Here is a 144,179-nt window from a genome sequence, read left to right as displayed (position 1 = left end):
AAAACTTGATGTCATTTATTCATGTTTTATATATATCAACTTTATTAACTCTTCATAAACTGAAATAATTCTATGTATATACATACATGTACTAAATTTAATTTGAATCTGAGATATCACCTCCGTCATAAAACTTGATCTTTACAAAATTGACCCGGCCTTAAATGTGTCAAGTCAACGTCCGAATAGTATAAAACAAAGAAGACTCCGTATGCAGTTTCGGTCACGACAACATAACAGATAAAAGCAGATACAACTCATGATGTATTTCTCAAATACCGGATTCTCATTAAAATAAGCTTTTTGGTGATTGTTCGAACATCATGCATTTCATAAACATCGGGACATATGTATCTGCGATAGCAAAGCTTAGCTGTAGAATATTTCAAAAGCTTCACAAACATCCGTTTGTTTTTGAATCGGTTCGCGACCATGTATTTACTATCATTCCGTCAATGGATTACCGAACTATCAGATTCTTTATTTAAAGTACATAGCAATATCACACTTTAAAATGTAATATTAAAATATATTTTAACATTTAAAGAACATATAAACTAAAAAATGTCATAATCGTTATCGTAAAATACCACTATTTTCGTCAAAACTAAAAACATTAGCTAAAACAGAAAAGACATTAAATTTATATAACAAGGACATTCAGTGTGTCCTAATTTGTACATAACAAAAACACTCTGTTGGATCATCGATGTAGTTTCTTGACGAACAATAACAGCATTATTCAAGAAACAGTTAAGTTATATCAATAAAAAAATCATATATATAAATAGAGTGAAATGTTAACTCCTCTATTGTTCGAACTTCTGGTGACGCATTGTGTAAAGATGGTATACTTTTTTCTTTTTTGATGTAATAACTGTGCCAAGAATCTGATTTTCAAATCATTGCAAACAAGAATGTATGTGTTCATAGTACACGGATGTCGCACTCGCACTATCATTTTCTATGTTCAGTGGATCATGAAATTGAGGTTAAAAATCTAATTTGCCATTAAAATTAAAAAAACAATATCATAGGGAACATCTGGACCAAGGTTTAAGTTGATTTGACTTCAACTTCATCAAAAACAACCTTGACCAAAACCTTTAACCTAAAGCGGGAAAATTTGACGGACGGACGGACAGACGAACGGATGAACGGACGAACGAACGACCGGACGCACAGACCAAAAACATAATGCTCCTAGATGGGACAAGAAAATACAAAAAACTCTTGCGTAACAATATGCATCAAATACATGCTGCAGTTGTGTTAGATGCGTCCAAACTACAAAATATAACAATAGTATCATGGTTTATGCAGAATGATGGATTTCATTAATTTAGGCGGGAGTCTTTCAGCGCGCTGATATTATGTTAATTAAACATGATGACGGACATTCAATTAGACATGCCATATTCAAATGGAACTAGTTATGGAGCTGTTGTCTGCTCTATGGCCGGGTTGTTGTCGCTTTGACACATTCCCTATTTCCTTTCTTAATTATATTGAGGATGCCCTCTGCTGCTTTGCAATATGCATGACCATAGTTCCACCATGGAAGTATTGTGGTTCCATATACTTTAGATTTGTCAAACAGCGATGATGAAGTACATCTTAAAATGATTGTTGTGCTGTCTTTAAGACCCACATGATGTCTCCACCTGACTATAAGAAATTATAGATTTAACGTTTTCTATAATGATCTATCTTTTATTGGCATTCTGTATACAAAATGAAATGACTGCATGAAGTGCCAATATCTGTCATTTTGAGAATATTTAAAAAAAAAAAAAAAATCCTGTAGAAATTCGGACGGGCGGACAGGAGTAACTTAATATGCATCTCGACATTTTGTCGTGGGGCATACAAATCAAATTGGTATTACGGCTAAATTAGAGGTAAAGAATACAGCGGCAAATATTTGACGACAATTAACATGGGTCTTTTAATTAAAAAAAAAGTTTTGGGAAAAAGTTAAATGACGAATTGATTCCATTAAAAGGCATTTACATCCATATACAGGACAAATTTTCATAACTTTTACGAGTAAATACTGAGAACCCAACACCCTTACTCCCAATGCCGAACTGTTTTGTAATGAGGGATATGAGGTATAAAAAAGTTGGGGAAGTGGTATATAGGGCTAAAAACATATGGGATCTTGGAAAAAAGTATGAAAAAAGTGAGATAGGAAAAATAAAATTTGAAAATAGCGGAACTTGAAAAATTATCACCCTGTGTCATCCCTTAAATACACAATTTTGATTTAAATATACATGCATTTAGGCTTTCCAAAATGACATTTGTATTAACTAGTAAACACTTACATGTCATACTTATATGGGTATTAGAGATTAAATAAAAAAATGAAACCTCAATTTTACAGGAAAGTATATAGCAAACAGACATTTACATACGAATCGCCATGCTATCATGCTATCTTGAAGTTTTGGTTATAAATCGATTTAAAGACCCGCGGCTGGAAACTGGTATTTTCTCCATTTCCATGAGGTATACATCATTTATAGGCATTGGCAATAAGGATAAGTGTTATAGACTCGAAGTCAAAATAAAATCGTCAAATAATTAGCATTACACGGTGTCGAGCTGACGCGTATTCCGAGAGGATCGTGAAAGATCTGGTATAGGATCGTGAAGGAATTCTTATCGAAAAGACACATGCAAGAATATTGTCGGATTTAAAAAAAAAAAAAAAAATGTACTTTCGTGAAATTCATTTTTTTGGGTTAAAAAAGCTAAAAAAATATGAGAAATACCATTTGAGCTAGAATTTCGATGGAAAATAACAATTGAATCCAGGGAATTTCAAATTTGCGGCATGTAAAACATTGGGGAATCAGTAATAAACTTTTATTTTAAAATTTTAAAATTATGATATTCATGTTTGTGTGCTTTAATTTCAAGAACAATTTAAGGTATGGAATTCCAACTTGATGCCCAGTGTAAAATTTTGAAAAACAGAAGTAATAAAACAAAACATAATTTAACAAAACTGTTTCTGTTCTAGGACTTGTCCGAAATTAATTTATGTGTTGTTGCTTGATTATCGGTGTCCAATTTTCGATAACAAGTGAGATTTCATAAGAAAAACAAAATTTTACATTTATCCGTTATGTAATGATTTTTAACGAAAACATAGGTATTATATGCCATTTTGAATTAATACCTGATGTAAAAAAAATATCAACTTGCTGTTATTTCCGAATTGACAGTTTGATAGCATTTCTTTTGAACATAAACAGAACAAATCCCAAAATAATTGCTGGCTTAAATTTGATTCCAATGCAAAATAATGTCTTTATAGAGGTGATGATATGCTTGCTAATGAGAAAAATTTCAACCAGCATGTATAGGTCATCGTACGACCTTCAACGATAAGCAAACATATACAGTCTTATCTGGTCAAACATTGCTTTCACGATCAAAACAACATCTTTCTCGTTAAATTTTAATTAAAAATCAACAAAAATATTTTTTTTTTCATTGTAAAAATATGATCTGACTAAAGCTTGCTTTCAGGATGTGAATCTTTCATGATAAATTTTAATTGAAAAACAACAACATCCTAATTTTTTTAATGAAAAACAAAAAATATAATCTAATTACTTTTTCAAAGAAAATGCGCTTCATTTTTCTGTACTATCTGACAGACAAAGGATTTAGTTTCAAAATATTCTACAGTAACTTTTCAAATCAGGGTTTCGGAAGTGAGGTTCTAGTAGGTCCTATAGTTGAGTTTCTTTTACCGCATACCCGACATAATAAACCGAAACGTGTGCGTGTTAAAATAGCATATCTGTAAATCAATTTGAAACAAGAGTTGTTTAAAGTTGACTAATACACGTGCTCTCGCCCCTCAATGTGTGTGGCATTACCTTGTGCAATTCAACGGGAAATGTAGGGACTCAATTTTTTTAAAAGAAGCACGATATTATTTATCTTAATATAACAAAATCGCCAATAAATTCAAAGAATAAAGTTAAAGGTCACGTCGATTTGTACGCAACATATTGGCATGAACTATTTAACCAAATGCCATATAAAGTAAAAACATTGGCATGGACTCATGTAACCACATGCCATATAAAGTATAAATAAAGACCGAGCTGAAGACGACCATTCCTCTTGAAAGATTTACCCTCAAGTTAATGTTAATGTCAAAGGTTATGTCAAATAATACGCAACACATTGACGTTTGCGTTTTATATCAAGCATGGCTGTTTGTTGGACCGACCGAAAAATAACGTATCAATTCAAATATGTTATGAAAGTTTCATGGAAATCAGTGGATGTGATGTATAGCTTTGTTCAACCCACCCTTTTAATAAAAAAATCATTGATAAGTCTTTGCATCAGTATAGTATTTAGAAACACACACACACACACACACACACACTCATCCACCAAAAAGGTGAAAACGCGCAAACCAATCAACACCGCCAACTTCACTGGGGTAAACGTTATAAATATAATATAACTCGTCACGTAAAAAAAAATATCTCCCAACAAAAAAGTCCTCCATAATTAACTTGAAGATTCTGGAGTCTCATCGACTATTATTCCATGACAATATATGAATTGGTACATATGCTACGAGGGTATTGACAGAGTCTGAATGCTTGGCATGCTAATAATGAAAAAAATATACTGCATATACTAATTGACCGCTTGTTGTGTGTCAAACATACTGGCAAAGATACAGAATAGTTGACTATGCAATCCTACCCAATCATGATAGAACAAAAGCATTTCATTGTATTATCTTTGATAGAATTTCTTTTAATTTGTATTGCAATTGTTCCACGTCTATAATTAACATGGTATTACATTTCACTTAGTTTTGTGTATTTGCTTTTTTTGTCTTTGAAACATTTAGTAGCTCCAAAAAGTAAATAATTCCAACAATACACATCTTGTTTTAACAAACCGACTCGAAACATTTCATTTATTGTGGTCTAACGCTGGGCATGTATTACTTTTAGACACACCTTTAAAAGCTTGATTGAGGGATGGGTCATCAACTTGTATGACTCTTTCAAAAATATATTGTACTCTAAGCTTTTTCAAGCTCAATGTTCGAAATAAACCAACCAACGCCGCATTTACCAAGGAACGTCCCCCTTAACTTTTTACCAAGTAGATAATAAAATCATATCCTTCCTGGTGGAAAATATTACTCTTTATTTACAGAGGAACCCTTTTTTCAACCGCATTTTAGCCATCATGGCCTATAATTCAACAAGTTCCAATGTGTAGTATAGCAATGGTTCGAAACCTAATGAACTTCCGGGTGTGCATACAATATATACATATATATAGAGAAAGAGTTTTGATAACAAGCATGCAAATAGACGAAATCTGAGATATCAAATGAATAGAGACACGTGTTTCGTTATAGTCTGCTTACGAAACATAAACAAACTATCGTTCAGACTTTGTTTTAAGTATACGTAACAAAAGTCAAGTGCCATCACAAATTATAATTTGTTTAATCATAGGAATCTGTTCTTTAATGTTATGTTTATGAAACTATTCTATGTTAAACTATTATCATTTGACACATATATAAAACGTGATGTCATAATCATAAAACACATTAACCTTTCAGAAATAATCTAAACTATTTTAATCTATTGGGTGAAAATGATACAATATGAGTGAGTTACCTCGTAAAAATGTAGCAGGGAGGTTGTGATGAAATGCTAAGTAAAGCTGAAGTAGGAGCTGCATGGCCGATTCCAGGAAGCCATCAACAAGTCCCAGAATGCATGCGTCTCGTTTCTCCTCCATAGCTCGTAATCGTACTCTTGTTTCTAAATCTGTACCTTTCCATTTCCAACTTAAAACCATGTAATACATGTATTCCAAATTTCTACAAAATTAAACAAGGTATTTAGATCAAATATAAGATTTAGTGATATTGATTTAAAAAAAAAAAAAACAAACTTCCATTTCCAACTTAAAACCATGTAATAAATGTATTCCAAATTTCTACAAAATTAAAAATGTTGTTCAGATTATATTCATGTAAGATTTAGTGATATTGATTAGAAAGGGAAAAAATGGTGAGAGTATGATATAAGAGTAAGAAGGATATCAATGGAATTGAGAATGGAAATGGTGTATATAACAAAATGACACCAACCCGACCAAAGAGCAGACAACAGCAGAAGGCCACCAATGGGTCTTCAATGCAGCGAGAAAATCCCGCACCGGAGGTGGGCCTTAGCTGGGCCCTTAAAGTGCACTAGTTTGAGTGTAGTGAAAAGGGACCTCATACTAAAAAAAAATAAATAACATCCTTCAAGAAACTGCAAGATATCTTAAAGATATAAATATTGTTAAGTTCTTCTTGGATTCAAAGTTAAACTGCAAATGCTCCATAATACGCCTCATTTTCAGATTGTATTATAAATATATAGATATGAGTCACAACATTAGACATAAACAATATTTTACTACAAAATTTCTTCAAAAAGAAGATAAAGTTGATGAAATATCTTAATAGTTAAGTCTGTGGCTCTTATCTAATTTTGCATCAATCTAAAATTATGTGAAATGGTCAAGGAAGGTCAAATATGTCAACTTTGACTTCGACATGGTAATGTACTATAAATAGTGCCATGATCATATTGTATTTTCATTTATCAATAATTATACATAAGTAATAGTGAATTTCAGTATTGAGTGCTGTAGAATTATGTTTAACTAAAAATAAATGGTAAATGTGGATACTGTCTAAATTTACAGATGTTATGTATTTGACCAAAAGTTTGGATAAAATTACGTCTAATGCATTAGATTGATAATAACTGAAGCCATTTCGCAGATGGGCTCTGAATATTTTGTTTTTAATAGAGTTTTGACCCTGATTGATTCAGATAATTTGCAAAATGGTTTCCTAAGCACTCTATCATATGTATATCTCAGCAGGCTAGTATGGCAAAATGCTTCAGTTTATTTAAACCATGCACGAGTTACATGAAAGGTATTAAAGCGTGAGTTTTTTTTGACCGGGGGGGGGGGGGGGGGGGGGGGGGGATAAAAGACATTAGAACGCAGGTAACTTACTTTTAACCTCGATTGAATGTGGACAGAAAAACGTCCAGTGGCAAATATTTCATGGCTAGAAAGTACACAAACTAATTAATATATAATAATAACAGGTAAGTTTTGCAAGGAAAGGTAAACCTTTATAAAATTCGATAATTTTTTAACAACGATGAAAGTAAGAATATGCCAGATATAAGAAACCTATGGGCTCCTTAAAACGTTGCTGCGTTTTAAAACATCCCGTACAGCCGAACAGATGCCCAATATTGCAAAGATCCAGTGGTAACCATATTTCTATATCTTTGTCAACCCTTAGGGTCATACCAAAATTCAGTCTGTATTGGTAGACTGAAGCAGGATCCATACCGTTTTTTTTTTCGAGTATTATTGCAGAAATATTAGTACCATCTTATATTGTAAAGTCGCGGTTATACTCATTCCAAAACGTTGCAATATTCCACACTGCAATATAGCTAAAAAAACAACATTATGGGTAAGAAATGTCGTATTTGTATGATTTTAAAAAGTTTGACATGCAATAAACTGACGGATATTGTACGAATAATGATAAAATTATCCCTCGTAGAAACTCGCAAACTTTTTAAAATAATAATCATTTGGAGACATTCAATTTTCAAGGATAAGAATATTCGACGCTTATTAAATAATATGAGAGCAAAACATCTATTATATAAATTGTCTAAGCATATCGGTTGAATTGTCTGGATTAGAATAATCTTGACAATAATGTGAAATGCCAAGAAGTCAGTGATATGGGCTAGTTGTTTTATTGCAAAACAGACGTATCCAGCTGTTTATTCATGTATATATTTGATTAGACGTGTTAGGAAAGTCGATACTACTGCTGGCGCTCGTGTTGGTCGGAAGATATATACAATATGATTGGGGACCGTCTCAATGAGTACAAAAACTGAACTCTTTTGTTACCTGTTTGGGCGTGTTTGATACCGCTGAGACAAATCTGTAACAATTGTATTTATTAGAGTACGCAGGAAAAGATCAAATTATTTGTTTAAGAACCAGAAAAGATTCAATAAATACATTTTTAGATAAATTGATATTAGTTTTGTGAATACTTTATCTTGTGTTAACATCTTGTAAGCCTTTGTTATTTTATTAATACTTTTAGCTTTCAGTAACTGCAAGTACTTTGATATTAGTACTTTGTGTCTATTGTCTTTATGTTATTTCTTTTAACGATTCCTTCTGATATAATGAGTCATGCCATTTTCAATCGATTTGCATAGTATGTACTTATGAATTACTGTTACAATTACACGACCGTCCGATGTAAGAAAAGGGTTTCGTCAAGAGCGCTTACGAACATATTTAACCCCGCAATATTATGTATGAACCGGTCACACACCATCAGCCTCTTATTCAGTAATTGACGTTAGATTTTGAATGCGAACACTGGTAGTATACAGCAAATAAAAATAAGTAAACACAAAACAAATAAACACAAAAATAAATACCCCCCCCCCCCCCCCACACACACACACACATTCCTCATCTGTTATAAGACTATAAAAAGGTGTCCACGATTTTTGATTCTATATCATAAGCATACATCTTTGGAAAGATCGCTATGAGCTTTTCTGATAATTCTGATTTTAGAAACAAAAAGCTTAAACGACAAAATTTAAGTTGGTCACCGATCTAATTTCCGAGTTCCAGACATCTGAAAATGGTTAGGAAACAACATTAAGTATATAGAGATAACGTCAAATTTTTAAAAAAAATTACGAAATTTCAAGCTTTAGTTCATCTGCAGTTTAAACCAATCCTACGATTTTTATTTTAATATATAGTTTTCATTTTTATATATCAGCTGTTGATAGGGTGTTGCTGACGGGAAAAGAGAGAAAAACCACGACGTCGCCGAAAGGATTACGCAACGTCAAGGCTATATCAGCAGAATTGTAAAGACAACGACTCCTTCATTATAATTTGTTTGGCTATTATTACATTTTATTTTGCAGGAATTTTGTTGATTCTGAGAATAAAACAAAAACATCCCCTCTTTTTCATGTGTATTCTTAATTTACAAATGTACCACGTAATTTACAAAATAATTTATTTTAATATTTACATTTGAAAATCTATTTTGGTTCTTAACAATGCCCGATCGGTCATGTATTGCACACTTTAAATAACGTATTTCAGTGGCCATACAGGTAATAAAAAACGATAGCGTATTTATAATTTTGGAGATGACCCCCCACATCTTATTGTATTTATCTTCCATCCAACACGAGCACCAACAGTAGTATCGACTTTCCTAACACGTCTAATAAATGGCATGTTTGACAAATAAGTTCGGACTCTTAAATTTATGACCATTTATGTTAAAACTAACTTGTGACAAATCTCTTTGACCGTTCATTAATTAAATCTATACCTGCAGCGCGGTGGTCAACAAATAACATCGTAGGATTTTATCATTAAAGTGTCTTATTGAAGTCTATAAGGTCATAAATATAAAACTTATATGTAATAGACATATTACATGCATTCGAATCAATTAATATCTTGTACCTTCTAGTACTAAAGAAAATACTATATGAAATGTCTTTATAAGGGTTTAAGAGACACATGCATATATCACTCGTTTCACCTCCTGGACTGACTTTTTCTATTTTTAGCTTCAATTTTAACTTTAACAAATCCCAATTATTACTGGCCACATTGGCTTGATATATAGGCATATGCATAGATGTAATACCCTCAGGTAATACCCATATCTATGGGTATTACATCTATGGCATATGTAACAAACTTGTCATGAGTTTATTCTATTTTATTGAATACACAACGTGTATAAGTATACTTGTTAGTTCAAAATTAAAAAAATGTACGAATTTGAAAATTTAATTTATTGTGATGGACACTTCACTAGCACTCAAGAAAAATAGCGGAATATTTCAAGACATGCTTTTTTTTAATTTAATCGACCGTATTACTATTTGCGGGCCATCAATTTTAACATTTTCTCTAACGAAAACTCCTCAGTCGCGATGATTAAATTGTTAAAGGGTCATATTGACCCCAAATAAATTGGTTTTACAAGAGCTTTAGCATTGAGGAGAAGCAATTAATCTGCATTAACTATTTTAACTCTCAAAACTTCAGACATCAAACGTCTTTATCAAAAAATGCCGAGTTAAATGGTATCTTAATCGATTGTAATTAAAATCACTAATAGGACTTACAAACAAAGATAAATGACATGAATTGGTAATTATCCAACCCAGCATCTGCTTTTCTGCCAGCTTAAATTATCCAACAAATTTTAGATACTAGATATTGGAATTTAATGAATGGACGTTATGCCCGCGTCACACTGTCCCGATTTTTATATACGATGGACTCCCGAATGCGAAAATTGTAAGTTCGTACGAAGTTGGTCCCGATCTCGTTAAAATACCAAAAAGTGACCGAAGCAAGTACGATGAATAACGAAGTTTATACGATGGTGCCAAAATTATATACGATAGCAAAAGATGGACATACGAAGGTTAACCGAAGACGGGTATTTAAACTTCATATCTCAGCCGAAGCCTACACGATGGATCACGAAGGCTACACGATGGATTACGAAGGCTACACGATGGATTACGATGATGGCGCGATGGCCATACGATGTATAAAAGATACGAACAGAATTTCGACAACATATCGTTTCTGTACAAGTCTGCCATGCATGGCGGGAACTCGATCTTTTGTCTAATTCTTATAAAACTTAGTTTATTATCCCCTCGCCTACTACATGTAAGTTGCGTGTAGATAAAATTGTTATCGACACTCTAGAACCAAAATGCTCAAAACTTGGTATGGTGTTACTCGTTAAGAATATCTTAAGCGCTTTTGACTTTAAAGTTCAAAGGTCAAGGTCACAGTGGCAGTTATTATACAAGGCAATATCACCCTTGTGGACACTCTAAAACCAATATGCTTCAAAAGATTTTAACCACATTTGGTATATTGTTCCTTCTTGTAATGATCTGACATTTTTTACGTTCAAGGCCAAAGGTCAAGGTCATGCAGACGGAGTTGTTTTTTTCTCTTTGAAATAGAATAATACACAGCAAATTGGTTGCTCATTTTTTTACCTGCTGGTTCTATAGACAATATTAAAGGTATTTCCAGTTACTGAATGTTTTGGTTGATTTCTAAAAAAATAGTTTATGTATCAAATATGCATATTCAATTTACCATTTTCTGCATGTGTCATATACAAATAGTGTCCATATTTGTCCCCAATATGTTACATACGAGGGGATGCCACGCTCGGCATTGCCTGGTTTGAACTGTAAAATGTGTGCACTAGTCTGAATAATCACCCATAATTATGCCAATGTTTACTGATCTATCTTAAAGGTAAGATGATGGGTTCGTTGATCCCTTTTATTCAAAATGAGCTCTTTCCAGGAGAATATCATAATAATATAGACAAAAGGAAGGATTTGGGGAAAGCAACAAATGCGGCAAAATATGACATAGAAAACAAAATGGTTATGGAGTAAACATTCGTGTGACAACAACTTAGACGATACATAAAAAATCAGAATAAAGTGGAAAAAGTTGGTTTCCCTATATACGTGTACCTGCAGTGTTTGTGTACGAGGCGCGTTTATGATTTTCATTATGTTTAAACTTGATATGAAAAATTGAAAAAAATAATATTTTACTTGCTCTTCTTGTTCCATTTGAATTAATAGAAACAACGCTGTCGCCTTTCTTGTTCTCATAGAATCATATGATATGAGCTCCATGTTTTGTGAACGTCTTTCTTAACTGTCGTATTAGACTGACCAGTGCATATCGCGCATGGCACTTTATATGTATTTTAGCGCGAAAATTAACTTACATTTAGCTGGATTTATTGCCGTCGTAGTTCCATCTTGTAGCCTTCGTACTTTTATAAGATGGCAACACGACGGGATTACGAGGTCTTCACGAAGTTGTGTGGCCATCGTAAGACCTTCGGGTATCTTCGTGATTCATTCGTGTAGACATCGTAATGTCAAAACTGCCCGATGGAAACGATGGAAACACGAATGCAATACGATGTGCAAAGATGCATTCCCGGTGTCATTTCGATGGTGAGGATGGTGATACGAACTCAATACGAACCCTCAACATCGGACGCACCTTCGGGGATTTTTTAACATGTTAAAAAATTTAGAACCCTTCCCGAAGTTGTCCCCGAAGGCTAGAAAAAGTGGCCGATGGTTCTACGATGGTTAAAGATGGCACTACGAATAGCCCGATCTGGATACGATCAGTCCCGATTTTGAACATTTCCATTATCGTGTTGCCATCGGTGTAAAAATCGGGACAGTGTGACGCGGGCATTAAGCAACTGTACATCTGACATAAGTTATAATGTATTAATGACAATTTTAACAAAATGAGAGGTATCCGGCCACTCCCTCCTGTTAAAAGAAAAAAAAATGTTAGGAAATAAATAACTTTTTAAGTGAAAATCACTGGTTGCTTTAAAATTTGCACTATAAAATAATTTAAAGTTAGATTCTTCAAAATTCTTCGTGGCCAAATATCCTAATTCAAATGTCGAAACAAAACGAAAACAGTTCTGCAAAAACGAAAGTATACACAGTTAGGGAGAGTATACGTTATGTTCTGTTTTTAAGGAACTACTGTTTATATTACCGTCCTATGTTTGCATGTGTCTTAATTTCATATTTTTTTGACAATCATCTTAATATTGAAATAATCCCTTCGAAATTGACCGTTATAAAATATCTGAAAATACAATTCCGTCCTCTTTTCTGCAATATTGACATCACGGGATGATATTCGCCACTGAATTAAATCTATAATTACCATACGTTACACGATAGGTGCCACGAGTGAAGCAGGATCTTTTTACGCTTTCAGAGCATCTAACGTCACCCTACGTTGTTGGTGGGGTTCATGTTGCTCAGTCTTTGGTTTTCTATGTAGGGTATTGATAACTTATTTGCCTTTTCGTCATCCAATAACTTGTTTTTACATGGCGTTGTCAGTTTATCTTGTATTGATTTGTGAGTTTAAAATGGCCCTGAGATTATCTGACTTTCTCTATTTATCAGTAATTTTTAACCTATATATGAATCAAAATTCAAAGTGTTACGTAAACTAATCTATAATACTGACCTATAACAGTACAGTTTTTAGACGTTATCTATAATACTATAAATAAAACGATATAATTTTCTTTGGCGAATAAATTTTGGATTCGTTTGTTTAAATGTGTTAACTCGTAAGAACTATGGTATATATATAGTACTTAACACATCGTTATTAATTTTGAATTGTCGACCTGGTTTAGAAGCATTTATTTATTTAGTCCATTTACCAGCTAGCACTTGTATATTCACATTGCTATTAAATTGTCACAAAGTATTTCTAGTAGCGTTATTATCGCATTCAAACTCTTGATTTAATTCTATAAAGAGAGACCGACCGGATTTTCATTTCCATCGATTAGTTGTATGAATTGAAATGAACCCGTTAGTAGTGACTTTAAAAGCAACAACATATACTGTAAATTTAAAGTTACTGTTATATCGGGCCCTTTTATAGTATATTGGTATCTCAATTGGTATAACTTTTAGAAAAATAAGATTCATACAATTTCCTGCCTTGGACCCTTTTCGAAAACATATACACATTGTAACATGTACATTTTATTCATTTGTTTACATCTGTTACATGAAATGTGTGCAGAAGTATGACACAAATACATCATAAACTTTCTGTTTACACTAGGGATTTTCCTATATATAATTATTTAAATATTTACTTGTTAACGATAAACATACCTGAATAATCTACCAAGTTGTATGAGAGAGAAGAAAATTCGTAAAAATAAAAGTTTCTTCGGTATCCTTATTTCCAAATCTTTCTTTTCCGATTCTTCCACATAAACCATATAATTCCAAACACAGTTTATTATAAATGAAAATATGGACGGAGCAACAATAAACGTAACTGTCAATTGAAATAATAAAATATTTGATTCATTGTAATATTGCAAGGCTAATAAAATATCAGATACGAAATCGGCAACAAATAAACACGTTGAAAATATTGAAAACAATAAGTCCCGTGGTTTATACAATTTTGGCAGACGATTTATATTTGCGCCTTTAAGTTTTGTTGTAAGTTCGTCACCAGTTTCTATCACAATTTCCATATCATTTTGTTGAACAACACATTTGGCAGTTTCTTCATTTAATGCATCATTTAATCCATTTAATGATTTTTCATTTTTATACAATTTTTTCGGAGAATGATAACTAGAAATTTTCTCTCTATGCATTCCACCATCAAAGTCTACTGCCATTTTAAAAACAAACAGACGATCGCATGTCATGTGTACTGCAGAACAACAACAGGATTTTCCAATTGCTATCATTAGCTACAGTGATGATAAAGTTTACTATGTTAACGATCGTGGGAATCCCCTTAATTGATAGCTATCATATACGCTATAAAACTATTATTGAAATTATCCTCATTATCAAATGAAGTGACCACTGAGAAATTAAATAACAATAATTAATCTAGTATCTTTTCGCCTTAAGTAAATCGGACAATCATAATTCGTCTGACCTGAACGTCTGCACTGATTCGAACAATCAGTTTTACAGGTAACGGTATAAACTGTATACACGATTATTTGATCTGTAAATTATATAGTAGTGAAATGTGCAAATCAAAAGTTTAAATATATCCGAAACTGTATTTTATAAAAAGTCTATCCGTTCAAAGGTTGATGTAATCCGGTTTCCTCATTGAATTAATATTTTAATATATATATTGATTTCGTAAATATTTAACTGTTGACTCCTCTCAAGCTGTGCACAACACACTGGTCGGCCTCTGAATGAGAAATCCGCGGTCACGTAGAATCCCGTTTTGTTAAAAATTGAAAATCTTTTTAAAAATGTTCAAAGACATTTTAATAAGTCAGTGCATATTTAAAAAAGATTATCAATGTATGTAGGTGAAGAACTATATAACATGTCCAATATGTTATGAGACCAGTTTTAAGTAAGTGGATGTATATAAGGTAAACAAATCGAAGATAAAGAAAACAACATTGGTGACACAAGACATGAAGATTAAACCTACAGTAATATAAGTAATAAGTTTACACAAACACCGCAGAAAGTGAAGATAGTCGGTAAATCGTCAGAACACGTGTTTGAACCCTTTGTAAATATATTATATTCAAAATACTGTTATTTTTCTTCTTTGTTTTTTAATTAAATAATGGTTACGGGAGAAATTGATATACTCATATTTTCTAAAATTTCTTTTTTTTGCAGTTTTTGTTTAATCTCTGACGATGATTTAAATCTCGGATATCAAATAAAAAGATTTAAAACACGACAGAATTTATAGTTTGACGTGAGATAAGATATAAAGTACGATGTTTGATTTAATCCATCAAAGAACAAACGTGGTTTTATGGGAAAAAGTAGATCAGTTGACTTTCTATTACAGAGATCCATAGGACGTTCGTTTTTATGTACAATGTTGAACGTCAGAGAACTTTGCGTACAGGAAATTTGAGATTCAGGCTTGACGATTGTGGACCCACGCTGCATCAAAAACTAAAGATGATACTCTTTATCGACTCCCACTACCTACATAGTATAAAAGTTATGTTTCATTATTTGATGTTTTAGTACAGTTTCAACAATTATTTCTACACCTAATTCAACTTCAAATTTTGTGAATATGAATTTTTCTACGTCGCCCTGTCGAACCGTTAGCTGCGTATCCATACAACACACTTAAATGGACGAATAATACAACACTCGATAGCTGGCCTGTGTATTATACAACACGCTGAAATGGAACTTCATCTTTATTTTAGGACATGTACGACAGGAATGATATATACCGAGTAGATATACCGATAGGTATCATCTCAGAGAAGGCTTTTTTAGCAATTAAAAAGTATTACTTGTTACTTGATGAACATTAAGTGGCAAAAATTTCACTAAATTCTGATTTATTCAGGACGTTAACAAACTTACAATTAATACAAGATGTAAGTAAAGCAAAAAGGTCGACGGGAGTTCAAACAAAGCATTTTTCTCACTACCAAGTCAACTCTTGAAAGCCTACCTCCTAAAAATCAAATGGTAGCATTCGTATCCTTCGATGTAAAGATTGCACTTATTATGATAATATTTCAAATCCCAATTGTCCTTTTTTTCACAGAACAAATTATTGTTTTGGCATTGAACACGATTCACTATCTTCTTTTTTCTCAGAAAACATCTTTTTTTTTTTGGCATTGACCACATGTTTTAGTATGAAATGTGAAAACATATAATAATAGACACTAATTGTACAGTACACGAATATAATTATTATAAGAAAACATGTTAATCTTAATTTGTTATGTATAAAATAACTGATAGCAAGGTAATCAATGTATAAGACGTTCACCTGATTTAAGCATCCAAAGTCGACGTATGAAGGCAAACTCCCCGGCATTTTGAGCTTCGATCCGCATACACTTGATGGAGTAAAGGAAAATAGTTCCGGAACGGAACGATCACTGTTCGGAGTTAGGTATGAAGGATGGCTTGTTATTTGTGCGAATTTGAATGCAAAATAACTAATCAATTTTAATTCTGTAGTAATACATGTACAGCTATACAATGAAGTAATTCTTGCCTTAAAAAAAACCATCAAAGAAATCAGGTGTAAAATTGTGAACGCCCTGAGACGCGCCTTTCGTCTTCAAGACACTCATCAGTGTCAATTAAAGTACGAAGTTATATATCTCAACCATTCTTCTGTTCTTTATTTTCAAAGGATACTTTGGTGTATTGTATAATTCGTTCTAGTCCTGAATATACATGAACTATATATGCAGCTGAAAATCAGGCAACAATTACTGTCAATCGTCCAGCATTTTTTTCTCCAGTGGATCCTCTCATGGCTTATTGGTTCAAACTGTTGTTTTTTTTGCATCAATTACAAACATAACAGTTGTTTACAGTAGCGGATACAGAAATTGCATAAGGGAGAGAGGGCACCCGACTATCTTAGAAGGGACCCACATCAGTCATGTCTCGGTGGTTCCCTATATAATCTACCAATGTTTTTCCCTTAAACGGGGGCACACAGCTCCCCTAAATCCGCCTTTGTTTAAACAAAATCATAAGACACAATGCGATGAAGTATAAGAGTTTCTTTACAATAAAGAATCCATATATAATAAATTTTCTGGAATATTATTTTAATTGAAAATATAACAGTATTTGTTCTTAACGGAATAAAGGTTATATAGAACAGTTGGTCCCGACATATTAAAGGGTACAGAATCATCGTTCTCGGCTGAATAAGGATGAAGTATATTTCTTCTTAATGGAATAAAGGTTTTTAAATGGTTGGTCCCGACGGAATAAAGGTTTTTGAATTGTTGGTCCCGACGGAATTAAGGGTATAACATAATTGTTCTTGGCTAAATAAGGATGAATAAAATTGAGAATGGAAATGGGGAATGTGTCAAAGAGACAACAACCCGACCAAATAAAAAACAACATCTTCAATGTAGCGAGAAATTCCCGCACCCGGAGGCGTCCTTCAGCTGGCCCCTAAACAAATATATACTAGTCCAGTGATAATGAACGCCATACTAATTTCCAAATTGTACACAAGAAACTAAAATAAAAATAATACAAGACTAACAAAGGCCAGAGGCTCCTGACTTGGGACAGGCGCAAAAATGCGGCGGGGTTAAACAAGCATATTTGTTCGGTTATTGAATTGTTGGTCCCGACGGAATAAAGATTTTTGAATTGTTTGTCCCGACGGAATAAAGGGTATAACATAATTGTTCTTGGCTAAATAAGGATGAAGCATATTTGTTCGGTTATTGAATTGTTGGTCGCGACGGAGTAAATGGTATATAATAATTGTTCTTGGCTGAATATGGATAAAACATATTTGTTCTTAAAAAAATAAATGTTATTGAATATTTGTATATTTCAAATGTATCGTATCGTTGTGATAATTTTTGACATATAAATAAATATTCATATATATATGTATACATAGATAAACGGACATATGTAGTAAGCGTCATAGAGACTGCAACTTATCATTAAAGTCAATATAAATACACCTTTTTAAAGGTGAATCACCCTAAGGTCTTAAACCCTTAACAAGCGACAAGCTCTAAATCGGCTATCTAAATTCTAGACTATCTTGTGAAAAACATTCTCATAAACATAATATTAAAACCAACCGCTTCTCAAAACTATACATTATAGATTTTGTCCTAGATATGCAGGGTCAATAACATTAAAAAAAATACGAAATGTGTTTTGAAATGCATGAATCTTTGACTTCAGTAAAACACTTTCTTAATTCTAAGGTTTCAATTTCTGAAAATATCATTTACCTAGAAGCTACACAATTATAGCAACGCAAAAATGATGCAATTTGTATCGACAATTTGCAGACGACAAAATAGATCTGCAAATGTTGTAAATCGAAAGTTACACTTTATAATTGTTTTTCGCGTCCGAAGCACTCTTATAGATGACATTCAGGGTTGTGTAAATACACGATAATATTTACGTCTCTCACTCCTTGTTTTCAAATCTTTTTTTATGTATATGTGTCCTGAATCCATAATATCTATACAAAATAACATCCCCTGCTAATTTCAGATCAACGATATATATCAAATATTAAACATGCAATGTAAAAAACAATGGTGCTCGCCTGCTAAAACATAATATGGCTAGAACCCCTACAATTCTTATTGAACAAAACATTAAAATCTATTTTTATGACCTAAGTGCTTCTGCATCAGGGTATTGGGTGATGTATTTGGCGGCGACGTGTTCGTCTGTAGAAATTGTATATAATGATTTAGTTTACAATAATTTTGTATTTCATTTAGGCTTGCATTTTAAATTAATAATTGTTTGCACCAAATATGTGTCATCTTTTGTCCGAAGAATAAAAATATTTCCCATTCAATGGATCTTTAATTTCATAAATAATAATAGTAACTCCTTGCATATAATAACAATATAAGATTATTGACATTAAGATGTCATTTTTGTTATGTGTTTTCTTTCTTTGAAGGATGATATATGTATTTGAATTAAATATGTAAATATATAACTTTGATTTATTTATCATCATTTTTATTTAAATACCGATACTACAAACATAAAGTTAAATAGCGTATACTCCGTTTATAATATGACCTTGTATAGAGTTTTTAAATTTTTCCAACATATCATCTTCACCGGATTATAAATTATATAAAGGTATGCAATGCATATATCAAAAGGAAAAACATATACATTGAATAATCAACAACTAGACAGCATTAGGGTCAATATTATCATTGGCCAGTACCTTTAAAAAGCAAAATCACAAAAATACTGAACTGCGAGGAAATTCAAAACTGAAAGTGGAAAAATCAAATGATAAAACACATAAAACGAATGGACAACAACTATCATATTACGGATATTTCAAGTAAAGAAAATGTTGGATTCAACCTGGTTTTATAGCGCTAAACCTCACACTTGTAGGACAGTCGCATCACATTCCATTATAATTACAAAGTTACACGAACAAAACAGACATAATAGGTAAAATTGTCAAAATAGGAGCATCACTGTGTCACAATCTCAATTAGAACAAAAACAAACAAATTTTTAACAAAGAAGCACAAAAAAAGCATCTATCAAATTTAATAACCACATTCATTGCTTACTAATATATATGTATTTTAAATCAACCCATTAAGGATTGAAATATTTGAAGTCCTTAAGTTTGACTGAATGGCAAGGTTCACATCAACAGTGAAGAGTCGTGTGTTTGACGTTAGAATGTAAACGTCACACAGGAAGAGATATAAAATAATTTTATGGTTCAAAGTATTTTCAAAATTACAATAGAACAATAACATAATGACATTATAATAGAACTATAACATAATGGCGGGATGTTAAAAAGAAACAGAGCCACGTCATATGTACCAAAGAAAAACAAAAAGTCACACAAAACATACCAGCAAAAATGAACGATAATACAAACAACACACTGACGGGATATATAAGTACCGGGCCACGTCAAATGGATATCACCGAAAACAGAACAAACCGCATAGAAGTAATATTATTAATAGAAAACAGACAAATGAAAGAACATCATAACATGTTATTAAGATTATTAACAACGTCAGTACGCAGAATCGATACACCAAGACCATCATGTATACTTTGAGAAGTGGATACGGAATAATAATCAATAATGTCTTGGTACCTTCCGATGATTGTTTTTATAGAAAAAGGACGAGACGTTCTTTGACATACCCTGGTTAATCAACATTCTGCTTAGACACTGGCGACGTTTTACAAAGTCTTTGTAGAACCTGCAAGCTCTTGAATATCGAATAAATTGGGAAATGTATATCCCATATGCAGGTGAAGTTGATATATTGCTACTAAGGTGGGGGAAATTGATAATCGTCTCGTTTGTCATAGAATCTAGTACCGAGATTTTAACTTTTCCCAACTTATCATCTTCACCACATTATACCAAAATTATATATAAATGTATGTAACACACATATCAAAATGAAAAATAAAAATAATCGACAGAAATTACTGCACTCACATAGTTCGCAGAAGATATGTTGTGCTTTCTGGTCAAATTGGCTGCTTTTACATTTAGGGAAGATACGAGATAAAGTTAAGGAAATAGCAACCATACAACCCAAATAACCTAACTCCTGTGTCATTTAGTCTCTAATGGAGATTTGTCTCATTGGCAATCCTATCAAATCTTTGTTTTATAACGACATTTTTCGGGAAAAACAATAGTCTTCAATTTAGAAAGGTGGCTAAACATACAAAAAGGGGATCAAGTATTATTGCTAACGAGAGGGCATTATCCAGCCAATGCCTGGGACTAACTACAGGTCAATGTTACTAGTATGATGTTATAGAGGGAGCAAATCTCATACTGTATAGGTATGTATACAAATCCCGGGATAACAAAATATCTGTTCAAAAGAAAACACCAAAAGTCTGACTTGTGCTTAAAACAATAAACGAACAGCTCTTAATAGCTCCTCGTCTAAAACTGTAAGCTAAACAGAAACTATCAAAGACGGGTGCCACATGTGGAGCAGAATCTGCTTACTCTTCCGGGGCAGCTAAGATCACCCCTAGTTTTTGGTGGGGTTCGTGTTGTTTATTCTTTAGTTTTCTGTGTTGTATCATGTGTACTATTATTTGTCTGTTTGTCTTTTTTCATTTCTAGCCATGGCGTTGTCAGTTTATTTTCGATTTATGAGTTTGATTGTCCCTCTGGTACCTTTCGTCCCTCTGTTAAAGATCTGCTATTTGCACGGAGTTTCCAGAGAAAAAGCCCAATAAGGAACAGAAATGGGCCACCACTGTCAAGTTTCGAAATATTAGAAAGTCATTATAAAATGGAGAGTTGATTATTTTTTTTTCTTATTACATTTGTAGATCTCAACAATTGCTCATTCCTACTGTTTACCATGAACAAAATGTGTTACTCCGTCAACCATGTTCTTCTAGTTTCCTTATTGTATTCTCTTCAAGTTATGCTACTCAGTCATAGATAAAAAAAACATTGCTTTTAATAATACAGTGTTACATAAGTTTGCAATTGGTGCAGATCTGGATAATTTCCTGTTCCTACTGTAGTTGTTGATGACATTTTCAACAACTTTTTTAATAAAATTTGAATCATCTTGATTTTGTCAAACTCATTGAAAAAAAAGCCCTACGATACGCAGAGATTTACCTTATTCATAACAGTAGCTTTTACATACGAAATTGTTGTGTGTTTCAAGAATTCAGATACATTCAAACTTAAAAAGAATATTTTAAGGTAGGAAGAAATTCATACCGGACTGAATGCTACTGAAAATGACAACGCAAAGCTAATAAACTTGTAGTAATAACATTATTGGTACCAATTTTTCATCACAAGATACGTATTTCGACAACGATTTCTCTTCAGTAATGCCCTTGGCCAACATATTTGAAAATCCAAAGCTTATTGAAAAGATGATGAGGTATAATTCAAAACATTTTTGTAAGTTTATTTTAATAACAAAAATATACGTATTTTCATAGCAGTACCGAAGTACTGTGATGGTGATACCCTTGGACACTTATAGTATAAACGTACTGGTCTAAATAGTGTACGATAAGGCTAATTAACATGTAGTAATAACATTAACGGTACCAATTTTTCAGCACAAGATGCGTATTTCGACAAGACTTTCTCTACAGTGATGCTCGATGCCAACATATTTGAATATCCAAAGCTTATTGAAAGGATGATGAGTAATAATCCAAAACATTTTTGTAACAGCCTATTTTAATAAAAATTATATCCGTATTTTCATAGCAGTACCGAAGTATTGGGATGGTGATACCCTCGGGGACTTATAGTATAAACGTACTGATCTAAATATTGAACGATACAATGCTTTCTCTTTCAATCAGAAAGAAAAAAATGCTTTCAGCACAAAGGCATTTAAAGGTCATTTACGGCAATCCGAGGTAATTGACCACGGAATTTTTTAAAAATATTATGTTACACTTCCCACATATAGTCGATTTGGTCAAACAACTTTGGAACACAATTATGTAATAATTTAAACCAAAACAGTAAACCAACTAGGATAATATACAGTGTAAAGAATATATTTGTTTCTATACATCCCAGGCATTCAAATGTTTAGTTTTTAGCGTTCCTGATTAATGTAATATCAAATATCAATGGAATGTTATATGCGACTTTCATACAAGTGAGAGGATTAGCAAGCTATAAATCCACCATTTTCTACATAAAACATGTCTGTACCAAGTCCGGAATATGACAGCTGTTATCAATTAGTTTGATGTGTTTGGGCTTTTGATTTTGCCAATTTGATTACGGACTTTTTGTTTTTTAATTTTCCTATGAGTTCGGTATTTTTGTTATTTTACTTTTTTCCATTAAGGTAAGACGGAACATATGTTCCTTAATTTCAAAGTGGATTTTGGTGACCTTCTATGATAATTTGGTTTTATTTTACTTCTAATTTTGTACTTTCGGGTTTGAGCACTACTGACGTGAAATAACACGTAGAATATGCGCATGTGGTGTTTATTCGTGTATCATGTTATTTTGTAATAAATCGATTGGCCATTTCTGTAATACATACATGTAACATATTACAAGCTTAACATAGAAGAAATCTATATATTTTCGTTTTCTTTATTACCATCCACTTTTGTTTACAACACTTTTGTTTCTGGAAACATTTTCCGAAATTTTGTTTAAATTCATCTTTCTGGAATTTCCAGTATGATAGTTTATTTATAAATTGTTTGGATTTCATTTCAGAAAATTGGCATCTACTTGGAATGAGTTATCGTCCGCCCAGAATTTACATCCTTGAACATATCAGCACAGGTGTCTATTTTTACATGCATTACGTAATTCATCGTATATTTCATTGAGATAAACACTAATTTTTACGAGGAAATTAACTATGTTAACAATAAAACAACCTTAATTCCATGAATGTCTTAATGTTTGAAGTAAGATAGTATAAAAAACGACCGGATGAATGCAAACTCATTTGTTCTTAATCAAGTGCAGATGTTTATTTGTAAGATTCTTTAATTCATCTTCTTATCTGTGTTGACATGCATTATTTCTTGGCGACAACTTTCGGAATTTTTGGTTTTCAATCACAGGCACTTGTTTCTGTCAATATGGGGTTTTCTATCCATACCTGTACGAAAAATCACAAGGTAGCTAACGGAATTTTTCAATGTGTTCGTTTCAACCAATATTTTATTACTTTCACTTGCCCCTCTCACGAATAAAAGTACACAAGTCTGTCGGTAATTAATTTATCTTTACAATGAAACAACTTTCACGTACTTTGAGAATACGCCTCAAACAGTATAGCACACTTGAGATGAGAATTATTGACCTTTTCCCAGACCATTGAATTTGTAAGTACTTAACTTCCGGTTAACTTAGGAAGTAGATATAACTATGTAATCCCATTGGTCACATTTTCTCTGGTTTCTGGTAACTAGTATAAATAAACAGGTAACCAGATAAATTTGACCAATCAGATTGCACTGTTATATTTACTTCCTATTTTAACCGGAAGTTTTGTACTAATAATACTAATAATGGTTGAAGCGAACACATTGAAAATTTCCGTTAGCTACCGTGTCATTTTTCGTACGGGTATGGATAGAAATCCCAATATTGACAGAAACAAGTGCCTGTGTTTAAAAAAGTTCATGTGAAGGTACCAAGACCTTGTTGATAAATATTCCGTATCAACTTCACAAATAATACACGATGGTCTTGATGTATAAATTCTGCGTACTGATGTTGTTTATCATCTTAACAACGTGTTTTATAGTTCTTTCATTGGTCTTTGTTCTATTATTAATATTACTTTTACTGTTGAATGGTTTTATGTGAATCAGATATCCGTTTGACGTGGCTCGGTACTTTCAATTTTTGGTGTCGTGCTTTGTATATGCGACTTTTTGTATTTCTTTGGTTCTTATAACGTGACTCTGTACTTTAAAAGATCCCGTCAGTATGATATTGTTCTAGTTTATGTCATTATGATATATTTCTATTGTGAATTACAAAATACGTTGAACCATTTAATCGCGTAGTGGAATTTACTATTTGTGGATTCTTATAAATTCTATATATAACTTTCGGACTATTGTCAATCTCGGTCTATTTCTGATATTTATTCTTACATACTTTTGATTTTTTAACCCTATATGCTAACATTGCCTATGTAAATTTTAAAATTGTTTGCATGCACATTGAACGACAAATTTATATGACGTATAAAATTTTCTGGCGTCAGACACACATATCAATGAATATGTTTGTAGATAGATTTTTTTGTGTTCTGTTAAATTGTTCCCTTTTAAAATTGTTATACGATGATGACTGATGTACCCATATTTTGACTATTTTATTTATTGTGTCTGTTTAGTTAACGCATCAATATAAATATAACGGAATTTGATGAGACTGTCATCAAAGTGAGAGGGTTAGCGCTATAAAATCAGGTTTAATCCTCCATTTTCTACATTTGAAAATGCCTGTACCAAGACAGGAATAATACAGTTCTTGTCCATTCGTTTTTTATGGGTTTTGTTATTTGATTTTGCCATGTGATTATGGACTTTCCGTATTGATTTTCCTCTAAGTTCATTATTTTTGTGATTTTACTTTTTTCAATGCTCTTGAAATTCGTATGTTAATTGAATATGTTAGATTTGAGTGTTGCTGACGAGTCTTTTGTAGTCGAAACGCGGAAGTCGAAAAACAATTTTTATCCTGTTATCAACGATGAATTTATTGATTATGACATCATTGAATGCGACTATATTCACCGAATTTCTACCAACAATATCCAAACAACACGACGCGTACAACTACTGACTCAGGATTTTTTTTTAAGAGCACCAGTGCTCGACGGCTGCCTTTGGCGGGGATCGATCTCTGTAGTTTTCTATGTGGTGTTAAGTGAACGGTTGTTTATCCTATATTTCTACATTGTTGATTATGGTATTAATGCTTTTGTGAATTGCGGTTTTGATTTAAAAAAAAATCTGTTTTACATATTTGAATTATATCAAGCGTCAGATAACGGTCAAACATGATACTCTGTACATTGTACTATAATTTCCAGAAAATGCTGAATTTGTAGTGTAAAATGTTAATCATTAACCAATAGGAACATCGGACATCACTCAAAAAAAGAACAATAGCACAAGAAGTCATAGTTTCTCTATCAGCTTATTTAATAGTACTACACTATATTCAGTAAAAAGTAAAATCACAAAATACTGAACTCCGAGGAAAATTCAAAACGGAAAGTCCCTAATCAAATGGTAAAATCATAAGCTCAAACACTAAAACGAAAGGACAACAACTATCATATTCCTGACTTCGTACAGACATTTTCTTATGTAGAAAATAGTGGATTGAATCTGGTTTTATAGCTAGCTAAACCTCTTACCTGTATGACAGTATCATCAAATTCAATTATATTGACAACGACGCGTGAACAAAACAAACAGACACAATAGGTAAAAATGTCAAAACTACAGCAGTCACCATTGTTATAATTTTAATCATTAAAAAATATAAAAATATGTAACAAAGAAGCACAAAATGGCATACAGATCAAGCATAATTAGCAAAAATTAAAGACCAGTATACACAAATTTACCATAGTACAATAACACAATGACGGAATATATAAGTACAGAGCCTCGTCATACTGTAAACCAACTTATTATTTCGCGTTTTACCCTTTCTTGACCACTTCGCGGCTTTTTAATTTCGCGATTATTTGATTTACTTGATGAAGTTTATTAAGGAAAGATCAAAGATTGACATATTCGCGACGATTTATATTCGCGTTATTTTTCTACTCGCGAAAATCGCGAAAATAAATCGCTCGCGAAAATAAGTTGGTTTACAGTATATGTAACAAAGAAACACAAAACGGCATATAGACAAAACACATAGCAACAAACAAGTTTTAGTAACTGTCAGAAATCATTGATACAGTATCGGTACTTTTAGTATCAGTCTGGGAATACTTTTTAATATAGACAAGCGCCAAGCTATACACTGAACGTTAAGCAACCAACAATCATAAATCGCTCTTATGTATACCATTTAATATTACAGCAGTCAACTCTCTCAACAACAAAAGACAAGTTACAATTCATGTTACAGAATACATTTTTTTGTAGGTGAGATATTTACACCATTATAATTTTTAACTTTGTGCAGATGTTTGATTAATAACAGTACTGTGTGCAATGCAAATGCTGTGGGGTGCTAAGATAGCTATTAAACCAGGTTAACTAAATCCACTATTACATGTCTCCGGATAACTAGTCTAAATGACACAGATTTAGTATGTTGACCTAGATATGTTGTGCTCACAGTGAGTCTAAATGACACAGATTAAGTATGTTGACCTAGATATGTTGTGCTCACAGTGAGTCTAAATGACACAGATTTAGTATGTTGACCTAGATATGTTGTGCTCACAGTGAGTCTAAATGACACAGATTAAGTATGTTGACCTAGATATTTTGTGCTCACAGTGAGTCTAAATGACACAGATTTAGTATGTTGACCTAGATATGTTGTGCTCACACTGTACAAGTGATTTATGTAACAGTTGTTTTCAACTCGTTCCGTTTGTTAATTTTGTCAGTTTGTAAGGACTTCCCATTTTTTAAAATACAATGGAATTCGGTAATTTTTGCAATACTTTTTTGAATGTTTACGACATCTTGATCGACGAATCCAACCAATTAAATCTTTTTTGAATATTGATAAAGCAACACTCTGTTTTATTTACGAAGTCTTGCTTCCTCCAGCCATGCACTCAGTGTACAGTATAAGTGGTACCGTTTCATGCATTGACGACTTCAACAGTAAAATAGAAAAAAAAAAAATACCGAATTCCGAGGAAAATTTAAATCGGAAAGTGCAAAATTAAAAGATACATCAAACGAATGGATAGCAATTGTCATATTCATGACTTGGTACAGTCAATGTACAAACAAGTGACATATTTTAAAAGTCATATTTAAACTTGATGAACAGATTGACTTTATCATTCATTTCTTTTATGTTATAAAAATTGGATAGAATTGAAGGATTAAATTATGTTTGCAATTTCAAGGTCATATTTAACTTCTACAATTCCTCTTGCTTTGTATAGTATGTTTTTATACGTAAACACTAAGCTTTCGTATATATCATAAATTTATTTTTTTTTTTTTTTACATATATATTATATATCATTAGCAACAGAGCATAAACATATGATGTAGTAATTATGAAGCTGATTCATATTGAGATGTAATTTATAACATTTGCATGAACCATGCTTTTTCTGACAGGATTGGATTTTTTCATAATTAATTTAACCTATTGACATCTATGTACGAATTGACACCACAGTGTATAGCCTATTTACATGCATTCGTTTTGTTCCACTGCCTCACATAAGTTTCCCTTCCTACTGATTTTTTTCGGATTAACATTCTGTGGGACGCTTCTGAGTCTAAATATTAAAGGATAAAAATAAAAAAATAATATTAGGAGGAATTTTATCAAATAGAACCTGAGATACAAAACTATTAAAGAGGATGCAAGAGCAGTAGCATATCCTACTACTTCCTTTTTCTTTCAAAAATTGCATTCGATAAAGTGTTGTTAATGGGAATAAGTAAAATAAAAAACAAAAAAAACAAAACGGAAAGTCCCTAATCAAATGACAATACCAAAAGCTCAAACACATCAAACGAATGGATAACAACTATCATATTTCTGACTTGGTACAGGCATTTTCTTATGTAGAAAATGGTGGATTAAATCTATTTTTAACTTAATTTATAGCTAGCTAAACTTCTAACTTGTATGACAGTCGCTTAAATTCCAGGTTGGTTTTAATATTTTTTAGATACTTCACAAAATACCGTTGTTACTTCCGAGAAAACGTGTCTCACCTATTCAAAAACCTGTTTTCTGTTTCAGTAACAACGTAAAACTGTAATGATAACATGCAATTATGCAGTGCTATGATAAGGTTATAAAAAATAAAAGTCAAAGGGTCGTTAAATTTGCATTCGTGACATGTCCCGCCTTTTATTATGCATGGTGCTGTTCGATAATAAAACAGATGTAGTGGATTCCCTTTTCGCAAAATTGCTCCCTCCCCAGTTCATGAATGTCAAATCATCTTCATAACACAATTTCCTTTTTCTTTTCAAAACATGCTGGAGTCAAAAACAATACCACCGGATCTGCATGTATACTCCCATTCACAGAATTCGAAGCCAAGAAAACTTTGAGCAATCATGGAGTGTTTAAAAATTTTAAACTATGAGCATACAGGAAGTAGCCACAAAGCGGACACAACATTTGCTTACTCGCTACCACTTACAACTAAAAGCTTATCCAGCTACAGTCCAAATATTAAATCCTTACTTTTCAAGTATGTTCATTCGGACGGACGGACGGGGTCGAGTGGTAACTAGATTTGCTTTCGCCCTCGGAGACGCAGGTGATAATTGGAATTGTGTGACGCAAAAGGTGTACCGATTATCAGTTTGTGTGCATATTGATAGTGTTCAATGTAATCAGCTATTTAGGGGACAGCTGAAGGACACCTACGGGTGCGGGAATTCTCGCTATATTGAAGACCCATTGGTGGCCTTCGGCTGTTGTCTGCTCTATGGTCGGGTGGTTGTCGCTTTGACACATTCCTCATTTTACACCAGTACTTAAAACCTTCCATCCTTTATGGGTGCATGTTACATAGATAAATAAAATCGTATAATATAAGCAAAATGAGGATGTTAATTTTGATGCATGCCTTTTTTTGCTTCTTCGTTACATTTGGTTTTTTTTTTATAGTGATTAAGATGATAACACAATGTTGACTGCTGTACCCCTATTTTTGACATTTTAACCTATTGTGTCTGTTTGTTTTGTTCACGCATCGGTGACAATATAACGGAATTTGATGCGACTGTCATACAAGTGAGAGGTTTAGCTAGCTAAAACCAGGTTCAATCCACCATTTTCTACATAAGAAAATGCCTGTACCAAGTCAGGAGTGTGACAGTTGTTATCTATTCGTTTGATGTGTTTGAACTTTTGATTTTGCCATTTGATTGGGGACTTTCCTTTTCGAATTTTCCTTGGGGTTCGGTATTTTAGTGATTTTACTTTTTTCTAGTTACACCATGGAGCTTTTTTTATCGAGTGAGCGCATTGTCGGACGGATATGGAACTCGTTTTAAAATCCATTCAGCATAACTTAATTTGTTTTTAACACTGCAAATCTCATTCCAGAGATAATTCTTAAAACTGGGTGCATATATTAGACACGAAAACTATTTTACATATAATAGCTTATTAAGTTCAATTTCTTCTTTAATGACCAGTCATCTTCAAATATCTGATGGCGGACCACTTGATGGTCCCTTTCTTACAACAAGACAATTTAACAAGATATATAAAATATCAAACAATTTACACTTTTGATTCACAATTAAAGCGAAGAATATCAGATTAAAACAACCATACCAAGTTTCAAATGTCAATACATTTCCGGAGAAAGGTTAAAATTAACAGCAATGCCATAAAAATTTCGGTCGACCTCCTCAAGAACCGTCACCAGATTATTAGAGTTAATTGACATGTGAAATTCACCGATAAACCGACTTAATTGATATTTAAATTTAAATCTTGCATACATGATAATACTATACTAGTAGTTGTCTTATATTAGTACTCATGTTTTCTGTCTTTATATTAATTGTTCAACAACCGATTATCCAATTCATTTGAAAATTCCAGGGCATATAGATCTTAACCTGATCAACAATTTGACCTCCTGTCAGATTTGATCTAAATGCTTTGGTTTTTGAGTTGATAAGCCAAAAACTGCATTTTACCCCTATGTTTATTTTTAGCCGTGGCGGACATTGGTTGGTTGGCCTGGTCACCGGACACATTTTTCAAACTAGATACCCCCATGATGATTGCGGACAAGTTTGGTTTAAATTGGCCCAGTAGTTTCAGAGGAGAAGATTGATTTAGAAAAAAAGGTTAAAAATTGACTATAAAGCGCAATTACTCCTATAGGGGTCAACTGACCATTTTGGTCATGTTAACTATATTTGTAAATTTTAAATTGCTGAACATTTTTGCTGTTTACAGTTTATCTCTATCTATAATAATATTCAAGACAATAACTAAAAACAGCAAATTTCCTTAAAATTACCAATTCAGGGGCAGAAACCTAACAAACGGGTAGTCCAATTCATCTGAAAATTTCAGGGCAGATAGATTTTGACCTGATAAACAATTTTACGTCGTCAAATTTGCTCTAAATGCTTTGGTTTTTGAGTTATAAGCCAAAAACTGCATTTTACCCCTATGTTCTATTTTTGGCCATGGCGGCCATCTTGGTTGGTTAGCCGGATCACCGGACACATTTTTTTAAACTAGATACCCCAACGATGATTGTGGCTAAGTTTGGATAAATTTGGCAATGTAGTTTCAGAGAAGATTTTTGTAAAAAGTTAACGACGACGGACGCCAAGTGATGAGAAAAGCTCGCTTGGCCCTTCGGGCCAGGTGAGCTAAAAAGTACATACCTGTAGACTACCAATATCTTGTCACATTGTTACCCTTCCGGAGCACCTGAGATCACCCCTAGTTTTTTGTTGGGTTCGTGTTGCTTATTCTTTAGTTTTCTATGTTGTGTCTTGTGTACTATTGTTTTGTCTGTTTGTCTTTTTCATTTTTAGCCATGGCGTTGTCAGTTTATTTTCGATTGATGAGTTTGATTGTATCTCTGGTATCTTTCGTCCCTCTTTGGTTAGAGTCGGAATGAGTTACCTTCATTTCTGTGTTCTTTATTAATTTAGGCCATTTCTTCTATTCTTTATCTATTTTCCCCTTATTGTTATTCTTTATAACTAAGCACCCACTGTTTATCTTCCTTTTATGTTTTGTCTCATTATTATCCATTCCGTAACCCCATCCAGACCTCATAGATCTAGTGGTTCTATAGACGATTGAGTGTAAAGTAACAATTAATATTATGACGGTTACAAAATAACAATAACGCACATACCATTCTTAGCTATATAAGTGAAATAAGAAGGAACATGTCAGTAATATATTTTAATTATTATAAGTTAATCTTATCAAAAAATAATTTTATGATTATTTTTTTTTCTTAATTATTACATGTATATGACTTTTGAAACATAATTTACTAGTAGTTTTCTGAAGCTTCTGACTTTTGACATTGATATGTACACTTCAGTTTTAAGGCCGCGTAGTTTGAGATTTCTCTGACGTCCAAAGGCTGTTTTGCCATTTTGGGCGAGCAGATATCCAGGGCCCAAGCTTTCTGGTAAATCAGCCGTTGGACGTCAGAGCAATCTCGGACTAAGGGCTGCGGTGGCTAGTATTTTATTTACAGTGATCATTTAGTCTAGCTTGTCAAATCTAAGGTTGCGATTTCGATTACCACACATGGTTAGGTTTGTTCGTCTTAATTCAATATTAATTTTAAAAAAGTGTTTTTCCCCGTCGGAGGTCTTTGATGCTCTTCGGCTCTTCTGGTTTCCTACACCTGAAACCCGGCCATAATGTCAAGGTATCTGAAAGTAGCGTAACACATATACTAGTGCACACTTAATTCTTTGATGTTTTGGCCAACGTCGTGCAATTAACTAAAAAAATTTTGTTGGCAAGATGAAAAGACTTTGTTACCGAAATTGAAGTACACCGTAATAATCATTGTCAAATTTTTTGCATCCACAATTATATACATGTTTTATGTCCGATGTTTTTATATTTAACCTCTTTTTGTCAATCATTTCGAGCAGACAATTGAACTTTCTTCTTCCTTTTGCATATCTTCCTCCGGTCCATTTTGTACTGTACCTGCTTTCATCCCAAATTCCACCACTACAATCAATCGTTATTGGAAGTACTTTATCAAATGATATAAGAGTTATATTTTGAAGAGCTTCGTTTTCGATGGTCGATCCTTGATGGGTAATAAATTTTGTACTGACTGCATGATCTAAAACAGAAATATACGATATGTTATGTAATATAATAGATTCCTTCAAAGCGTATAAACACTGTACTGCATTTTTTATGAAATACATTTTCGCTCTACACACGATTGATATTATGTAATTCTGCATTTGTCCTTGACAATATACATGTACAATACATTTTGTAACTATATATACATGTAGGGCATACAGTACAAACATATGTTGATGTTTTCGTAAGATTAAAGTAATACTGCAAAACATTAAAGCAACTTTGGAGCGGATGATGTATTCGGGAAAAAAGACGCAAAAAAAAAAAAAAAAAAAAGAAACGAATAAAGAGCTGGAGCAGTAAATATCAGGCAAATGAGAATATTTGGTAAACATGGCCGAAAATGATAGCAAAGCACAGTGTTAGCTCCCTTTATTGTTAATTTCTAGTGCATTTCAATCAAATAGTATCTTGATGACCAGGTAATTAAAGGAAAAGAATGTTATATATTTAGCACAATTATACATTCTGTACTTAAATTAATGTAAACTTGAGAAGGTTTTTGGTTTGTCTTGTTTTCACCACTATTTGACTCTTAGGCAGATTGGCTTTTATACAAAACAAGGACACATGCATAAAATAACAAGTTACATTCTCAATTTTATCAACAATACTAACAAAGGGGTACAATGGGAAGCAAACAAACGAATAATTATTTCAACAAATGGTGAAAACATGCAAGCTAAAATATAAAAGAGAAATTTAATTTGTGTGGGCCAACATCAAGTTGATTTACGTTAGTAAACTTTTCAGTCTTTCTAGTCAAAAAATATGATTTCTGCTATTCCAATTTGTTTTCTGGTTCGTTGGAAGCGCGTTAAGTCAAATTGTTTGTACAAATTCAACATGCATACCCCTTTTCCAGTGACAGTTTAGTCTCATCCCGGGCAAAAATTCTTGGCAGAACCTATCTGTTATAATGATTGTTGATTTATTCTTGTTCTTTCCGTTCTGTCATATTTGCCACACAAAAGGGGTAACATACGACGTCCATTATCACTGAACTAGTATACATATTTGTTAAGGCTGAAAGACGTCTCCGGTGTGGGAGTTTCTCGCTGCATTGAAGACCAATTTGTGGCTTTCGGCTGTTGTCTGCTCTATGGTCGGGTCGTTGTCACTTTGATACATTCCCCATTTCCATTCTCAATTTTAAGTTAAACTCGATCAATACGAAAGTATCATTTCTGTAGGGTATCAAGCTTCATGAATTCGTGGTTCCCTCCAACCATGCAAAATGTATTACTACATGGCATACATAGTGTCCATTGAGTCTAAAATACTCATTTTAGATACCTAATAATATGTTTCGCCAGGCAAACGTTTCGTCTACATATAATTGATACCAATCGCGCTCGAAAAACCAGATGGAATGCCAAAACAAATACGAATTTGAAGAGCATTGAAAACAAAAAATAACAAAAAATCCAAATGATTTAAACCGCCAAGAAAAACCATGCATGCGGTTTAACACCGACACATTATGTAGATGCCTTTTATGTGCCTGTCATTCAGTGGTTGTCATTTTTTTTCTGCATATCATATTTATCTTTCGTTTATACTTTTGTTCTTATATGGATTTTTTTTCTCAATCACAGTGACCTATATAGTTGTTAACTTCTAAATCCTTTGTTCATATGTGGAGAGTTTTTTCATTGGCAATCATACCACATCTTATTTTCACAATAAGCGCGAGCACATAGAAGAGTACAATGTACTAAGACATAAATAGCGCGAGGACAAACGGTATACGGAAATAAATAAGTGAACTCGGTAGTAATACAATAGAATAGAAAATTTTAGTGTAAGGTTATTACGAGGAAATAATCTGTTTAGCATGATTATCGTACCGTATAAACAGTCACAATAGCGGAATTAACCCGATTTAATGATGCACATTGTGCATTGAAATGGAAACTCATTGCTTTGTAATTGTCGAATTACGAGTATAATTTTCAAATCGATTTGCCTTATTTTTTCGTTGCATTTAAAGATTTGAATTTCACTATGGACACTTCACACACGTTTTTGCTGTAACACTTTAAAATCAGTGTACGATCTCACCTAAATCAGTATGTTCTGCATGTGATGTTTCATTATGACTTGTACCATTCTCTAGCTGAAAAAATGTACAAAAATAATATTTCATTGCGATAATAAAATGATAAGATTCAATTTGTAATGACGTCATGCAGAATTGAAATTTTGCAGTTGTCTTGTCTTTATTTTTATTTTTTTCACACTTTCGAGATCCTTGATAGAATGGTAATGAAAAAACATACACTGTTCTAGAGAATTGCTTAAATCTAGTTAAAACATTTTTTTTTAAAATTTTGTGTTACTAATATACCTTTTTTAAAGAGCGCACGTCACGTGCATACGACTATTAAGACTAAAAACTATGAACAACCATTACAAGTTTTCAAGCATACAATTGGACATAAAACAGGTAAGCACACAACGCATCCTGAGTACATGTATGATGATATAAATTAGAAAACTAAGAATTTACCGTTGAAATGTATCAACAGTGACTCCTTATTTGTGATTGGTTAATTGATTGATCAGTCGTTGTTTGCCCAACACCGATTGCAAAATTTAAAGGCATATTTGGGACGAAAACAACTTTTAATAAAAAAAAGTCAATTATACCAAGGTAGTTTCTACAAATAAAGCCAACTTTAAATGAAACTTAAATACTTTTTACCTCAAGGTTTGGTTCACTTTCTTCACCATCTGTAGATAAACAAACTGTATCTTTAGGGCAGGTAGATTCTTTCAAATGTATATCCATTTCTGTGGCAGTCATTTCCAATCCGCAATCTAAACAAATAGCTGGTCTAAACAGACATTCTTGTGCGTGTCTATCAATAGACATGACGCTTTCACGAACGTGGCATCCTCGTTTAACGTAGGGACAGTCAGTTATACAGTTTTGGCACTGAGCTTTGTGATTTTCTAGTTTGTACGGATCGACTAACTGTCTACAGATATCACACACAATTTTGTAATTCTTTCTAGGACACAAACGATTATGTAAATTCAGAGCTGACCTGCAAATAAATATATAAATATCATGTAAGGCCGTACGGTGACTTATAATTGTTATACCCATTTATTTGATCTTTACATAGGTGAATATCTCATTGGCAATCATATCACATCTACTTATTTTTATATTGGTATTGATAGCCAGAATGTTTTAAGTCTTTTGTGTAGTTACAACTTGACAATCGGAGATTTGAAATTCAATAAATTGTATGGTCTCTTGTTTTTATATGTTGAAGTTTTATTGTTGTCAGGAAAAGGTTTAATTAAAAGATACATCGCCTTCAACTCTTGATACTCCTGTTTGTACCATTATGTATCATTTATGTTTAGGTTTTAAAGTTTTAAAAAAATTGTACAACAAGATCTAGTAACCTTGAAATTGTGTCGTTTTAAGCCAAAAATTATTAAAATTAATTGTTAATATATCTTGTCATTGGTTTGGCGTTCGCTTTTTAAAAGAGTGGTCTCTTCTCCTTCTCTGTTATTTCATATGTTTACACTCGTATATTTCCTCTCTGTAAGCACTCCTAGTTGCTTACTATAGCTATATGTCTATGATTTTTTATTGGCTGATTGTCAGGTGGCGAATAGTTCATGCATATTTCAGGACGAGAAGAAATAATACTGATAACACAAACAAACATTGAGGTTTTAAAAGGCGAATCTGTTGGACAGCTGGGTAGCAACAACACCAATTGCACGAAGCCTTTGATTTGACCTATCAAATCAAACTCATGACCTCCCTCACTCAAAACGACCGCGCTTTTAAAATTTGTGAGTGCACAAAGGATTTACATGGTTCATGGTGACTGGAAGCATCATTGATTCTAAATACATTGTAATATTTGAAGCACTTCAAAAATGATAATTCGAATACATTATAATACTTACTTCGCTACTTGCTGATTGCACCTTTTACAGCTAACAATTGAAGTGCAGTCATTTTTGTGACGTTCAAAATCAGCCGCCATTACTTCTTTTTCACAAATGTCACATGTCATTGATCTGTATGGACATTTGTCAATGTGACTGTTGATTGTTATATTAGGTTCATTAACTCGGCATCCATTCTGATTGTACTTGCAAGCAACAATACGATATTGACAGTAATTTTTGTGTTGCAGATACTGGTAGCCTTTCATATGCATTCCACAACCGGGATTTGCACAAGCAATATGTGCCTTTAAGCAAACTTTCTCATGTGTACATTTTTCCCTTTTTAATATTTCATGTCGGCAACATTCGCATTTTATTATAATATTGTTACATTTTTCTAAATGTAAATCAGCTTCTTTCCAGAGAACAGTACTTCCGCAATATTGGCATTTATACACTTTGAATTTACACTTTGAAGCATGTTCCTTCACATTTCCCCTTGTCATCAATTCTTGGCAACCAGATGGTGCATATGGACAGGGAATCAGTCGATGGTGACATATATGAAGATGATCGTCAACCAGACGTCTTTTAAGTCGCTTGTCACATCCTTCTGATGGACAGTTGATCGTGGAAAACGGACACGATTCTAAATGATTTGCTAATGAACATTTGAAAAGAGTAACTTTGCACCCTACATTTGGACATTTGTTTGGTTGATATTTGCATTCGTTTACGTGTTGTGTAAAGAGATGAATATTTTCCCCTCTACAAAAGAAGCCACATTGACCATATCTGCAGTGAATTAAACAATGGTGAAGGTTTTTCGAAAGTTTCCATAAATGTATAGGATTAATAAACCTTTTCTTTTTAGATAATGTGTTGCCAGAAACATTTAGCTGCGATTTTTCTACATTGTTTTTTGAATATTTTAATGTCTTTAATCCATACCTATGCATTCTCTTAAACTTAGATTGTGCATCTGAAAGAAAAACGAGAATACAAAATTGTTATATTGTCGCTTGATACAAGTAATATTAGAATGTCTTTTGAATAACGTATTAAGAAAATATATATTTTAAACCAACACATACAACTTCATGACAATTATACTACATGTAGTATATACGGACTGGTATTATTGGGGGCGAAATGACCAATTGAAATATGACAATATATGTCATATATATGTCATGAAATGTACATGTATTTTTAAATTTTCAATTATGTTCCCCTAAAAAATAAATTTATGAACACAACATGACTGTACATCCCTTAGGTCGGAAACTGGAATAAATGATTGTATCGTTCGAAAGGAAACTCACATGTTGTGGTTGGTATTTTCACAATAAAATGTAAATGTTAATATCATATCACCCCTGAGCTCTATAATAAAAAAAAAAATGAAAATGTTTTAGTTACTTCGAAGTTAACTATGAAACCCGTATACATAAAGTTAACTTTCTTTAAAAGAAAATCCTTAATGTAACTTAAATTTTCTGAAATACTGCTAATGAATAATTATTATTGTCTTTCCATATAATAATTTGCCAACAGATTAAATGTATGCAGCCAGTGAGTTTTAAAATGACACGCAACAGCACTGCGCAAGTTCGGTATCAGTTAAGAAAATAAAACAATTAAATGCATATTTTTTTTTAAAGTTCAAAGTTGTATGCAAAATCCTACCATAAAAAATGTGACATAGCCTCCGAAGTACTCTAACTTTCATTTGGCACAACAGTGTCATTCGGGAACATTTGGTGTAGTTTTATTTTTACAAAATATACATGTAGCTATAACGCGGCAAAATGTTAAATACTGTAACGGTAAGATATCATAAAAGCATATCCAAAATAATTGTTGAAACCACCGATACCTGCATGTTTCAAAATGACCACATTTGGAATAAAATCGAAAATAAAGGTCATTGGAATGAAAACATATTCAACCATTATTCCGTAATAGGACATAATATAAATCTAAATCTGAGCATGTATTTCGTATCAATTTACGCAACTAAACCAGTTTGGTTGCCGCAAATATGAAAGTGTTTATTACGAAATATATTAAAATTTCATGGCACATGACATCTTTTAATATTATAGTATTAATGAATGGGTGTTTTTATAATGGCCCTGTTATATGTCCAAGGTCTGTTATAATGGTCAAGGAAGTCTGTAATGGCCCGAGGCAACGCCGAGGGCCATTACAGACATCCGAGGCCATTATTACTGACCGAGGACATATAACAGAGCCATTATAAAAACACCCATTTCTTAATACATTTATTAACCAACTGAATAAAAGTGTATATGTTAATATACCAAATATCCAAGATATTAAGTTGACAGAAGTTATGTGTTGAAAAAACAGGAGGAACAGTGATCCCTATATGGTTCTTTAATGTTGGTTGCTGGTTACTTAATTAAATAAAATACAAAAAAGTATTATACTCTTTACAACTTAATTTTATTAACTTTATTAAAAACCCTAACTGTGAATACAGACAATCCGGGCATTAATACAGGGCCATTACAGAAAAACAGGGCCATTACAGAAAAAAACAGGGCCATTACAGAAAAACAGGGCCATTACAGAAAAACAGGGCCATTACAGAAAAAAACAGGGCCATTACAGAAAAACAGGGCCATTACAGAAAATATGTTATTTTTAATAACCAGTCATTTTTGGCAATAATGTACTTAGTTGGTTAATAATTCCTTATTTGTAATATTAGCACTAGTATGTTTAAACAGTACTGTAAATCAATATTATCTTTGGTACCTCAAATTTCTTTATTATACCAGGAAAAATACAATCGCTATCTTATAATATTTACATTTTTTTTTGTACTTCAAACATGATTTTCTATTGAATTAGCAAACCTTCACCCTCAGTCACTCACAACACGAACAATCCAGTCGTTATACATGTACATGTATTCGGACTCACTATCCATCGCTACTGACCGATAAAGGGCGCTCGATCAATCGAGTTAAATATACTGTACCTTAGTCCATAATACAATCATGAATCGCTTATTCAGAAAACATAAGACTTACCCGTTATACATTTGATAACCCGACTAAATATCTGAGCTCTATTGAAATGTCGGTCTCTCCAAGTACTGGTACATGTATGTAGTGGTAGTGGAGATTTCCATATATGAATACATTTGAACATTTTTAATGGTAAAGGAATTGTACATTTTTCCATGATCACCGACACAATTCTGTGCCTCCCCTTCGTTTCGATATACTTCATTATCGCGATATTTATCATAGCTTGGCATCCTTCGTCAGCTAGGAAATTGTTTGTGATGAATAAAACTGTTGATTTTGATTGGTCGATTTCGTCATCAACCAAGGCGTGTAGCACTGGTTGTCCTATTGCTTGACCAGAATCATTGACCAGACATCCTCGTCTCTTAAAATATTTGACCACTGGCTCAATACGAATGGAATCACGTTCACAATAAGAACAGAACACATGGTATCTTTCTGTATCCAACTGAAGGAACGATTTACACCGGCTATTCATATTGTGGCACCGTTAACAATCTGTAATAAATATGGAAAACATTATCATGTAATCACGCAGGATTGATTCAAAGCAATTGTTTTACATTTGGATATATTGTACACAGTCATATTCTTTTTTCTCGTGAATTTCAAATAGAAAAAGATAACTTAAAAGGACGTGGGATCTGCCTTATTTGAAAAACAAAATGATTAACATCGAAAAAAAGCCGCATAATTTTGTCATTTTAAAGCTTTAATATCACATGAGAAGTGCTTTACTTCCTTATTTGAAAAAAAAGACACCTGATGATTTGAAAGCTAGTGTATTGATCCTTTTTTATTGACCTATTGTAAAAAAGAATATAGATGCATATGTTTTTTATATCTTCTGACAATGCGACGTAAATAAATACTATACTTGGCAAGGTTGTGGTAGAAAATCATTAAAAGGAGGTCCTTGATATCAATTATTATTCATTTTCGTCACTTTCTTGGACGAGATTATTTATTTTCACTTCTTAAAAGGTCAGCGAATCATTTCAAAAAGCCTAACTCCCTCCCTCAACATTCGATTACGTCAAAGTGTTGAATAAAATGTTTATTTTGATATTAACTATATTTGATTTAAGTTAAAGAGCAGCATTTGTTTTAGTCCAACCTGCTGTCTAACAAAATTTGAATGAAGTGGAATACGATTTAAACGCAAATGTAAATTAAGAGATGCAGTATGATTTTCAATGAGACAACAAGTAACAAGAATGTCAACAACTAGAGAGCAATATATGGCCTTCGTCAATAAACAAAACCCATACCGTATAAGCAAGCTATAAAAGACCTCGGCATGAAAAAATGATACGATTCAAAAGAGAAACCCAACGACTTGATTAGTACAACACACGAAAAACAAACAAGTAAGACATCAACCAACGACAACCACTGATTTCTAAACTCGCGACAGGCATGTGTGTACTTGGAGCGTACCGGAGTTAAACATGTATTGGGCGCTCAACCCTTCCTTAAATATGTTACAGTCTGTTGCAAACCTTTCATTGTATATAATGGTTTACTTAACCAACTACCATTTACATTAAGATTCTAATTCATTGTTTGCTTACCGCCAAATTGCAAATATCATATTGATTTTTGGGGCGGTAGTTATGGACAAGTAGTTTATACTTGAATAAAAAAGAGTGTTTGGTGGTTCGATACAGGCCATTTTCACTTTATTTTGGGTCTATACAAAGTCGGGCTAGCAGAGAATTATGTTGTTTGTCTTTATTTGTATGTTATTTTTTTTCCGGCGGGGTACTGTATTGGTGTGGTCTGTTCAATATATTGGATAATTACTATTATCCTTTTTTGTATTCAACTCGTTTAATGTAGACAAGTATAACATGTTGCCTGCAGCAAGCGTGCCACTCTCCTTCAACGTGTCTGGTTGATGTATGGTTAGATGAACTATTGATGCGATGCTTACCAATGTATCAATGTTTGGCCGACACTTTATAAGAACTTAAAGGTTATATTTTTTGGGGTTCTGTATCTACTTAATACAAGTATATGTTAAAATACGTTTTACTTACATTTAACTTTAGCTTGTTTTCCAATTCAAAACATACTGATTTTATACATGAACTCTTTAAATCTCACACAAATCAAAATAGATGTTTAATAATACAAACCATCAATAAAAGTAACTAAATATAGATTTTTAATAACAAAAACATTACTCAAATACTTCACGCTGCAGTAATCCGGTTTTTAAAAGTAAAATCCTTCACATATTTTTATTCCTATAGCTACCCACAGTTAAATCCAGTAAGTTAAAATGACATCAACTTATATTTAACTGTAAAGCTATATGCGGCGCAGAAAATGAATTTATTAGGTAATAATGCAGAAGGATGTCAATTAAGCTGAAGTAGACATATCCTTTGATTATACATAATCCTGAGGTGTTGCCAACATATTTTTTTCAACATAATTTATATAACTTACAAATTTACATATATATATATAATGTACACAGCCATGTATCACCATCATTGCTGGTGATCCGAAGGATAAATCTGTTGTAGAGTTGTCACTGACTCAGACGTACTTATAAATATATTTAATTTCTGTGACTGTATATTGCATTAATTTGTAGGATCCTTTACTATAGATAATTGAGCTGATCTGTAACAATAACATCTCCATGCCTTATATATCATGCACTGTAGTACGACGCTAGATTAAAACTGACGAGGAAAGGTAACACACGGCCACCGAAAGCTTCATTTCGAAGCCCAGGTGGTCGTGTGGTCTAGCGGGACGGCTACAGTGCAGGCGATTTGGTGTCACGATATCTCAGTAGCATGGGTTCGAATCCCGGCGAGGGAAGAACACAAAATTTGCGAAAGCAAATTTACAGATCTAACATTGTTGGGTTGATGTTTAGACGAGTTATATATATATATTGTAGCTGTATTCCATTTCTTATACCGTATATGTCATAATGCTGTTCCCCTTCTCCACTGACTTTCTAAACAACTTGCTATGGAAAATGTGAGACAAAAGACAACGAAATCATAATTCGAAGAAAAAACAGCCCATGACAACAAACAAAATTTATGAACAAACTTCAGTCAATAGATTTTAAATAACGGGTGATATAAGATGCTCCGAAAGGGTAGGTGAATCCACTGACCCCTTCCATATTAACGGGTTGTTCATGACAGGTAAAATATCTGTGTTTCATGATCAAAGCAAAGAAAATGGAATTGTGGCTTAGATAATTCATAGTTATCTGTGAGCTTATTAGAACATGTATATTACTAAACAGTCAACACAATTATGACGGCCATCTAGGAGATGAATTCAAGGTAATTGTGAAAGGAAACGCAATCTACGGGTAATTAAATCAATACCGAACGATAAGTTAGTTTAACTATACATATGGCGGTTCAACAGACAAGTGATTGGAACGAAAAACGGAAAGAAAATCCATGTAAAAAATGTTGGATAGGTGTTTTTGTTTTAATTTTGTTCGACTGTAACGCTTGCTTAGAGGATAAGTGACAATTTTGCTTTGTCCTATCGATTTTTGTCTCTTTTCCCTCGGTTGCGGTTGTTATCTCGGATATTAACATATGTTAACTGATTGTCTTCCTCCAAGCAGTAGAATCTATATTAAAGAGGGACGATTAATCGGTGGTGCAGGATGCATGAGTATACAGCCACGAACGGTCATACTTTAAGAGCACGATACTATGCAGGTTAAAAACCTAGATGTAAAACTGTTCAAATGTTTCGTTTGTTGGCTGTTGCAGGGGAAAACATGATATATGAAGGTTAAATGCATAGTGGCAAACATAACACGATATCAGGGCGAGAACATTGTTACGTGATATGAAATTGAACTCTTCTATGCACTAAAACAACATGATGAACCGTATTTTTTTTGTGTTGCATGTAGTTCACAGATAGGCGTGTTAACCTTCCCTTGTATATGTAAAGCAACTGGTTGAAAAAGAAAGCATTTAAAAAAGAAACTTTTGCATTGAAGCCCAAATATCCTTACAAAAAAGTGAATGAAAGCAAACAAATACAAAACATAAACAAACTCACCATTAATGGCTTCCTTTGTTATTGAAAATTTAAATGGCATGTGATATTTGTCAATATTGAATTCAATTTTAAGTGCACAAATGTAACATACCTGGCGAAATACTTCCCTTTAAAACCCAAGGTAAAAACACGGATTAAAATTTATTCGGATTTGGGTCAATGCCGAAGAATGATGCAATGACAGACGGATCGAGATCATCCAAGCTCTTGTTTGATTATTTGGGAACTTTCAGCCTCTATTAATTAAGATACATGTATATGCACAAACTGTTTCTTGTTTATGATGACATTCAATATTATAGTTATCAGCTGATTGATTCAAATATGTTGTTAAACTGCGTTATGTATACCAAACATGACCCATTTTCTTTAATATTACCTGGAATAATTTACCAAATAATATTAAAGAAATAGATAATTAAGATACATTTAAGACCAACTGTTCAAACTATTTTCTAGCGGAACAGAATAAAGATGCACCAAACTAATGTATTGTTTCTTCCTCTACTGAATGCATAATGTTCTTATTCAATAATTAAGCTGCTATATTTAACTGTATTATGTATTTTATTTTGTATGTATTTTTTTTTCTTTTTTTCTGTTTTCTATTTGTATTAATAGTTTTTGAAGGCCTCATGGAAGATTAACATGTAATTGTTAAATGTGTTACCTTCGTAAAATAAAGAATTTCATTCATTCATTCATTCAAACTTTCAGTCAATCACTGGACGCTTAGCAACCAACAAGCAATCAATTGGTATTGTTGTTTTGGTTTGTCGCTCAAATTAAAATGGTTTATGTTACAAAAAAATGGAGAAGAATCCAAGGTTGGAATCAAACACATTAAATCAAAGAAAGCATACAACGTCCAAAAAGCAACACGAAGTAAATAATCTTCAGATACATTTAAGGATTACAAAAAAGCCCGTGAAGGAAGCAACAAACATAAAAGACGAAACTCGTGTGCTACGGAAGTTACCGATTCCTGTTCCAATATTATCACCTACCGGCAACATACGTACTTATTTACATAATTACAGCTCTTGTGCGCCATCAGCGTGTATAGAGCAGTAACGCATCATACTTTCCACTTTTATCGGTCGCTATAAGTTTGCTGTAATATTCACAAAGTGTGTTGATGTTGCCTTGCCTTTGCCTTTACAGTTCTCCTCCATGTCTCTCTCTTTTACATTCTGAGAACTACTGTAGTGCTGTGTGAGTGATATCTTCTTTCGCTAACCGTATATGTCCAATCTTCCTCCAGTGTCTTCTTATTACAGTTGTGGCCATATCTTTTTGTTGGCATCTGATAAGAAGGTTCTGCTTTGAGATTTTTTTGTAACCAGAAGATTCGCAGAATACTTCTACGGATTTTAGTATGGAATACAGACAGTTTGTTTTGGTTGTGCTCTATCAGTCTCCAACATTCTGATCCACACAAAAGTATACAGGTAAGACACAGCTGCTCTAATGTTTGAGTTTGCTACGAATGACTTCGAAAACAAAGATAGGACTAGCGTGTTATACATCATTTTGTATATAATTCAGTTTAGATTTACCGCAAAGCAAGTTTTAATAGTGGGGTAGACAACCAAGAAATCGAAATGTAACACATGTTGGCGACCGGTAGAGATTTTTTTTCACAAATGTGAATTAAGCACCTTGTGTTAAATTATAGTAAATAGGCATTTTTTTAGAGACAAGTGCCTGTTAAAATGAAATGTTCAAATATGTATATACTATAATATATGTTAAAAATGCTGCAGCAGCTGAAATTAAAAAGTTCAAAAGCTCAAAGTTCAATTACTCGTAAAGTGTGAAATTAAATAAAGCATTTTCATTGACGTGACCGATAGTTACAGATTATCTATTCTAAGTGTTAATATGGGGACGAAGTCCCCAATTACGGTAGAAAAATCAATAAAAAAAAAAAAAAAAAAAAATCGGGAAAATTTCCCGAATTTTTCATACTACTAATGAACTCAAAATCGTTAACTTTTTTTTCAGATCTAGTTCCTGTTCCGGTTTTCCCCGCATTTGCGCAGAAATCTGTCTTGTTTGCATGAGACTTTGAAAAGAAAATTATATGTATCAGTCTAGTAAAATATAAGATTGGAACTCAATACAATTTCATTTTTAATAATTGTTTGATTTGAAAAAAAACGTTACCTGATGGAAGCGTTTCTTTTGTTTACATTGAATATGACGTCATAATTTAAACAACGTCACAGCTAAATCCCTAACTACAGAACCGAAATCGGGAACGTTACGGTATTTCCGTTTCCTTTATTAACATGTTTGAGGTAAGAAAATAATACATACAGACTTCGTCCCCATTCACAGGTTATGCCTGCCTCATATTAGATGTGGGAAGTGAAAGGACAACCACTCCAATGGTCGAGAAATTTGGTCGTTCCCGCCTCATTCTGTATATGCGTATCCAAAGTCAGGAGCCTGCATGTAAATCAGTTGTCGTTGCCTGTCATAATTGTAATGTTTGATATAAAATGGATTTACTTAAAGAGTGTGCGTTATACACCCATGCGTTTAAAATTTTGTTCACTTTACTTGATGAAAATTAAAACATTTACAAATAGACAAGACTTATGACTTGTGGTTCTCTGGAGGTGTGCATATTAAGTTGGCGGGAGTTGTAAAAATACAGATAATGCATTTTGTAAACATTACACATAATTTTTTATGAACATTGTTTAGCAAAACAATGTGTGTATGTTGTAGATTAATAAAGCAAATTAACATGTATTAATAATTGATATTTCAATATTAAATTTTAGTGTGCAATATATCAGTGCACGATAAAAGTTAACGTTCATGAATAAATGACAGTTGATCGGAACTGAAATACACATTATCAATTTTCCGGCATTATCCGGCATTTAATGTCTTAGCCTGAGATGAGAAAAGTCTGTAATTCTTTATCTCATTTTTAAAAGCCAATATTATAGCTGTCGCTGTATTTCAGCCTCATCATAAAGCAAACACTCAGAATCTATATGTGAATGAATGAATGAATGAATTTTATTTCTCATAAACTACAAATTACATAGTTACAGAGACTATATAAACAATTACATTAAATATTGAAGCACATGTGAACAATACAAACATAAACATTAAATTACAAACTAACCAGGAGGAGTGACCCTCACATTTATAATTTTTATAAATCTACAAAGTTTTCAAGAACAATATAATTATTAGAGCTCATCAATTGTTGATATTTATAAATATTTGGACGAAGAGTACAATAGTATGGTAACAACCTCTTTCTTTCTTCATTTAGAGCATTACATGACATAACATAATGATATTCATCACCTACGTCTCTTGATTCGCAAAGATGGCACAACCTATCATTTCTTGATATGTTATTCCACCTTCCCGTCTCGATAGGTAATCGGTGACTTCCACATCTAAATTTACACAATATAAATTGATTATATATTGACAATTTGGAAAAATAGCTTTCTAATTTATTATCAGTTTTAAAAATTCTATAACATAAGCATTTAGGAGTAGTGTTAATTTCGCTTAGGCAATTCTGCAAAAACTGGTCTTTAAGTTTCAACTCAATACTTTTAATTACCCATTTATCTAACATTTGGTTCAACCAGATATTTGACATTCCACATGTATCAAAAACATTTTTTACAAATGATATCCATTTACAGTTAAGACCATAGTTATGAAAAATGATATACAATAGTTTATATAAAAGACATGAAATTTTACTTTCTTTACCACATAGTAATCTACATAAGAAACTAACCATACGAACTTTGGCATTAACAATTACAGGATATCTACCCAATTCCGCATAAACAATACAGCTAGGTGTACTCTGTTTTAAATGTAGAACAAGCTTACAAAATTTTAAATGTACACGTTCTATCAAATCAAAATTTTCAAATCCCCAAATTTCCGAACCATAAAGAAGAATAGGTAAAACTATCTTATCAAACATGTCTAACTGACATTCTATAGTCAAACTGTTGTGTCTACACTTTTTTAAAATACCATACATTGCTTTTGTAGCTTGTTCACAAATATATTTTCGGGTCTTTAAAAAAGAACCACTTCTAGCAAAAAAATATACCGAGGTATTTATTCTCAGTTACAATTTCTAATTCTCTATTCTGTATAACAAATCTAATATTTTTGGGTTGTCTCCCTTTGGAGAATATAAGAACTTTTGTCTTGTTAACATTTATTTTAAGTTGCCATTTTTCACAATAATCATCAAATTCATTTAACATGTTTTGTAAATCTTCACTACTCTCGGAAAACATCACAGTGTCATCCGCATATAATAACATAAATATTTTTAAAAACACTGTTAACTCGTGTGTTCGAGGTCATCACTAATAGAATTTACACCAAGTACATCTTTGCCTTCAAAAAAATGCTGTAAATCATTTAAAAATATTGCAAACAGAGCAGGGGAAAGATTTTCTCCCTGTCTTACACCCATTTCACAAGTAAATAACTCTGATTTCTCACCATTAAATATAATGCGTGATTTTACATTTTCGTACATATTTTGTATAATACGGAAAAATTTGCCATTTACATTATTCTCTAAAAGTTTAAATAATAAAAAATTTCTTTGTATAAAATCAAAGGCCTTTTCAAAGTCGACAAAGGCACAGTAAAGTTTCTTCTTCCTTAATCTTAGTAACTCAAATAGTGCATATACTGAAAATAAATGATCAGTAGTTGAATATCCATGTCTGAAACCGGCTTGATTTTCTAGTAAAATAGAGTACTCATCAAGATAATCACATAATCTAGTGTTTAAAATAGAAGTAAAAATCTTACCAAGACATGACAAAAGAGTAATAGGACGGTAGTTCTGTGGTTCGGCAGAGCTACCTTTGTTCTTAAAGACTGGTATGACATTACCTATAATCCACGCCTCGGGTAAAATACCCGAATCAAAAATAATATTAAATATATACACATAAATATCAATCATACAATCAATAGACGAGGAAATGTAATCATTTACAATCATATCGTCACCCGACGATTTGTTATTTTTTATATGTTTTATAGCTTTTAATATTTCTTCAGCTGTAATACTTTCATTTAACATAGAATTTGAAGATTCTTGGCTAAAATCATTGTTAATATCATAAGTATCTCCTTCATACTTATTTTTGTTTATATCTTTAAAAAAATTAAACAATGACTCAGTGGTGATATTACAATTGTTTTTATGTTTAACTTTATTCCAAATTTTCCAAAATTCTTGAGTTTTTGAATCGCATATTTCTCATCTTAGTGCGCAAGTTTTCGTTATATAGTTTAATATTCTCGTCCATGACTTTTTTGTAATGTTTTTCTGACTGTCGAAGTCTTTCTTTAAATAAATTAGAGCCATAGTGTTTATAAAGTCTTCTGCTTTTTCGAAATTCTTGTCTAACTTTTTTACATGTGATAAGTAATTATTTCAAGATGGCGTGTATGTCGACTGAAACTTAAAGCTCCGCACCATGATGTGAAGCAATAATGAATACAATATGTGTATTCATCCGTGTATCATCTTCACTGGTATTCCAAAGCATGGATAAGTCATAGAGTTGACACTTGTCTGAACGTACTTTAAATAAATATTTATGTGACTGCATCTTACGATTCTTTTACGATAGATAGTTTAGCTAATCTGCAATCGATTCTATCTCCATGCCTTATAAATATCTAGATTCTACTGAAGAGGAAAGGTAACACTAGGGCACCGAAAGCCGAATTTAGTCTAGGTGGCCGAGTGCTCTGGAATGCTAGAAACAGTGCAGGCAGTGTTGTATCGATATCTTAATAGAATAAGTCGAATCCATGCGAGGGAAGAACAAAATTTACTTCTGCAAATTTGCAGATTAAACATTGTTGTGCTAACATTCATCAAGGCTTTTGCAAGAGGGTTCACAGCATCATTCAGCCCCAATGCAGGATTCACTGCAGATACATTTATGCTGCGTTGACACGTAATTCGAATTCGATGTGCATTATTAACTAATTCGAATAAGTCTCATTTACTATTACGAATACGAATGAGTTTTAAAATTAATTCGCATTCTAAACAAATTTATTAATGTTAATGTTAATTATAATATACGAATCGGAATGCGCGTCAAATTCGTTTTACTATAAACACAGAAATTTGCATTCGATTCAATTTCAATTCGAATTAAATGTACGTGTGAACGAGGCATAAGTTGCTGAAAATGAAATTGCTTTCATCTGTTCAAATAGTTTGTGTTTTAAAATTAGTTGATAAAATAATTATATGTATGGAGTTAGTGACAAATGAACATATGCAAAAAAGGACCAAATGATATGGTTTACTATGAGAAAAAATATTCAGTTATTAAGAACGTACTTTGACCTATAATGTTTACTTAATAAATTGTGATTTGGATGGAGAGCTGTCTCATTGGCACTCATACCACATCCTCCTATATATATGACAGTTATACAATACAAATGGATAATAACTAAATAAATATTGCTGTTTCAGTATTGACCCTGTTTAATATGCAGGCATTAGAAAATACTTATTCAACCCAGTCGTGAGAAGAAAGGCAACTCTAAGTATAAGTATACAGTAAGGAAATATGGTATAATTGCAAATGACACAACTGTCCACTAGACACCAAATGACGTTGATACAGCGAATACAAGTCACTGGTAAGCCTTCAACAGTGAACAAATCCCACCCATTTATTAAGTTATGAAAGGCCACGACATGACGAAATCAATGTAAACATACCAAATGAGAAAACAATCTTTCGTATTTTTGTACAACAGAACAAACGAGACAGTCCAGTCACTTACATACAAGCTCCCGACTTCTGATAGGCTTATGCAAAAAGTGGCAGTCACTAATTAACAGATTCCTTTTGTTTTCAACTACAAAAGAGTATACAATGATAAAATGCAAGCAAAAAAAGATTATAACCTACTTTCTATGTAGTTACAAGGCTCTGATTTTAACTTACTTTCTCCCTAGTTACAATGCTCTGCAGCTCTGACTGTTTCTTACTTTTTATGCAGTGACAAGGCTCTGACTGTTACTTACTTTCTATGCAGTTACAAGGCTCTGACTAACATACTTTCTTTGCAGTTACAAGGCTCTGTCTGTAACTTACTTTCTGTGCAGTTGCAAGGCTCTGACTTTACTTACTTACTATGCAGTTACAAGGCTCTGACTGTTTCTTACATACTATGCAGTTACAAGGCTCTGACTGTTTCTTACTTTCTATGCAGTTACAAGACTTTGGCTGTTTCTTACTTTCTATGCAGTTACAAGGCTCTAACTGTCACTTACTTTTTATGCAGTTACAATGGTCTGACTGTAACTTACTTTCTTTGCAGTTACAAGGCTCTGACTGTTTCTTATATGCAGTTACAAGGTTCTGACTGTTACTTACTTTCTATGTAGTTACAAGGCTCTGACTGTTTCTTATATGCAGTTACAAGGTTCTGACTGTTACTTTCTTTCCATGCATATACAAGGCGCTGACTGTTATTCACTTTTTAGGCAGTTACATGTTGTACAGAGCTTACATCTGCATGTTCTAATATTTTCGGAATACGTCGAAAATCATCCAGAAATCATGCCACTTTGCTTATTTGAATATTATACTAAAGAAATCGGATACTGGTCACGGAAATTATATTGAAATGATAGAGAATTTTGAAAAAAATGTCTTTTTTAACTTTAATTTAAGCGATAAACAGGTTGCCGGGCCAGAAAATAAATATACACAACAATATACACCATTCAAACGAAACATGATGATTGTTGTTGCAAAACTCAAGGTTCCTGAGCTATTTTAAAAATCGAAGCGGGAGGCTTTTAACATTCCAGTATAAATTACAGGCTAAAATGGCTGAAACGTCAAATTTACAAACTTCGACTTGAAAATTTGCTAGCAAGGTCATTAGAAAAGTAGGTTGCCGGGTGAAATTTGAAACTTGAATGTCCAAAGAATAAGCAAGTCTAAACCTTTTATGTGTAGTCATTGAACTCTAAGTTCCCACGTCAAGTTAAAATGCACCTATTTCAAGAAGAATCAACACACGAAAACGCGAAAAAATCACTATTAAAATTCGCGTTCATTGTTTTGATTTTGACCGCATGACAACTTTCCGGAAATATCTTAGTAATTATAAACAAGGACTCAGTGACGGGCAACTTATAATATCCGTGTTTAAAAGATTTTAATGATACCACAGAGGCGGATTAAGGGGGGCAGGGGGCCCGGCCCCCCCTTTTTGGGAAAAAATTTGGTTGCTTATATAGGGAATCACTGAAGCGTGACTGGAGCGGGCCCCCTCTTAGGTCAGTCAGTGGGCCCCCACTTATGAAAATTTCTGGATCCACCACTGTACCAAGCCAGTCCAGTTCAAACTATTATCACGTGGTAAAATTCTCATTTACGTATTATGAATATTAATTAGCAAAAGCACTACTAATTTCTGGCTATAATGATGATCGTGTGCCAATTGAAATATAATTGCATTCTTAGTACAAAATTTAGTTAAGTTGGAATGGTTTTCAGTCGATTTTTTAGGTAATTAAATTCGATACATACATGCAAATGTCGTATTGACTTATTAAAATATCAGTTTGTACGTCTATCTTACAATTGAGAAAGTATATCACCAAATGTTGTATCAACAAGATTTTTAAGATCGACATCAGTCGGGAAACTGAAGGGCCAGAGGCTGTTCACTTGATTATATCTATGTTTTATATGGTATTTCGTACAGGATATAAAATTGATATAGGTTTTAATGAAGCATATATGATAAAATGTATTCATCATTACGGAGTTGATATACTTTTTGACCTATCACATGGCCAAAAAAAGATTTTTTTACTATGCGTGTTGTGATTCGTTATCTCTCAGAAGTATTATTTCACCGTATACATGATGGGGACTTTTTAAAACCACTTATAGATAGTTTTTGCAAATACGAATGGGATAAAGGATGATACATCAGACTGCAAAACTGCCACTATATTTGATGGGTAGAGCTTAGACAAGGTGTCGATGTTGTAAACTCCCGCAACCATTGTCGATATACCAACAAAGGGGTAACACAGTTGGTGTGGCTTAGTTTCTCCTGATCTACATGCAGTATCCACTATGCATGCGAATTCAAACTAAGTAAAATATATCACAAAAGAATACGAAACACTCGGTTAAGTTTTTTCTATTTGTTCTTAAAGACCATAAAAAAGAAAAAAAAAAGCCGCTATAAAAGGGGGGTTTAGAGAGCTATGTTTAACATGTAACACACATAATGTCTTTTGATTTTTTTTTGGTACTTGGTTTTTGCAGCAGAAACGCTAGGAAAATGATAGGTTTGTTTTCCTATGAATATCACTAGTCGATGATAAAATTATATTGGATTTGTGAAGCAGACATGATCTTTGAATGATGTCTGATACTCGGGGGATAACCGTACCCCACAAGGAGTCATGCATATCTTTCATAGTTTATCATCTATTGTTCCTATCAATAATGACACATCATTGACACTGTGTTATTCCAATCAAAGATGAAACGAATCAATGGGTTATATTAAGTTTTCTCTGTAGAGTAAATCTAAATAGCTTTTAATCCTGGGATTTCTATAAGCAGCTACCAATGATGAAAACGACAGAGTTACAACTGTACGATGCGAGATGATTAAAGCAAATGATATTGATTTTTACCGAGCAATGAAGCTTTGCAGCGACAAATAAGTCTGCAAAATACCTTTGAAAGGTGGGATAGAAGATAAGATATTGGAAATTGCTTGTTGGATCGATTTGTACTACGGCAAAAAAGAAACTACTACTTAATTAATTACTTTGGGTAAGTAGATTTGAAATTGGTATTTTTTTATAACTTATTCTGATACATAAGACTTCTATAAGCATGCATTTTGATCTATACGACGTATTCAGAATTTTATTTATATAATTATATTCTGCTGCAGGTATGACAAAAGAAACATGTCAAATGTTTGTATGTTTAAGATACATTTGTCGTTGGACTTACATGTGCTTTTAAAAATGAGTAAATGTGATTTGTTTTTTACATACTGCTTAATCTTTTGACGATATAGTGAACTATTCATTAATACTAAACTTAACGATTTCATATATGTTTTGATGTAAAACACCGGTTTTAGGCGCAGATCGAAAATTGGTACATTTGTAGTTGAGAAAGGCATTTATATTCTTTGGAGATCCAATCGGGAATAGAGGGGGTTCTGTAAAATTCAACTTCAAGTTTAACTGGAAAACTGCATCTTTTTATTTTAATTTTCAACAACATGTCATTGTATTTATCAGTAAATAAAAATTCTGTCAACAGTATATTTTAAAAGTATACAGACATATACGTATGTATACCGTACATGACCGTTAAAAGCTTTTTACAATTAATTTTTAGTATTTTTAGCTTTGAAATCCGTCTGGTTAAAACAACAAACAAGAGGAAATGAATTCATTGAATTCAAGCCAGGTTACATACAATTTATAAAATATTCATTGATAATCGATAAATCTATTAGAGAAAAATGTTCTTGACATAAACCATGTGAAGTGGAAAGTGTGTTATATCGGTCATTTACATTCAACGTAATTATGTATAAACTTAGTTCTATTATAATAATTTTTTTATAATATTATAATAAAACAGATTATCTCATTTTTTTTATTACCGGATTCGTTTATCAAAAAATAACAAAAATAAAACCCGAAGCTTTTTTTTTATATTTTCACCAAAGTTAATACTTAAAAAAATCGACCAAAAAACAGTTTTTACATTTACACCAAACGTGAAGCTTAAGTCCAGTATTTTGTACATTACAGCACGCACTGGTTGCATTTTGTATCATGACTTTATCATTTATAAGGAATCGTAACAATGATAACATATGGATACTGTTTCATGAATTGAAAATTAAAAACTAGTAGGACAGTATATTTAAATACAGTCAACATAATATTACTATCACATTACATGAATTTCCAATACTAACACAATGCTTACGTCTCCGACATGTTCATGTCTTTAATGACTGTAAACTAGGTTTCTCAGCTTCAATATGTAAAAATGTATTATTGTACCTTCCAATTATACAATACTGAACTTTTATAATTGATAAAATCATGAAATCTTCTGATTTTCAGGGGACGACCTACATTTGGCAAATTGCGCGATTTGACATTTTGACATGTATTTCGCTTACAAGAACAACTCGTATTATGGACAAGTATTAGTATATGTCTTTTTCAATTTCCCGGTCTCTATAGGCTACTTCCGGTTCTGAATAACACTTCCGGATTCATATGATAGCTTTATTCACACTTATTCCAAAAATATATAGTTTGCATATGCTTATGCCTGTATATTTTGATATGCTTCTTCCGGTTTATTTAATGTCATTTCCGGTCTTAAATGATAGGTTTATTTATGCCCCTTCATAAATTATTTCTAGGTACTTTTCCATGAAATAAGTGCAAACATGACTAATTCCAGTTCACTTTAAGTCACGTCCTGTTGACATTTTTCAAGGTGACTTGTTACCCAACAAAATGCAAAAGATCTGGCTTGATAATGAACCAATTTGAAGAAATATTCTACCCTATAATAAAACATTTCAGGGACAATAACTCCCATAAGATGTCATTGGATGGTTTAAGACATTATGTGTCATATCTTAATCACAACAAAGTAAACATGTTGCACTAGTTTATTCATATATATCTTAAAAAGTATCAGAAAAATGCAAAAACAAGAAAAAGTTAACGTTGATAACATGACATTGACCTTTGATCCTGACTTCTCAGTTAGTGTCCAAGGACTTCCAATAAAAAGTCTATTGGGTTATACTGCTAATGGTTTATGAGTTAAAAAAAGACATAACAACATATTTATTTGGTAAACTCTTATAGTAAGATTTCATTATATTGCTTCAATCCAAATCAGGTCACGGCAACAAATTCCTGAAGATGCAACGAACAAATAGGAAAAATAATTTCTCGTTATCTTTTTTGGTATACGGAGGAGATACACTCACATGAAAAGACAGTGTTAACTCTTACAATAAAAAAGTCTTCGGCTAAAACAATGAGTTCAGAAAGCATAATAACTGTTCGAATAATATGCAAAATTTCTAAGCAACATCTTGCGAAATATTTGTATACCACAAGAAAATAGATTGGTGGAAGAAGAAAAAAAAGATAAGTTTTAAAAGCGCAATCACTTTTCTATATAATATCCAAAATATCTGAGCGAGATCTTACGAAACAATTTTATACCACAAGAAAAAAGTTTGGCAGAAGTAAAAAAATAAATAATTAAAAGACCTAATTAATTCGCGCAAAAGTAGTCGTTTTCAACAGCTTTAATTGTGCGCAAAAGTAAACTCGCGGCCTTTATATCTCCGTAATGTGGATTCATATTTTGAAAACGAAGGTAAGATTTGCGCAAACATAACCTAGGTTTAAAGCGCATGTTTTGTAGACTTTTCCCTTTTCGTTGCTTTTCATTTTGTTTTCTCCTCCTAATTTTGTCTGTTTCCGCGGTATATGAGTTTTGATTCAAACTTTGGTACCTTCCTCCTCATTTTTTTTCAGATAATGGAAAACGACTAAAGAGCAACATGTCACAAAACAAACTTCTTCATGAGGAATGCAATGGAAGTGCCACACTTCAGAGCTCTGACAGAATAGAAAGATCAGATGTTGTTCCAATGTTAGCATCAGAAGCTGAAATTCCGGAAAATGATAACCAAAATGCCTTGACAATTACCCGTAAATATGTACCAGTAATTCGGGTACAGAAACCCAGACCATGTGATAATAAGAAACGTATAATGATGATAATACTTGGGTCAATGTTTGTGTTTATTGCTCTGGTATTTCTTATAACAGGAACTATACGATTCCATCAATGTCACCCTAGTAAGGTATGTATAAAATTGAGAATGGAAATGGGGAATGTGTCAAAGAGACAACAACCCGACCAAATAAAAAACAACAGCAGAGGGTCACCAACAGGTCTTCAATGTAGCGAGAAATTCCCGCAGCCGGAGGCGTCCTTCAGCTGGCCCCTAAACAAATATATACTAGTCCAGTGATAATGAACGCCATACTAATTTCCAAATTGTACACAAGAAACTAAAATTAAAATAATACAAGACTAACAAAGGCCAGAGACTCCTGACTTGGGACAGGCGCAAAAATGCGGCGGGGTTAAACATGTTTGTGAGATCTCAACCCTCCCCCTATACCTCTAACCAATGTAGAAAAGTAAACGCATAACAATACGCACATTAAAATTCAGTTCAAGAGAAGTCCGAGTCTGATGTCAGAATGACAATAATACATAAATAACAACAGACTACTAGCAGTTAACTGACATGCCAGCTCCAGACTTCAATTAAACTGACTGAAAGATTATGATTTCATCATATGAACATCAGGCACAATCCTTCCCGTTAGGGGTTTAGTATCATACCATCATAACATATATGAGAAGAACATAACCCGTGTCATGCCAACAACTGTTTTTAGAATAAATGTGTTTAGATCCGATGCAAAGACCTTATCAGTGACTCAATATTAACGCCAAAATATGCAATCTTTAATGACTTGACAACAGTATCATAATTATATCCCTTCTTAATAAGTCTATTCAAAGGTTTTGTAAGTTTCTGAGGTGAATACTGACACCTTTGTGCTTTATAAAGAATATTTCCATAAAAAATTGGATGTGAAATACCTGAACGTATTAGAAGTCTGCATGTTGAGCTATATTTACGAATGATGTCTTTATACCGATGATAAAATTTAGTAAATGTTTTGACTAGTTTGTGATATCGAAAACCCTGGTGTAATAATTTTTCAGTAATACATAAATTTCTCTCGTTAAAATCTAAAACATTGTTACATACACGAGCGAATCGTACAAGTTGAGATATATAAACACCGTAAGATGGTGACAAGAGAACGTCACCATCTAAAAACGGATAATTAACGATAGGAAATGAAAAATCATCCCTTTTATCATAAATTTTAGTAGTCAGCTTTCCATTAGTGATATAGATATCAAGATCGAGAAAAGGGCAGTGGTCATTGTTAGTATTAGCTTTATTTAAAGTAAGTTCAACAGGATAAATTTCATGAATATACATACTAATGTAAAAATTCAAGGGCATATATAGTATCAAAGCATGTCCAATTAACATAGTTTTTTTGTTTATTGCTACTAAAAAATGTATGCTTTTTTATAAGTCAACGTTTTGTTATTTATGTAAATTGTACCTTTTACAATGTCTCTATGTCGCTTTCAGTGTTGGATCCAGAAATGTTCACAAGTAGGGCCCACTGGCTGCCTAAGAGGAGGCCGCTCCAGTCATGCTTTGAAGTGATTCCCTATAAATTCAATCATTTTTTTTCATAAAAGGAGAGCCGGGCACCCTGTCCCCTTCTAAATATGTCTCTGGCTTTCCCAGTTGAAAATATATTGTAAAATTATTCAATCCTTTATTCATTTTATTTTGACTAGTGGAACAAGAGAAAATGGTACAAAACAAAACGCGCAATACAATAAGTTCAGGAAAACACATTTCAATATTATTTATCATATCTGAAGGCTTGGTCTGACCGTATAGGCTGTCGTCTGAAACTAACTGTTTATGACGCATCAACATATTTGTGAGGATTTCTTTTTAAATTGTCACTGATTTCACATTTCTATTTTTAATGTCACAAATAAGATCACTTTCAATATTTACTCCGATATAATTGAGAAAAAAAATGTGACGTATCAAGCATAAATACATCTTTACACCTATTTGGCAGCAATTTTCTCTGAGAAAATAAAATAATAATTATACATAAACACTTAAAAATGTCCTGATATGCGGACAGGAAGGAAGTGAAATGTTAATTAAACCGTTAGTGACCTATCATAAATGTTTGCTTAGCGAAGTATTTGTTGGTTGTGTCAATAAACTATGTTTTATGCTACGTATATGATTTTCGTGTCATATATTCTTCCGGTAACCACGGATTATTTCCCAATATGTAATATTCAATTAGGTGTTCTGTATACATAATCTTTAATTTTCATTTTCAATTTTGTGTTTGTTTTTTACTTTTGTTCTAATTTTGCTCCATTGTTTATATGTCTTATGGCCGTTCTACTGGTTGTCCTTCACCTTACAATTTGTAATGGCGCTGTAAGTATTTGTTATTTCCAAGCAGATACATTTTGTAACAGTAAAATTGTTTTTCATGACAGGATATCAACTTAATAAATCATTACGCATTAAGTCTACATGTAGCGAAACGGGGTATAACAATGAGCGCTCAGTTTTTAACCAAGAAACCAGCAGACGATCCCATTTCAATATTTGGACATTTAATGAGGTTAAGATGACATTTGTCTGCCATTAATGCCGTGCTTATTGCCATTCTTTAGTCACGTTACTACTGTTGTGTATTCAATTATTACAAAATTGAATAACATTTTATTGAGCCCCATATGTTCAAATAGATTGGTTAACCGGGAGAAATGTATAACAAATGGAGTATGTACAGTCGTCTAGTTAATAAAGAGGATCGATGCTTCAACAAGATAATAAAAGCAAGGAGGATATAGGAAATGTATTACGTGCAATTACAATTAAAAAGACATTAGTGCATATTATACAAGAGTGAAATATCCCGGGTAATAAGGAAATTTCATATGTTACCTTGACAGAAGGATATGGGCCAAGTTCCGGTAGTTTAAATCAGGACACGGCAGCATTATATAATAATTGTCAGTAACTTTTCAGCCTCGAATTCCCCGTCTGTGTCATATATATAAAACACAGACAGCGAATATGAGCAGGGGAATGTATGTATGCAGGATGAATGGATGAATAACTCAAATGCAATGGACTTAGTGATACCCCATACAATTTTCACAATAATAAACAAGAACTATCTTTAAAAAATATATCCGACGTATTTAAATTTGAGTATATGTTTAAAACTATCATTTCAATAACTTTCAGAAGCACAAAGATACCATTTAAATAACGTTTTCTGTGTTTGTGTTCAGTATTCTCGGTCCTCGTATCTTTCTGTTTACATTCACCAAAACCCTGCGGAAATCTCACATGAGTAGGTGCGTTCTAAAAGTCACCACGTTCGTATAACAAAGTTTACATTAAAAATTATATAATTGTCCCGAATAAACAGCTGTCACGGATGCAAAGAGCTATTGAAGAAACAATTATTTTAATAAAAATATAAATCTTTGTAAGATCTAGTTCACATATTTATAGTTTTTCATTTGCTTTCCTTCACCATATAATTAACGAGACGTTTTTTCAAACACAACCAAATCACCCACCATGACAGCATTTTGTCCAATCACAGAAAGGATTTTCGAGCATGCGTATTGTGTTGCCATAGTTAAGCGTCCTTAAGTTCAAAGGGCACAAACCGAAACTATACCGACTACGTCGGAAAAAAGAAGCTCGTTATATGTCATATCGATCTCGAACCAACTTTGTTCTAGGCTATATAAACACGCGCAGTCATTTTAACGTTGTACCTCACAAAAACAATCTTCTAGACACAGTATTCTAACTCCGAGTCCACTAGTCTACTTTCTTAATCATGAAGAACCATGAGTTTTGCTGAAAAAAAGTTAAAGCAGCTTTGCAGGTTTTCGTACATCAATTTGAGGATCGATCCAAGGACAAAAATTATTCAACACCAAGATCCAAAATCCATAATTATACAAAACTTAACACTAATCGAATGCCTTTGAAATTCTAGGTCGACTGAATCAAAATTTTCTTTTTGAAAAAAATAATGTCCATTTACTCTACTTTAGTTTTAGTGGCTTATTTGAGTTAAGGATACTGTCTCCTTTGTCCTGTTTTTCCCCCTCTCAAAACTGTAAATTCAGAAATTATTGCGTACATTTATCATATCGATTTTTAAAATAATAACAAACAAAGGAGATTAATAATAGCAATTTCAGAAAAATCTACATACACACATATGTATAAGATATCAGATAAAAATACCGAACACGGAGGTAAAGTCAAAATGAGTAGGTGCATAAAAACTGGCTAAAATCAAGCATTGGAACGAATGGAAAAAAAAACGAGACAGTTCTTTTTTCTGCCACACTCAACCAGTCACATTATTCGCATAAATAAAACATAATTTACATTACTTTCTGAATTTGCAATAATTATAGACAATTCGTTTATTACGGCAGAATAACTCATAAGAGATTCTGAAAATTTCAGAACAACAGATATTCTGAGCGTCGGAAAGATGATCATAGTTTATTCCAATTGGACTAATATTACATGATAATAAAACGACTTTTAGAGGATTTATTTTTACATTTTTTTACTTCCATTTGAGATTGTATAACCTTGATATTTTTCTTTCAAATTCATAGATTTGTCAAACCGTTAACGTGTTAAGTTATAGATTTGAAAGATAAATTAAATAATACTGGACACGGAACAAAAATAAACGTGTGACCATCAACAATTAGCAGGTACCCACAGAACAAGTGTATGTGTGAATTATCATGACCTTTACGGATCCATGCATGGATAACATTACGAAACAATTAAATGATATCTCGGCTATGGTATTAAAATGTACGACTTAAAATAATACTTTTTATACATTTAAAAAACTCTGATATTTTAAGATGATCGAACATTAAATCATGTTTGGGAATATCTTATTGGTCTTAAAAAGCACAATATTCTCCACTTCAAATGAAGAAATATTATACATTTATTTCCCGTGCCTGAGGGAGATATGTACGGAACCCGATAAGGACCAATCAAAAAAAAAAAAAAATTTTATGTCGTAATTTCGACATAACATATAACGACATCGCTATGTCGTAATTTCGACATAACATGTCGTAATAACGAAATCGCTATATATGTATAAAAGAATATGTAAATATGCTTGCCAGGTGACTACATGTAAATGACACAGAAAATAACAACTATATGTCATCATAATGCTCTCAATAATGAGAAAAGCCCCCGCATAGTCAGCTATAAAAGAGGGACGAAAGATATCAGAGGGAGAGTCACCAAAATGACAGCTGTTTAACAATTTAATTCAAACGAGAAAAATAACAGTTTTTTAATAATGTACAAACAAAGACCAAAATACGAATATCTAACTCAGCAACAAGTGACAACCACTGAATTACAGACTCCTTACCGCTATGTGACAACCTTATAGTTTAACTTTTCACTTTTTGAAGCGATAGGAATTTCAAAATGGTTGTCAGTAAAGACAAAGTTTGTAGCGTAAACAAATTCATCTTTTTTTAGAATAATAAACACAATATGCAATCAAGCTTTATTAAAGTTAATCACTTGCACCTCAGACTTCCACATACTGGAACTTTATTTATAATCAAGTCAAATGAGACTCAGTTGAACAAGGGAGCAATTCAAGCACCTTGGAGCCCTAATCATGTTTGGCATGTACAGATCTGTACAAATTTGTGTAAATTATGAAGTCCTGCATTTCCATTGCAGGTTCTGAATAAGGTGAATTTTAAGGTTTTCCCAATTAAGACTATGTTAAACTTTGGACTCATAGTGCTCAGACCCACGGATCTATGTACCTTCATTTGTTCACAATTGAATCTTAATGTACTACTGAGGCTTAATGCTAATTATAACTGCATTGATAATTGATAGTTCTTAATGAGATTCTTCAAGCGTCCTCCCCATTGTAGCCCTATTACAACTTTGTATCTCAAGTTCCTTTAACCACTGTTCCCCAGGACAACTATTCCTACAAAGGGGGAGGGTTGGGATCCCGCTTACATGTTTAACACTTCCATATTCTGGATGTATGTGTCTGTCCCAAGTCTTTAATTCAGTGGTTGTCGTTTGTTGATATTTTACAGTCTTTAATTCAGTGGTTGTCGTTTGTTGATATTTTACATAGCCCCCAAGGGTGACTGGGGTATAGAAATATGGTCACTTGGTCTTCTCCCGACCGGCAGTAAAACGCTTGCCGAAGTGGGGCGTCCGTTTGGCTGTGCGGGATGTATCAAGTTCGCAGTCACGTCCGGTCAGAAGGGGGACGTTAAATCCGATACCTCGTGTAAAGAGAGTGCCACGCTCTTTGCACGTTAAGAACCCTTGCAACAACTCTTTGAGGGGTCCGTAGGTGGCCTGTTGCAATGCAAAATTTCTGTCCCTATCCAATATACCCTCATTTTCAAGTGGCAGTTAAAATTTCCCCGACCATCATCCCAGATGGCCTCTACTATATCAACCTACCTATTGTATTTATTGTTAACTTGTTCTCGTCCTGAATATGCATGAAATATTTGCCACTGGATGTTAAGCAACCAACAATGTTTTCGTTTATTTTTGTTCATAAAGTAGGCCGCTAGTTTTTCTCGTATGGATTGTATTACATTTGTCATTTCGGAGCCTTTTATACCTGACTATGCGGTATGGGCTGTGATCATTATTGGAGGCCGTACGGTGACCTATAAATGTTAATTTCTTTGTCATTTGGTTTCTTGTGGATTGTTGCGTTTTTGATCAAACCAGCGTATCTCAAGGCATTGATAACCTCTGTAGGTCCCAAATAAGACAAAAAAAAAAAACCCATCAAAATTGAACAGACAACTGAAAAAATGGTTTCTAACCTCATGGATATTAACCCTGGGCATGCTGAATTGTTTTCAGAAATTGTCTACATTTCCAGTATTTGCCTAAATATGCAAATGGTAGGCAAATGAGCTGTACATGATGCTGATGCATACTGATTGCATTAAATCTAAGATAGCTTAAGGTTAATATACCTGAGGTTACAAACCCTTTTTTCAATTTTCTCTTTAATTTTGATGTTTTTTCGTCTCACGTGATACATACATAATGTGGCGGGGTTAAACATGTTAGCAGGATACCACCCACCCCACCCCACCCCCTCTTCAGCTTGTAGGAATAGTTGTCCTGGGGAACAGTTACTGTAGTTAAAGGAACTTGGGGGTACAAAGTTTTAATAGGCCTTCAATGGGGAGGACGCTTGAAGAATTTCATTAAGAACCAACAATAGCAATGCAGTTATGATTTGCATCAATCCTCAGTGTGTACAAATGAAGGTACAGAGATGCGTGGGTCTGAGCACTATGAGTCCAAAGTTTCACATAGTCTTTATTGAGAAAAGCTTAAAATTCATCTTATAAAGAATCTGAAATGGAAATGCAGGACTGCATAATTTACACAAATCTGTACATGACAAACATAATAAGGGGATCCAAGGAGCTTCAATTGCTCCCTTGTTCAGCTGTGTCTCATTTGGCTTGATTATAAATACAGTTCTAGTATGTGCAAGTCTGAAGTGCAAGTGAATAACTTTAATTCAGCTTGATTGCATATAGTGTTCATTATTCAAAAAAAAAAAGATGAATATGTTTACGCTACAAACTTTACCTTTACTGACGACCATTTTGAAATTCCTATCGCTTCAAAAAATGAAAAGTTAAACTATAAGGTTATCGTTATTATCACATAGCGGTCAGGAGTCTGTATTTCAGTGGTTGTCATTTATTGCTGAGTTACATATTCGTTTTTCGGTATTTGTTTGTACATTATTAAAACCGTTATTTTTACTTGTTTGAATTAAATTGTTAAACAGCTGTCATTTCGAGGACTTTTCCTCTGGTATCGTTCGTTCATCTTGTATAGCTGACTATGCGGGGGTTTTTCTCATTATTAAAGGCATTATGATGACCGATAGTTGTTTATTTCTGTGTCATTTAGTCTTTTGGCAATCATAATACATATTCTTTTATATATATAGCGATTTCGTTATTACGACATAGTGACTCGTTTGAATTAAATTGTTAAACAGCTGTCGTTTCGGGGACTCTCCCTTTGGTATCTTTCGTCCCTCTTTTATAGCTGACTATGCGGGGGCTTTGCTCATTATTGAGGGCACTATGATGACATATAGTTGTTATTTTCTGTGTCATTTAGTCTCTTGGCAATCATAATACATATTGTTATATATATATATATATATATATATATATATATATATATATATATATATATATATAGCGATGTCGTTATTACGACATGTTATGTCGAAATTACGACTTAAATTTTTGAATTGCCCTTATCGGCTTCCGTGGATTTGTTCACCAAGGAAAATTCATATTTCACGAGGGGCTATGCCGGAGGGAAATATGATTTTTCGAGGGTGATCAAATCTTCATATCTTCAGAAGCAAAGGGAAATGAATGTTCGATTCCATTGTCTATCGGAAAACAATCGGAATCGAATGACATGCGAACAGATCGACAGTCAACATGCTGATCTTTTCATGCTATACGTACATTCAATAGCTTTGTATTTAAATAAACACAGCTGAAAATTGTCGGAATCGAATAAAATAAGAACGGCCGTCTACATGGTTAGTATATCATACTAAGAGTATATATACATTCAATAGGTTGGTATACATATATTCATGGTACGATGATCTCAGATCACCCCTGTTAGAACAAAGGAGCTGGGATGTAATATTAGAATCATTGACTGATTAAGGTTCTGCAAGATTTTAACCTTTAAATATTTCTCACTAAAAATTTCTGTTTAAATTTCAGATGTCTGCTCAATGGGACAAACGGTTTCTTTCTGTCCACTTTGGTAAGTTTGATAAAATGCATCCTTACAAATGTAGCTTGTTTTGATTTTCAATTGCTTTTTAAGTCTTTTTTATAGCAGTGATGATAAATGCATATATTTTTAAAGTTATGGGTAATGGCACGAATTTTTATTATACCACACAAATTTTTGACATAAAGTAAAGACAATATTTCTCTTTATTGTATAGCAATATAATATTTCCCACAGAACGTAACCAAAAGTTAGCGTGCAATAAATTCTAATATTGCACTAGTGCAATAAATCTTCAAAATTCATGACGTCATCAACGTTTAAATCTTAGTTTAAACCAAGTTTTACTTTAAAATATTATATTCTATCTTTCCATATTTTTTTTTCTCTTTCGCAGATGATTTAGTAGGTTTAAATAACTATGCTCTAGAAAAGAATGTTAACCAAACGTCCATGTCGTATCTAAACTCGAATGGTCCGACGTACTTAGCAGTGGATGGGGACATTAAAACATGTTCAAGAACAGGTATGTATAGCTGACTATGCTGTATGGGCTTTGCTTATTGTTGAAAGCCGTACGATGAACTATAACTGTTAATGTCATTTGGTCTCTTGCGGAGAGTTATCTCATTGGCAAGCATACCACATCTGTATATTCATAGCACTGGTTTACACAAAACCCAAGTTAAAGCTAAAAGCTTTTCGATAAGCTAATTCAATATAAAATTGTCGTCACATCAATTTGAAACATAATACAATTTATTCTGTAAACCCACATATACAAAATTAATGTATGTGCGTTTGTGTTTAGGCGACAGCTGAAGTCCACCTCCGGGTGCGTGATTTTCACGCTGTGTTGAAGACCCATTGTTGGCTTTAAGCTGTTTTCTGACATTTGGTCGGTTTGTTGTCTCTTTAACACATTCCGAGTTTTTTTGCAAATTATTCGAGTACTAATTACCCTAAATATTACAACTACATTTGTGCGTTTGTTTTCACGTTTGAATTGATTTACACTACCCCATTTCCAATCAGTTTATTTTTGGGCTCTTTATAGCTTGCTGTTCGGTGTGAGCCAAGGCTCCGTGTTGAAGACCGTACTTTGACCTATAATGGTTTACTTTTTTCAAATTGAGACTTGGATGAGAGAGTTGTCTCATTGGCACTCGTACCACATCTCCTAATTTATATATAATTTTATATACATGTATATTTATCAAATTCAGGTCGTTGTTATGGACCTTTATAGCTTGATGTTCGGTGTGAGCAAAGGGTCCGTGTTGAAAACCGTACTTTGACCTATAATGGTTTATTTTTTACAAATTGGATGGAGAATTGCCTCATTGGCACTCATACCACATCTTCTTATATCTAAGCAAGCTCAAACAAGGAAGGTCTCAAGTAATTGTCCGATTTATTTCATACAGAACTAGACAACTGGTATACTCCAACAAAAAAGCTCTGAAAGGTGATCCTAATGGTACATTTATTACAGAAAACCTAACACATTTTAGGACAAACCTCGTCAAACAGTTAGCAACGCTAAAGTACAACAACAAAATCAATGCCTGCTGGACCACAGACGGTCGGATCTTTCAGAGATGCAAACAGTTTTTTTTTCCTGTCAGACATTGGGGCCTTCAGGGTACCAAGTTTTGCCAGACCCATCACATTTCTGCCAGACCTATATTTTCACTCAAAATTATCTATTTTTGTAATATTATGAAAAAAAACCAGCCCCCCCCTTTTTTTCCATTTTACCATCCCTTTAGTAGATGTAGAGTATAAAAAGTATTATCAGTTTCACCTCAAGAATTTTTTTATTTTTCATGAATAAATGTTAGCAGGTAATAAAAATGAAATTCTTACTGTTTATAAATAACAATGAAATGTAACTGTTTTCTGTTAAGGGGTTTCCCGAATTTTCCCGCCAAAAAGCACATGGCTTTCAACAATTGTAAACAAAGCATTCAATTTGTGATCATGGATTACAGCTTTAATTAATTGAATTTGGATATAGATATTCAACTTAAGGTACAGTCAGGCAATGTTTTTAATTTTTTTATGGATTAAAACTAATTTGAAAGAAAAGTTTAAAAAATAAAACAATTTTTGACATCAAAACAACAGACGATCTGAAATATAATATGAATATTCAGTGACCTATATATTTTTGGAACTCTGCTAGGGGTCAAAGTTACATCATTTTTCAAGCCAATGGTGTGTATTCTCTGTTACAACTAATCAACTGCGTTTGATATAAATATTTCAATAAATTGAGATGTCAAAACTTACCATTTCAAAACAGAAATTTATACTGCAAAAGGTTTATTTTTTTATTTTTTAAGGAGGGATATTTGGAAGTTGTGTCAGGTTATAATATTTATCATTAAAACAGTTTGAACTCCCGATTTCTATTATGTAATCGAAGCCTTGCATGTTGTTCTATCTAATCATGCAACGTGGTTGTAAAATCACAATTTTATAAACAAAATACTCTGCTGGGACCGACAGGGAAATCAGTTTTGGCTGACCCAAGCAGACTAAAATATTGCCGGCCATCAGGTCCTGCAGAGCAACTAGTTTTGCCGGACCTGCATAAATTCTGCCCCTTAGGTCCGACAGGTCCGACGATTAGTTGCATCTCTGAATGCTAACAGTCAAAAGCGCATTATTAACAACCTCGATGATATTAGTGATCTCGAGTCAGATATCCAACAACTTGAAGAACGCACGAACACAAATAACTCTGATGGAATGTAGAGTACAAGTTTTCACCATATTTCATATTGATATATATATAATAAAGACTTATCTTTAATTCTACTACAATTGAATAACTTTTTGAGAGTGTGTCATATGTACTGAACAGTTAATAACAAAATATTATATTTACAGATTGTTTCTTTCCCAAATGTGAAACTGTATGAAAACCCCGCATCTTACCAAAAGCAATCAAAGTCAGTGATCCTATTAAAAAATTCTATGTTCATCCATTAACACAATGTATTGAGAGTAAATTAAAGTCTCGGTTTTTTTTTTTGTTTTTTGTTTTTTTTTGTTTTTTGTTTTGTTTTGTTTTTTAAAGGTTCATTCATTCTTATTCTTAAACTTGAAAAACACTGAAGTAAAGATTCATTTGAAAGAAAAATCAATTTAAAAAACAAAAAACAGTAGCTAGTACTGTTAGTTAAATAATACACATTCCAACTTAATATGTGTGTATATTCTCGATATATAGTTGTCGGAATCCGTAAAACTTGTTCCAATCTGGTTTTTTTTATTTTTATTTTGATTTATTTTTCTTTGGTTAGAAAGGAACAAAAACTAAATCCAAAAGTGTCCCTAAAATCATAGCCTTTTTTGTTACCTTATATTACACTTATTTTGACCTTCACCACTGTATTTAATATTTTCAATTGCATGGTATGTTGTTTGTATGTATATATTATGTTTATTAGGTGCATCTAAAAATTGAACAATTTTGTTAATTTTATTGCAGGCACTAACTTGACAGAGACCTAATGAGAATCTTTTTTAAAAATAAATAATTATAGCCCATTTCATTAAAAGTCTTTAAAAAAATGACATCGATTGAACATTTCCGTTTGCCGTAAATTTTATGTTTATCTATGAGTACATACTCTAACCAGTCTACTGACCATAGGTGTCAACAATAGATAATTGTGGTTAAGCTCGAGTAATTTACCATTTCGAAACCGTTATACATTGCCTAGAGATTCACGAATAAATTGTAGTTCACCCACAAACAAAATCTAACCGAACTACATACAGATGACCGCTTTAAACTAACATAATACCCTATTAAAAAATATTAATACCCTATTAAAAAATATCAACTATTTGATAAGAATAAGAAAAAAGTTAAACATGTCGAGAAATGGGGAAATCCAATATTTCACTTACTAAGTTTTTCAAGCATCACAATTCATTGTTCAATAGTTAGATAAGCCATTTGAAACAACTATAAATTGAACGGGATTTTTGCTTGTCTGCAAATTGTAAATTGTATGTTGACGTACTAACCTATTGCGTATCATATCATAATTTGTTATCTAATGTTTATAGCCTGTCTTTAACTCTATTAAGCTAACAGCATTTCTGGAAGTTTGTGATAATAGTCATAACACAAAAACATTTGTTTTGTTTAGCCAGAATATATAAAAAAAAAAACAAACTTAAAGCTACAAACCTACTTACAGCCATGTCTATTGATCGCTGGCTAATAGTTGTCTCATCGGCAATCATACTTTAGTTTCTGGGGTAACTATCAAATACAGTCCCATGTACTTTTTTCTTTCTTTATTTATTTACCAATTGTTTTTTTTTTTTTTTTTATTTCTTTTTTTTTATTTCTAAATACAATACATATAACTTCTTCAGTATTACAATATCCCATTTTCATTCTCCTTTTTTTTTATGACTTCCATATTTGCGAGGCTTATTTATTGGCCTTTAACATTTTTCAACTTTTCTTGCTCTTACTTTTTTGTATTTTTCTGTGATGATGAAGGTGGTGATGATAATGATGATATGTGTGTCAGTTTTGTAATGTTCTCCTACAGCAGTCCTCTCCTAATTCCTGTAACAGTTTATTCATGTAATGGATAACTGCGTCCAGGAATACAGGGCTGCTATAGGTATATTTAATAACAGAAAAAAGCGATGTGGACCTTCATCCAATTTACACATAGCTTCCTATCTAGACATATTTATAATCAACTTACGTTGCAGTCTCCTCATCTTCAATCTCTCTGTTTTACAAACAATTAATCCAAGATCAAACATTATTTTTCTGTTGTGCGTGCTTCATTTTCTCCTTATTATTGGAAATGTTGAAACAAATCCTGGTCCAAGTTTTCGTAATGAATCGAACGCACCGTCGATGAATGAAACACAACCACAAGAAAATTTTATATCCATTTGTAGTCTCAACATAAGATCCGTGAGAAATAAACTAAAATTTCTAAATAATTTTTGTGATGAATTTGATATTATTACGCTATCGGAAACACACTTAGATCCCAACATTGCTGACGCCGATATAAAACTTGATTCCTTCTCTTCAAATATAGTCCGAAAAGATAGAAATAGCTTTGGTGGTGGTTTACTCATTTATGTCAAAGATGGTATCGGACTTAGTCGAATAAATGCACTCGAAACGAAAGAAGACGAATCCCTTTTTGTCAATATCCATGCTAAAGGTCAAAGCTTCCTATTGTGTCACACTTACCGATCGCCTAATTCAGATAATAACTACTGGACACGATTAAATCATGCAATTGGGATGGGTTTGCAGGTCAATGAGAGGATGGTAATAACGGGCGATTTGAACTCTGACTTACTTACTACGCATAATAACAAACTGATTGACACATTAAATTTGTTCAATTTAACCAATGTTATTGAATTACCTACTAGAGTAACGGACCATAGTAGTACTCTGTTAGATCCGATTATTATTAGTGACTCTATGTCATGTTCCTTTTCAAATGTTCTAAAAACTCCATCTGCAATTAGTGATCATGATGCACCTGTTGCATTTCTCGAATGTCCAATGTCCGATTTTAAATCTTTTAAAAGAGAAGTATGGCTATACGATCGGGCTGATAAAGCCAAATTTGCTGAGAAATTAGACGAAATAGACTGGAATACTATGCTTCCCGAAAGTAAAACCACTAATGAGATGTGTGAATGTTTTACAATAGAATTTTTGAAAATAGCTAAAAAATGCATTCCTACTAAAATAGTAACAGTACGACATAATGACAAACACTGGTTCAATAATGACATAAGACGTGAAATTCGAATCCGAGACAGATTAAGAAAAAAAGCGATTAAATATAATTGTGAAAATAATATTATGAAGTACAAAAAACAACGAAATAAGGTAAATAATATGAAAAAAATCGCCAAAGAAAATTTTGAAACAAATTTGGACTGTCTAATATCAAAACAACCCTCAAACTCAAAAACGTATTGGAAATTAATGAAAACGTTAATTAAATCCAAAAAAGGTTCAGAAACCATGCCCCCTCTCCAAAATATTATAAATGATAATGAACTGAATGATACTGTATATGAAGATGAGGAGAAATGTAATTTGTTGAACAAATATTTTAGTATGATTTCAAAATTAGATGAGGATCATGTTGATTTGCCCGAATTTGATACAAAAACTAATAGTAAGTTTTCAGATATTCAAGTAAATATAAAAGAAATAATAGATATTATTCAGATATTAGATCGAAACAAAGCATCTGGTCCTGATGTGATCAGTCATAAGATGCTAAAGCTGTGTCCAGAAAAGGTAGCAGTTCCACTCCATATTATATTTAATAAATCCTTAAGAGAGGGAATATACCCATCTAGCTGGAAGATAGCAAATCTGATACCCATTTTCAAAAAGGGAGATTCATCCTTGCCATCAAATTATAGACCGATATCCTTAATTAGTTGTGTAGGAAAAGTTATGGAAAGAGTAGTGTTTAAGCACTTATACAATCATTTAAAAGCTAATAAATTAATTTATGAGTATCAATCAGGATTCCTCCCTAAAAATTCAACTGTTCATCAACTCTTAGAAATATATAATTGCATATTAAACTCTTTGGAAAAAAAAGATATAAATTGTTTTGTATTCTGTGACTTCTCTAAAGCTTTTGACAAAGTTTGGCATAGGGGTCTTATATATAAAATGAAAGCTTATGGTGTTGACGGAAACGTATTGAATTGGTTTCAGGATTATCTACACGACAGAAAACAGAGAGTAGTATTAAATAACTCGTCTTCTTCCTTCTGTAATGTCTCAGCTGGTGTCCCCCAGGGATCAGTTCTGGGCCCTCTTCTCTTTGTCTTATATATTAATGATATTGCTGATAAGCTTACTTCACTGTGTCGGCTATTTGCTGACGACACATCATTCAACTATTCTGGTAACGATGGAGAACAGATTAGATCTGTTATTGATCGCGACTTGAAAGAGCTGGATGTTTGGTCTTCTAAATGGCTTATGTCATTCAACCCAGATAAAACCGAAATTATGATTTTTTCAAATATTGAGACTCCAGACCTCAGCTTTTCCTTAAATGGTAAAAATATACCTTTAAGTACATCTCATAAGCACCTGGGAGTTAATCTCAGTAGTGACGCAAAATGGAACAATCATATTGAAAGTATAATTACAAGTGTAAAGAAACACTTAAATGTTTTACGTAAACTTAAATATCGATTATCTCGAAATAATTTAGAAAAACTATACTTAGTTTTTATTAGACCCATTTTCGAATATGCCACGGAAGTGTGGGATAATTGTGGAATAGGCTACTCAAATAAATTAGAAAATTTACAATTGGAGGCCGCAAGAATAGTAACAGGTCTACCAATATTTACAAAAACTGAAACTTTATATTCTGAGGTTGGCTGGGAATCTCTTTTTGAAAGAAGAAGGAGAAGAAAATTACAGATGTTTTATAACATGAACCAAAAGCATGCACCAGAATATCTATGTAATCTTGTACCTCCTTGTGTACAAAGTACAACCAACTACCCGTTGCGAAATGGTCAAGATATTATTGTTCCATTTTGTAGACTTTCCCTTACTACTGAATCGTTTATTCCCTCTACTATACGTGAATGGAATAAACTTGATCCAAAAATTCGCAGTGTCGACTCTATTTCTAAATTTAAGAAAGAATTAAAAAACGATAGTCTAGTATGTAAAATTGAAACGTTTTATTTGTACGGCCCAAGGAAATTAAATATTATCTTAACGCAATTGCGATGTTCCGCTTCATCCTTAAACAATGACCTATTTAGAGCTAACATTATAAATGATCCCTCTTGTCATTGTGGGTCCGATATTGAGGATGTCTACCATTACTTTTTCGTTTGCCCAAAATACACATTATGTAGGAAAAACTTATTCGATAACCTTAACTGGCTATCTGAAAACTTTGTTTTAGATACAAAACTATTAATTTGCGGACACTTGGAACTTTCGAACGAACAAAATATTCAAATTTTCAAACATGTTCAGAATTACATAAAAAGGTCAAACAGATTTCTTATGCCTTGATAGAGCGTTATTATTGCTGACACAGGACGTCATCGTTGCCATCAATCCACAAGTCATCGTCACAGAAGTATACGATTTTTCAAACTTTCTTTTTCCTTTTTTACTCTGTCTCCTCTTTGTTCACCTATGAAAGCTAGTATTATATTGTATAAACTGTTTGTTTTATATGCATGTCCATTATATTATACTATTATTGTAACTTTATATTGTATTATGGAGAAGACTTCATAAGTATGATTTACTTGTGTCTAATCCATTTTGCTTTAATTCAGCAAATAAAATATGTTTAAACTAGAAATCTTATATCTATAGATGCTACGAAAGCTTTTATATCGTTCGCTTTGATTAATCTTAGATAAATATCAACACATGTCTCACTTAAACCCCATTTCACAGTTTTTTAAAGGAATGTCTGACTTTTAGCTGGAAAGAAAGAGAAATTATCATATTATTACAAAATCCATAATAGATCTTCAGTTGTATCCCCTCTAAGTCCTAGATTAAAACTTGCTAATAGAATTGTCTCTGATTTTCCCACACGTTCTGACAAATTTAAAAATCTTACATTTAGAAAATCTTTATCTTTATACAGAGTCTCCGAAACATTATATTTGTAAAGTTTGCAGTTTACACGTATATTTCAGAAGAGTGGTTTGAAGCTTGATCAATTAAGTTTGCAGATTTACACTAATATTTCAGAGGAGGGGTGTGAAGATTGATCAATCAATTTTGTAGATTTACACTAATATTTCAGAGGAGGAGTTTGAAGATTGATCAATTAAGTTTGATAATTTACACTAATATTTCAGAGGAGGAGTTTGAAGATTGATCAATTAAGTTTGATAATTTACACTAATATTTCAGAGGAGGGGTTTGAGGATTGATCAGTCATATAGATGGTTGTCCATTTCAAGCCATGTCTCCTGATTGAAATCATGAAACACTGGTCTTTAGCTATATTATACATATATCTTATGAATGCAAATTAATCCAAATTATGGTTATGAGCATGCAAACACAAGAGAAATGCCACCACCTCACGACAGGCTACTTTAACCTCCTGAATGCTATTGCATCGCCGTGTTATTTTTTGTTCATTTTCTTTACACAATTTCAAAACCGTACCATCTTTTCTATCGATTTAAGCTAAATAAAAGTACAATGTACATTACAATAACGCGTTCACCGTTGATAACTTTGAAGGTGTTTTTTTTAGGAATCATTCCTTATTTAAGTTGCTGCTAATGCAGTTGGTTGTTCATAACCTTATTCCAAGAGGCCTTGCACATTATGATTCAAATCGTTAAATACTTTACTTATAAATAATGGAAACTTTGTGGTGTCCTCATTACCATATTATTTACTTTTGATTCGACATTATTTATTTAATTATAAGTATCAACGAAGTGGAATAAGAACACAGGTTCTCAGCACGTTGACGAACTCTGGCATCAACTTTTTAAAGGGTAAGCATGTGTCCTTAAAAGGGTACGCATGCGTCCTAAAAATGGTACACATGTGTCCTGTTTATAGGCAAACACATGTCTGTCCTTGTTAAACTTAATTTATCCTCTGAGTCATTTTAAAATGCCCCTCAACATACGCTCGCTTTATCCCGTTTAATAAATCAATCAATTTGTGTAATATTGGCTGCATGACGTTAATCAAGAAATATTTTATCCTCGACAAGCAGGAATGTAGTAACAAAACAATTGTAATTTGTAGATGCAGAATTGTCACCAAGGTTACAAATAGATCTCAAATATCAACGACCAGTAGGATTTGTGTTAGTGCATGGTAATTTACAAAATGGTATGTATACGATTAACATGTTACTTTCACTGCAATGTATTTGAAGTATTCTGCAGAACCCTTGCAGTTTGAAAAAAGTTTTCAAAACTATTCCTTAGATGTCGGACACATTAACTTGATTCTTTGCAAACACATTTTGCGTTGCTTCGCACTACGGTATGAAACTTGAAATTGAATACAGCAGATATTAATTAAAGAACAGTATGTGTAATCAAGACCCAATCAACAATTAGTGCTTAATGTTGATGTAATTTATAAGACTACTATGCACTCCGTACCTGCAAGATTTAAAAAAAAAAGTTTAGACTTGCATATTTTTGTTTTAGATCATTGTCTAGATCATTTGAATTGTTATTTTTAGCCTTACATGACATTACCATATATGTTGTTGGAGAGGACGGATTACATAGTTATATATCAAAAACCAATATGTGTGAACAATATAAAGGACTTGTAAAGAACCAAGCTATTATCACCGATTGTGGACGGCCACTTAATGGACGGTATGTATTTACCATGCTATTGTACTATATATGATGCTGTTTTGATTTAAAAAAATGCAGTAATGTTTAGAAAGTACCACATGTTGCTTTAAAATTTGATAATGACCGTTCACAAATACAGGTAAACGTAGCTTATACTAATACTTTAATATATAATTAGGGGCAACCACCTTATTTTTTTTATTTTCAAGTCGATGACGAATAAGCACAATGCTAATAAAATTAACGGAGAATGTATTCTCCCTACTGAAAGTTAAGCACAATCCTCATCTGATATTTATTTTCCCAACAGAGCTATAGAGAATGTTTATATCAACAACTAACCTAAAACATTAACAATAATATTCTCCATAATTTTTGAAGAATTACAGAATTTTTATTTGATTTATTCTTTGCATTCACATGTATTACAATGGGAAAAAAAATTTGATGAATATTTTGTCTTTCAGATACATTATTATAGAAATGAAAAATTCTGTCAATTCACTGGATAGTTTGATGGTTTGCGAGGTGATGGTTATCCAACGTTGAAACACAAGTATGGGAATTCAGCAGCAATATATAAACTAACCTGTGTCATTGTATGATACAACCAAAACATTTAATTTACACCAAATTCATGTACTAGTATGCATGTACAAATTGAATTTAAATTGTTCCGAACTCTCAACAATTCAGAGAGATCATACAGGTTTATAAAATTATATGAACTAGTATACAATCAAATTATTTAGTACATGTATTTGCAAATCAATCAAAATGGTGCGGCCAATTTCTATTTTATTGTTTCACTCAATGCTAGTAAGATAGAATCTGAAACTTGTTGAAACATATTTGAATTTTCATTATAAATTAGTCTCAGTAATATTTTCAAAATATATGTTATATATTTTCAAAATATATCTATTTTACGTTTATTAATAAAATTCAAATGTTATTAGAGCTACTCCTTGTTGTTTAAGAAGACATCTTATAAGATTTTTCATAAGACTTTATGAATATAGATAATTTTTATCACTTATGCATCGTATACAGAATTATAATTGCTCTCGCCAGCTCGCCAGAATGATACTGTTCTATTCTTTTTACCAAAATGAATGCAACAACTCTTTTGACTTGTAAACGGGAGTTTCGTTTAACGACTAAGGGCTCATTCCATCGTTATATTTTTGAAAAAAATGAAACTGTTGTACAATACAATAGCTTATAAATACAATTTTACATACAATTTTACCGAAAAGAAAAGAAAAGGGACCTTTTTTTAAACAAAATCTAGAACCACAATTGAGTTCCACTTTGATTTAACACATTTGAATAAATGTATCATTTCTGCACTGTATGTTTAATTTATTGTAATTTATCGATGTAACGTTTTGTTTTTACTGTACACAATTGTATTTTTTATAAACGATTTTTTTTGCTGATTTTGAGTTCATTTTTACTAGTTAGTGTGTGTTTAGTACTGGAACATTGTATACATACATATACAGGAGCGATGAACTTTTCTGGTTTGCGGTATAATTGCATAAATCTTCTTTTCCGAGACTCTGCGATATTTGATCACTAGTTTCATTATCAAATTTTTCCGAGACTCTGCGATATTTGATCACTAGTTTCATTATCAAATTTTTCCGAGACTCTGCGATATTTGATCACTAGTTTCATTATCAATTTTTTCCGAGACTCTGCGATATTTGATCACTAGTTTCATTATCATTTTTTTCCGAGACTCTGCGATATTTGATCACTAGTTTCATTATCAATTTTTTCCGAGACTCTGCGAAATTTGATCACTAGTTTTATTATCAATTGTGAAGGAATAGTTTGATTTCCTTTTCATAGGTAAGTTTGAGCTGAGGATCAAAGTATTCAGTATCGTTAAAAATAACTACTGTACAATCACTCGGACAATTAGTCTGAGATTACTCTGAAGTCCATCGGCTGTTTTGCCAGACAAGCTGGGGCCGTGGCAAAGCAGCCGTCTACGGCCCCAGCTAGTCTGGCAAAACAGCCGTTGGAACTTGGACGTCAGAGTAATCTCGGACTATCGGCCAATGTGCACAAATTTTGCTAATGACACTCTCAAACCTTGATAATCTCGATTTCAAATTAACTTTCAAATTTCTTTATTACTTTATTCTTTGGTGTCCTAATTGAAAGCCAATGAATAAAAAGTGCGAAAAACAAATGATTCTGAATTGCATGTAAGTAAAACCTTCATCAGGTACGCTAGACACCAAAAGTATTATTGTTGAATCAGAATGTAAAACACGGGGAATCCTTTAACGTGCAATCGAAACCATCAAAAGTAAAATGTGCCTGAAGAATCTTCAAACTAAGCTGCATTACAATTACATAATTTTAGGAACCAACAAGAATGTGTCCATAGTACACGAATGCCCCACTCGCACTATCATTTTCTATGTTCAGTGGACCGTGAAATTGGGGTCAAAACTTTAATTTGGAATTAAAATTAGAAAGATCATATCATGGGGAACATGTGTACTAAGTTTCAAGTTGATGTAACTTTAACTTCATCAAAAACTACCTTGACCAAAAACTTTAACCTGAACTTCGCACTATCATTTTCTATGTTCAGTGGACCATGAAATTTGGGTCAAAACTATAATTTGGCATTAAAATTAGAAAGATCATATCATGGGGAACAAGTGTACTAAGTTTCAAGTTGATTGGACTTCAACTTCTTCAAAAACTACCTTGACCAAAAACTTTAACCTGAAGCGGACGGACGAACGGAGGTACAGACCAGAAAACATAATGCCCCTCTACTATCGTAGGTGGGGCATAAAAAGGAGTAGGTTGAGTAAGACCCCTTTTTGGCCCCAAAATATAGCAGTTTTAGAAAATTGTGAAAATGTAATCTTTCAGCTGTATTTTGGAAAGTAAAATGCTTCTGCTACATAAATATGAGCTATTTTTGACAATACAATGCACAAATATCGCGTTCTAGCATCATTACCTCATGCTAAATTACTGAAATCTTCAAAATTTTAGCATTTTGATTAATTTTTAGACGGTTTCCGTCTAAAATGAAAGTGGCCGCATTCGTGTTCATTCATAATATTGAAATGCAAGTTGTATTTGAAGATAATACAAAACATATATAAAGGTTGAGGACGAACACGGATGCGGCCACTTTCATTTTTGATAAAAACCATCTGAAAAATGACGTTTTTTTGGCATATTTGATAGATTTTTCATATTTAAGCTTGAATCAGAGCGTTTTTAATGACTAAATCAGTTAAAATCGTTCACATAAACTAATCGAATCAATTGAAATAGACACTAAAGTGTTTAAAAAGTGTCCAAAAACTTTCGTTAGATGAACCTGAAATTTGAGGCCAAAATCGGCCCTTACCGGACCTACTCCTTTACAGACAAATTGTTTCCTTTGATTCATTCCAGATGCTGAATTCTGGGATCGAGGGAAATCCATGCGCACAACACGTGTTTCATGAATCTCAATCCGGTACGCTATAGAACAAAAATACAAAGGTCAAACATAAAACGTATGAGAGAAAACGAACATTAGTCGGTCTTAAGGATGTACTTAGGTGTAATTTTAAAAATCATGAAATTAAAATGGATACTATAAGTCGACATAGCATAAGTTTAGGAACACTATAAGCTTAAACCAATGATAGGTCATGGGGCTCCTTTTGGAGATATTTCAGTTTTAAAAAAATGGGGGGAAAAGGCTGACTCTGACTCTTACCTTACATTTGAATTGTTATTATTTGGGTCTCAAATCAAAAGAAAAAAAAATATTAAGAAACTGCTTAAATTTTGGAAAATGACCTTTTATGAAAAAATGGGTGTTATGGGGCAAAACATTTTACCCTGTATTGTTGGAAAAAATCCAAGGATTCCGAAAATCTGACACACATTTCCAAAACCTCACCTAAGTACATCCTTAAAACTTACAATTTCATAAATGATGTCTTCTTCAACAGACATTTTTTTTCCCGTGTTCAACCCCGAGTTTTTGACAGGAGTCGTGCTGTTCAATTTATATTAATGTATAGTGTTTCTGGACTGCTGATTGTTGACTGTTTTTATCATCTGAGATATGAAAACATAATGAGGGGTTAATATGCTAGTTTTTGATATCCTGGCATTTCAACCTTTTAACATGTGTAGGGGGAAGAGATTTGGAAGAGGAATAGAAATAAATGAACGTCAATATATTATCAGAAATAGAAATTAAAACATAACATAAATCCATATTCCACTGGAAGTTTTTTGAAAGATAAGTTTAAAAAATCTCAATATACGGGTTGCCCTCTTGTCATTTATGCTTTGCCGTAAAAAAAAATCCGACCTTTTTTTTCACTTTCGATTTTGTTCACTTTTTGTCATATCAGGGCATGTTATAGCTAACTGTTCGGTACAGTGTATGTGTGTTATAATTGTCAAAAGCCGAACAGGGACCTGCAATTGTTTCCATCTGTGTCTTTGGTCTTTACGGTGAGTTGTTCAAGTGGTTCCAATTGCAATCACGCATAACGCATATATATCCTTTTCATTATATATATATTTCTTATAACGATTAAATGGTGGTCATATATAGAAGTACAAATGTAATGCAAAAACTTCAACATACCATTCGGAAGAAAAAGTATCACATTTGGTCATCCGCTTTTATTGTAACATAATATTATTGTGCTAAGAAGTTTCTTATTCAGTAATTTATCAATCTTAAAACTTCCAAAAAAAATAAAATATAAAAAATATCACAGTACATAAAAATTATTAAAAAAATGACAGTTAGCGAAATATGACAGTATTATTATAAACACTATCATTTAAAAAAGAATTAAGTCTGTCTAACATGCGTAAAGATCAACAACTCTTATTACAAAAAGGTAAAGACAGCTAATTTGGTATTGAATTTCACACACATTATAGATATGATTTTAAACAACAGATTACACATTTGAATCAACTTACCATAAAGTTATATGATCATATCTGAAAGTTAAACACAACAAATATAAATTAACCTTCTTAGTAACAAAATGGCGCTTTCTGATATTGTGCTGGAAAATTTAACAAATTGTCCTCTTTGCAATGAAAATTTCAGTTTGCCAAGATTTTTACCGTGTTATCACACATATTGTCAACATTGTTTGAAGGATTATATCGAGTCTGAAATTGAAAAACACGGGAAAAGCTTAAGCAAGATAAAATGCGTAGTCTGCCAGAGTGATTTCCCGCTTATTCCCGACACGGATCCAGAGAAGTATGTTGCAGAACTCCCAATGGATAACCTCGCTCTCAGCATCATAAAACGAAAAGAAGTCGGCGATTCAGAAAACATCTGCTATCCATGTAAGCGAATAGACATCACCAGTCCAGCAGTATGCTACTGTTCCAAATGCGTAGAGTTTCTATGCAAAGATTGTGAAAAATACCACAAAACTAATAAAACGACAACCAACCATTTATTGGTAAGCATAGCCAAGCTTCTGAAGGAAACAGATCTGTTAAAACATGCTCCGCCTGTTATCTGTCCAGAACACCGAGAAAGTGAGATGTCAATGTACTGTTTTTCGCACGAAGTTGTTTGCTGTTCATCTTGCGTTTCAGAGCATCACTCGCAGTGCAAAACTGTTGCAACAGTTGAACATGCAGTTGCTAGATTTAAAGAAAAACGTATGTTCGAGGCATTTAATAAAAGCTTGCAAAAGTCGAAATTCAAGTATGATGAAGAGATTAAGAAAGGTACTGAACATTTAGGACAATTAGATCACAGTGCCTCTTTCATATGTGCAGAAATTGAAGACATGCGCAAAATGATAAACAAACACTTCGATGAACTCGAGGTCAGTGCCAAGAAGCAGTTAGTTAGCATTAGAAATGAACAGACGGCTGAATTAGAAGACAAAATCGATGAGTTTAGAATGAGGAGCTTAATGCTGGGAGAAAGTGAACAGGTATTGAAAGCTTTCGTGCAGAACGCATCTCCAGGGCTTCTTTTATTTGAAATGAAGCGATTAAAAAATCAGCACATGGAATGTGAAAAATTTATACACCAATCGAAAACTCTTCTAGCGAAACGGTTGCTCGGTTTTGATCCCGACAAAAACGTTGCTGCTATTACTTCAAGTCTAAAACATATGGGTAAAGTTTTCGTCAAGGGTGTTTTTGATGTAACTCGAGACATACCCAAGAACACAATGACTTTGAAGACAAAACGTAAAAACGCAAGAATCACAGGAATTTCATCTTTCCCTGATGGAAGGATAGTTTTAACTGACGAAAATAACTGTACGCTTACTTTATTTGACGGAGAAGGTAATGAGCTCAGTGAACTGGTTCTTCTAGGAAAGCCCTGGGATGTAGCAACATTAGACCGACACCGATGTGTCATTACGATGCGAGGTCTAAACGTTCTACAGTATGTCAATGTCAATGACATGACACTTTTACGTCAAATCGCGATCGACGATGGAGTCTGGGGCGTTTCCGTTTATGGCGAAGAACTAGTTATAGGATTTGATAATAAAGTAGAAATATTCGATTTTGGTGGAAGATCTGAACACGTTATTCCATGCTTAGGATCAGACTATTATGTAACCATAGATAATTTAGGGAGGTTCTACCACAAGCATCATGGTAATACACTTCACTGCCGGCATGTCTCTGGAAAATTCGCGTTTAGTTATTATAATGCGGAATTAGTCAATCTTACTGGAATTACAATTGACAATGATGGAAATATATATGTGGCAGGGTTTCATTCCAACAATGTTCACCAACTTACACCAGATGGGACACTAATGCGGATAATTTTATCCGGAATGGACGGTATATATCAACCACTTAAACTCCACTTCTCCAAAGATTTCAGCAAACTTCTCGTAGCAAACAATAATGGTTCATCGGTTGCCGTATACAGCTTCACAAATATATCATGATCTTATCGATTAGGTTTTTTTAAAACTTAGGATTTTAAAACTTACATGTATTTCGTAAGAAAAGAATTGTTAACATCAAATTTGAATATGTATGTTAATTAACGATTCTTTTTAATTGTTTAAAATGTATAAAATGCTATGGTTAAAACATGGATAGTTTTTGTCTGTCATTGTATTTAAAGATCTATTATCTGATCCAATAAAAATAAAAGGAAATTTCACGATTGTCAGTCGTAAACAATGAAGTAATTCAAAAACCGATATGAATACTTCACGGTTTATAACTCGACAACAGGATTTTTGTATGAGCTAGTTGATACCACTAATACGCCATATAAAATAAGGAGTAAATTGGTTTAGCTTTGTTCGTCAGTTAATCCGTCCGTCCCTGTATCCGTCCGTTCCTTCGTTGTATATTTTCCCCAAAATTAACAAAGACGAGGTTACCTAAATTTCGCTAGCAAGCTTTATACGAGTATGCAATACACTTTCGGTGTTTTCACATTCGCCGCTCTTTTAGCCTAATGCAAGAAAAACATAAATGCACGTATCTAGAAAATTAGTGCCTTCCTTGTTCTTTTTACGACAAAATCTAGTCGAGAAAATTTTTCAATGACGGACTCCATTTCGGGGCCTTTATAGCTGACTATGCGGTATAGGCTTTGCTCATTGTTGAAGACCATACGGTTACCCATAGTAGTTAATTGCTGTGACATTTGGTCTCTTTTGAGAGTTTGTCTAGCAACTTTACCTGACCATATAGGAAAATAGGTATTTAGTCGGATCTTAACACGTACTTGTGATTTGGTTAAAACCGGTTTTGTTCAAAATATACGAAGAAATGTCGAAAGGTTCAGGACTTAATTAAATCCGTATTTCGGTAGGATGGTGCAAGCATACGATTTTTATTGCGTCTTACACTTAGAGAAGCGAATAATCTTCAACTACTTTATTCAAATATTGTGTAAAAACGTTAATTTTGAGCTATGAAAGTCAAGTGGCTCGAGTATTTTTCTGAGGAAGTTTTAAAAAATTGCAAAGAAATATTTTTACATTGGGTTAGCTTTCATTAGTCTTAACTATCTATAGATTATTAAACAACTTTTGGTTATATTTATAATTTAGAATCATCATTGAAGGTGGGGGACGATTTCGCAGATAATTAATTATATTGATGTGCCATTTGTATACAAGAGTGACATTTCGTTGTATTATGTGCCAATTCGAAAAAGTTATGCGAGTATTCTCTCCCCTTAACAGGTTCATTATTTTTTAATTAAGTTTAGGTTTCTGATATAATTTTGATATTTTTCAGTTTTTGTTATTGGTGTATCAAAAACATTGATGTACGAATATAATTTCATAAATTTGAAACGTTTTAAATGATTACATACATGTACCAATATAAAGAACCGTTCATCATTTTTGAAAAAAGACTATGAACGAAAATCGATTTATTTATCTTCCCTTGATGACAGATTGATTGGGAAATGAACCAGCGTAATATAATGGTAATCACAGAGAGGGACCAGCAAGCAATTTTTAATTGTAGCTTATTCAACGTTAAAACAATTTTCCACTATAAACATATGTTACTTTATACAAATATAAGGACTTTGTTAGCTAAATCTACAAATTTTATTAGATATTGTAACGTTTTAGCGTTTGCGCTGTTCCCCTCTTTTCTTAACTCTACCGTTCTTTAACAGGTCATGTTCAGTTTTAGTCACCAAGTTTTCTTTTTAATAATATTCATATATATAATCATATGCATAAAAACTGTTTAAAGCAAATAACCTTCAAATAATTCTGGACGTCAAATGCAACGTAAAAGTTAAAGCATGCACTTACCTGTTTTGTATCTTTCTGATTATTTCCGTGATTTGAAACTTCATTGTTAAGATGATTTTACATGTAACATTATTTCCATATCATGCTCATTTATCATTACTTCGTAGGGATACCTGGTCAATCAATTCTGTACGATTGTTTACATTGAAAGGTCAACTTTGTTATTCCAGTACAATTGCCGTAAAGCAAGTATCGATTGTCGTTAAACGTGTCAAAGACGTAACGTTTCGAGTCGAAACGTCATTTTCTAGTCGAAATTTAGGTATAAAAGAGCGTGCGCATTGCATTGTTTCAGTTGTGGTTCAACTGGGCATAAGGCAACAGCTAGCCAAAAGCCAACTTCCAAACTGCTATAATAAAGCAACTTTAGGAGTCTTTCTGACCTTTTCATTATATAAACAACTTGACACATTTCAAGGTTAGCTTATTTAAAAAGCTTTTTCAAGTCATTAAAGTCAATATTCTGACTCAATTTCTGTTGACGTAATATACTTAACGACTCGCTACCAGAGTCTTTAATTTAATTATACAATAAAAGACACTATTAAGTTTTAAAGAACTATTAACGGTCTACGTGACCTTCCGGCATATTCACACAATAATTCCATACATATTTTAGATATAAAAGTTTATACTTTCTAATCCGAATTCTATACGAAAAGATATTCAGAGAAACGTGTAATTTAGGTATCTAATAGCAAATAGCTATACAGATCTATTGAAAAGGTCTCTATTGTTTCTCTTTACGCGTTCGATTATTATATAGTTTAGGAACACATCATACGTTATTGTAATTCCGCCGATTTTCTAAGTTAGGATATAATAGCTCAAAGCTAGTCATTTTTATTATATTGCTAAGTATTGATTTTATTTGTATTGTTTGACCAGGAACATCCCTACGATTTGCTTGCTTAATCTTGGTGACTATTAAAATATTAAGTAATCAGTTACATTTGTTGAAGTTAATAACATTATATCTTATAACAACATAAAATATTTGTCTCATAAATTAAATAATTAACTTCAATTGGTATTGATAATTTTAGCCAAAATGTGTCAACATCGGAACTGAGTCCGTTGAGCACTGCCCGAAGGTAAAACAGTGTTCAGGGATCCAGTCCTGTAACTCAGTTACACTCCTCCCCGCTATACAAAAGAGTAGCACACACACAAGAGGTTCTCCTTCCGAGTCCATTGCATTTTGAAAGTTGCAGAGTTTCACACGAGGTGGACACGTTACAATTTGGTGGCAGCGGTGGGATATTCCACTTTTAATTGGTGGAGAAAAACAAGTCCAGAACTGTGAGATGGCAACTGGAGGAATACCAAGACGACTCGATTTTATGGAAAAGGAGGAACCAAGCAGTAGAATAACACCAGATGCCCAGGGACCACAGCTCCCCGCATCAACAATGGACCTGACCATGGATAATATGGTAGACGTAACACCTTCAGGAGAAGTCCAGATGCGGGTACAAGAGGAATTTACAGACAAGACGAGTCATTAAATGGAGACCAACCCATAGAAACGGCGAGATGTAGAACTCAGAAAGAAAAAGACTCGAATGACGCAAAAATAACTGACGAGGAACGACTATAATTACAAGACTTAGAAAAACACAAGGAAGCTGAGCGAGAAATTTTGGAAAAGCTAAGGGGTTTTAAAACTAAAGACGAAAAAAGGTTTTCCCATGGAAGGGGGGATAGCTCAAATGAGGAATACCCTGGGCTGCGATTCCCTAACACTGAAAGGGGAAGGTTGCAGCAGGATGATCCCCGGAGGTCTGAGAGACCCGTGCAACGGCCGTGCATTGATAACTTTCCATGGAAGGCATCTTTTCCTGGTAATGATTGTACTGGAGACGAGACTACACTAGAGGCAAATGTAGCTCCCTTCAGGCCAGGGGAGGATTGCAGGATATCTGTTGAAAACAGAAACAGGTATGTAGACACCAATACTCCTATAGCAAATACGTATATGAATAGGGTTGTTGACTCAGCTGAGCAAGGATATGACTCAAGTAGAAACTTAAATAGAAACAATTTTGACGTTAGGTTAAACACAATAAACCCAGTAACAAAGTCGCAAGTTAATGACCAAGACAATGTTAAAGCTAAGAGACCCCCTTTGTACGATGGAATATCAAGTTGGCAAGACCATCTTGTCCAGTTTGAGATGATAGCTTTAAAAACAATTGGTCTGAATCAACAAAAGCTTATGAGCTTGCAACAAGTTTAAAAGGTGACGCTCGGGGAATAGTAACTGACTTAGAGCCAGAAATGAGACTCGATTACAAATATTTGGTGGCAGAGCTTACGTCAAGATTTGAGCCAGCCAATCCAGCTAACATGTATAAAGCCCAAATGAATTCCTTGTTTAGGAAACAAGGACAAGCACTTCCGGAACTAGCCCAAGAAATAAAACGTATTACACGCTTAGCCTACCCAACAGCTCCTATTGACATAAGGGACCAGTTAGCTAAAGACTGTATCATACGAGCGGTAAATGATACTAAAATTCAACTTACACTTTTTAATAGGGAACCTAAAACAATTGGCGATTGTGTAAGGGTTGGTGTAGAGTACGAAGCATTTGTTGTTGATCAAAAGAGGCTTACTAACACAAAACCAGCTATTCGAATGCAACATGATACCCCATTTGAACAAATAGATGACGTAGATAACATTTTAGGACAGATTGCAAAAATGAGTCATCAATTAGATGACATGGCTAAATTTCAAAAGTCTAATGACTACTCTGGTGTTACCTGCTTCTATTGTGGCATTAAAGGTCATATGAAAAAAAACTTGTCGTAAATACCAAAATGATAGACAAAATAATACTGTACAGTACCGCTCATCACCCAACACGCAGCAAAGGTTTAATTATGGTTCACAATATACACAGGGTACCCAGACTGATAGACAGGGAAACTAGAAAATGCTGGTGAAGCGGACCAGTCACCAGCATTACATTTGGATGTTAGGTCTAATATTTACCAATTTAATGAAAATAAACAAGACAGTCTTTTTATAAAATGTTTTATTTCAAATATTAACATAAACTGTTTGGTTGATACAGGAGCAACACTCTGTATTATACATCCTAGAAAATTTGATGCTTTTCCTCCTGAAGTAAAATCATTGTTAAAGATAAACAAAAGAAAACTTTGCATGGCAAATGGTGACAGTATCCCAACCTTAGGAACAATTGACCTACCTGTGAAGATTGGGGGAAGTTCAATAACACAAAAATTTACTGTAGCAGAAATTGATGCACCAGCGGTACTGGGGTATGACTTTTTACATAAAAATAAATGTAACCTTGATTTAGGCTTTGGAATATTAACCATTAATGGAATCAAAATAAATTGCATGAAGTTGAGTCAAATGCCTTCAGTTTTTAAGGTTTCCATAAATGAAAAAATGACCATTCCTGCCCATACTGAAATGATTGTCAATGCAACTATTCAAGGTGACTCATCACACATCATGGACGCAATTGTCGAACCAGTAATGTCAAATCATACTAGTAATCTCCTGATTGCTAAGGCTTTAGTTGACCCAAGTCAAGGTCATGTCCCTTTGAGGATAGCAAACTTGACAGACGAAGTACAAACGGTATTTAAGTCAACTTGTACGGCTGTTTGTGAGTCAGTTGACATGACTCAAAGATATGAAGATACTTGTAAAGTATCACAGATGATAACTAAAGAAAACTCAGAAGATATTCCTTTGTATTTACAAGATATGTTTGAGAGAAGTAGTTCAAATCTTTCAGAGTCTCAGGTTGATGAGTTGAAACAAGTACTTGTACGGCATAAAGGTACATTTTCAAAAACAAAAGATGACTTGGGTAGAGCAACAGCCATTAGACATAAGATAAACACAGGAACGGCTACTCCAGTTAAATTACAACCCCGAAGATTACCTTTTCATAAAAGAGAGGAAGCCGACAAGGAGGTACAACGACTCCTTGATTGTGGCATAATAGAACCATCTAAAAGTCCATGGTCAACAAGTCTCGTTCTTGTGAAAAAGAAATACTCTTCTACGAGAATATGCACAGATTTCAGAATCTTAAATAGTAAGACAATCAAGGATTCATACCCACTTCCAAGAATAGACGATTCCCTAGATGCATTGAGGGGCTCTAAATGGTTTTCTGTGCTGGACTTATCGAGTGGATATTTCCAAGTCGAAATGGACCCCCAGGACAAAGAGAAAACTGCTTTCACAACTTCTAAAGGTATTTTCCATTTCAATGTCATGGCCATGGGTCTATGTAATGGTGTAGCCACCTTCCAGAGACTAATGGAGTACGTACTAGCAGGGTTAAACTGGGAGACTTGTTTGATTTACATAGATGACATAATTATATTTGCTGATTCCTTCGAATCGCATTTAAAGAGACTTGATGAAGTTTTAGGCAGAATAGCCACTAATGGTTTAAAAGTGGCTCCCAAAAAATGCCACTTATTTCAAAAAAGGGTTTCTTTTCTGGGTCATATAGTTTCGGAAGAAGGCATTTCAACAGACACTGAAAAGATCGAAACAGTTAAATCTTGGCCATCTCCCAAAAACATTAAAGAAGTAAGAAGTTTCTTGGGTACATGTTCTTATTACAGACGGTTCATTAAAGACTTCGCCACTATAGCAAAGCCATTGCACAAACTGACAGAGAAAAACGTTCAGTATGATTGGACTGAAACTTGTGAAAATGCTTTTCAGGAACTAAAAAACGCGCTTACAACTTCACCACTTCTGGGTTATCCCGACATGAAAAAACCTTTCATTTTAGACACGGACGCTAGTGGATATGGTCTTGGTGCTGTATTGTCCCAAACAGTTAATGGAAAAGAAAGTGTAATAGCTTATTATAGTCGATCGCTGAGTAAGCCTGAGAGACAATACTGTGTGACAAGGAGAGAACTCCTCGCAATTGTTTCTGCGATAAGAAATTTTCACCATTATTTATATGGCAGTCCATTTTTAGTTCGCACAGACCATGGTGCTTTAAATTGGTTATTAAGGTTCAAAAACCCAGAAGGTCAAATGGCCCGATGGTTAGAAGTTCTAAATACGTATAACTTTGAGGTTCAACATAGACCTGGGCGACTTCATGGGAATGCTGATGGGCTATCGCGCAGACCATGCTACCCGTGTAGCCACTGCAATAAACAAGATCAAAAAGAATTTACTAATACTGAATTGGAAGGGTGCATTAGAATGGCAAAGACAAATGACGATATAGAGGACCAAAATACTGAAGATGAGACGCAATGGATTCAACAAAAGACAACTGAAGAAATAATACAGGCACAAAAATCTGACGAAATCCTAGGTTAATTATATCAGATGAAAACCGAGTCGAAAGATAAACCGAAATGGGGGGACATAGCAATACAAAACCCAATAATCAAACGGTATTGGTCTCAATGGGACCGTATTGTTTTTGAGAATGGTGTTTTAAACAGGCAATGGCTTGACACAATTACTAATGTGACAGTAAACCAGTTACTGGTTCCCAGTTGTTGGACAAAAGATATCTTACAATTATTACACAATAATCCAACGTCAGGACATTTAGGCATACATAAAACGGTTGCTCGTGTCCGGAGAAGATTTTATTGGGTGGATTTCAAAACAGACATTTTAAAGTGGATACAGCAATGTACCATGTGTACTTCTAGAAAACAGCCTCCGAGAAGGGCCAAGAGTAAAATGAAGCAATATCAAGTTGGAGCACCAATGGAACGCGTGGCTCTAGATATAATAGGGCCATTTCCATTATCGAAGAAGGGAAATAAATATGCCTTGATAGTATCAGACTACTTCACCAGATGGGCTGAAGGGTATCCCATGCCTGATATGGAGACCAAAACTATTATAGATAACTTTGCAAATAACTTTGTGTGTAGATTTGGTGTTCCCAAACAAATCCACACAGACCAGGGACGACAATTTGAGTCGGCATTATTTAAAGAATTATGTACCCGACTCTGTATCGATAAAACTAGAACCACTCCTTACCGCCCTCAAAGTGATGGGCTGGTGGAGCGACTCAATCGCAGTTTGGAAGAAATACTTAGTAAATATGTCTGTTCCAATCAAAAGGACTGGGATGAACAGTTACCATGGGCTTTCATGGCCTACCGGTCATCAGTACGCGAGTCAACAAAATTTTCACCCTGTAAACTGATGCTTGGTCGAGAGATTGAGCTCCCCATTGACTTAATTTATGGCCCCATCCCCAACACGAAGATTTTATCGATGAAACCCAAGTAGTAAATGAACATATGATTCAGATTACGCAAAACATGTGGAAAGTACATGAGAAAGCAAGACAAAATATGGTGAATGCCAGTGAAAATCAGAAAAAACAATATGATATTAAGAGCTATCAACATTCATACCAGAAGGGGAATGTAGTGTGGTTGTATACCCCTACTCGGGTCAAAAACATTAGTCCTAAACTTCAAAGAAAATGGGATGGCCCATACTTTATAGTAACTGTTCTGTCTGATGTGACCTACAAAATTCAGAAGAATCCATCTTCAAGGTCACAGGTTGATTATCACGACCGTTTAAAACCATATTACGGAGAAGTTAATAACTGGGTTATTTAAAACAAAACGAAGACAAAAATATAAATAATCAAAGCACTGAGCATACTGTTGCCTGAAAGACATGAAAAGCTCAACCTAATTTCATATCATTTACCCAATAACAACTAATAATGCCCTTTTGAGTTCTATTTTCAATAAAAATGTTCTTATCATAATATCATATTATATTGATATTTATAAAGTATAACAATATTAGTGTACATAGCACACTTGGTATAATGAAAACTGGTACTTAGATGTGAACTGCAGCATATACTTTGTACCCAGAATCTATTTATTTGACAATATGAAGATAACTTATGAAGTAATCATTAAATGGTATAGAAAAGCTCTAGAGGCAATGAGTTGCGTCTGTGTCCTAGTTTTGCCTCACTGGAGTGCACAGGGGGATGAGTAATAAATGCCCTATGTGTCTTAATATACAACAGGTCTGATGATTACTGCATACCGTTGGATATTTCATAAACTAACTCAGATGTACCTGAAACAAAGATAAAATAAAATTCAATTTAAATAATTAATAACACAAGCAAGCAAGATGGGATCCTCCTGGTCAAAGGTTTTTACATTGTATTTTCATTTCCTATTCTAAAGATAAAATGTTCTTTATTTAGATGATGTTTACGTGCAGGCACTGTGGTGCTGAATATTTGTCAAGAGAGAAAATGATGCGACATGTGAGAAATAAGCATTCCAAAACCATAGTTGAATGTAGATATTGTTCCTATAAGGTTTCTAGCAGCCTGGCCTTCAGGATGAAGGAACACGAGAAGGCAAGACATGCAGAACAAGTAAAAGCAGCAGAAAAGAAAGCTAAACATAACAATGAAAAACCGAGGTCGAATCCAACATTGGTAATCCCGGTATCACCAATGAAGAGGGCGCCATTGATCCAGAAATTTGAAAAGTCCCCAGAGAAATGTACTAGTAGGATGAACTTTTCACCAATAAAGTCCCCTGTCCCTATCACTTTGGGATATGACGATGAAAGCTTACCACAGTTACCAGAGAATTTGATGGCACTTTTTGAGTCGCCGGTCAGACCAATTTCCCCTCTACCTACTACTCCTAAGAAAAGGAAAATAGAAACACCAAAAACCACTGAAAAAGCCAAAAGCAAGAAAGAAGAAGAAAAGCTGTCGGAGGAAAGAAATAGACATCTCATCCTCCCAAAAAAGGATGACTTGAAGGATGAAAAGAAAACTTCATGGCACCGCCCTCTTTATACCAAACCTCTGAGGATGCTGCCAGGGTTTTATGTATTCGAGAAAAGGCAAGAAGAAGCAGCCAAATGTATTCAGGCTCCGTCATCCCTGATGGTATAGGTGGTGTGAAGAAAGTAGAAAAGGCAATTCTGCCTGATGGAACAGTATATGAACTGAGTGCCTATTGGATGCCCGATCCTACTTGTTCAAAAAGCTTTAGGCCGCCTTCACCACCTATTGAAGAAAAACCATTGCCAATATATGTGGCAGAGCCGGTAAAAAATGTGACAGAGTCGGTAGAGAATGGAGAGTATACAGAGACAACAGTGGTAGTGATAGAGGGAAGCGACACAGAAGAGGAAACAACTGAAGAGGATGTCATCCAGGTGCCCGAAACATCTGAGAAAGAGACCCAAACAGAAACTACTACAAAGGACATGGCAACACAGAGTGGGGAGATAAAGATTATGTTTGAGTTAATGTAACTGGAAGATAGACATTGGGGGTTGGGGGGTGGATTTTAACCAGAGATGAAGTAGAGACATTCAGGATTTCAGATTATAGAATGGACATTTGTGAAAATTATTATTGTTAGTTGTATTTTATATTTGACATATGTACTTATATCATGTTTTTATTGTGTTCAAATTTATCATGTTCGATCATTCCCTGTCCGGGACGGACAGTTTTTTTTAGAGAAGGGGGCAATGTAACGTTTTAGCGTTTGCGCTGTTCCCCCCTTTTCTTAACTCTACCGTTCTTTAACAGGTCATGTTCAGTTTCAGTCACCAAGTTTTCTTTTTAATAATATTCATATATATAATCATATGCATAAAAACTGTTTAAAGCAAATAACCTTCAAATAATTCTGGACGTCAAATGCAACGTAAAAGTTAAAGCATGCACTTACCTGTTTTGTATCTTTCTGATTATTTCCGTGATTTGAAACTTCATTGTTAAGATGATTTTACATGTAACATTATTTCCATATCATGCACATTTATCATTACTTCGTAGGGATCAATCAATTCTGTACGATTGTTAACATTGAAAGGTCAACTTTGTTTTTCCAGTACAATTGCCGTAAAGCAAGTATCGATTGTCGTTAAACGTGTCAAAGACGTAACGTTTCGAGTCTTTTAGAGTCGAAACGTCATTTTCTAGTCGAAATTTAGGTATAAAAGAGCGTGCGTATTGCATTGTTTCAGTTGTGGTTCAACTGGGCATAAGGCAACAGCTAGCCAAAAGCCAACTTCCAAACTGCTATAATAAAGCAACTTTAGGAGTCTTTCTGACCTTTTCATTATATAAACAACTTGACACATTTCAAGGTTAGCTTATTTAAAAAGCTTTTTCAAGTCATTAAAGTCAATATTCTGACTCAATTTCTGTTGACGTAATATACTTAACGACTCGCTACCAGAGTCTTTAATTTAATTATACAATAAAAGACACTATTAAGTTTTAAAGAACTATTAACGGTCTACGTGACCTTCCGGCATATTCACACAATAATTCCATACATATTTTAGATATAAAAGTTTATACTTTCTAATCCGAATTCTATACGAAAAGATATTCAGAGAAACGTGTAATTTAGGTATCTAATAGCAAATAGCTATACAGATCTATTGAAAAGGTCTCTATTGTTTCTCTTTACGCGTTCGATTATTATATAGTTTAGGAACACATCATACGTTATTGTAATTCCGCCGATTTTCTAAGTTAGGATATAATAGCTCAAAGCTAGTCATTTTTATTATATTGCTAAGTATTGATTTTATTTGTATTGTTTGACCAGGAACATCCCTACGATTTGCTTGCTTAATCTTGGTGACTATTAAAATATTAAGTAATCAGTTACATTTGTTGAAGTTAATAACATTATATTTTATAACAACATAAAATATTTGTCTCATAAATTAAATAATTAACTTCAATTGGTATTGCTAATTTTAGCCAAAATGTGTCAACATCGGAACTGAGTCCGTTGAGCACTGCCCGAAGGTAAAACAGTGTTCAGGGATCCAGTCCTGTAACTCAGTTACACTCCTCCCCGCTATACAAAAGAGTAGCACACACACAAGAGGTTCTCCTTCCGAGTCCATTGCATTTTGAAAGTTGCAGAGTTGGTAATCCGTTGATGTACTGACCAAACAAAACGGACGCGTAACGAATGCATAACACACACCGGATATGCAACGTACGAGTAACGGAGACGTACTGGACAGAAAGGATGTCGAACGTACATACAATGGACGAGTACCGCATAAAACGGACACCTAACGGAAGCGTACCGGATAAAACGGATGAACAAGATATACGGAAAAATTAAAGGCGACAATAATAATACATGTAAATCGCATAAATATTCAAAATATTTCTGTGTAACTGTTTTGGTTTGTTCTTCAAAATGCCGCAAAAGGCCAGTGTTTGGGCTGAATAAGAGCTGCTTGATTGTTAAGACGAGCCATTACTCTAAGATCGATTATTAATAATAAAAATTCATGAACCTAAAGAAATCTAAGTGGCATTTCTGATGCGAAATTTTCAATTGGCATTTATCCGTTACAGATCCGTTCATCATCCGTTTTATTCGTTATACGTCCGGTAGAAGTCCGTTTCACATTCGTTCAAAATCCGTTTTATCCGTTAGACGTCCGTTAGAAGTTCGTTGGTGTATTTATCTGCCAGACCGCCAACGGATGTATAACGGACACGTAACGGATACGAAACGGAAACGAAACGGACGAGTACCGTATAAAACGGACGCCTACCGGACGTTCAACGGACAATTTGTCCGTTGGACGTCCGTTCAAAGTTTCGATTAATGCTTTTCTACCGGATAGAACGGACGTCAACGGATAAAACGTACGCTAAACGGACATGCAACGGATATGAACGGACGTCTAACGGATAAAAACGGAAGTCTAACGGACATGAACGGATTGAAAAAAAGTAAGGCATCCGTTGGAGCTATCCGTTAGAGTGTGACCGAGGCTTAAACCATTAAAAGTCAAGGTATGGCCTTCAACACGGAGCCTTGGCTCACACCGAACAGCAAGCTATAAAGGGCCCCCAAAATAACTAGTATAAAACCATTCAAACGGGAAAACCAACGGTCAAATCTATATAAAAACGAGAAACGAGAAACAAACAGACGACAACTACTGTACATCAGATTCCTGACTTAGGACAGGTTCAAACATTTGCATTGGGATTTAACGTTTTTATGGTACCAAACCTTCTTCTTTTTCTGAAACAATAGTATACCATCACAACATAGAAAGACACACTTTAAAATATCAATTGGAAGGCTTAATCCATTGGTAAGTATTTCTGCAAATTCAAATAGAGAATAATTTAAAAAAGATAAATTGATGACAACGATACATCATGGACCACCCTTCTCCGTTAATAAGCCGGTACACAATGCATCCCATGTCGCCGTATGCATTAAAAATAAAACCAAAAATGCTCAACAATATTACATTTACTATTCAGAGTAAAATGGTGCATCATACACCCTTACGTTATCATTTTATCTAATGTTGATTGGTTTTTGACTGTCAAGATTTATATTAGCATAGTTAAAAAGTAACTGAATAAATAATTTGCTTTAACATTTCAAACAACTAAAGTAAATATTGATACAATCATATATGGGACGTATTTTCATCCATGGATTGTTCTTTGAGTAGATCTTTGATACACTTGTAGCAATAGTCATACTGATCCTGTAAATGAATGAAACAATGTTATCATATTGGTTTCAAGCCAAATATATCGGTAAAATAAAATAAATGTCCTATATATTAAAAACGGCTGTTTTTTTTATTTCTTTAAAACATTTTCATTCAAGTTCTAAACAACCTATCTTTACTTTATCTGTTCAGGTACGTTTAAAATCAATTTGTAGAAATTGAAGTTTTTGTTTGATTTTATGCTTGCTGTTTGATCGTTTGTTCTGTAGAGTGTCTGGTGAAGGACATTCGACTGTTTTCACGCGCACCGCAACATCGATGTAATGTTTTTCCTCATTCAGTTATGAATCATTCATTATATGCATAGGTAACATTTTACTCAAATGAAACATGGCTCAGCAGGTAATCTTATTTAAAATGTCCTCTTCTCGTATAAGCAAATGAAATATTAACCAAACAAAAATGATTTAGAAAAAAAACATATAATCATTAGCAGAGCATACAGTTTGTATTTTTTTTTTATTGTAATTACTAAGATGAAGTGATAGAGATTGCTGATAGATTTTAGTACCCTCTGTCCAATAGACAGTTGACATGTACCGCCGGTATGCATACATTGCTGTTGTGTGTCAGGGAAAATAACAACATCATACAATGATAAAAAGATGAAAGTTGATATTAAGAAATGCTTGTCTTGACAGGGCGTTACCAGGTATTTGCACAATTTGCCAAAATTTCAATCGAGCGAAATATAAAAAAATTGAAAGAAAAGCATAAAAAGAAGATGTGGTATGAATGCCAATGTGACAACTCTTCACAAGAGACCACATGACGCAGAAAAATAAAAAATATAAAAATACATAGTACTGAGAAAATGAATCACAGAAGACAGATCGCCAGTCTTTATAAGAACAATACTACACAACATAACATATGTTTTAACCAAAATAGAAAAAAAAAACCAACAGTATATAAACACAAAATTTAAACTAAGTCTGAGCGACACGAAACTCTATGAAAAGCTTGGATTGATCTCGAGGGCTCCGGAAGGGTAAGCAGATCCTGCTCCACATGTGACATCCGTCGTGTTACTGAAGTAAGTGCAGATCAGGTGATAAGTCTAATTCCATATTTGAGGAGAACGATGATGCGAGTGCGGTTGCGACGGTTGGAGTATGTTCGTCATCATCGATGAAAAAGACTTTTAATAACGGTCAAACAAGTCGTGCTGGCATCCGTTAAAATTAAGTACGGATTTAAAGCCAAACAAAGAAACAACATTATATTCGGTGTGATACGATGAAATACAGAAAACATATACTTGGGTAGTAGCAGCAATGTTCAGTTAAAGTTGATTTATCATGTCATTATAAAACAGATACTTTTAGTTTTCATTACTGAAAGCAAAACATGGTTTTTGTTATTTTTCCATTGACAATTAACGAGAAAAATAAGTTACCAATTTATTTTCGGTCCATATTATGTATTGTATTGTACAGTGTACGACGCAATTTCACATTCTCACAATAGAAAAAATAATGTTGGAATTTGTTCAGGGGTATCGGTGCTGCAGTAGGTATTAGTTCTCAAACACGTAGAGTATTATTTTACTATTTGCTTTAAGGTAAATTTAACGAAATAATTATTGTGAATATTCGGATGTTTCAAACTAGGCTTAAACCTTTTGAGTACTGATTCCATAACCCAATAAAAGACACGAATACTACTGTGTATTATGTTTATATGACTGTTATCTTGAGTATTTGAGCATCTAAAATGACTAAATATAATTTCAAGTAAATATTTGTTTATTTGTAGAAGTCATATTTATATTTAAAACTTCCAATCTTTCAATCATAAAAAGCTATTACTTGATATCTCTATGATAAACTTACACCGTTAGTCATGAATTCTGGACGTCTACTTTGAACATGCCTTACTGCTTGAAAGACATCGAGTTCGTCATCTAATTCTAATTTATCCAAAATAAGACAAAGTGCAACAAACAATCCACTTTTGCTGCAACCATCTCTAAAATTGTAAGGGTTACAATTGCTATTATAGTAGATGAATATTAGGACTGCATCATCGAAAATAAACATATGACAGATATACAAATTATCATTTTCTATGCTGCAATTTCATATAAAAAAACCTAATCGAATTAGTTATTAAAGGCATTGAAGAACTAACCATGCCAGATATTGAAAAATATTTCTAGCGTATATAGGGTTTACAGTTTGATATGGATTATGCATGCATATTGCATATTACAATGAAGTTGTTTTCATATCTATCAAATATATATATTCTAGCAGACTTTGCATGTTTGGAATTCATGATTTTCTGATTGAACCTAATTATGTTTGTTTGCCTGCACCTAATACATTTATTTTGTTATACCTGCATACCACCGTAATTGGACATTTCTGTGAGTCCCGACAGTTACCAACTCTTTTCAGAAGGCTTAACATCATGTTTGATGAGGGAAGTGTACCCTCTTGCCATTCTTTTGTCGTTAATACATTTATTACTCTTCTATCTTGTTTTGTCTAGAGGGACAAGAAAAATGATAACAAAATTCAAATGTCGATCTTAATATAATGATTTTTTGATTGAGGTTTTCTATAAATCATATTCTTATGAGTAATTGATGTAAGCAAATTGTTTATTAAAGCTCACCTTACTACTTTCAAAAATGAGCAAAACACATGCACTATAGTCAACTATAATCAAACGTCAAAATCAGAACTTCAAACACATCAAACGAATGATTAACAACTGTCATTTTCCTGGCTTTGTACATACATTTTCTTATGTAAAAAAAGTGATTTAAGCCTTGCCTTATATATAGCTAGCTAACTTCTCACTTGTATGACAATCGTGAAAAAATCCAGTACGCTGACAACGATGAGTGAACAAAAAACCCCCAGATTTAATAGACAAAAATGTCAAAATATATTACAGCTAATAGATAAATTATATTTTCCTCGACTAAAGTATCAAAAAGTACACATCCATTGAGTGTAAAGATGTCATATATATAGTCTGAGTCAAGCAAGGCATTGTGCAAAGCTAAAATAAACGTTCATATATTGTAGTATCAACAGGATATAGGATGATGCAGTATATTAGTATTATACATCAATTGCAAATTTTACACACAATATAAACTGGCGGATTTTCACTGTTCAAACATTGTAGACTTTCAGTGATATTTAAAGGGTAGATACATATACAGCGGGACAGTCACGCCAGCATCAATATCGTTTACCTTATGATTCAATGTTATCTTCAGTTCTTCCAAACTAGATCCGTTTTCTTTGATTACGCATAAGTCATTAAACTCCATCATTTTCTTTCTTTCTAACCACAACTGAACTCTCTGATATAAATCATAATAGAAGTAATGATTTTCAATGCTGACAAATGATGAAGCAGTATGAATATAATATACTCATCATTAATTCATCATTGGACAGACAAACATGAGTGTTAAATAGAATTGAATGTACGACAAAGATTGTGAAGTTAAGTGTTTCAACAAGGGGTAACAATTACTGCTATATGCGTTAATCCCTCATTCAATTGCAAATAATTTATAGAGCTGTATGACAACAACAAACGACAAGTCCGATAAATTGACGTTAGTTGTCATATTTAGCTAAATATGTAAGCCTTAAGATGCTAGTTGAGAACCTGAAATACAATAATATCGAAAAAAATGTCAAAATGGAGACCATCGCAGAAATTCAAAATGCTCACTTCTAAAATTGGGTCCAACAACACAATGATTCTGGAATTGTGGTCATATATCATTGTCCAAAAATCCACAATAGTATCTTTTATAGGCCATTGTGTTACAAAAAATGAGCTGTCTTCTTTATAACCCTGTAAAGACAAAAAAAAAAAATGTTTTATAAGAAATGTTATTTGTAGGAAGGTAATAAAATAGCTTACAAGTGTAACACGCTATTCCAATGTAAATTAAGTTAATAAATAGCTTTCTTATTTTAATTCCTCGATTGCATTCTTTAAATAAATAATTAAATTAATTTCTTTTCATACTTGCATGGATGAAAAAAGGGGTGAAAGATATTAAAGGTAAATTCAAACTCATATAAGTCAAAAATAAACTGACAACATCATATATAAAAAAAAAAAGAAAAAGACCAACAGACAAATAATAGTACAAAAATATAACATAGAAATCTAAAGACTGAGCAACACGAACCACACCAAAAACTGGGGTGAAGTAAGGTGCCCTGTGGGTGTAAGCAGATCCTGCTCTTCATGCTGCATCTGATGTATTATAAAAAAAATGCAACTCACAGGTATTATCACTGCGTTTATGTAATCATTTCTTGTACTACCGTATGAAATTAGATATGGTCTAAAATCGTCATCTAAAATAAAAGGACGATGTAATAGATTTAAACAATATAATTCTTAATGCATTTCATACACAGACACAACCTAAAAAATGCATCAGAAAGATCAGAGTTCTTACATCATAACATCAAAAGATAATTAAATACGCTTCATTATTTCATTATTTTTCATTAAATGTACCTCTATTTATATAACTTTTTATTTAATTTTTACCATGCACAATCAATTCTCTTCAACTAAATTTAAACAAAAAAGGCAACACTTCCGATCGTCCGCCTTAAAATACAACATACATAATAACATAAGGTTATAATTGTTATCAAATGCTTAGTGGCTACCGTTTGTTGATGTGGTTCATACTTGTTTTTGTTTTTTTTATATGTATTAGACCGTTGGTTTTCCTGTTTGAATGATTTTACACTTGTCGTTTAGAAGCCCGTAATAGCTTGCTGTTCGCTTTGAGCCAAGGCTCCGTGTTGAAGACGGTACGTTGACCTAGTGTAAGTTATTTAAAGATTTTATTGAAGAAATGCAAACTGTACTTACGTGGAAGAATATTTCTTACTGAATTCTTTAACATATTTTTTGATAAATTTGCAGCTGTAAATTTTGAGGCAGGATACGATGGCCGCAACGTTTCTAGTGTCTTGTTTAAAATACAATCGAATATTCATCAAAATAATAAAAAAAACCCCCATCAATTAAGGAAATAAAAGTTATTGTTAGCTTCAAACAACAATTATCAAGTAGACAGAACTGAGATTGAAGACACAAATACATAAAGTCAACAGTAGTATACCGCTGTTCAAAAATCGTAAATCTATGGACAAAAATCAAAATCGGGGAAAACAAACTAAAACTGAGGGAAACGCATTAAATATAAGAGGAGAACAACGACACAACATTCAAATGTAACACACATAGCAACGAACTAATCATTAGACAAAATCCGATGAGAATAACCAATATAACATCAAAACCAAATACATGGATTTGGGATAGAAAAGTACCGTGACGCGTCTTATAGTAATGTGAATTCACACTCAAATATAGGAGAAAACAAACGACACAACGTACGGAAACACAACGTAAAAATGTTACACAAACAGAAACGAACTATGCTATAACAATGACCATTTTCCTGACTTGGTACAGGACATTTTTAAAGAAAAAAATGGTGGGTTGAACCTGGTTTTGTGGCATGCCAAACCTCGCACTTTAATGGCATTGTTAAATATAACATTAAAATGACAGCATAATAATACAGGACTTCAATACAAATAAATAGGAGAACGTATTAGGCAAAGAAAAACATGAATAATAGATAACAAAAGGCATCAGGTTTAAAATTCAATACGTCAAAACCGCGCCTCGTCCACACAAGACTTACCAGTTACGCCCAGATATAAAAGTTCGAAAGTTAAAAAAAGGGATCAAAAATTGAAAAAGGTTGTGCCAAATACGGCTAGGGTTTTCTGCTTGTGATAATAACATCCTTATTATTTAGAACAATTTATGCTATTGCAAACAGTAAATTTTATCAAATGAATATAAAAGATTTACATGATAAAACTGACGTCTTAACTAATTACAGAAAACAAAACCCGAATACATAATACATTGAAGACCAACACAGAAAATAGACACACCCGACTTGGTCCAGGCCTCAACGCAAAAAGTCATAAAATGACGTCACATAAGAAGTAGTAAAATAGCACAAAAATTACGTCACGCAGACATTTGAATTTCTGAAACAGCACGAAAATGACGCCACATTTGAAAAACTATATCTCAAAAATAAGATAGAAATAGGATTGATTTAAAATTATAATAGAACTATATACTGATGTTACATTTAAACACAATGCACATTGCAATACTAATTAATAGCAATATTATATATATGTCCGGTTTGTTTTGAATCTAACTACAATCATAAAATATCGTACAGATTAAGTTGAACAAAATCAAAACTAATAAATGAAGGTGGTGATTAATTTTCTTTACCATAACACATGAATATAATAGAAAAGACGTCAACTAATTTGACAAACTCCGATGAAAATTACAAATATAACAAATATAACATCAAACTAAGTACATGAATTTGGGATAGATAAGTACAGTAACACGTCTTATAGTAATGCGAATTCACACTCAGCAAAACAGTCACAATCGGGAATAAGTCACGTTCGGTAATTAAAAGATTAGACGACGTAATGACAAACCACAATCTACCATATGGTAAAAATGTCCTTAACTAGTTTGGTCAAAGACACATCGTATGGATCTACTAATTCGTGATGGTGTCCATAAAATTTACGGAGTGTCAATTTTAATATGTCCTCCTCATAACTTTGTTGAAGCAGTTTCTGTGTAATGAGCACACTTCTGTATATGAAGTCCGTATACTTTTCGTTTAACTTGCGTGGTGCTATTTAGTGATTTATATATTTAATTATGTCTATCGCAGTTCGGAAAACTGGATAACACTATAATTGCATAGTGTACTTTCCAAGCTTCCTATCTCTTTTTTAATTTTGGTGCGTTTGTGTCCGTGGTTTGAACACATTTAGCCCTACTGCATAGTTAATCAGTGAAATTACGAAAAAACATATGTAGAGTTCTGTATGGTCGATCGTTTTCGTTTTCGTTTGAATGTTATTGTTTGAGTGATATATATGGAAGTGTTTAACGACCTTGACTGGCTATACAGCCCTCGCACGGTTGGCTCGGTGCCCGAAGGCGATTGGTGAGCGTTTGAATATTTTGTGCCGTGGGTCAGAAACATGTAACAAAGGACGCCAAATGGAGGCCGCCATCTTGGTTTTGTTGAGTTGATTTTGTTTGTTTACTATTTTGGTGTTATTTCTTCACTAACGGCTGCTTTCAGGTCCAGTTTGGTCAACTTGGCAGCCCGCTAGCCCCGATGATGGAGTACTGGTAGATGAATCGTGGACGTAGTTATAAAGATGACAGGAAGCGTTATCAGGACCAAAGCCGTGAGGCAGTGAAATGAAGGTCGTATCACCCAACAGCCTAGGATACAGCCCTCGGACGTAAATCGGCATAACACTCCCCATGATACAATGGTTTTGGAGTGCATGTTAACGCGGGTACGCCAACTACTACGTCTATCTGTACGGCATGGATTGGTTTCTGTCATCATGTCGTTGATCATCTAACAATAAACCATCATTGAAGATAGCGGGTAAAGGAGAGCTGGCCCAGCACGTCCGTTCAGCTGTAATGACTGAGACGTGACTGGATTGAAAAAATGTGTTTGAGTGATTCAAGATGTATGGCTTTTTATAGGTCGTCTTTTTTAAAGTCACAATCCCATAACTGATCCAAAAAGGTTTAAGTTTATGTACTACATTAATCTAAACATTTTTAATTTTTGAAATACTAAGGCTTTGCTACCTCAGGAATAGATTACCTTAGCTGTATTTGGCAAAACAATTTTAGGGAGTGTGGTTGTCAATGCTCTTCAACTTCGTACTTTATTCGGCCTTTTTAACTTTCTTGGATTCAAGCGTTACTGATGAGGCTTTTGTAGACGAAACGCACGTCTGGAGTAAATACAAAATGTAATTCTAGTATTTATAATGAGTATATCTGATACCACGTTTCTATAATATAAAAAACAAACCCAACACAGATTAAATTTTTCAGAATTCAGTGAAATAATGACATGAAAAACAAGAAATATTATTTCATTCTGTTTTATCTTTTCATACTCATACCTTAAACTCCTCGCACAATTTCTCTTTAAGTGAACACGTCATATTTTCAATATCATAGTTATATTGAAAGAAATCTGTCCTTGGTATTGACATTTTTGGTACTGTAAAAAGTTCGAGCAGGGCTTCAAATACTGTTTCATATTGTTCCTGTATAATCGATGAACTCATATTTAGTTATTTACAAAATGACTACTTAAATATATCCTAACAATCAAAATTTATGTGTATAAACATACCACATTTGATGAAAAAAATTCTGTAACATGTTTGCTAACAGCAAGGAGGGCATACTAAGGGTTTCAAAAATATCTTTTGTATGACCTAGGCGGTGTTAACACGACCTCCTGCAATAGAAGCGAGCCCGCTACCACGAAACTAAAGATTGAGACACTTCTGTGATTAAAACCATTTATGCTCTACTTTACCCACTACCATGCAGAAATAACGAAATTTAGAACAATTACCTGTAATTATATCAAATGTTGATTAAAAGATAAACTGTATTTTATTAAATCTGTATCTTTTGAAGCTGTTGTTAACTATATGATCAAATAATTGAATATTACGATGTCATTTATTGAATTGTTTTTACAACATTTATAAAAATGATAGTTTTGAAATGTGAACTTCAGTAGCGTTTTTGCGTTAGTTTTTTTTTAAACATAGATTGTGTTTTAATTTTGATCTTTTATGACTTTTTACTATGGCCCGATAAGCTGTTTAAAAGAAAAAGACAACACCCGCCTACACGTGTCCAATAATCCTTTCAGCCTTAACCATGTGAACGACAAACATCCGATAAACAAATAATTATAAAAACCCTACTTGCTTACGTTGTTGAACTTAGAATCTGAAATCCACGTAAATAAAGGCAACAGAAGAATTTCGATGTTCAAAAGTAATAAATCGACCAAAGAAAATAAATCCCTCTTACAAAATAAAACCGAGGGAAACACCTCAACCATAAGAGGGAAACAATGGATAAACAGAAGCACTGCAATAAAAGCAAACGCCAGCATACATAGAAACGGACAACTGCTATATTCAAGACATGGTATCTGACATTTTAAGAAAAATAGTGGGTTAAGAAAGAAGAGGAAATTAGTAAGAGTCTTTTGTTTTGGAAAGTAATTATCAATGTACATTAATATTAATAAAAGGTAATGTAATTTTAATTTTTAATTATTGAGATGTAAGTTGCAGGAAAACGAACTTTAGAAAACAAAGCCTCAAATGAAAATTAATGTCGTTTATAAAAAAAAGAAATATTTCGGCGAAACAAATTGACAGTGGGGACAAAATATTTATGTTTTGTGAAAACAGTGTGAATAAAGAAAATTACCATATCAGAAACCACGAGTTATGATGCATTCTGAGCAAATGTGCCTCGGGAACACGTAGCCGCCCTACACAGATACTGATAAATTAAAGATAATTTCTAATTCGACACGTGTTTCGTTTGATAGAATTCCTATCTTTATTTCAATACATATTTTGACCTTAGTTATTTCAGTTAAAGTAAGAAAACACGGAGTTTTTAGATATCAAACAAAGCATATTTATTGTGTTTGAAAAAAAATAATTTCATATTAAACAATTGTAGGAGATTTATTAAAGTGGAAAAAATTAAATTGTTACAGTTATGTTACCAACATGGGTTTTTATCATATTCATTCTATCCTTCCGCATCATATGAAGATAATCCATAACATCAACATAACCAATTTTTTTTCCATTCTCATATAATGCATCTATGGCAATAAATGTGCCTGTCCTTCCAATGCCAGCGCTAAAACAAATCATGTATATCAAAATAGTTGGCATATTCAAATTAACTTGAAATGTGTGACAAAGAATATTTGCTCAGTTGAAGACAATATCATGATAATAGAAAATTCTTTAATGTTTTTTTTCCATGGTTATTTCACTTTATTCGACAAGGAATAGCACCTTTAAAAATAAACAAAGTATTGCAATCGACTTCATGCTCGATTTTTAAGAGTTTTAAAAACAATTTAAAAATGAATATTTAACAATATTAAATTTTATGTTATTCTTCTGGTAAGGGCAATAAGCTGAAGGATGATTACCATCTAAATTGAGATAATCAAATCTAGTGGTCAGTTTGCATACCTGCAGTGAACAATCAATGGTCCATTCCGGTCAAAATCTTCACTTACTCTCCTGTAAAAGTTTACCAATTCGATTCTACCGGGAACTCCATGGTCTGGCCATTGGTTGAATTGTAATTAGTGTACGGTCTTTACAACCTGGTATTATATTATATATAACCTTACCAACATGGTAAAATTTACACAAAGTGTTACATTATCACAAAACTTAACATTTGATATACTGAATAATTCATTGGAAAATTAATCCTGTTTGCAAATTTGTTCTCGATGTCTTTGGAAAACACATTTGACGAAATAATAGACATACATAATGAGAAATGTTTGTTTCGCCTTAAAAACTTTTACATGAAGGAATATTTCAGGGAGACTTTTAAAATCAAAGGCAATATATCTTTATGCAAACAAAAGATACTGAGCTTTTTTAGCCGCAAGTTAAAGTTTAATAAATGAAGACTATGTCCATGGGAAACATACGGTGCCATCGGTTGCATGGAACGTGTTAATGTACACAACTCAAGAACCGTAAAAGTGACGCTATCCAAGTTCGAATTTGATCTGGGTATTGTATTAATAATCATTGCGTGTAAGTTTTATAACATTGGATTGCGGCGAACTTAAATAAAAGATCGGTAACAAAAAAAAAAACCAGCATTATTTCATTTGTAAAGGATCAAACCTCTAGAAGGATGAAAGTGACGCCACCTACTTCAGATATGATTTTTGATTAGTAGTATTCAGCATATTGTGTAAGTTTTATAACATTTGGTTGTCTAAAACTAAATCAAAAGAAGTGAAAATAATTGTGGGACTCACTGCAATGGCGTTGTCAGTTATCGACAACTTATGAGTTTGAAAATTATTTTAATATCTTCTGTCTTTTGAGTCACCAAACACTGAAAACTCTACGCACTTACTTGCTTCAGTGGTGACACTATTATTTCCTTTATACTATAATAAACATTATATTGGTAATTTTAACCATTAACTTGTATAAACAATATTATTAAAATACCCTTGAAATGAATACTTTTTTATGCCAAGTGTCTAATGGCTGCAATGAAAAATATAATGAAGTCTATACTGGGTATTGTTAATTGTTTTTGTACCTATTGTAAAGGATTCGTTAAAAATAAGAAAATAATATATATTACCATACTACCACTATTAGACACAGATATTTTCCTGCACATATAATGTGTATGCTGTTTTTCTTCTGTCATAACAAGACTATAAGTGTCTACTAACAATGGTTCTTTGACTGAATCTGGCCAATACTGTGCACATTTTCCCTAATAAAATATAATATACTTTTGGATATAGATATATGTGTTCACAAATATTATATAAAAAATAAAATAAACCATATGTGCTTTAGAAAATATTTCCTGGATGTAACTGGTAAAATTTTGAACGACCAATACACAACAATTGCAATTGAAAGCTAAGCCTTAGGATACTTGTAAAGCTGATCAATTATAAATATACCAAAAACGAGACCTTACAATTTTATATAAATCATATTTAAGAAAAATGAGAAGTGGACCAAAGAAAAAAAGAAATATGTGAGATGTAGTTGTGTAGTAACAGAAGAACCTTCAGGGAGGGGTTACTTGCTTTATTTGTGTGCAGTAATATATATGAAGAGTCGGATATTTATAAACTTTCGAATATTCATGCAAGGGATGATGTGACAAATATATTTGATAATGTTTTTGCTAAATGTGCTATGTCTATAAATAAAGGCAACAGTAGCATACCGCTGTTCGAAAGTCATAAATCGATTGAGAGAAAACGAATCCGGGTTACAAACTAAAACCGAGGGAAACACACCAACTATAAGAGGAAAACAGCAAAACAATAGAAATACTAAGGTGCAACAAAAAAACATAACGACAATGTAACACACACAAAAACAAACTATAAGATAACAACTGCCATTTTCCTGACTTGTTACAGGACATTAAAAAAAAATAATGGTGGGACGAACCTGGTTTTGTAGCTAGCCAAACCTCGCGCTTTTATGACAATGTTAAATATAACTCTAAAAGGACAATATTACATGACAGGACTACAGTACAAATAAACAATTCAATAATACATTTCGACATGCTAATGACGATCAAACGCATCAGGCTTAAAATCCAATACGCCAGACGCGCGTCTCATTGACACAAGACCAACCAGCGACGCTCAGACCAAAAAAGCCAGTAAGCCAAACAATCACAATCAATATTCTTATCAACACAGTGTTGAATAGCCACAAAATAAAAACCAACACATAAAACACCCTAGGGAAGCAAATAAAACAGCACAACATAACCACTCATCGTCTATCACACGACTGGATTGCCGATTCCAAATTACGTCATAGGAAAAGTAAAATAAATTAAATTGCCTTTTTGTATTTTTTCGTTACATATGACGTAGACCTGTTCTTATACATCCCCTCATTGTGTTATTGTGTTATAGTAAATTTTTGTGTTCTGGTTTTTCATTTTTCTAATATTTATATGTTTATATTCCTTTTAGTGTTTCTTTGTTAAATTTTGTTTTTGTTTTTATAGTTCTGACCGCTGTACCCCAATTTTGACATTTTTATCTATTATGGCTGTTTGCATTGTTCATATATCGTTGTCAATATGATGAAATTCAATGCGACAGTCATACAAGTAAAAGGACTAGCTTGCTATAAAACCAGGTTTACTCTTCCATTTCTATTTAATAAAATGTCTGTACCAATTCAGGAATATGACCGTTGTTATCCATTCGTTTGATGTGTTTCAGCTTTAATTTTTGCCATCTTATTACTGACTTGCGGTTTTTAGTTTTCCACGTAGTTTGTTATTTATTTTATTTTACTTTTATTTGTACAAGTTGACAAAATAACAACATATATTAAACAATGAAAAATGAGTTTTACACCTTTCTTCCTTCCTCAAGTTGTGTTACCATTACAATTGTAAAGACATTTTCTTCCCAGACCATATGCCAGAAATCCCTGACAGTATTTTTCTTAGGACCTTTTTTTTTATGGAAAAAGAGAAGATAGTGCATTAAGTTATACTTCATAAAATAGGTAAATAGAAATAAAGAAATTTTTTTGGTAAAACATTATTAAATCACTCTGTTCATTAAGGAAAAAGGTTTGATTCTTTCAGCAAGTAATGACAGACTTGGCACTCAAAAATTGTCCAGATTAAAACATGTTAAATATAAACCAATTTTCAATATGATTAATGTAAGACAGTGTAATACAAGTACTTCCCTTTCATGAATGTGACCTACCGAATTAGACTATTTACCGGATTTGTAATCACATAAGCAACACAACGGGTGCCACATGTGGAGCAGGATCTGCTCACCCTTCGGAAGCACCTGAGATCACCCCTAGATTTTGGTGGGGTTCGTGTTGTTTATTCTTTAGTTTTCTATGTTGTGTCATGTGTACTATTGTTTTTCTGTTTGTCTTTTTCATTTTTAGCAATGGCGTTGTCAGTTTGTTTTAGATTTATGAGTTTGACTGTCCCTTTGGTATCTTTCGTCCCTCTTTTAAAGTCAGAAGTAAAAAAAAAACATAACGAAGAAGAAACATAACAATATACTGTTTGCTCCGTTAGTATTAACAACGATTGCCGCTAGTTATGTAGGAACAGTTCATTCGGTTACATATATTGATGGATTTTGTGTTTGTCGGTCTGTAATTTCGAATAAACTTCTTTTCTCAGATTCTTTGTTATTCCGTTTTTTTATACCTCAGCTAATGTTTTTATTCTTCAAATTATGTTTAAATTCCGTTTCTGAATAATATTTCATTTGCTCGTAATAAATCATGCTTAAGAAACATTATTTGGTCCTCGAATGTTTATGTGTTAAGTAAAAAATGTATTCGGGGAAATAAAATGATGTAACAGAATATCGAGAAGTTCTAAACATTTTTTCATGCGGTTTAATATTTAGAAGGTCTACTGATTTTTTACAAACCTTGTGCAGCTATGTATGCCCTTTTCTTTTCGTAATTCTGAAATACACATACTAATACGTATGATAAAACAGTTTTTGATTATGAAATGTTTTAACCTTAGAAATTTCCCTGTCGATAAAATGTTATATTCATGTCAACGTTATCAAAAGAGTCATCAGATCTGCATATATTTCTGAGGCCCAATCATGCAGATGTCCAAGTAAACACATTATCGAAAATATTTTGCAGATATAATCACATCATCATTAATTATTTTTTAACAAGATAATCACATAATCGAAAATACAATGACTATTAATTAATCAAATATCATGACATATTTGGTGTGGTAATCAAATAATCATTATAAAAACAGGCAAGTACTCACATATACAAACACCCAATGAGGAAGCTCATGTCATCATGTGTTCTCTGATATAGAGCTTGTCCCATTAACAGTTATACCTTGTTAATTATATCTAGTTTGTTTTGAAAATATTGAAAAGATGAAAATAATATTAGTAATGATAATAGAACCCTGTCTAGTACCGTTACTTTTAACAATAAACCTCTTGTTGAAGAACGTCAACAATTTTTATGTCCGAAATAGAAGAGACATAGAGACGAAGCAAAGTATATGAAGTAAAAATGTATTGATACTTGAAGAGCTATATGATCAGTAGGAACCAAACGAGTAAAGCAAAATACACATATGAAGAATCCTGCATGAGAGAGCTGGAAACATACTTTCTCAAAATTTTTAAAGTTATCAATGGTAAAGTAATGAAAAGTTTGTTTTAAATCATATTAGTGAAAAATTATATCACTGAATACTCAGTTGAATAATAGTACTGGAAAATTGAAATAGCGCTTATTCATGTTATTTACTGCACGGTCACTTTTTTTTTAATTAATCTTCATCTGAACGTTCAATAGATATAGGAAGATGTGGTATGATTGCCAATGAGACAACTCTCCATCCAAGTCACAATTAATAAAAAAATAAACCGTTACAGGTCAAGGTACGGTGTTCAACACGGCGCCTTGGCTCACAGCGAACAGCAAGCTATAAAGGGCCCAAAACAAACTACTAGACTAGTGTAAAACCATTCAAACGGGAAAACCAACGGTCTAATCTATATAAAAACGGGAAATGAGAAACACGTATGACTACATAAACAGACGACAACCACTGAACATCAGATTCGAGACTCAGGACAGATGCAAACTTATGCAGCGGGATTAAACGTTTTAATGGTACCAAACCTGTTCACTGCTCTAAAACAGTAGTATAACATCACAGCATAGAAAGACACACTATAAAATATCAAATGGAAGGCTTAACTCAATAAAAAAACGCAAATTAACACATCTGAATGCAAATACTTATTTAATAAAATCTATAAGGGATAAATAATTAAGATAAAAGGTAAATAAACAGGTTTAAACAAAGTATGATACCGCTGTGAAATGTTAAAAATATTCAGAAAATCATCACTTTTGTAAAAACCTGCGTTATAGTATAAAGTAAAATCACAAAAATACTAAACTCAGAGGAGAATCCAATCGGAAAGTCCATAATCACATGGCAAAATCAAATGACAAAACGCATCAAAAACGAATGGGCAAGAACTGTCATATACACAAGTAAAAGAAAACAATTTTGTTGTAAAGTATATTTCTTTTTCTGTGTGTATAATCTTCCTTTTAGAAATACCAAGAAATTCTTGTATACCAATAAAACTAATCTCACAATTGGTACATATGGGGTGAATATCAACATTAAACTATACAATTGGTGCTAGATAAAACTTTCTGTATAGGTGCAAGAAAAGTATTTAAGGAGAAATGAAATAATTCAATGATCATAGTACGAAGAAGCGAAAATTTGTAGTTATTCCAAGTTATCAAACCTAGAAAGATTTCACAAATAATTCAGAAGTGGTATGATCAAAGACGCATTAAGAGAATAATTCAAGCTAAATCGAATTAAAAATAAATTTTGCAGAGAAATCACACATTGAAAAATATAATATCACAAACACAGAAAATGAAACTTAAGTACAAAATCCCCCTAAAATCAAACAATAAAATGAAGCTGCACAAGATAGTTAAGGTCTTTCTGTTTCTGTAGTACCGCATGTCGTTTGCTTTTAAAGCCCCGGTCACAACAGGTTGTACGATTTTTTGTCGTGGAAGATATTATAAATAGTTGTCCTGGCACTGTCGTGCAAAATGTCAAAATAATATTTCGAGTGGGCACATCAGCTACGACATGTCCACGATGGGTATGAGACAGAGAAAAAAGAATTGTTATTGTACTGTCGTGGGTTTGTCGAACGTCGGTCGTGCGACAGTCGTACGACAATCATGAGATGTTTGGGGCTATTTCACAGGTTTTCATGTCACGGGATGCACGTGTTACTGTCGTGTCGCTGTCGTACGACTTTCGTGCCACTGTCCTGATACATGCCAGCCTCCATTTGCATGAATCCAACGAAATCACCGAAGATTCCCGCTCCAACTATTTAATCAGTGTGTACTATACTGCCCAAACATCGGGCACCGTTCGATCAATGACCTATCCCACTAACGTCGGGCGTTTCGCTGGTTCCAATACTGTTCACGGGATCGAATCAACGCTAACAGGACCATATTTTGCTCTTGTTGGAGTCCGACAAGGCGCCTATCAAGCAGCGCCAAGCGTAATCGTTCTGGTGAAATAGCCATCTTCTTTAAACGGCAGACAGTATGTTTTTGCATTTCCGCCCAATTGTATTCTTCTAAATAAAACAAAAATATGTTGCACGACGAACATACCACTGTCGTACGACAGACAATCAATGTAGTGCGAGCATCGTACAAAATGTGGTATTCGTGAGACAATCGTGCGACTGTATCACGAGTGTCTTGCGACAGTCGTAAAATTGCCGTACGACAGTCGTGCAACAGTCGTAAGATTGTTTTATTAAAATGGTTTATATTAGTACCCACGACAATGTGTTTATCGCAAGACAGTCGCACAACTGTTATAACACACTCAAAAGACGGCCACAAGACAGTGAACGACAAAATAATCGTAGAGTAAAAAAGGTGCATGTCCAATTTTCGTCCCACGACACACAACAGCGTCATGATGCTTAAAATATCGGGCGACTGTCCTACGACGATTTCAATTTACCCGCGATTTGACAAATTTCATGTGGTGGCGCTGCTAAGATGTGTCGTGGGTTCGCTGTGACCAGGGCTTAAGGAAAAAACTAAATTGCGGTTATATACGTTTCCCTATTTTTTGTACATTTTTACCTGTTATATCTGTATGATAAGTTCACACGTTGTTGTCACTGTTATGACATTTTAAGCAAGTGTCATATATAGTTGAGAGGTTAAGCTAGCTGTAAAACCATGTTCAATCCAACGTTTTCTATATTAAAAAAATGTCTGTACCAAGTCAGGAATATGAAAGTTGTTATCCATTCGTTTGATGTGTTTGATGTTTTGTTTTTTTGCCATTTGATTATGGACTTTCATTTTGAATTTTCCTAGGAGTTCGGTCTTTTTGTCATTTACCTTTTAATAATACATTTGGTTTCCAAATCTGCAATTTTGACAAAACAGTATATCATTTTTATAATTTTTTTGTATAGTTAAAGTAAAAGAATAGTATACTTACGTCTATGTAATTAGCATTTATATAATCATGATTTGTGTTTCCTTTTAGAACAATACGTGAATGATCATCTACAATGAAATGTCATATTTATAGAACATGAAACCTGCTAAATTTAAATAAAAAAAGAAACCAAAATCACGACTGTCTATTGTAATTGACTCATAGGCTTATCATTGCTATTTTTCCTTTTTTTATTCCGTCGGGGGGGGGGGGGGGGGGGGGGGGTTGTGTTATATCATTGTTATAAAGACATGAAAAGTTTGAAATTATTTAAGAACTGTAACATTAGTTATTCCGACTAAAAATTTAGCAAGAAAATGCTAATTTGGTCATCCAATTTTACTTTAAAAAGATACCCCCTTTTCAAAATACCAAAATCCAAACAAAACAAAACTTAACGATAAACTATAAATCAATGAATACTAGTACATACAATTATACAAAAGCATGTGTTTACTTAGTTGTACATCACTGGACAATATCGAAAGTTCCTAATCTTAAACATTCGGCATTTGAAATATTAATTGATGATATCCTGTATATGGAAAATCTTGTTATTTGAAAACAGATTATTTTTGCATTTCTTTTTACACACATGTGAACGTAAGTTTTATTGACATTAAATCATGACGAGTGCATTAAAATTTAAATTAAGAAATAAAAGTTAAAGACAAATTTTTACCTTTTTGAAAATATTTGTAATACAGATAATTGTTACAATACTCATGATACTAAAATAATGCATTCTTTGAAAATGTGAAATAATAAATAAATCAGAAGTTTTCAGCATTTGTGCGACTTGCTTCTTTAAATAGAATCATTTGAAAAATGTACACACGTAAACACAAGGTCAAAAGCTTTTGTGTTTCAACAGAAAATAACATTTATCAGTCTTTTTATACTGTAGTAATTTAAAATTGACTCAAACGAAACCATGAACGATGTGTCTTTTTTTTTTAACATAACGAGTCAATGAATCATTGTATTGCAGTATTCGTCTACCTAACAAAACTTTAAAGGTAATATAGATTTTAGACAATAACTGATATCAAACATACTGGAATCATACAAAGAAAACTATAAAAATTACCCCTTTTTTATATGTGAGTATAATTTTGATATCGATTGTTTTCTAATATTCATGTATTATTAGGTCCGATAGTCGGAGGAATACTTGTGTTTGTCATATCTCTCACATATCGGTTCTGATTGTTCGCAAGAAAAAGGAATTTATTAAATGCATTTTCTGACTATCTGGTTAGCAAAAGTACTCTTAACTTGTGAGTACAAATAAAATACATGTGATGCATTAAGATGATCATTGTTCTCAATCAATTTATGAAAGATAACATATACTCAGTTAATCAACTTCCATCAAGTTGGGAATGTGCATTTCCATACATGTTAACGCAATTATGACGTCAAATGGTCATGGTCAAATTATTAATTTTTAGGCTATTCCATGTAGTCTGTGCGTAAATGTGCGTCATGTTTTATCAAATATTAAGCTAACAAATATTTACGGATATTGAAGATATTTTAAGGTTGTTTAACATACAAGGCAATGTTGTGAGGAAACGATTTTTAACTTTATTTTCTTCTCTTGAACCCTCAACACAAGGGTAAACATGCTCTTTAGGTAAATTCTACAAATAAAAAAAAAAACACATGTTTTAATGATTTGTATTTCATATTATGTTAATTTTCATAAGGTATTGTTAAGTTAAGTTAGGTCATGAACGACTACTTTGGTAATGCATTCTACTGCAAATTGCTTGAGTCCTCACAACGTTAAGAATTTTGCAAAGTACATGTTAACTATTTGATATGTGCTATGTGCTGGAAAACTTTGATATCAAAATGAAACAGTTGAGGGAGGTAAGGACATACACCAAACATTTTTGAACAAATGTGTGTATAGCAGTCATATGTTTCTATATTTTGTTGTAACCCCAAGATCAAATTAGTTTTATTTTGATAGGATGGAGTTATTTGGAAGTAAACGGTCTGAATATTCTAAAAGATCCAGTTTACAAATATGTTTAACGTAGTACCAGCAATTAAACAAACTAGTCAAGACAAAATATAAACAATATTATTGGGAATTTAAAACTATACCTTTAGGTTGAGGCGAAAGATACCAAAGGGACAGGCAAACTCAGATCGAAAATAAACTGACAACGCCATGGCTAAAAAAAACTAGAGCCTCTCAACAGCCTGTGTCGCTCACCTTGGTCTATGTGCATATTAAACAAAGGACACACATTACAGACAGGAATAGAGTTAATGACAAAATTATCTGTTTTTTTGTGGTGATGACTTGTTTGTAGATCTTAATTTACTGAACATTCTTGCTATTTACAATTATCTCTATATATAATGACTTGGCTTAGTAGTTTTAAAGGAAAAATTAAAAATTTACAAAACATTTATAAAAGTTGAGAAAAATTTACTTTAAAGGACAATAACTCTTTAAGGAGGTTCGCTACTCAGTTTCAAAATAACAAGCTTTTCATTACACTAGTATATATTGATATGGGATTATTAAAGAAAACAAAAGAGCAAACAAAAAATATAGGTCAATGTGCTTGTTTTTTTATATTAGCCAATGAAATTTTGGCGGGAAAATGTTCTCTCTTGACTTTTCATAGCTATATCATTGACAAGTTTAAGTGCTAAAAAACTTTTTGAAAGCAACAAGGATTTTATAAGACTTTACAGATGACTTATTATTATACTTGTAAATGATTTATAGAAAGAAAATGTGGGTCAATTAGGAATTGTTTTTAATGCATTCAAATGGATAAAATCACAGGATTCCGAAAATCTGACAAAAAAATCCAAAACATGACAAGCGAACACCCATAAGGGGTCAATTGACAATTTTGGTCATATGTAGACTCATGTGTAGATTTTCCTTTTCCCGAACACTTTTGCTGTTTACAGTTTATCTTTACTCATAATAATATTCAGGATAATAACCAAAAACTGCACAATTTTCCTAAAATAACCTTTTCATGATTAGCAACCCAACAATGGGTTGAACAACAATGGGTTGTCTGATGCGTCTGAAAATTTCATGACAGACAATTCTTGACCCGATGAACAATTTTACCTCGTCAGATTTGCTCTGAATGCTTTAGTTTCAAATATTAAAGCCAATAACTGCATTTTACACACATGTTTTATTTTGATCCATGGCGGCCATCTTGGTTGATGGGCGGGGTAATCGGATACATTTATTAAACTACATACCCTAAGGATGGTGTAGACCAAGTTTGGTTTCATTGGACCCAGTAGTTTCAGAGGAGAAGATTTTGTGAAATTAACGGACTACTATCACGGACGACGGACAACGGATGCAAAGTGATGAGAAAAGCTCACTTGTCCTTTTAGGCCAGGTGAATTAAAAACAAACAGACAAATAATATTACACAAGACACAACATAGAAAACAGAAGACTGAGCACCACTAAACCTACCAAAAACTATAGTTGATCACAGGTGCCCCGTAAGGGTTGGAAGATCTTGCTCTACATGTGGCATCCGTCGTGTTGCTTAAGTCCGATAAAAAGTCTAATTTCGTAGGTCACATTCATGAAAAGGGAAGGGGATGATTTCAACTACACCATTTGAAACATGATTGAATAGCTCCCTTATGAGCAGCAACCCTCTATCAAGGAAATCATGATACATGTAGGTAATACAAGTCTGGAAATATCGTATCATTTGGGAAATGTATAATCCGTATGCAGGCGCCACTCGAATGTGGCTTCATAGAAATGAATTTCACAATCTTTTTTCTTAAAGTTTTGTTTTTCGACCGACCCTTATTGTCCATCATTTAGATGTAAGTCAAGATATGGGGCAGACTTAACTGTATCTGTAGTATGATTTATTTCAGTTCGATGGGACAGATTCGTTCAAAGTAGTCACCAAATTTTGAATTATTTTGTGAGAGAACATCATCTGTATACCGGAATGTAAAGTTAAAGGATATTGCTAACTTTTTGTCTTTCTTCGTAAGAAGTTCCTGTATGAAGTCAATTTCATACTAATCAAGAAACAAGTCGACAAGAAGAGGGGCACAATTGGTTCCAATTGGAATACCGACAGAGTGTTGAAAAACACTTCCTCCAAACGTAACAAATATGTTGTAAATCAATAAAATCAAGCATCTTGATCATTTCAAGTTTCAGAATTTTGTTTGTTTGAATCAGAGTGATTCTTTACAAAGTAGGATTTATCCCGCCCTAAGACAAGAGAGTAACCTCCAGTAAAAATAAAAATTCATATGATCAGTCCACGTTTTGAGTTGTTTTTAAACCTACCAATCAACATCATTTAGATGTTTGTCAAGCATAATAAGCCTGTCTGTATCCATACTTTAATATGTGGTCTTGCTTATTAATGTTAATGCTTAAACTTGTAGTGACAAACAGCAACAACTGCCACAAAAGCCTAATTTTGAGATCTTTTAATACTTTATATGGGAAAGAGCTTCACTCAAAAATAAAATCTGCTACAGAACATTTTTTTACAAAGATGGTAATGTGCTTAAACTGTCCTTGCATGTGTAATATGGCTGTTTTATTTATCTGTGATGGTCCCAAGTTATTTATTTATCACAATCACGAAACATATGACTTAATAAACCTTATAAGACACTGCTTAATGTTATTGAATTGTTTTATTTGGACCCTTTTTCAAATCTTTATACAATCCTGAATTAACACTGGTATCAGATTTTATAATAATGCGATGCAAGTGTTTGGTGTTACACGCTTCAAAACACTTCAAAGAAAAATGCACATGAGTCTCAGTTTAATATGAAGTTAATTTTGCAACTGTAGTCTTTGTTATTAGATGATATTTGTATTTGAAGATGTATGAACATCATAATGCTGAAAAACGGAAAGCATTTTATGGAGGTAAATATTGAACGTTAACAAACATTAGTCGCTAAGAAAAACAATGAAAAACAACCAGATTACTTAACATATATTCGAATTCTTGAACGTTACTTACTTCAAATTTTTTCTTGAAGCCGCAATCTTTCCGTTTTTCATTAAAAACCTGCTTAAGGGTTTCAATCGGTATTTTGTTATTACAGAACGTTTCCACAATCGGTAAATTTTTGTATGAGTGTATTAAATGATCCCTGGTAGACGGTAGTTCAGTTTCCTCTCTGTCTACACGAGAATATGTTACCTCGGCTTGATCCGGTATGGCATGATCATATACAGTATTTATTGCTAGATTTCTATCTGTAAACAAAATTTTGTAAAATATATTGTATTACACTATTCAAATTCATATTACACTTTACATGCTTTATGTCTATTACTGTCTATTATTTTACTTTAAGATGATTTATGTACGATGTTCATTACAAAACTAAATGCATAAAATAACAAATACACTTTCTTTTTTTAGTAACGTTTGTTTTGCATAATGCTTGTTAAAGCACATAAAGCGTTGAATATTATATGTACAACCAGGATATAGAAGTCATTTTAAAAATCTGGCATAATTTGTATTTATAAACTGTACTCCTTGCACAAAACTAATCCAACAGAGTAATGCATGGTATAGGAAGGAACTACTGAAATCGGCACTGCATAGGTTTTATTAATTAGTATCCATTTTAAATTCTGCGAAATATGGATAAGTGATAGAAATTTGCAAAAGAAATGAAATAACGGAAAGGCTACTGAATCACAGCGTCCATTTAATTTGTCTGAATATTTACCTTCTATCGATATTTCTTTGCGTCTGTAAATATCAAATGAAAAAAATAAAAAAATTGTAATGGTTTCTTTTTAAAAGTATTCTTTAAAGTTTTGTGAAGTTAATTTTTTACACCAGAAACTGGAGTAAACTTTACAATTATGTGACATTTTATGAATTAAAAACTAATTATAGAGTACCCATAATTACAACACATGACTTCTTCTATTGTTTTTGATAAAAGCTTTCGTCCACTTGTAATTATGTCCATCTGATGAGTTAAGCCTTTTTAAACCGATTTTTATACTTCGTTCTTATGTTGTACTGTTATACCACTATCCCAGGTTAGGGGAGGGTTGAAATCCGCTAACATGTTTAACCCCGCCACATTATGTATGTACTAGCCTGTCCCAAGTCAGGAGCCTGTAATTCATTGGTTGTCGTTTGTTTATGTGTTACATATTTGTTTTTCGTTCATTTTTTTAATATAAATAAGACCGTTAGTTTTCTCGTTTAAATTGATTTAGATTGGGATTTCGGGGCCTTTTATAGCTGAGTATGCGGTATGGGCTTTGGTAATTGTTGAAGGCCGTACGGTGACCTATAGTTGTTAATTTCCGTGTCATTTTGGTCTCTAGTAGACAGTGGTCTCATTGGCATCATTCCACATCTTCTTTTTTAATATCTTTAACTTTGTTTTTTCTTTGGAATTTTTAATATGTTCGATTCAAGCCTCACTAATGAGTTTTTTTTTTGTAGACGGAATACGGCTCCTGTATACAAAATGCATAAAACGTACTATGTAATAAGTAATAAACAAATTGTTGCAATTATAAAGGTAAAATACAACATTCATCCCAAAAAATTATGCTGCCTTCTAATGACAACCAAGGAATGTTGAATTTCCATTTGTGTCGATTTTATTCACCAAAACGCAAAATGTCGATAAAATTGATAGCTTACTACATTTCCTGCATACGATATATGTTTTGACAACTGTTGAATGTCTTATGGTAACATATAGTTATTTACTTCCCTCTTTCCTTTCTGTGGCTTGTAGGCGTCTCATTTTAAATCATACGACAACATGATATATATATATTTTATTTGACACTGACAATTCATAACGGTCAACAAAAACACGTTTGCAGCCGTAAGACTTAAAATATATACAGTAAGAAATATTTAAAGGAATAATAAAACTCATAAATCGATAACAAACTGATAACGCCATGGCACAACAAAAAAACTCGAAAAATCACGAAATGACAGTTTTAAACATGCAAAACACAACATAGAAAAACTAAGGATGATCAACACAAAACTCCAAGGATAACTTTATTCGCACCTGAAGGCAAAGTATATCCTGTTCTAACTATGACACCCTTCGTGTTGCTGATATAAGTTGATATTAATTTTAATTTCTTTTTATTTGGCTTTATTTCTTTTCAACCGCGTTATACACTTTACCAGTATGTATACTAACATCTATACAATAATTGCACTTGACAAAAGAACAGTGACCATAATACAGTTGAAAGAAACAATCGTTTTATATTAGAATCTTAAAAGGACAAAATGACTTGACTTTTTCAGTATAATAATTGCAATGTATTGAATGTATTGTTGAAAGCTAATTGACTTTCAATCGATTTAACAAAAAGTTCTGTATTATTTGTTATAATATGTTAAAAACATACGTTACTTACTTGTAAATAAAACATACAGCCGATAGAATCAAAATTATTATCACGAGACCAGCAACACCTCCACCAATAGCTAACCAATTGATCAATTTCTTCGATCTCACTGAAACAAAAAAATATAGGCAGGATATTATCAGGTCGGTTCCTCGCAATGTATGATTTGGCATTTCCGAAATAAAGATATTTGTATCAACGACTTTCATCTTGATGAAAAAGCATATTGAATGAAACAATGTATATTGATCATTGAATAAGGCATGGTGTGTAGAAGTGCTAAGTAAAGAAATTATTACAGTTTTGATATCACTACAAAAAAGTTAAAATTGGGATTAAAGATTTTGCTCTAGATATCCTTGAAAAATTAGAAAGAATGTGATACAAAATTATGCTGTAAATCTTTATGTTTTTTAAATTCTACATCTAACTGACACTGCTTATCGAATAAGCATTATCACAACATGTTTAAAGGTGTTCTTCTACTGTAGATAGAATATTGATTACAACGTAAGAAAGAGATTAGCGGAATATCTTGACCCGGCCATGTGTTGTTTTCATATGGATTTTTGTTTTTATAAGTATTATATAGATACGAAAACAATATAACTAAACATATTTTACATCTTCCTGTTGTTCATTATTATTGTATTTATATTGTGTCATAGATCAAATTCATTCGTTCTGTGTATGTTTACTTGTTTTTTTGTTAATTTTTGTTTTTGTTTGAGTTAAGTCATTTGGTCCCTGTTAAAACGTTCAAAACTGCAGCATTTGTTTGCATCGATGCTAAGACAGAAACCTGTAGTACAGTTCTGTGGTTTGATAATGTGGTTCCAAAATGTATCTGTTTTCTCGTTTTTTTTTATAAAGATTAGACCGTTGGATTTCCTGTTTGAATGGTTTTATATAAGCTTTTTTGGGACCCCTTTATAGCTTACTGTTAGGAATGAGCCAATGATCCGTGTTGTAGGCCGTACTTTGACTTATCGTTTCACTTTTGACAATTGTTTACTTATTGTGACTTGAATTGAGAATTGTCTCATTGTCACTCATACCACATCTTCTTGTATGTTTTTCACAGAAAACAGAAATTCAGAATCAAGAACCTTACGAAAAACAGGAGTCGCCTTCCGATTTTTTTATTGTCTTACTGAAAATAATGTTACAAATCAAGTCCATATATTTAACTTATGTCTGCTACATGTATGATGTATTCATTTCTGATACAACAGTCCAGAAACAATAAAAGTAAGGTATCTTTCTTATTTGCATGTTTGAAAGACCTAATAAGAACTTTGTATTTCCGGTTTACTACCTTGATTACAAGATTCACCAAGCCATTCTGTCTTACATCCCTCAATTGGACATGTTCCTGTACATTTGTCACAAGGATTCTTCAAACAATTGCATCTTGATGAACAGTTATTTCCAAAAGACCAATCGTCACATCCTACAAAATAGATTTGATATAAGAAATACCATACAACTACATTATATCAAACGGTATTGCATATATTTTTTTCGTATTCTTGAGTTTAATAAAAGTTGAAAGACCAGATCATTTTGAAGTTAAAGAGCTTTAAAACACACAAAACAATATTAGTGCCGTATACAGAAATGGCAATCTATGTTAGTGAAAAACCTGTTAGTTTTTTCGAATAATGAATTTAATTTAAAAGTAAATTTTCGGTAAATGTATAACATACTCCTATATACCAGGAGCTAAATAATGTTGAATTCTGTTTGAAAGTGATTTACGTTTATTTAACGTAACGTCACGTGCGGTAGAATATCTGTCAATCTTCAGAGAACAGTTTTTTTTTATAGGTGTAAAGATTTTTCTACTAACATTAAAAAAATGTTGCTATGAGCTTGTTGCACTTTCTTTACAACAACTAACAAACTATTCTGACTACTCAGCTTTACATACGTTCGTTACAGTATTCCCCGTATTTATATCCAGGATTGCATGCGGTTGCATTATTACAAACTCCATCGACAGGATCACACATATTTGATATACATCCACCACAAAAACTTTCACAATTTTTTCCAAAGTACCCGTTAATACATTCTAGAAACGAACAATGCATAAGAATACTATTCCATCGGTTCACTATACACTATTACACTAATTCTTTTTTAGAAATTTTATCACATTTATAGAGAAAATTATTAAATCGTTTTTTTGTAATTAAACATATTAATTGATATACATGTATTATACTATATAATCTAAAAGTATCAACACATTTTTGAGCTGCACTGTATTGAACAAAGAATGAATGTACACAACAAATTCAACATTATTTTTTTTACTATAAAGCGTAGTAACTCTGAGATGCAATGCAGCTTTAAAGTGTTAATACGGTGCTCAGTTTTTTTCTTCTGAATTGTATGAAAATATTGTAACAGTGCTGGTATTAGTACAAGCTAATTGTCTAATAATTACGAATAACTGTTGTAACATCCCAGCTACTTTGTTCTAACAGGGGTGATCTGAGCCGGATCACCCCTACCAGATCACCCAAGTTTGAGTTTCTTTGTTATGCATGCTTTCCTTTGTTCTGTAACATTTTGGCGTGAATGTCAAATCCACTATAAAACTTATAATTAATTATACGGAAAAGACTATCAAAAATTTACGTAGAAAAAATCCAGTGTATATGCTGTGATTCGAACTCAAGACCTTTAGCATATCAAGCCCCGACAGATACCACTACACCAGGACGACTGGATACGAGTTAATAGTAATTTGACATACTGAAAGGAAGCAAGATCTTTTTATAAGTGGGGCAAGTTGTCAAACCTTTTTTCAGTGGGGTTTAAACCTTTTTCCTTAATAACATGACTAAGTGAGTTTTCAGACTGATTGTTCAATTTGATTTTACACTTTTTCAAAAGTGGGGCGAGTCGGTAAACAAGTGGGGCGATTTTTTTATAAAGTGGCGATATAGTGTGGGCCGATTGGCAAGTGGGGCGATTTGACATTATTTGATATCTACTCATCGTGTTTGAGGGTCATCAAGGGTATACATCATATAGTGATATATAAAGTATATTGTAATGGTTGTGTGGCGTTCTAAACTAGATTTTATGAATTGTAAATGGTTTTTCGTCTAATCTAAAACAGGTTGGATGTAAAATAGTTATCCCACTCGGACTTGGTGTGTCAGTGTAAGATCACCCTCTGGCCTCCGGCCATCGGGGTGATCTTACACTGACACACCAAGTCCGAGTGGGATAACTATTAAAAAAATATCAAATACCAATTAAAATCTTAACAAGATTTTTGTTTCCGAATATAAAAGGTTATGTTCAGATCATCATTACTGATTAATTCTTAAATTCATTAAAGAGGTTTTTGCTATTTAGTATGCTTGATATTGATTTTGAGGTGAAGAGGATTAGTAAAAACGTTGTTCCTGTACATTGGTGTCAGGGTCGTGTATTTTGTATGTGGCATGGGATAACTATTTTCTCTATTCTAGACATTTTGGAATGTATTATTTATTTTTTCTCTTTTATCTTTCATATTTTAGAACTATAAATGATAAAACTGAAACACTTACCATCTGTACAATTAACTCCCATCCATCCGTTCTTGCAACCTCCAATGCATTCTCCAGAAATATGGTTACATAGTGATATATTACAGTTAAAAGAACATTTCTCAAGACAGCCACTTCCATAAAAACCATTATCACATGCTGTATAATTAAGTTAGAGTTACTCAACAGATAGATCTCAAAAATTATAAATCAAAACGTCAAATGAACATAATTTTGAATCAGTATTCAGCAGTTACAGCATATAAATAATTTTCCGTATTTTTTAGAGTTTCAACTTCTTTAGTAGTCTTTCAAACTAAATGTGCATAATCTAGGTAAGCCAATCAATTGTTTAGAATGAGTACTAAATGTTTCGAAAAAAAGTTACAGATCGGTATAGTTCTCAGTAATTTTCATATCAACGAGATTACGTTAACATAAACAAATGTACAAGTGAGACTAAACTGGACACTGGGGTTTGTATTTGACAAAGTGACTCTAAATTAATGTGTCTCATTCGAGGGGGAAAACTGTTATATAAAAGAAAAAGACACGAAAAGAAGCATTGTTCTGACTAGAAAATGTAAAATAAAGATACAATTCTTTTGACTTTAATAAAATCATGTTATCAATTCATAAAGTTAGAAGATTATATATTTTGGAAAATGAAGTGCTGAATTATCAATAAATATGTCATCAATATATCCTGCACATATTATTGACATGGTTTGTACTATAAAAACCATTGAAATCCAATGTTTCAATATTTGATATAAACAAAGATTAAAGCTTCTGATCATTGTTTCATTTTTTTGAGACTTTTTACAAGCATTCTTTGTTATTGAATACAAGTTATAGTTTAGATCGGGAACTCACAAAATACTAGTATTAAAGGTATGAGTGTAAACCTATTAAACATCCATCATTCAAGTGTTTTGGTGGCAATTGCAAACTGAACATTAAGAAAATACATACGAATCACTTAAAAAAAACACATTTACATTTGTTGCAGTATTCCCCTTCTAAATATCCAGGGCTACAGGCTGCTGTGATATGACATAGTCCATCTAGAGGATCACACAAGTTTGACATACAGCCCCAACAATAATCTGTACAATTGTCGCCAAAATGTCCCTTGTTACATTCTAGAAAAAAGAACATTGTACTAGAATGGTTGAATGTAACTGTTAAACAACTAAGATGAAAATAGATATTCAATAAAAATCATATTCATTAAACTGTTTATCATCTATTTTGTTATTTTGTTATTTTGTTATTTAAAGTTCAGTTATACTACTTATGTACAGGTATATATATAAAAAAACTAATGAACTCGGCGGTAAATTCAAAAAGGAAAGTCTATAATAAAATGAAAAAACCTTAAGTTCAAACACATTAAATGAGTAAATATAAAGCTATTGTTATGTGTGTTTAATTGACATTGATTTCACATCATAGTGCATTAGTTTGAAACTAGATAGACACTATTTTGAATAATCACTAAACAAAAGTAAGTTTGGATTTGTATCCGTTTGGTAATGCTAAGATTCTATTGACTTTATTGAGTCAAAGAATTGGTAACATCTTGCGGGAAAAGAAGAACTTATAAACATATAAATCGTCTTGTTTTCTAAAACATTTACTCAGTATTTACTTGTATATTATTAATAGGGATTTAAATCATAAAAGTAATAACTATATATATCGTAGTAAACTTTTTCGAAAAAAACGGTCTAGGCCACGCGCTCAATAACCTTCGCTGAAACGATGAAGTCGAGAATGTAATTTTTACCAGCAACAATTCGCTAGAAATTTTAACTGAATTATTTTAAATTGACGTTATCGTGTGCCAATCGAGTTAAGGAATTTGAAATCCGTATATTACGTCTCAGGTCTGGTGATTAATGCGTTTCGTTTCGACAATTGCAGTATGGTGACTAATAAGACAACTATTCCCAAGAGAAAAAAAAATGTAGGGGTTATCAAATCAAGGTCGCCTTACGGATTTATATTGTATGTTTTGTTTTATTTTCAAATTATATTTTAATTCATGACCGTTATAACGGATGCCGCTCATGTTTTCGGGATACTATTATTCCTTATTATGTCATAATGTTATTGTTCTATTATAAATTTGAAAATACTTTAAACGACAAACGACAACATTACTTTACTCGCGTAGTGGTAATTACCATATGTTGATTCTTAAATATTCTATAGAACTTTCTGGACAATTTTAAATCTCGGTCTATTCTGAAATTAATTCTAACATAACTTTTGATGTTTAACCCTGTATACCAAAATTCTCCATGTGAAATTATAAAATTGTTTTGAATAAACAGTGAATGACAAAAGATTTTCCTATGTGACGATTACATTTCCTGACAGTAGACACGCGAAGCAACGAATGTGTGTTTTAAATTTGAGAGATGCTTTTGTGCTTTTTTGTAAATGATTTGAGATTGAATCAAAGTGATGACTGATGTACCTATATTTTGACTATTTTATTTATTATGTCTGTTTTGTTCACGCATCATTATAAATATAACGGAATTTGATGAGACTGTTGTACAAGTGAGATGTTTAGCGCTATAAAACCAGATTCAATCCACCATGTTCTGCATTTGAAAATGCCTTTACCAAGTCAGGAATATGACATGCAGTTGTTGTACATTCCTTTGATGTGTTTTGTCATTTGGTTTTGGCATGTGATTAGGGACTTCCCGATTAAATTTTCCTCGGAGTTCAGTATTTTTGTGATTTTACTTTTTATTCAACAGAAACGCACTTAAGTGGTCCAACTTTTGAGCGTCAGACGTCGTTTTGTCTTTAAAAGACTCGAATAAAAAAAGTTAATAAGACACAAGAAAGTACGAAGTTGAAAGAAGATCATTGGGGACTCAAATAAACGGTAAAAATCATAAAAACCATAAAAACCATGTATGGACAAGATATATTAAAGGTCATCAAAATGAATTTGACTAAACACAGAATTGTAAAGAATATTCATTACCGACGTCAGTCACTCATTTCAGAAATTATTCTGAGATCTACTTAAAAAAAAACTAACTCTGTTGTATTTTGTTGAGATAAAGGAAAAACCCACTAACATAACAATGTGGCATCAACAATAATTAAATTTCAAATACTTTTGTTGCAGTAATCCCCGTAAAAATATCCAGGTTTGCACGCTGTTGTGTTTTTACACAAACCATCAAGAGGATCACACATGTTGGAAATACATCCCCAACAATAATTAGTACAGTTGACGCCAAAATAGCCGTCACTACATTCTGGAAAAAGAACACATCATTAGAATAGTTACGATGTTTTAATAAAATCAGACTCAGCTTGAGTATTAAATGACTGACAGGATATTGATAATGTCTTGTTTTAAATATTAAATATGCAGTAAAAGTGCATTCAATAACAGTGAAATGCTATTTGCAGGATCCGGATTATCACATTTTCGTCTTTACTTATATGTTAATGTATTCGATGAATTCATGTTTACCATATGGTCTTTTATAGATTGACAGAAGTATGCTTTATTTTTTAAATATATTTTTTATAGAGAACAGTCTGTAATTCAATGGTTTTTGGTGATTTTGTTTATCATATTTGTTTTTCTTTTATTGTTTTGTACATGAATTAACCTGTTAGTTTTTCTCATTACAATTGTTTTACATTTGACATATCGGGGTCAATTATAGGTTGCTACATGCATGTGGTATGGATCCTACTAATTTTGTTTGGCTGTACAGTGACCAATAATTGCTGAGTTCAGTCAATCATAACGATTAATCTGATTAACTAATCTACCTTATATGAAAATATAGCTTTTGAGTTTTAACTCCAAGATCGAAATAATACTTGCAGAATCATGTTACATCATGAATTATGTTATAAAATTTCACATACTTTGGTTGCAGTAATCCCCACCAATATATCCAGGTTTGCAAGCTTTTGTGATATTACATAATCCATCTACAGGATCACACGAGTTTGATAGACATCCCCCACAAAATTCTGTACAGTTTCCTCCAAAATATCCAATACTACACTCTGGAAAAAAATTACGTACGAATGATTAATTTTCAATTATAGAAGATCTCAGACAAAATGAGTTAGAAAAAAATGTAATTTAACAATAAGCGGATGCATTATGTTTATTTTTATGATTTTCAGGCCTACTTTTTAAGGTTAGGCGATAGATACTGTTTCTTAGTGTTTAGATTGGGGTTAATTAACTTGATCATCTAAAGTCAATTTGTTACCGAATGATATAATTTTATATATAACATTAAAGAAGTGTCAGGAATGTTGTCATCTTTGTATTTATAAGAGAAATGATTAATAGAACATGTATCATAATTGATGTATGAACCTAAAGATACGTCATTCTACAGATGTTGCATTTTTAAAATCCAATAAGAATTGTTGAAAACTTAGATAAGATAAAAAATAAATTGTAAATTCTAAAGGTGACGTCAGCTATTTCTAATATTTTACGTTGCAATGATGCTTTGATTTACAGGTGACCACACATTAGTGTCCTAAACAATACAAATCTTTCAGAACCCAATTTCTTTGAAAGATCAATTTGTTAAATGCAGATTAATCCCAATATCTGCTCTCCTTTTTGTGAACATGTGATATAAACTTGAGATGTCGCACTTACCTTGTGTACAATTAATTCCCTTCCACCCGCTCTTGCATCCACCGATACATTCTCCGGTTATATGTGAACATCGTGGATTAATACAGGTTACCGAACACTGCTCAATACAACCTCTTCCATAATACCCAGATCTGCATGCTGTCAAATCATTTTACAATTTTTTTTCGAGTTAATGAAATTTGATCTTGTGCTTTATCATAGCGTGAGGCATATGTAACTTTTGTTTAACATGTATAGTAAAACTATACACGTTTATCTTCGTTGGTTCAGAGATATAAATAAAATATAAAATGTTGATTTTGTGATGTATGTTTTGATTTTTCATAACATTTTGTAGTTTAATCAATTTGTATCCTCACACGCCCCCTTTTCTTCCCATTTCTTTTAACACGAACTACTGACATTGAACGGAAAACATCAAGACCTTGTTGTATGAGTAGTTTTTTTTACGTGCAACGAACGCATCTGTTGGTGCTCATGTGTTTGTTTTCAAAGTTATCGTCGGAATATTAAAAGATAGATACATCGGTTGCCTCTTCGAAATTTAAATAAATTAACAGGAGCTGTTAAATTAGATTATTTCAATAGATTAACACTTGTAAGAGGCGCTCAAACAAGGAAAGAAAAATAAGACAATATACAGATAATAACCTCTATATGTGTTATAATGAAGAAGGCTATGTCTTGTTAAATTCTTGGATTATCATTATGCGAGGTAATTAAAACAGAAACAAATAAAGTTGACTAAATAAATCCGTTAACAATAATCCTACCAGTTTCACATTTTTTACCAACCCATCCATTTAAACAACCAAATATGCAAACCCCGCTTTCAAGGTCACATGGTCCTCGACATGTTGCTGGACATATCTTATTGCAAAGTAGACCATATTGTGTAGATTTACATCCTAAAAATAAAATAAAAATAGGTCAATAAAAGTGGCTATAGCTACAAAACGTAAATAACACTTTCAATTTCGTGCGTCCGAATAACTTTTCTGTATTTAACCTTATAAGAAACGCTCAAACTCAAACGTTTAAAAGCCAATGTAAGACATCATGTGCATAATAATATTATCAAAAGGTACTAAAAATTTCCAAAAGCCATGAAAGATCAACTTAAGATAAGTGACATAAGTAAACGAATTTAAATCTTTAACGGACATTGCGATCTTACAATGTAATCGGATTAAATCTAATTGAAAGATCTGAAAGCGAAAAGTCTGCACAGACGAGTATTGAATTTACCGCAGAGGATGCATCTGAAATTTGACTTGCATATCTGAGACATACACACTTATTGGTCAGTCTTTTAAGTGCTTTTCATACATATCAAAATGACCGTCCCAGAACATAATTGGTAAACGTTTTGGAGGGAGTACAAAAACATTTTAAAACCCGAAAACAGAACGTTATACATTTCATGCGTCCAAAGCATTGATATATCAAATCAAGAAAGTATAAGAACCAAAACAGTTCAAGAGCTATATGACAAAAACGATCATAGTATTGTGAAAATAAGTGTAAGTGTTTTTTTATATATATAATTGTATGCATTTCAAGTTTATATATACGTCACAAAAATATACCAACGTTTGTGGTGTTGGTCTGTTGTTTAAGGAATAAATCTGTTATTATTCTGAGGTTTACATGTTGAAATGTATCATCATATTATTTATTTTTGCTTTTCTCTGTGCTGATTATACTAGTGTTTGTTTGTACTGTATTCCTGGCACATAGTATTGTCATTTTAACGACAATTTGATGACCTTGTCATATAAGCCGGAGGATTTGCTTGCCATAAAACCAGGATCAACCCACCATTTTTTTCTGTACCAAGTCAGGAATATGACAGTTGTTATGAAGTAGCCTGTCTCTTTGTATGTTGGTGTTTGTTGCTCTTCAGTGTTTCTTTCTTTTCGTTGTTTTCCTCTTATAGTTGAAGTGTTGCCAACAGTTTAAGTTTGTTACCTAGATTATTTTTTCTCTATAGATTTATGACAATTGAACAACGGTATTTTATGGTTGCCAACATGTACAGCAAAACTTCAATACACATTATCAAAATCTGTTGAATGGGCTTAACTCATCAGATCGAGTAAAATTAAAAGCATCAAGTAAAAACACAAAAAAAACCAACAAAAAAAAACAATTGTAGTTGTGAGTTTAATCTCGTCATGAAACATTACAAGTAAGTAATTTCTATTTGATTTAAATCACTCACCTACAATACCAATTTCACAAATTTCTATTTCTGAAAATGTATTATTTAAACCAGGCACATACGTCAAGTATCTGAAAACAGCATGGACGCCGATCGCTGTTGGAAATGCTTCTCCTTGATATAGAACAATGACTTTTTCAGGAAATGCGCTTGAGTTTGATGCATATATAGTATGTACTCCTTTCATTGTAGAATTCACTGAAATAAATACTATCCATATGATATGCTGCTGTGTTGATCTTAAGACACAAACGATGTGTAAAATATTTATCTCTCCAATCCTGCGTTTGAATATAAAAAGTATATGTCACATGTTCATAATGTTACTGTATTCTTCACTGGTATATATTTTTAAATATAAAAAAAGATATTAATTATTTAATGTAACAAACGTGAAAAATAGCAACATGCCCTTGGATAATTAATTTGTCCACATTTGTAATGACTCATACTTCTCAATCTTTATCATGTTTATGTTCCTGTTTGATATTTCTGGAAAGATTTTAGAATATTGTCTCGTACAAGATTTTAATCCTTGAATCACAGTACTGTCTTTTTTATGCGTCAAGATTTGGAGTAGAATAGAAGTATTTGGTGATGACCTAAACTAACCTTAATTAAACGTTTTAAATCAATGAATAATGCATCTCTTTTAATATAGCTCTGATTCCTTGTCCGGATTTTGGCTTTCCAAAGGTGTTTTTCTCTTATAAGCTTTTAACAACTGGAAAGTCGGATTTATAAACAATATCTAGCGTAAATATCGAAATAGGTAACTGGTTTATTGTACAATTGGTACCGTCCTAATTGTTTTCAAGTCAAATTCAGACAATATATGGTATTCGTGTCTCTGTTTTGATAACAAACAACTTTCTGTCATGGACAATATTTCGATTTCATGTACCACAAGGCTTCACTAGCTAGTTGTTATTCATACGTTTGACTGTATAATTCTGTTTCTATATAACAGAATGTCAAATAACTTACATTTTTCTGTGCGATACATTTCTATCTTAACGCTCTATACCTACACACCTTTGCGTGTTTAATACATTTCTATCAAAGAACATGTTAACTAGCTACCTTTGTGCGTAGAATATTTTTTATGTTAGTCATTATACCTTTGCCTGTAATATAAATTTCTGTCACAATTCTTATTTCCTTCATGTCAACATGAAACCGAACGTTAGTTCCCTGTGTTTTTGAACACGATATTTTATCACCATCATTTGCCATATAAGCCGGTTGACTACCAACCGGATTTTGTGAGACTATAGCGTCAGTTGCTATGTTATCTGTAATAGAGATACAATAATCTTATTTTTTCTCTCATTTTAAGTCTTAAGAAAACAAAAGGATGTTTGCATAACAGAAAAGGTTATAGCATTATATTTTTGTCGTATGAGAGAAGATAAGCCATATATATTTGATTTCAAAAATTAAGTTTAAATAAGATTCCTCATTTTAACATAAAATGCTTGATTTTTTAGGGACCAAAATTGTTATCAAACTTGCTTTAGCGATTAATTGTATTAAAGTTAGACCCTACATTAAAATTATTCACTTAATGAATTGTATACCGTGTATGCTTCACGCAGTGAGACGTTAAATATATTTAAATAAAGATTTACCATCAGCTTTTTATAGCATAAAACGCATATTCCATCAACATAAATTTGATCAGTGATTTCTATTTTCTAAGTAATCACTAGTATAAAATACTTACACATGTTACAAAAAGGTCCAGTTCGTCTATCCTTGCAACCATTGGTGCAAACTGCAGTGTTTTTATCGCAAATATCATTCAAACAGTGTTCAGCGTTACATCCCCATACACAAGATCCATTTCCTGGGTAGCATTGTTGATTTATGCAATTTTCTGTGCATGAATTTTTGCAGTTACTTCCCCAATAATGCTTCTCACATCCTGACAAGTTTAAAAAGTATGAACGTCGATAACGAGGGATTTTCAGTGAAGGAAGGATTTACGATATAAAAATTCCTACATTACGATGTACTTTAATATTAAAGTATTTTTGCAATTCGCATTTATTATTCTTCAAATATTAATTTTTAGTTGTCTGTCTTTTGTTTTAATTGTAGATGGTATGTGTGTGTCGTGGTCAACTATGAGCTTCCCGATGGTTTCAGCAGCTCAGTAGCTATATAGTCAGTACGCTAGTACCGATATGATGTGAAGTATACCTTAGATTCTAAAATTCAGAAATTATCATAAGATTAAGGTTACAATGTCTTTCTTAAGACAAAGATTACTTAGATGGCTGTTATTTTTAAATTTAGTTTGGTCATATATTATTTCGCGTGTGAGGATACTTATATATACATTCTTGCCTTTCACATGTTTAGCTCTGCTATTTAAACGATGAAAGTAAATTCAGAAAAAAACGCTTCGGACGATTAAAAATTATAAAGTGTATTGAAAGTTATAATCAACAATTACCACTACCACATGATTCGCCATAAATCGAGGCGTTTATTTTTAAAACTACAATACTGTACACCGTACTATTCTAATAACAAACTTACCATTAATGGCAACGTAACATAATTCAATAACATTTCCGAAGTCTCCATATCCCACTTTATCATCATAATATATAATGTACTGTCCAATCTGATTGCAAGGAATGGTCTCTGTGACCTTCGGAAATCCTTCCGCCGAATCTTTGTAACAAAGATAGTCAGACGGAGGAATTTTTGAGGTATTTGAAATATACAATTTAAACCCATCCATCCGGTCGTTATCTGGAATATAATTTGAAATTTTATCAAACATATATTTTAATGGCGTAGTATGCGACAATCGTGTCCAAAACATTTTAATTCTATTCGACTGTATTTAATATTTTCTCTTTTCCCTATTCTGTTAAAAAAGGTAAGATTTTCCAGATTTTATGCAACACAGCTGATTTTGCCTGAAACTATTTCCTTCCTGAGCTATTGTTAATACTGAGTCATATTTTCGAAGTGCGAGGAGCATTACTACCATTGTTTCCCCTCGAGCTCACTAGTCATTATTAAATTGTCTGTTTTAAAAAGATTGAGCAGACTTTTTCTTTGTTTTCAAGAGTAAAGCTTTTTCCTGAAATTTCACACAAAATCATCGTCACTGTTTTACGTACACTGTTCTCTGTAGTATATGTTTATATCTGTGACGAATGCAGGCCCAAACGAAATATTAAACATCCACCAAGCTGGGCTTTTATAAGGATCTGTATGTGTACATTTGTCATAGCCCCATTCGTTTGATATTGGTGGCATTATGGCATTGTCTGGTCCACCCTCGCCGGACTGGGAGCTTTGTGTTGCTCTTCCATATGGTGTAAGGTTTTCTATAATAAAAATATTCTACAGCACTTATGTTTTCAAAATTAATTTTTAAAGCATCGATTACAGTCAAATTAAACAAAATGTTAAAATTATACCCAAATCATCAAAATATTCATATACATACATATACAAGTGGCTCAATAAATTTTATGCAGAGCTAAAACATATTATGCCATGAATAATGAAAGAGTAGTTCGTCGAGAAGAATGTTAAGAAACAAACTATTCTAACCAAAAATTATCATATACAGGTCATAAAAATATGTCACAAGACCCACTAGTCTCAGTTTTTTTCTCATATATATGGCACGTTATCGAGATTCTATGTAATGATATAAACACATACTTATGCAAGAAACACACTTTGAACGGCATGAACCTCGAATGAATTGAGAACAAGAACATTAAACTATGGGACGAATATCTAGTTAGCATGATAATGCATTACATATGATAACCCATATGCCTTTATTTTGGTCTTGATAGAAGGTTGCTGCTTATTAGCTATTTATTGAATCAATGAGCCAATGGTTACATGAAGTAAGGTTTAACATACATTATCACCTCTTGGTCGATCGATATGGAATATCTGTACCCAAAAAAACAAATATGTTACATTTGTCGTATTCACAATGTCCTCTTTCCATTGGCCTTGACATTAAGTATCATATGTTTTCTTTGTTAAACACCCCCCTGATTCAACAGGTTGAGCATGAGCAGCTTATAACACGGATCACCTGCGTTTTGGTAGAGTTTGAGTTGCTCAGTATTAAGTTTATATGTGATATTCTGTGTACGTGAACGTTTGTTCGTTTAGCTTTGTTTGTATTTGCCATGACGTTGACAGTATTTCGTCGACAAATGAGTTTTGAATTTCCTTTGAACGTTTCCGCCTCTTGTTTACGTATCCTGCCTTTGTTTTAAAGCAAATATTAAGTTTGGAAGAGGGAGCCTTTTTCACAAATATGTATTTTAATTTCACTGCGACTGATGTTACATGATTGTATTTAATATCGTATCACCCATATGTCTTACATGAAAATTATAGATCTAGAGTTTGTATAAACAATTCCTGAACTAATTCGATTGACAATTACATGACGATTTTTTTCCCTTTCACATAATGAATTAATAAAAGATATGACTAGCAATTCAATTGACAAGTTTTCCCTGTGACATGCTATTGAATCAGTCCGAGTGAACATTGATACTAATATTCATCTTACAAAGAATATTTTTGTGGCATGATATTCATAGTCCTAAAGTCTGAACGCGTGTACTTGACGACATATGTGTGAAATGTTCTGATATGAAACGTGACATTTCAAACATAGTGTTTAGAAAAACTACTGTGTCTATGTAGTTAATATCGTTAAAAGGCAAGAGATGCGACCTTTTATATCTTCCCTATATGAACTCAGTGTCTTTTTAAATATAGGTAAGGTTTTCCTATGCATATTAAATATTTTGTTTGAATATCATATTGGTTTATAAAAAAACTAAATTCTAAAGTATATAGTGACTTCGTTTTGCTAATCCCTGTCTATAAACGACACTGTGATAAAGAATTTATATTGCTTGCAGTTTTACAGTGTATACATTTTATTGTTACATTAAGGGATATGTCATAGGCTAAGCAAAAATACGAACTGTTTTTTACTATCCGCAATGCTCTTCAACTTTATAAAATTGAGAATAGAAATGGAAAATGTGTCAAAGAGACAACAACCCGACCATAGAACAGACAACAGCAGAAGGTCACCAATATGTCTTCAATGCAGCGAGAAATTCCCGCACCAGGAGGCGTTCTTCAGCTGGCACCTAAACAAATGTATATACTAGTTCAGTGATAATGGACTTCATACTAAACTCCAAATTATACAAAAGAAACTAAAATTAAAAATAAAACATGACTCACAAAGGCTAGAGGCTCCCAACTTGGAACAGGCGCAAAAAAAGCGACCGGGTTGAATATGTTTTTTGAGATCTCAACCCTCCCCTATACCTCTAGCCAATGTAAAAAAGTAAAGGCATAACAATACGCACATTAAAATTCAGTTCGAGAGAAGAGCGAGTCTGATTTCAGAAGATTTAACAAAATAAAAAATAAACAAAATGACAATAATACAAAACTAACTACAGACTACTTGCAGTTAATTGACATGCCAGCTCCAGACCCCAATCTAACTGATTGAAAGGTTATGTCTTCATCATATGATTATCAGGCACAATCCCTCCCGTCAGGGGTTTAGTATCATACCATCACAACATATATGAGAAGAACATAACCCGTCTCATGCCAACAACTGGTTTTTAAATAAATGTTTTTAGTTCCGATGCAAAGACCCTATAAGTGAATCAATATTAAAGCCAAAATATGCAATTTTTAATAACCGGACAACAGTATCGTAACTATATCCCTTCTTAATAAGTATATTTGAAGGTTTTGTTAGCTTCTGAGGTGAATACTGATATTGTGCTTTATAAAGAAAATTACCTGAACGTATAAGAAGTCTGTATGTTGAGCTATATACTTGTTTGGCTCTGTAACCATTTTGATCTGAGCGTCACTGATGAGTCTTGTGCAGACAAAACGCTTGTCTGGCATATTAAATTATAAGCCTGGTACCCTTGATGACTATTAACGGAGAATAAGGAATTGATGTCTTTCTCTCTATTTTCTCTTGATATATAATACGAAAGCTTGATGTAACAAGCATTTGTGTCACAACGATGCATTCAAACTTGCAATTTCAGTTTCAAACCCTTTCAAAATTTTACACGTTTTCAATTAGATGTCGTTTTTGAGGATGAAAAATCATCTTTAATTTTCCTGCAAACTAACCACAAAGAAAGCTAATTATATTTGAGTTTAGTCAAACACATGGAATAAAACAGTAGAAGTTAGAGAAATAAACAAAATGTGAAAACCTTTTAGAAACATTCAAGACACGGTTGTTAAAAGACAATTCTATTCAATTGATTGTGTTTCATGGTCGCAAACATCTTGACAACACCTGATGATTATAAATATGGAAAGTCTTTTATTAAATGACAAAATCAAAATAAGAAACACTTCAAAGGAATGAATCCAAGCACTGTAATTGCTGTAGGCAGTTAACAAAAAACCAAGGCAAACATAATTATGAAAACTGTGGCAATGTTGCTTAATTTTTTTTTTTAAAGATTGAAAAGAACAAACATTAAACATTCATATATTATACATTTATGTTCATTTAATGTATTAATCATTAAGGCACATAATTCATATTTTATCTAGGTTTTCAAAACGACTCATATATCAAGTAAATTTTTTTCATGGTCATGCGTTTGCAGTGGTACAAGTTCACAATGATTGCAGTTGTTCTAGTTGATAGTTAATGTTGGTATTAAACTGTTAGTAGTTCAATGTGACTTAAGTATGAGCCTGTAAAAGTATGAATGAACTTGCTTCCCTGGAAAGAAAACTGAGTTTGTGTTCTACAGTACAAAAGTTATGAGACACAAATTAGACAAATCTTTACTACTACAGGGATCAAAAGTGAGGTCTTACTTGCCCATAGTAAATGTAAATGACCCCCACCTTCACCCCAAGTCCATGATGTCTAAGTTTGGAATAAAATGACAGGTAATTATAAAACAGTTGGTCAAACATTCTTGGGCTTGAAAAATAAAGGCAACAGTAGTATACCGCTGTTCAAAACTCATAAATCCATGGACAAAAAACAAAATCGGGGTAGCAAACTAAAACTGAGGGAAACGCATTAAATATAAGAGGAGAACAACAACACAACTTTAAAATGTAACACACACAGAAACGGACTAAGCATTACACAAAATCCTATGAGAATAACAAATATAACATCAAACCCAATTCATGAATTTGGGATAGATAAGTACCGTGACACGTATTATAGAAGTGTGAATTTACGAGAGAGAAAACAAACGACATAACGGAAACACAACGTTAAAATGTAACACACACAGAAACGAACTATAGTATAACAATGGCCATATTCCTGACATGGTACAGAACATTTTTAAAGGAAAAAATGGTGGGTTGAACCTGGTTTTGTGAAATGCCAAACCTCCCTCTTTTATGTCCATGTGAAATATAACATTAAAATGACAACACAAACTTTCCGGGACTACAATATAAATAAATTGGAGAACACAATTTACAAAGAAACACACGAATAATAGCAAACAAAAGGAAACACGTTTATAATTTTAATACGCCAGAAGTGCATTTTGTCCACTCAAGACTTACTAGTGACGCCCAGATACAAACGTTTGAAAGTCGAAACAAGTACAAAGTTGAACAGCATCGAGGACCAAAAGTTCAAAAAAAAATGTTTTCTGTTAGGTACCAGAACATCCCTATTATTTAGAATAATTTATACTTTTAAATATTAAATATTTCAAACATTTGTTCTTTGACATCTTAGCCAAAAGCTCAGGGGATAATATCCTACATAAGGAATCCTAATGTGCTCTACTTCCTATGTGCAACTTCACAACTTTTGGGTGATTCGACGATCATTTAAGTTTTTTCTGGTTATATTTTTTGTAATCCAGAATTAAAAGTATGAAAAAACTGTTCAATTAGTTATAAATATCATAATATCCAGCTAGATGATAACAATTGCACGTATTTCAGCATTTATTGGGTAGAACACAAATCTAGGGTGCTCGCATAAGGCAGCTTAACTGCCTTAAAACAGCTGTCATATTCCTGACTTGGTAGAGACATTTCATTATGTAGAAAATGGTATAGTAGGTTACATTCAATGTTGTTAGCATTGCTGAGAATGTTTACCAATGAAATTTTACAAATAATGTTTTAATGACAAACATATCGAACTCCGCATTCAGAATTAACGTTCATAAAAGTAACGTTATAAAAAAACTGGTTTATATGTAATTTATTGGTTAACAATATTTATATGAACATGTTTAAATAATATATCGGAGGAATGAGTTATGACACTTTTTCAAAACGACTCATATTTACCAAAACATTAACTTACTCTGTGCAGTAACTGTCAACACACCAATTGTGTGGATGAGTATACCAGGCAACATATCACAACACCAATAAACCTTAGTTCAGTCAGAACTTTAAATCTGTCAAAATACGAAGGCAAAACATGATAAATAGATATATGCGTTTATATACTATTTGAGGATGAAATTGACAAGAAACTAGAATAAAATGCGTTCTTTTGCATACTTGTCAGTACAGCAGTTTGATGCCTTTGACCTATCATTGTTTTGGGCCCGTGAGCGACAGGTATAATTCGAAGTAAAAAGGGAAAAGTTAGATAGGGCAAAATTTTGAATGGTAAATTTTAACAGAATTTTAGTTATTTTAAAAATATCTCAGGGTTATAACGTCATGTCAATGTTAAAAATAAATGTAACATCTTTCTTATACATGCGATATATATGATCATATATGTTCCCGACCCCAATATGTTGGACATATAGAATGTTTTGGCCATGTAACCCAAATCTCTTATCATGTTATCTAAATAAATGAAATGTACACGTTTTATAAAAAAGGGTTAAAAAGTATTAGATTTATAAAAGATGTTCTTTACATCAAAATTAAAATCAATTTCAATTTTCAATCAAATGTAGACAGTTTCAATTCGTTTAAACAATATCGTATTACATATGGTGTGTTGTTGTAAAAACATATCTGACTAAAATAGTTGGTTTGTATTGCTCTATGTTCTTAGCTTCATAGCATAAATATAGTTCACATAAAAAAGATAAATAGTATTCGTTTTATTTAAGATTTTCTTTGCATGAAATTTTAAATCAATTTCAATTTCCAATCAAATGTAGATATTTCAATTCGTTTAAACAATATCGTTTGACATATGGTTTGTTGTTATAAAAAACATATCTGACTAGAACAGTTGGTTTGTATAACCATATGTTCTTTGTTTCATAGCATAAATGTAGTTCACTTAAAAAAAGATAAAAAAGTTTATGTTTTGTTAAAGACTTTCTTGGCATTAAATTTAAAATCCATTTCAATTTTCCATCAAATGTAGATATTTCAATTCGTTTAAACAATATCTTCTTACCTATGGTGTGTTGTTACAAAAACCTATCTGACTAGAGCAGTTGGGTTGTATTGTCATATGCTCTACGTTTTTTAAGCATATCCGTGGTTCATGTCAAAAATATTGATTACGTTCAATCGTCCTAGTTTTTGACTTTTTGGAATTGGAATGTCAACGTTCAAGAAGAATATATCGATATACTTTGTTATATTTAAATTTCATATATGCGTTTGTATCTATGATGGGTTTATTTGCATCTCTTCGAAACACCTCTTGCCTTGATGCAATGAACCTAATATTTTTCCTAAAAAGGTAGCGTGTTAAACCTTATCCTTTCCAAAATATATATTATTAAGGTTTATCGGTTTACTGATAATACAGGTTAATAAAAAGTTTAAATTTCGCATTTATTTTCGAGTCCCCCTTTTTTCCTTGCATTCTGAATTTTGACCGTGTCTGTCACGTGACGTTACCGTATTGTGACGTCACTTCTAAATTTTCTAACGTTTGAACGGGAAGCATGTTCAAAATTGTTTCTGAAAAATCCAGTTCCATCCTCAACACAGATGAAACATCAGAAAAGAAATAGGCAACCGCATAATAGTTTACGATCTGGTGCTGAGAAAAATACTACTTCTAAGCGTAATAGACCAAATGTTAGTAAAAGTCATGTGCATTCTGATCAAAACATAATTGCGGCGGGTAGTCATTCAACTCAAGTTATGGTAAACACAAGCGGAGACGAGATTATTGACTCTAACCAAAACAAAAGTGACCGTTCGGAGTTGGACCCTGTGACAGTAGCCATTCCTGGATCGTCATCTTCGAGAGTTCCGATGTCGGTTACAGATTCTCAGCGACCTGAATTGTACGATGTCACCACAACAATCAACAGAAGAGAAGCTGATAATGATTCTAGTATAGTTTCCCAAGTCGAGATGGTCCCAGCGATTCAGGATAGTCATGGTATGTATACGCATACAGGGGACCAAAATTCACCCCCCTTTTATCATAGTAGGAGGCCTCAGTCGCTAATTACAGGCTTGCACTCGGCCAGTAATGAAATTTCCCTAGTTAACCACATTCCGGAAAGCATCCCTAGCATATTTGATCCGATTGGGGCTCATATTCCATTAAAGATTAGGGAGAAAATTTGGCGAGGTGAGTTAATTCATTTAGGTTTATTGCTAAAATCTGCTGCAGTTTTGGGCTCTGATTCAACTTTGGATGGCGATTTTGTTTTGAAAGGAGGTGCTTTGACTGTGGTTAATAAGAAACCAGATTCTTTGAACAATATAGAAATTTGGACTTCGGTCTTTATGATTTATATGGCAATTCTATTAGAAAAATGGCCTATGAAAGCCCAAGAGTATTTGAAATATATGCAAAGCATAATATTCGATTAGTCGCCGTCTATGGGTACTAATAATGGTTGTGCCGTGTACGATGATCAGTACCGACTAAAAACAGAGCGCTTTCCATCATCTTCCTGGGGTGTCATTGATCAGGAATTGTGGGTTTTGTGCGTGGTGACAGAGAATGTCAACCAGTCATCCTCGAATTATCAATCAGCAAGGAATGTGACTTAAAAAAGCATGGCCTATACAAATTGATGTGTTCACATGTTTTATATCTTACTTATCGTATTCTGGTTTAACATCATCTACAATCAATACATACATGATACTTATCCGGGATGAGCCATAAATCATAAATTATTAGGTGTAACTGACATTGCATGTACTTTAATTTATAGTTTCTAAATGTTAGAGGGAGTTTGAAGGAAGAGTCCCAAATTATCAGATATTCGCGCTCCTGTTACTTTAGAAATTTTGCACAAAATTATACGATCACCACCATCCGTTTGCTTCTCTCATGAATCTTGTCTTTTCGCTTCTGCATTTAGTCTTGCATTTTTTGCTTAAAATATTAAGAATAGGTGAGCTCACGGCCACACAATTTTCTTTAATGATCTCTCATTGAACATTTCAAATAATAAATATGAACTGCATTTGAAGATTTGTAGTTCGAAAGCTGACCAGAGAGGTACTTCAACGACTTTGGTTATTCATCAAATATTTTTTGTCAAAGGGAAGCAGATCTTTGTCCTGTGAGCATGTTGCGTGCCTTTTGGGGAATAAGATACCCTGCTTCTGACAAACACTTGACTCGTTTTCAGTTTATTTCTATACTTGAGAAACCCCCTTTATTTTTGTGGCGTTAAAGACTACATTCGATCACAATTGTATAAAATAGGCGGAGCATCCCATTATAGCAGAATGGGAGCTTCGGATTCAGTAATTAGGAAGTGGGGACGGGACGTTTGGTTTTCTGATGCATACACAAGTTACATTCGGATTTGATAGATTTATAGATACGAAGATTTTTGAAGCTGTATTTTAATATGTTTTGTAAAGGTTTAAACAGAACAGTAAGAATTTTGTCATTGTAGAACCCCGTCAAGTTTTGGTCATGGGATCATCTTTTGTATATTTGGCGGCCAGAAGCGTGAAGAGAAGACCAGGGGGTCAACACTTGATTACAG

General features: G+C 32.9%; 6 protein-coding genes across 10 annotated transcripts in view; 2 read left to right on the top strand and 4 right to left on the bottom strand.

Annotated features, from left to right (window-relative positions):
• Window positions 1–5,896, bottom strand: part of LOC143083212 (XK-related protein 7-like) — a 7,024-nt gene extending 1,128 nt beyond the window's left edge. Inside the window, exon 1 of the mRNA XM_076259463.1 lies at window positions 5,691–5,896. Coding sequence (XP_076115578.1) covers window positions 5,691–5,883 — 193 coding nt within the window. The 5' untranslated portion in view covers window positions 5,884–5,896. The remainder of the gene's footprint in view (window positions 1–5,690) is intronic.
• Window positions 5,897–31,917: 26,021 nt separating this feature from the next.
• On the bottom strand, window positions 31,918–44,038 carry LOC143083183 (uncharacterized). 5 transcript variants are annotated; one of them, XM_076259439.1, is made up of 6 exons: window positions 43,935–44,038; window positions 39,867–40,364; window positions 36,817–37,783; window positions 35,582–35,927; window positions 34,939–34,993; window positions 31,918–32,845 (listed from the first exon to the last, which is right to left on the bottom strand). In XM_076259439.1, the coding sequence occupies exons 2-6, from the start codon at window positions 40,342–40,344 to the stop codon at window positions 32,526–32,528; spliced, it is 2,166 nt and encodes a 721-aa protein (XP_076115554.1). In that variant the 5' UTR covers window positions 40,345–40,364; window positions 43,935–44,038; the 3' UTR covers window positions 31,918–32,525. The 5 variants fall into 5 exon arrangements, with proteins under 5 accessions (XP_076115554.1, XP_076115544.1, XP_076115562.1 ...); XM_076259429.1 differs by lacking the exon at window positions 43,935–44,038 and adding an exon at window positions 42,056–42,205; XM_076259447.1 differs by lacking the exon at window positions 43,935–44,038 and adding an exon at window positions 42,008–42,197.
• Window positions 44,039–53,433: 9,395 nt separating this feature from the next.
• Window positions 53,434–77,506, top strand: LOC143083173 (uncharacterized). The gene is made up of 7 exons (XM_076259411.1): window positions 53,434–53,824; window positions 56,599–56,930; window positions 65,657–65,699; window positions 66,067–66,195; window positions 75,493–75,579; window positions 75,941–76,082; window positions 76,532–77,506. The coding sequence occupies exons 2-7, from the start codon at window positions 56,625–56,627 to the stop codon at window positions 76,611–76,613; spliced, it is 789 nt and encodes a 262-aa protein (XP_076115526.1). The 5' UTR covers window positions 53,434–53,824; window positions 56,599–56,624; the 3' UTR covers window positions 76,614–77,506.
• Window positions 77,507–81,084: 3,578 nt separating this feature from the next.
• LOC143083163 (uncharacterized) lies at window positions 81,085–84,580 on the top strand. Its single transcript, XM_076259399.1, has one exon. It carries the CDS (start codon window positions 81,122–81,124, stop codon window positions 83,021–83,023), a length of 1,902 nt encoding a protein of 633 aa, XP_076115514.1. The 5' UTR covers window positions 81,085–81,121; the 3' UTR covers window positions 83,024–84,580.
• An 11,608-nt stretch (window positions 84,581–96,188) lies between these two features.
• Window positions 96,189–110,758, bottom strand: LOC143083154 (receptor-type tyrosine-protein phosphatase epsilon-like). The gene is made up of 13 exons (XM_076259389.1): window positions 110,667–110,758; window positions 109,608–109,705; window positions 107,837–107,974; window positions 106,684–106,820; window positions 106,204–106,339; window positions 104,551–104,697; window positions 101,351–101,450; window positions 100,745–100,818; window positions 100,178–100,303; window positions 99,687–99,797; window positions 98,816–98,964; window positions 98,308–98,443; window positions 96,189–96,445 (listed from the first exon to the last, which is right to left on the bottom strand). The coding sequence occupies exons 5-13, from the start codon at window positions 106,255–106,257 to the stop codon at window positions 96,365–96,367; spliced, it is 978 nt and encodes a 325-aa protein (XP_076115504.1). The 5' UTR covers window positions 106,258–106,339; window positions 106,684–106,820; window positions 107,837–107,974; window positions 109,608–109,705; window positions 110,667–110,758; the 3' UTR covers window positions 96,189–96,364.
• Window positions 110,759–114,319: 3,561 nt separating this feature from the next.
• Window positions 114,320–134,127, bottom strand: LOC143083059 (uncharacterized). The gene is made up of 16 exons (XM_076259230.1): window positions 133,934–134,127; window positions 133,329–133,502; window positions 132,208–132,405; window positions 130,757–130,891; window positions 129,984–130,121; window positions 129,224–129,367; window positions 128,452–128,595; window positions 126,304–126,447; window positions 125,324–125,461; window positions 123,682–123,825; window positions 123,067–123,201; window positions 121,758–121,857; window positions 120,071–120,093; window positions 119,347–119,585; window positions 115,843–115,965; window positions 114,320–114,387 (listed from the first exon to the last, which is right to left on the bottom strand). Exons 1-16 carry the CDS (start codon window positions 133,935–133,937, stop codon window positions 114,364–114,366), a joined length of 2,007 nt encoding a protein of 668 aa, XP_076115345.1. The 5' UTR covers window positions 133,938–134,127; the 3' UTR covers window positions 114,320–114,363.
• Between the last annotated feature and the right edge of the window lie 10,052 nt (window positions 134,128–144,179).

The sequence above is a fragment of the Mytilus galloprovincialis genome, chromosome 1 (genome assembly GCF_965363235.1).
Source record: "Mytilus galloprovincialis chromosome 1, xbMytGall1.hap1.1, whole genome shotgun sequence".
Classification (NCBI taxonomy): domain Eukaryota; kingdom Metazoa; phylum Mollusca; class Bivalvia; order Mytilida; family Mytilidae; genus Mytilus; species Mytilus galloprovincialis.
This window is presented reverse-complemented; position numbering and strand designations above follow the sequence as displayed.

Bases quoted from the DNA above. Each gene is read 5' to 3' on its own strand.
- LOC143083154 (XM_076259389.1), bottom strand. From the start codon at position 106,257: ATGGATTATCTTCATATGATGCGGAAGGATAGAATGAATATGATAAAA. The intron at 100,819-101,350 runs GTAAGTACAGTT...CTTTTATTTTAG, and splicing joins AGTAAGAAATATTCTTCCAC to ATGACGATTTTAGACCATAT. The intron at 96,446-98,307 runs GTAAGTTTATCA...ATTCATTTACAG, and splicing joins CAGAATTCATGACTAACGGT to GATCAGTATGACTATTGCTA.
- LOC143083059 (XM_076259230.1), bottom strand. The intron at 128,596-129,223 runs GTATGTGAAATT...TTCTTTTTCCAG, and splicing joins TGGGGATTACTGCAACCAAA to AATGTAGTGACGGCTATTTT. The intron at 114,388-115,842 runs GTAAATATTTGT...ATTTCATTGTAG, and splicing joins TTAAAATATCTTCAATATCC to ATGATCATTCACGTATTGTT.
- LOC143083163 (XM_076259399.1), top strand. From the start codon at position 81,122: ATGGCGCTTTCTGATATTGTGCTGGAAAATTTAACAAATTGTCCTCTT.
- LOC143083183 (XM_076259439.1), bottom strand. From the start codon at position 40,344: ATGAATAGCCGGTGTAAATCGTTCCTTCAGTTGGATACAGAAAGATAC. The intron at 35,928-36,816 runs GTAAGTATTATA...ATTTATTTGCAG, and splicing joins TGCAATCAGCAAGTAGCGAA to GTCAGCTCTGAATTTACATA. The intron at 34,994-35,581 runs GTAAAAAGTATT...ACATTTTTTCAG, and splicing joins AAAGTGAACCAAACCTTGAG to CTAGAGAATGGTACAAGTCA.
- LOC143083173 (XM_076259411.1), top strand. From the start codon at position 56,625: ATGTCACAAAACAAACTTCTTCATGAGGAATGCAATGGAAGTGCCACA. The intron at 66,196-75,492 runs GTATGTATAGCT...TGTAATTTGTAG, and splicing joins TAAAACATGTTCAAGAACAG to ATGCAGAATTGTCACCAAGG. The intron at 76,083-76,531 runs GTATGTATTTAC...TTTGTCTTTCAG, and splicing joins GGACGGCCACTTAATGGACG to ATACATTATTATAGAAATGA.